This window comes from Ambystoma mexicanum, chromosome 3q, assembly GCF_040938575.1.
Source record: "Ambystoma mexicanum isolate Mex_15411 chromosome 3q, UKY_AmexF1_1, whole genome shotgun sequence".
NCBI lineage: Eukaryota > Metazoa > Chordata > Amphibia > Caudata > Ambystomatidae > Ambystoma > Ambystoma mexicanum.
In genome coordinates this window covers 683471487-683615665 of record NC_090926.1, presented here as the reverse complement: position 1 = coordinate 683615665, position 144179 = coordinate 683471487, and the positions used below count along the sequence as shown (strand labels likewise).

Genomic DNA, 144179 nt, shown 5'->3' with positions numbered 1-144179 from the left:
TGTATGTCCTTGATAACATTGTTCATGGGGTATAGCTGTATGCCATCAGTGTATTGGTGGATGTTGTGTGTGGCTAGGAGGGCTCCCAGAGGCTCCATGTATAGATTGAAGATCCTTGCGGAGAGGATGTAACCCTGGTGATGGGTAGGATTGGCGATCTAGAGGAGTCCATCTGAACAAACTGCTGCAGTTGGCAAGGTAGGACTTGAACCAGTATAGGACACAATGCTGATCCCCATGTAGGATGTCTGCAAGTGCCTGGTGGTCTACTGTATTGAAAGCGGCCGAGTAGAACCAGGAGGCAGGGTGACTGCCATCATGATAATGAAATGTGACATCAACAATGACGTAATTGTGATACAAAACTAACTTGTAACCAGTGCAAAAATGAGAGCTATGAGAACTGAGATGCGTGTATACTGTCCCAGCTTGGATTCGTTGGGTGAATAAAGCTGGGTTTTGATATGCACATTTGACCTCAATTGTTCAGTATTATTTTGACTAATTGTGTGATCCTGGGCCTAACTCTTCACCGGTATGTTTTCACCTCCAGTGCTTGAGAGTGATCCATTCCCTCTTTCTATTTGGTCACCGTCGGCACCTCACTGTTCCACCAGTAAATTGCCAGGTCCCTCTTGGTTATCATCAGCGCTGTATTAATCAGTTTCTTTTCTCCCCCCTGTGCCCGCATAGACACCCCAGAATATGGATAAGGGTCAGTTGGGGGGACCGTGGAATAGCTTGCTCAGTCAATCTGTCTATGGTTGCCAGTACCTTTGCCCAGGATGCTCTGATCCATGTGTATCCCCATAGTAGGTGGAAGGTCCCTACGTTATGCCTGCATTTCAGGCAGAGGTCATCATCAATCGTACCCATCTTGTACAGTTTTTCTCTGGCTAATTTACTCTGTAGTATCTTGAATTGCACTAGCCTTAATCTCATAGACATATTCACATCCCTCATGGCTATCACCGCTTCCACCAACCCTTCCTCTTTTAGCGTGCCCAAGTTCTGTGCCCACTTGGATTTTAGTTTTGTCATGTCAGGGACGTTTAGTTGTTTATCACCTTGCATAAAATCATTATTGCTTTTTATTCCAGCTGTTCCATCAGTAAATTTACTTCTGTGTGCTCCAGTATATCCACCTCCCTCCTGAATTGTACCTGGACAGCATGCCACAGTTGTGTATGTGTAGAAGTCCCTCTGTGCTAGCCCATAGTCCTCAAGCAGCATCAGGAACCCAGGTAATATGCATAGAATCTCCACTTTCCTCGACCCCCTCTTTTCCTTCCCACTTACTTTGACCAGCAATGTGGTATGGTCTGAGATCCTCCTCTGTAGATATTCTGCTTCCGTCACTCTGCCCGCCCCTGTACAATGGATACAAATATAGTCTACGTTTGAAAGAGTTGCATGCGCACCCAAATAAAACAAGTCATCTCTATCTCTAGGATGCATCCCTCTCCAGACGTCCCTCATACCTATTGCTTCTGCAAATATCATTAATTTTGTGCATGTGGCATAGAGCCCCTATGTGTGGTTCTCTTAAAGGTCAGTGCTCTTCACGTTAAAATCTACACCCAGTATTGTTCAGTTTGCTTCATGGTTTGCCAGGAGAGCTTGTAACATTGTAAAATAAATGTGTTTGTAATGGGGATGGTGCATATACATTCAGTGTGGTTACGGTTTCCAACCCACACTTCGCCTGTTACCATGATCTTGTGAGTGTCCCTCTTTACCTTCTCATTTCTAAGTGGGGTGGTGTGCTTTATCAAAATGACTACTCCTCTTAAACCCCTGTAGTATCCTGCCTGCTCCTCCACCCTGTGAACCTAAGTGTCCCCCAATAAGGCAGTTAACCCCCTTTAATGGGAGGCAATAAAGGACACACTCCTGGAGGGAATGAGACCAAGACCAAGTGCGGTTGAAATTAAAAGTCTTTTATCTAGATCGATATAGGGCATGCAAAGGACTCTGCAAACTCCGAGAGCACTCTGTCTGACAATAGCAAAGACAGTCATTTATATTACAAATACACGTCATGCATGAGCTAAGCTATAGGGGCCACGTAGTCTTGGGGATTGGATGGCGACGTCTGGCTACTATGTTAACTATAGGCTCGGTGCTCCATGATTGGCGGGGATTCACGTGGTGGCATCACAAAGTGATTGGGTCAGCTGGGTTCGTTGGGGTGGAGCTCCAGGGCACTGGCTGTCAACGGAGATTCACCACTTTGGTCCAGAAACTTGCCCTTGTGGCCATTCATACACATTCATCACACTCATCTATATCGAGTTGTTATGTAAAACCTTTAACACATCAATCTAATACCTGGGTGGGGACACAGGAAAACAGTATCCAATACGAGGCTTCCTTCATACATCATCGTAAAGTTGTCATTAACAAAGGGTTCAGTCTCATGGGTCCAGGTGTCTTATCAGGGGGGCACGGGTCAGGCTATCTTCATCATTTCATTCTGTTAGATGTAGTAAATTATGGTTCTAGGGGATGTTAGTACAAGGACGAATAACTGTCTTCATGGTCCGTTAAGTTTGGGGTGAACTGTGATACCATTGGGTCAGTGGGGGCACATGGCTGGCACCTCAAAGGTGGCGGAATTTGGATTGGGTGGCTCGTAATTCACTTGGCCAGGCCATGGCAGTACACACTGATTGTATGCCGGCCTCTGTCATGGGGGAGGTAAATACTTGATGAGGGTCCAGCAGGAATGCGGGGAGGTGAAGCTGTACTGTTCTAACACCAGCAAGCCCCGGCAGGCCTTGGCGGGGGTAGAGGGAAATGGCCTTGTAACTTTATGCGAGTCTCTATTGACTGGGCTGCACAAATACTATAAGAGACGGATTGCTAGGGCTGGGGGCATTAGGTAAAGTGCACATTTCTACCGTTCCCATGTGCTCACATTTACTAGGTCCATAAAGTGAAAGTTTTTCATTGGCACTTACTTTACATAATGTTAGTCAGTATGATGCTTGAAACTCATGAGGAAGGCGAACATACAAAAGTGTGAGGTAGTGCCAGGTTGGTTAATGCGTGGAGTTCAGTGATCATTAAGCTTGTAATCAGGCTGGGTTATACACTCAGGAGCAAGGAAACAACGTGTTAACCTAACGTTTTGTTTATAGTGAAAACTGGCTCAGTGCCTTAGGTGGCTCACATGTATTACAACATTTTCTATAACATTGTACGCAAGCATTTTATATATTGCTTTTTCATTACCCTTTTTAGAATAGCAGCAAAACATTGGTCAGTACAAGGTGGATTCTCAAATGTCCATACTCTAGGCATCAGAACACGAAGGTGTTCAGGGATGGGTGGGGGTCACATTGCTGGCATTATAGGTTTTAAAACTTTTTAACAAACATCTTAGCAGCATAGATGAGACTTGGAGACTCAGGAGTTTAACACTCATGTTTGACGCTTCATCTGGGGGAACAAGGTTGGGGGTCATGAGCACCATATATTACAAGCGCAGGGGTTAGGTGCAGGGTCGAGGTATACTTGATGGGGACAACTATGTTCTTTCCCAGACCCCAACTAAAACGTCTGGTCACCTCCAGGGCAATGATGTACTGCGGAAGGTAAATGATACAGTGTTTGTTCTGTTACTTGTTCGCATCTAGTTACTGGTGAGAACGGGCCTTCTGCGGATCTGCCATGGGGGGGCGGCTGGGGGGAAGTACAGGACTCTCTGTGCGTGGTCAAGTGGGGGCTGAGCTGCAGCTTCTGTACGCAGACGGTTCTACTGAGGCCTGTGTTCAGTATACTCAAAATGGAGTCTAAGTGTATTACAAAAATGGTGTCTATGTTGTGTCTATGTTATGCTTAAAGGCAGCCTCACGTGTCGATCCACAGCCACCCTGCTTCCCAGGCCCAGGTGCATGGGGGGCTGCCGACGAGTCATGAGTCTCATGTAGGTGGGCAATGTGGGGGAGGGGGGCTCCTACAGACCTGTCCTCCCATACATTTCCCCCCTTTTGTTACTTAAGTAACAAATATTGTAACTCATCCAACCTTTGGCGTTCTTTTTCATCAGCTACTGCTGGTGTCACCTTGATTGGCATCAAGGCTTTACACACCCCTCAGAGACTCTCTCCCGCCCTAGCATACTCATCTGGTATGCAGGTCCTGTATATGCATTCCCCATCCCCCTCCAGGTCTATCCATACCTCCTTATACCATTCTCGTTCCAGAGGTTCTTTTATTGCTGTGTGGTATAACCTGTCCACTATGTCCTCTATGTCCCCATCATAGTATAATGCCATCATTCTATATTTGGGTTCAGGATCCTCACCTGTTTGTACTTGTGCCTCCTGCATAATTTGTGCTGCTCCCCTAGTGCTGCCCATTGTCGCCATCATCATTGCGCCGTTAGGGACTGTGTTTGCGCTGCACCAAAGACCTAGCTGGCACACACAAAAAATCAGGAGGAAAAATACGATGATGGGTATCAGCATTTTGACAGTCATTCCTAGCCAGGATGGTACCCATGAAAAAATGTTGTCGAACCAAGAGCTCGGGTCAACTCCACCTTCCTTCTTCATTCGCTCCCCCAAATTGTGCACTGCCGCGATAACGTGCGATAGTGTTCCATTGTCCGCATCTGCAGAAGGCTTGAATGTGCAGCATGCGCTCCCGATTCTTCGGCAAACACCTCCATCCATCGCTGTTAACAGGTCTAGGAGATACCTGTTCGGCATTGTCATTAGCCGTAGGGCTCTTAGCTCCACCTTGATCACGTTGAACCCTTCTTCAGTGTCGTTAGCCAATTGGATCAGCTCCCAGCGCATGATTTGCAGCCACTTTGCGTTGGCTTGCATCTGGATGCTATGGACAAGGGAGGCAAAAAATGTTTCAGCGGAGTTGAAGAGCCAGAACCTGTCGGGAATTTGTGCCAACAGTTCTGTGGAGGCCTTGGATATGTAGTTGGATGATCTCTGCTTTCTCGATATCGCACTGTGTGCGTTGTCCGTGGACAGGACATACATTGGCGGCTCTTCTGTTGGTTGTGGATGTTCTGGACGGTGGGCAGCTGGCAGTTCTTCTTCTCCTTCGATATGACTCTCCGGAACCACCATCAGGGCAGAGTGCAGCGTCGCCAAAGAACATGTGCCCCTCCAAGATTGTGGGAGGTGCAAGTATGCCTGTTTACCGCAGACCCAGTAAGTGTCCATAAGGGCAGCTGTCCCTTTCTTCATGTCTGGGATAATGAGAGTTTTATTACAGTTCTTATTTGTGCCCATGTTGTTTTTCCCCTCACCAAGGAAGCATAGTTCATATGTGATTTCTTTTTGAAATTTGAAGGGTTTTTCTATGGCTGTCACCCAGGTTAACTTTGTGATGTGCTCAGTCCACACTGGCACGCATGTTTTCTCGACCCATTGCAATTTATCTGCTGGCAATCCTTGTAGCGCTTCTGCTTTGCATGTTATTACTTCCTCTTTCCACTTATTTTCTGAAAATAATGTTCCTTTAATCACTAAGAACGGTTCTTTTAAGCAGATCACTCCTTTGGGTCTCGAGTAGCAGGTCTTCTCATTTTGCAGTATTTCAAAAGATACTGTGTGGGCCTGGAAGGTGTTCTTAATTCTACATAGGGTGAGATGAAGGAGACACTGGGCATCTGCGAGAGGCAATTCTTGAGGCAGTAGTACCTTAGGCGTACCTGAAGCATGGGGAATCAGGGAGCACACGTAGCAGCTCTCATTGGTTGATTGCTTTGCGGCGGAGCTCATATCTGCATACCATTTATTTGATTGATGTGGGTGTCTAGGGTCTTCTATTGTGTACAGCCCCATTCCTTCTGTTGCTCTTGAGGTACCCTCTCGCATTCCTTTCTGCTTGTAGTGTTGTGCTCTGTTCACACGCCCCCCCTTTCCCACTCATCATATAGGGCCAAGAACCTTTCAGTCATTTCTGCATTTTCTTCCTGTATACTTGTGGGGGAATTGTATTCTATGGACTGATGGACTGTTGGCGTGACAGGGGTGACGGTGGTATCATATAACCATGATAAAACAGAAGGATTACGATCATTTAAACCATAGACACTATATTCAGAGGCATTGTATGGGGACATGGGACGTGGGGTCAGCTTATTGCTGGTGTCATTTGGGTGCTGTGCGTGATCAGGGTGAGTGTCATATCCCCATATGAGCTGAAAGCCGTCCCATATTAGATAGGCTCCTTCTTTGACCATCTTGGTTCCTTTCCCCATGTTGGTTCCATTCCCTCCCCCCTCATTCATATCGATAGATTAGATTTTGTGTTGCATTATCAACATTATGTACACTTTAAAAGTTACTCAGTTATTTTGTTTTAAGTTCCCCACTGTTTAATGGTAGGAGGCAGTTGCTTTTTTGTTTTTCATTTATTGTGTCTCTTTTCTTATTGCTTCTACTTTGTTATTCTGACCTTGTGTGACATTATCATAGGCTTTTCATACGTCTGTTAAATGTATCCAATATGGTCCTTCATCTTAACTGCCGTCGGTGTGCAATACACTACTTCGTATGGGCCATGAAACCTTGGAGCATTCCACCTACGCACAAAACTCCTTACATACACCATCTCCCCTGGCATTAGTTGACCTTTTGAGTTCCCTTCTGTGAGCGTTATGGCCTCGCTTCCTTCCTCATTTGTGAACGGTGGTGCAAGCTGTTTTGCTATCATACGAGCCGCTTTTGTGAGTTTTGTCAAGTACTCATTAAACTCTTCGCCCAATACAGTGGCACTTCTGTGGGCGTCCGAATGTCTGCGGAGTGGGGAGTTTGCCGTGTGCATGCGCCTTCCTGTAACTATTTCGTGTGGTGACAAAATGGTGGTCCTTGCTAGGCTGATTTCTCAGCTCGAACAAGGCCAAGGGCAAACAGTGCACACAGTTTTTCTTGAGTGAGAAACACAATTTCGACAACCTCCCATTAAGGAGGCCATTGATTTTCTCAACCACGCTGTTGCTTTGCAAGTGGAAAATCAAGCAAAGTTTGTGTTTTATGCCTAGCAGAGCAGTTGCCTCTTTGAAGAGATCATTGACAAAGTGTGTGCCGTTATTTTAGCGAATTACGTCACAAATTCCCCAGCGTGGGAATACTTCCCGCATTAAGAATCTTGCAGCACACTTGTCATCCGCATGTGCACACGGCCCTGCCTCAACCCAGCGTGAAAATGGACAAACCACTACTATCATGTAGCATGACCCATTGCACCTCTCACCCATATCTGCATAATCAATGGCAGCTCACTGAAGGGGCCTGTTGGTTTGGGTAGTGTTCATCGTAATGTTCTCAGTATCATCCCTGAATTATATATTTGGCATGTCGTACATTCGATTGCCATTTTTGAAAGTTGTTCCTGTAATCCTGGGACAAACCAATTCTCTTGTATTTCTGCAGCAATATGTTGCTTTGCATTGTGGGCTGGAAAATGTAGTTGTTGGAATGCTATTTCCAATAGTTTGATGGGCATCACTACTTTACCTGTGCTGTTTTGACGCCATAGGAGGTCTGTTGATGACTGGCTACACCCCCTTTTTTCCCACAACTCCTTTTCCTCTACTGTTGCCCCATCTTGCAGCTCCAATATTTGTGAAACGGGCATGGTATTATAGCCATCTGGGAGGTCCTCCTCTGCATGTTTCTGTATCAGGTACTCACCTGTTCTCTCTTTTATTAAGTAAGATGCTTCCTTGACAGTAGCGTCCGCTGCTGCGTTTCCCAAGGAGATAACATCAGTATTGTTCGTATGGGCCTGGCACTTCACTTTAGCTACCACGGTAGGGTCTTTTAATGCTTCTATTAGTTCCCTGAGAAGCTCTGCGTGTTGTACAGGTGACCCATCTGCTCTGTGGAACCCTCTCCGTCCCCATCTGGCCAATCCTCTGTGTACTTTAGTAGTCATGTAAGCTGAGTCTATGTAAATTGTAACTGAACACCCCTTTGCGGCAATTAATGCTTCAATGAGTGCTACTAGTTCTGCAGCTTGGGCTGAGTAATGGGCGAGTAGGCGCTATTGTACTATAACTTCGTATTCACCTTCCTCTAACCTCACAACAGCGATTCCCATGTGTTTTTCTCCTTTCTCTGAATTTATTGATGCTGACCTGTCGAAGAATATTTCTCCTTCAGCCAGTGCGTTTTCACTTACTATGGGTGTGTCTCCCTCCGCACCTCTGTAAGTTGCACAGTCGTGCACTTGCATGTCTTCCACTGTGCATGTTTCTGTGATGAATCTTGCAAGGGTCACTGTTTTGCATCTCACTATGTGTATGTTTGCACTGGAGAGAATTGTTTCATACACTGTGGCTCTTTGCGTTGTGAGGGTGCTTTTGGACCTTTCCAATAAAGCGAATAGGGAATGCTCCACGAACAGTGTCAGGGAACATCCCATCACTATTGTTGCACTTTTCTCAATTGCGAACGCTGCAGCTTCGAGAGATTGCTCGCAAGCGAAGTGTCGTTGCATTACTGCATCCAGTGTTCCACTCTAATAGTCCAGTGGCTGGTGTTGCAAAGATGTTTTTTGTGTCGGTACTGCTGTCATTAGTGCCCCTTTGCAATGTGAGAACAGATAAAATTTGCGCTCATAGTCTGGGTTCGCGAGTACTGGCGCGCTTGAAATTAACTCTTTAAGTGATGTGAAGGCATCATCCAGTTCTGCTGACCATTGTATTTCTGTGTTTTCTCTCTGAGCTTCTTTGAGTCCCTGCAGTAATGACCTTGTGTATGCTGCGTAATCTATTATCCATGCTCAGCAGTAGTTACACATGCCGAGAAATGTATGCATTTCCTTCTCTGTTTTCGGCCTGTTTACTGCTCTAATGGCAGCCACTGTGTCTGGTATGATTCTCTTACCGTCTTTTGAAATTAATTGTCCCAGGTACAACACTTCTCGTTGGCAATATTGTAATTTTCCTTTGTCCACCTTGTAACCTTTGCGGGCCAACAATGTCAAAAGTGTAATAGAGTCTTTCCTGCACTCCTCCTCATTTTTTCCACAAATCAGGAAATCATCCACGTATTGAATAATTGTGCTGTCTGTGACTACATTTCCTAGGTCTTCGTGTAAAATCCTGTTAAATATGCTTGGGCTTTCACAGTATCCCTGGGGCAGTCTGCAATGATCATACCTTTTTCCTCCCAGTGTGAATGCTGTCAGATATCGGGACTCTTCCGCTACTGGTACTGAGAAGAATGCGTTCTTCAAATCGACCACTGCAAAACAAGATGCATCCTTTGGGATGCTGCATAATATTGATGCAGGATTGGGGACCAATGGAAATTCTTTTTGTATGACGTCATTGAGTGGGCGTAGGTTTTGGATCATCCTCCAAGCCTCTCCTTTTGCTTTCTTGATTGGGTAGATACAGGTATTGCATGGTGAATTTGATGGTACTATTATTCCCTGTGCTAACAGTGCGGTCATTGTTTCTTTTATCCCTTCCTCTGCTTCCCGGGATAGGGGGTACCGTTTACTCTGGGCAATAATGCTCCCTGTTTGAGTTTTATCTTAACTGGCGTCACTTCATGTAGCAGTCCCACGTCATGTGGGCCTGTTGTTCACAGGTCATCTGGCACTGCTTTCATGACACTCTCGAAGTATGGTGGTGGCTCCCCTAACACTGCCATCAGCTGCACTGGTACCCATCTTGTCTGTATCATGATGTCACATGGGATTGCTATTTCCATTATTATTTCACCATCACTATTTGAGTCTGTGAAGAGGTCTTCGTCTGATAAATCTTGCAGTGCAATGTCGGCATTGATGCACAACACTGTGCGCCATTCGCAGCCATGTATGTCCATTGCAATGACCGCTATTCTTTGTGCTGAGACCTGTACTGCATGTAAGTCTAAAGACATCACTGTTCCTGGCACTATTTCTGGGCGAGCAATGGGGCGGAAAACAAATTCTGCAGGTACCCTCCACTCCTGGTACTTCAATTCTGGGACCACCCATGCCACTGTTTTTAACCCCTGGATGAACATATCTGGGTCCACGGGTATGTCGCGCACTTCTGGTGCGTTTGCTTGTGTGTGCACTACCAGCATCACTCACATAGGGCAAATCCTGGGTGTTGAGAAAACTATTCCCCTCTTGGTAAAAGAAATAGTGATGTTAAGCTTGCTGAGGAGATCCCTTCCCAGCAAGTAAATCGGGGATTGTTCATAATACAATAGGGGTGCTCTTACTGTTTTACCCACCACTGTTACATCCAATTCTTCTGTGTAAGAAACTTCGACCACCGCCCCAGAGAACCCCTGCGTCTCCAATTCACGATTAGATAGCAGAAACCTGCCTTCACGTAGGCATGACTTTTCGGCTCCCGAATCCACCATAAAAATGAATTGTTTGTTGCATATCTCCGCCCCTATCAATGGTTCCTCTGATGCATCGAGGGTCGTCGATAGTACTGGACACGCAAGTGCTCTCTGTAGGCTGTCCTATGCTGGGTGTCTCGTAGTCCCCCCTTGACTGAACACATTTCCTGATACCCAGCCACTCCTCCATAGGGTGCAGGTGCACCATTTGCTGTTGTGGCGAAGGGGTTACCCTGTGTGTATGGCATGTGTTTGCGGCATTGTGGGTGCTCTTGGATATTATGTGGTTGCTCCCTGTGTTCCTCTGGGCACCTTTGATCCTGTTGTCCTTGCCCCCCTCCCATCAGTAATCTGTATGGGCTCCCCGGGTCGGGGTGACCATAATGCTGGTCATCTTGATAATTATTGTTTGGCCTGCTTCTACATTCTCGTGAGAAGTGTCCCCACCTCCCACAATTCCAACAATTTCCTTGTCCTCCCCTAGGTCCCTGCCCCCCATACCTGCCATTTCCTCCGTACCCTGGACCACCCCCTCTGCGCCCTCTGTACCCACCTTTTTCTCCCCGGCCGCTCCACACTCCTCCATATTGCTCCTGTCCATTCCACTGTGACTGCAGGGCTTTAAGTGGGTCGGGGCCTGCCGGGGCTGGGCCCCGGCTGTCTCCGAAATTTCGTTTTGAGGCGGTGCCCTGCCGGGGCCCACTAATCTCCCCTGGCAGCCCCAGCCACTACACGAAAAAGGCATTTTTTTTCTACAGCCTGAAGCTCTCGCTCGTGTGCGAGAGCTTCTCGCTCGTGTGCGAGAGCTTCAGGTTTCAGAAAAAATGCCTTTTAGCCATAACGGTGGAGCCGCACCTGCGAGGCATCCCTTTAATCAAGCGATGCACGTGGGCTGGTGCCACCATTATGGAGAAAACGTGAGGCCGCTGGAAGCAGAGGCCTTGCTTTCTAAACACTGAAGCTCCCGCGGATTTGCGGGAGTTTCAGTCTTTAGGAAAAAGGCCTCTGCTTCCAGTGGCCTCACCCTTTCAGCCTTAATGGTGACGCTGCCCCTCCCCAGCTGGCGAGGCGCTGTCCCCTGCCAGGCAAGCCTATACAAAATAAATGCAGAGATCAGCACCCTTTGCCCCAAAGGGGAGAGGGTGCTAATCTCTACAAAAGGTTGCCTGGCAGGGGTGCCAGTAGCCCATTGAGCCAGGGCTCGGCAAGGGCATGTGGCCTAATGGGCCATCAAGACCCCCGTGATAGGCCACCCCCCCTCGATGAGCCCTGGCTCAATTAGTAGTGCCACTTAAGGCACTGGTGACTGCCCATTGCCAGCCCAATTTGCTGCCATCCTTCCTTGTATCACTACCGATCCCTCCTCCTCCTCCGCGTCCCTATCTGTGGGGAGGGTTGCTACAGCTGCAGCGACCTTAACCATTTTCGTTTGTATTAACTTTGCCTCATCTGCCTTCTCTGTGCTATCTACTTCTCCCTTTCTTTGATTCTTTTGCAGTGGTGTACGATTATACTTTGAATTTCGAGCCAGCCCTTCCCTTCAATCCCTGCTATTTTGTCGAGTGCTTTCTGAACTTCTTTTGGGAGCCCTCTCTTTATTATAAAGTAAAATAGGGATGTTGATTGATCCCAGGCCGCACCCGTTAATGCTCTCCACATCTCTTGCACCTGTAAAATGAAATCCATAGCATCTTCCCCATCATTCATGTACACTGCATTACTGCCTGTAAATCAGGTGTGTCTGGGAATGAGTCTCTCAAAGCATCCCATATCCTTGCGCGCACAGTGTTGAAGGAAGCTCCATCATGGCGGTCAAAATCTAATGTTATTCCCGGGAAACCAGCCTTTGCCGACACCCTGTCTGCTTGGTCACCCACTGTCGATACCAACAAACTTTTGACATCACCCACTGCTAATAGCTCTCCTGCTGTGTTTTTCTCGAATGCATATATCCACTTACTTGCTCCCCCCAACAGTGGGGGCAGTAATTTCAATAAGTTGGCTTTATCCATTTGAGCCCAGGGTATGTAATTTGGCCTCCCACCCCCTCTATGTATCAGGGGAAGCTGCAGTTTATTCCTTTCCCAATACTCACCTTTGACCCTTTTCTCCCCAATGTGGCCATTCTTCCCGTTCTATTCCTCAATCTCCCAGTCCACTCTTCTTCCATGGCCCTCCCCAGAGTTGTCTCATCCAACCTTTCTGACATTCCCCCTGCTGCTACCCCCAGTCTTCCTGCTTCCAGCTCATCGTCCTCTATGTCACACCACAGCTCCTTCATACCTCCAGTGGCCATTCCTCGCTCCCCTGTGTTTCCTCCGGGCGTATGTGTTTCCAATTCTATTATTCTAGTTGGCTCTTCCTGTATTCGGAATAGTATTTCCCCCTTTTTCCACCCTTCCTCGGAGGACCTGTCAAGTGCTTGTGCCCTTGGCGTTTGCTCTGTTCTTGACATGCTTGTCCCACTTTGTTCACATATATTTTGTATTCTAGATAGCTCACTCCGAGCCATTGAGAGTCGGGAGTCTAGGTCTTCTGTTAATTTTTCAATATCTACTGTAGGAGTACTTACCTGTCCACTAGTTCTGGGGCAATCAAATGGTGGCGGTGCAGTGGGTCGTGGGACAACTGCGGGAGTAGGTGTGGACACATACACGGGATCACTATACCCCTCAGCGGGTACAGGTTTAGTCAGGAGGGGGTGCAATTGCGTTACTTCTATTGACCCCTCTTTCCCCCTACCCTCGCCTTCACTGTCTTCTTCTGCCAGGGGAGTGGTGGTAGTGGTTGTTTGCTCCTGCGCCATTTCTTTCCTTTTGGTTGGAGGCACTTCTTCGAATAGCCTCCATAAAACTAGCATTTCCCTTCTATTGTGGAATTGTTTTCCCTTGTACTTTATGAATAAGCATGTGGCTACCATGCCCAGAACACTTTTATCAAACGACCCTCCTTGGGGCCATACCTGGGGTAGCCCTTCTCCCTTCAATTCCGTGACCCACTGGTCGTGGCATTTGGTTATGCGTTCTGCATAGCCCAGTCAATTTTTACAAATGTGGGCCAGGGGTGTTTCTGCCCCCATGTTATCCTCTCGTTGTTCACTCTCCTGTGTTATCGGTGACTATTACGGTACCTTACGTGTGCGTGTTTAGTAATAGCAATTCTTAGACACTAATGTATTTCTGCAAAATATCTCGGCCCTGAATCTTACCAGGTGACACTTACAATGACCATTTCACAAAAACCTTGTTACTGTAATTCAGCATTTTAACCTTGCATTTGCAGTTTCAAAAAAGAGATAGCATATTCAACATATGACAGACATTCGACAAACATTTAATTTACAACACATAACAAACACCCTCCCTTTCCTTGCTCTATAATTTTCTTTGAAAAGGACCCTCTTTACCTTACCCAGTTCTTCCCTGCAACCCTTAAAGTCTATAGTGTATTCCCCTAATATAATTTCATCCACAATTAGAAAAAAAAAGCGTTTTCTAATCTATACACCTTTATTTCTATTCTCCATTATTTCACTTATTCACAGCACTAGTCAAGATGCGGCGCCGCCTTCTACCCCCTTGCAGAGCTAGGTTCCTGTCTTCCTTTTTCACCTTGTAATCCTAATGGCCATATGCAGAGAAAGAGAAAAATATTAAAGCACCAGTCAATTTACCCCTAAGAAATCCCCTGTCTACCTCGCTTGACCTCGTACACTCTGGTCTTTATCCCCCTCCTTTTATTGTCACTCACACTTAATACTCACGTGCCCGTCTTGATCCGAGACTCTCTGGACCCGATCCGTCCAGGCGGCGCTGCCTCACATTCAATGGCCACCCCCGGCGATCGGTACTAAGGGTTTTTTGGAGCGGGACCCGGACCCTTTTGCCCTACTGCGTGCACACGTCTAAGCGTACCAGTTGCCGTAGGCGGGTAGCTCTCTTGAGGGGGCGTGCCGTGCATCTCCACTCTGGCCGCGGACATCTCGTGCCAAAAGGAGACAAAAAGATGAATCACGTCTGAGGGGTCACCACTGAAAGTAAGTGTCCCCCAATAAGGCAGTTAACCCCCCTTTAATGTGAGTCAATAAAGGACACACCCCTGGAGGGAATGAGACCAAGACCAAGTGCGGTTGAAATTAAAAGTCTTTTATCTAGATCGATATAGGGCATGCAAAGGACTCTGCAAACTCTGAGAGTACTCTGTCTGACAATAGCAAAGACAGTCATTTATATTACAAATACATGTCATGCATGAGCTAAGCTAAAGGGCCACATGGTCTTGGGGATTGGATGGCAACGTCTAGCTACTATGTTAACTATAGGCTTTGTGCTCCATGATTGGCGGGGATCCGCGTGGTGGCATCACAAAGTGCTTGGGTCAGCTGGGCTCGTCGGGATGGAGCTCCAGGGCACTGGCTGTCAACGGAGATTCACCACTTTGGTCCTAGAAACTTGCCCTTGTGGCCATTCATACATCACACTCATCTATATCGAGTTGTTATGTAAAAGCTTTAACACATCAATCTAATACCTGGGTGGGGACACAGGAAAACAGTATGCAATACGAGGCTTCCTTCATACATCATCGTAAAGTTGTCATTAACAAAGGGTTCAGTCTCATGGGTCCAGGTGTCTTATCAGGGGGCACGGGTCAGGCTATCTTCATCATTTCATTCTGTTAGATGAAGTAAATGATGGTTCTAGGGGATGTTAGTACAAGGACGAATAACTGTCTTTATGGTCCGTTAAGTTTGGGGTGAACTGTGATACCATTGGGTCAGTGGGGGCAAATGGATGGCACCTCAAAGGCGGCAGGATTTGGGACCGGGTGGCTCGTAATTCACTTGGCCTGGCCATGGAAGTACACAGTGATTGTATGCCGGTCTCTGATATGGGGGAGGTAAATACTTGATGCAGGTCCAGCAGGAATGCGGGGAGGTGAAGCTGTACTGTTCTAACACCAGCAAGCCCCGGCTGGCCTTGGGGGAAATGGCCTTGTAACTTTATGCAAGTCTCTATTCACTGGGCTGCACAAATACTATTAGAGAGGACGGATTGCTAGGGCTGGGGGCATTAGGTAAAGTGCACATTTCTACCGTTCCAATGTGCTCACATTTACTAGGTTCATAAAGTGAAAGGTTTTCATTGGCACTTACTTTACATAATGTTAGTCAGTCTGATGCTTGAAACTCATGAGGAAGGCGAACATACAAAAGCATGAGGTAGTGCCAGTTTGGTTAATGCGTGGAGTTCAGTGATCATTAAGCTTGTAATCATACACTCAGGAGCAAGGAAACAACGTTTGTTTATAGTGAAAACTGGCTCAGTGCCTTAGGTGGCTCACATGCATTACAACATTTTCTATCACATCGTACGCAAGCATTTTATATATTGCTTTTTCATTACCCTTTTTAGAATAGCAGCAAAACATTGGTCAGTACAAGGTGGATTCTCAAATGTCCATACTCTAGGCATCAGAACACGAAGGTGTTCAGGGATGGGTGGGGGTCACATTGCTGGCATTATAGGTTTTAAAACTTTTTAACAAACATCTTAGCAGCATAGATGAGACTGGGAGACTCGGGAGTTTAACACTCATGTTCGACGCTTCATCTGGGGGAACTGGGTTGGGGGTCATGAGCACCATATATCACAAGCTCAGGGGTTAGGCGCAGGGTCGAGGTATACTTGATAGGGACAACTTTGTTCTTTCCCAGACCCCAACTAAAAAGTCCAGTCACCTCCAGGGCAATGATGTACTGCGGAAGGTAAATGATACAGTGTTTGTTCTGTTACATGTTTGCATCTAGTTGCTCGTGAGAACGGGCCTTCAGTGGATCTGCCATGGGGAGGTGGCTGGGGGGAAGTGCAGGACTCTCGGTGCGCGGTCAAGTGGGGGCTGAGCTGCAGCTTCTGTACGCAGACGGTTCTACTGAGGCCTGGGTTCAGTATACTCAAAATGGAGTCTAAGTGTATTACAAAAATAGTGTCTATGTTATGCTACAAGGCGAGCCATGCAGCCTCACATGTCGATCCGCAGCCACCCTGCTTCCTGGGCCCAGGTTCATGGGGGGCTGCCGACGAGTCATGAGTCTCACGTAGGTGGGCAATGTGGGGGAGAGGGGTCCTACAGACCTGTCCTCCCATACACCTGTGATTTCCCGTCTAGCAGCCTGCACACAGTTCCCATCAGGTGTGGCCCTTGCAGCAGCACTAAATCTGCTTTGTGTCTGTTAAGGTATTTGGTGACCAACCCCCACTTGATTTTATCATTCAGTTCGTTGACATTTCAACTCTCTTTTCGCATCACCTCCTTGTGCAGTTGGTGTCATGTTTATCCTGTTGGTGCATGATCATTCTTTCCGCCCAGTGTTCCTGAGACTCATTGAGAATGGGACTCCCCTCCAGACCAAGACCTCGCCTTTTTAACAAAATAAAAACCTGAACCTGTTGAACTCCTCCCATCCCATACCCCCCCCAATGTGAAGCAGCTATAGACCCCAAGAACTGGAAATCATTAGTCCTCAGCCATTGGTGAGGGACCAGAACGTGTTGGGCATGGGCCGAGCTATCGGCTGATCCACTGCAATCGAACTCAGTCAATCATAAATGCATTTCTTATCCTGTTTCAGGTGCTGTCCATGTTATGACGTGATGCCATTCCCCTAGCTGTTGGCTGTACAGATTTTAGCATCTTCCCTTGTTCCGTTGCGACAGCCTTATGTTCCTGATCTTCCTGTGTCCTATGTTTAATTATCCTTCGAGGCTGTGTCCTCCTGACTTTCACCATTCAACTTTCCTTTACGGTTTTGGCCAACAGTACCATGCCTCAGTCAGGTTTGTAAATAATCTAACCCCCTTAGTGCCAATCACACAGTGTTGCCGAACAGATAGTGGCATACTTCACCTCTTTTTACTCTTAGCTTTTTCTGCACCACATCGAAGGATTTGTCAGGCATTTTGTACCTCTTTGGTGAAGTCTGGGTAGATCACAACGTTTGCCTCATTAATTTCCGGTGTTCCGCTCTTTCTTGCCTCTTGCAAGATAATGTCCCAATCTCAGTAATTCAGCATTTTTGCTGTCACCTATCTCAGTGGGCCTACTGTGTTTTTCAATCTCATTATCAGTTTGAAAACAGAGACTATGTACATAGAAATTAGACATTTTATAAACAACACACTTCAATGGATCATTTTAGTTCAGCCACAGGATTATCACAACTTCCTGAATTTAGAGGATACATATCTAGATATCCCGACCTTCAAACCCCAACAGAGGCACTTACAATTTGTAATAGGCGTGTTTCATTTTCTGTGCCAGGTGCTTCCATTTGGATTAAATTCTGCTCTGAGGGTATTCATGAAGGTGCAGGCATGGCTTCAATAAAACATTTGGAGGTTGGCTTCAGAAAGGTTACTCTATGAGATTGACACTACGAGAATTAACGTTATACCAGTATGTAATCTGCCATTGGTTTGGTCAGATCTGCAGTACTCCCCTCTCCCTTGAACCGTTGTTATAGTGGGATTGATAGTTGATCCACTCACTTCCAAAGGAGAAGAGCACATAGTTTGGTCTTCATCATCCTTAAGAACCACTGCTTTCCCTATTCCAGGATCTGACTTTTAGAGGGGCACGGGGGCAGTATTTTTTTCCAGGACCAATAGGAGAAAAACGAAGTCATCCCCTTTTGAATCTGCTACTCGAGTTATCTGCCTAGGCCATCGAATGACTAAGAACCTAGGAAGACATGACACGTTTTTCTGGGATTTGGTTGCCTCCAGCTCTTAGTCTCTATAAGGGCTATGATTCACTATCTTTCATTAACTTTTGTTATCTCCCTGCAGTTGGCAGCCATATTTGTGGTTACTTTGAAAACATGTTATCCTGGCCTCTTCCCAGGACATCTCAATTCTTAATGACCAAGCCCTCAATCGCATGCAGAATCTATGGAGAATTACAATGGGATCGGGTCCAAATATATTTGTGGGAGGTTCTGCTGTTGGATTCTCCACTGTTGGTGTTGACAATGAATGCAAACAGTTGGAGATGGAGGGTGTCACACACCCAGAGATTACAAACTGGACACATCATTTGGTTTTACTTCTGACAGTTTTTACTAACTAACATAAACAGTAAGCAAAAACGACAAAACACAAGTTTTCTACTTGGAGGGGCAGTAAACCAAGATGTCTCCCAATTGAGGGGATTAATAATGGGATCAAATCTACTACCTGTAGGACCAGGGCCCAAAGTCTGCTTTTGCGCCTAAGTAAAAAACCTGTAAATGTTCCCTCTAATCTGTGCGCATTTGTGCTTGCCCAGCTTTCTTCTGGGTACTGCTCAGAAGAGTTTTAGCAGTGCACACAGACAATTCACACTTATCCAAAAAGATTTAATGAGGCACAAGCCACCCAACATTTGCTTCCTCTCAAAATTAAGCTAAATTATACTAACTGGTCATGATATTCTGGACTAGCCTATTTACATTATGCCACTACCTATCATCTAACAATTTGTGGGATTTAAAGTGTTCCACATTTTTCTCTTAAACTTCACATTTATTTTGTCATGGGGCTGCATTGATCCTTCAGGAAGTTTCATTCATCTGGCACCACTACCTCTGGTGCCCTGGGTTGTCTTGGATTGTCTGGTGGATAGCTTTATACTATACCTTCCTCTCTCTTGGTGCCCAACTGTCCAGTCATTCTTAGGCCACAACACACTTACACTCCTAGGTGCACCCATACATAATTCTAGTGGGTCAGCAGGACTCCTCAGTGCCACAGCCTTCAGGGCACCTTTCCGGACATGTCTCTTTTGGCCACTTGCACCTTGAACCATCCTTTGGTCAGTGGCCTCCCCCCCTTCTCTTTATTCCCAGGATGTTATTCTATACCATCTCCTGTTTGCATACCTTTTTCTTTTTCTGAATGTTTCTCCTTCCACCCATTATTACACCCATTATTACACCCATTATTACACCCATTTCTCTCTTTTTCCTTTGGTTCCATGCGCTCATCTTTCTGGGGCAGGGGTAGGCATTCATCTCAGTTCCCTTCTACCTTCAGCCCCATTCACTCTTGGATGTTTTCTATCTGCCTCATTTTATCCTCACACCTGAGACGTCACTGGGTGTTGTTCTCCGATACCTTTCCCTTCCTTCCTAATTCATAGGGCTTTTCCTCCTTTTCTTGTTTACTGTGATGAATCTGGTGATGTCATCACTACCTCTCCAGGTAACCTCTCTTCCCTTATGGCCAGGGAAAGTCAGCCACTCCCTGAACCCGACCCTGGAGATGGCTGCCTGAGGGAGAACCATATGGGGGGAGACAATTCTCATGAGAGGGAAGGAGACTCACTGAGGGTATGACATCAACCCCTGTAATGCCCAATCCTGTATGGTCTATTGCAGGGGGCTCCAACCTTTTGTTAGCAATGAGCAACATTTCCACGTCAGAATGGTGAGCAACTTCATTGCTTTAATGTAATTTATGACATTCAGTTGGGGGTAAAATGATTGGAACACAAATCATAACTGTAGTTCAATATTGCTAATTGTACACGTTAATGATCAGTAATTAATAGCAATCTCATCCAGGTGCAAGTCTAGTCCAGGCATGCCATTAAATTGGTATTGTAATACAATATTTAGTATATTTAGTATAAATTAGTATAAATTAAGTGGCAAACAGTTTATTTAACACCGCAGAATTATTCAACATTGCGAAGCGTAACAAAATATGTGAGTGCTTGGAGTTCTCTCCCAGGACATTTTCAAGAGATTTAATCGCAAATGTTACAAGCATATTTGAACAAGAACATTTAAATCAAAATTAAAGGCTTGTTTTGGGTCCATCCCCCGTTTTCCCCCAATAAAGGATTGTCAGGATCTTTAGTAGAACATTTGGCTTTTTTAGGAGCAGAGAATGATTGACACTGGACAGACTATGGTAGAATTTAAACATCATTTCAACCAAGCTTTGGTGGGGGAGGGGGCTATCCACCTACGAATTCCTGTGAAATGTAATGGCAAATATTGCTTTTTAAAGCACTCTAGGTCTCTTACATTGAAGCCAAGTGATTAGGATTTAAAAGAAAATGTTTCTGATGGTTTCGGCTACTCTTTCCCCAAGCAATCCTCTCAGAAATAAAGTTGTAAGTGGTGCATTTTTAGGCACATTAGTAGGTCAATAACATTGTTCACAACTTTTTATTATAATTATAGTTGGTTTTTTAAAATGCGCTTAATAAAGAAGAGGTTTCTAAGCACGGACCAAGACGGGCGCGTTGCCACTGAGCTGTACTACCTGGGTTGGAACTTTTGAAGACAACTTTACAGAAGGAATAGAGGTTTTCCTTGATACTGTGCATATTATATGTTTATGGTTGTATACCTCACTTAAGTGCTCACCCTTGACAATTGGTCAGCCTGCACTGCGCAAGTTCAAACCTCTGGCAGGGTATGCTTAGCCATTCATCTTTCAAGATTGATACATTTAGTACATTACATTGGGGAACAGGAGCCAGAAGAATCTAGCAGGAAATGCTATACTAAATAAAAATAATGACGATGCCACTGAGAAATTATTTTCAGTAACTTAAGAGCAATTGGTAGCCATACGAATTATTAACGTGCACAATTTGGTACTGATTCACCTTAATTGTCAATTGGCCACATGCCAGATAAGCAAAGCATAATACAGTGAGAAATGTTCCACCAGGACATTGAAATACAAGAAATAGGTACATTTGTGACAAATATGATGCATGGGGCCCACAAACTTCATGTAAAGAAATTGGCATAAGCAAATTGTTTATGAAGGAAACGTGAGGAGTCGGGAATGAAAGTCAGACAGAGGTTTGCCATGTTTTTGGTTAAAGACTTTTATAAAGGGGTTGGGAAAAGGCCTCTCTGACCCTGCTCTAAGAGGAATTTCCCTCCCTCACCCAAAACTAAGGATCTATCCGTGTCAGGATGTTAATAAAAACAGCTCTGTTCGAAGTTCTATTTCGACCCTCACACTATAAACTAAACTATAAGGTGAAAAGAGGAATGCCTTTAACATTGGAATGTTAAGAAATGTGTTCATAAAGGAAGAATAAATGGTTCAAACAAAAGTTCTTCAGGGAAGAAGATTCTTGGCACCAGAGGGTAGTTCCCTGTCCCTGGATTCTTCTTTGCTCCTTGAGGTTTTTATACACAATAGTTATGTGGGCCTCTCTTGGCCAACTTCTACACATCCACACAAAAACTGTCTTCCTTTACAATTTTGGTTTCTTTCAGGACATCTGGTATTTCTATCCAATGGTGTAGTTTCTGCTTTCTTGTTTAAAAAACAATACTTTTCAATTGCCTGGTATACTTGCTGGGCTTCTGTTTAACACTCTTGAAAGTGCTGGGTGTACTCTCCTTCCAGGACTTTGCTTCATTCAGAGTCTTCACCCACTTCAAAGTTCCTTGTAGATAATGTATCCCTCGAATATGTTATCTCTTCTCTGCCTCTTAAGTAGTTGTACTTTTTACATTCACACATTAGAAGGGGGGATGTTTGTGATTTAGGCTCCCCTTTTCAATACATCCATTCTTTATCTCTTTCTCTGTTAATTGGTTCCCAAATTGTGCATGATCGCCGATACGCCCGATGTCCCAGCTGCTGCTGGGTGGACTCGCCAGTCTTTGCTTGTGTTGGTGAACTCTTGCGGTCTGCAGATGAAGGATTCCCGCCTGCCTCCTTCTTGCGGGCACCTTTCCCTCATTCGCCAGTCCTCTGCGGCTTCCACTTAACACACATGCTTTCCTCCTGGCTCCAGTAAGTAAAATGCTGCTTTCTTTTATCTGCGAATGCCCATGAGTCCCTCACCAGCTCCTGACGTTCCTGCAGCGTCTCTTGGCTAAGCAGCTTCTTTCTCAGTTGATGAGCCACCTGGCTCCACCGCGGTCCTGGCTAACCAGTCACCACAGCACCCGTAATCGAATTCATGGTTTGGGCTGCTTACATTTCCCAGGCACAGGTGTGTGCCAAAAAACACTAGAGCGCTCTTTGAGCTTGTAGTGTCTTTTGCTTCACATTGCTCGATTTCTCTTCTTCGTCTCAAAGTCCATTGTTGAGCATTGACTTATAGGATTGGAATAATTATTTTTTAAAGCTATTGATGGCTAGTGAGTTCTGATTGATTGACAAGTGGAATTGAAAAAGGTGATTTGATCAAATTTGATAAAAGGGGCTTCACTGTTCTTTATAGGAAAAGGAGTTGATGCATGACAATAGGCCATGAAGATTTCAGACACTGCAATGTTATTTTCAAGAGAAAGCGGGGGAAACCATGTCTCGTTCGATGGAGCTATGACATTGCCCCGCAGGCTGTCTCCTCCCATGTGATCCTTCCTCATATATCAGCCCCAGGGTCAGGGTCAGGATCAGGATCAGGTAGCAGCTGCCATCCCCATGCCACACCGGAGGAGGTTACCGCTGCAAGATTAGTGAGGACCCCACCGGATTCACCACAGAAAGCTTGGGCGTGCATGCCACTTATTGGTCCAATATGCAAGTGCCAGCTCTACAAAGGCACAGAAGTTAGCAGTTTCCACCAGAAAACAAACGTGGGCATTTAGTTTGGTTATGTTTCCCATTAGCGCACTTTCGTACTGGACAAAAGAATCAGAAGATAAAAAGGTATTCACAAAGAAGATGCAATTACTGTGGAGCATTTTGGGCAACAAATTGCATTCGAATGGATTGTGTCCTCCCACACCAACGATCTGACAGTCAGCAGTCGTTGGTCTCCATCAGAGTCCAAACTACACATCAGTCTTTTGGAGCTGAGGGCAATCGGACTAGCGCTGAAGGCCTTCCTGCCATCTGTACGGGGAACAAATGTCCTGATGATGATGGACAACACAGTGACCATGTACTACCTCAACAAGAGAGGTGATGTAGGGTCACTACCACTGTGCAGAGTGGCAATACAGCTCTGACTCTGGGCAATGCAAGAAGGAATCTCCCTATTAGCTTTTCACCTAGCCGGAGAGGAGAACACGGTGGCGGATGCACTGAGCAGGCAGAGCACAGTATCCCATGAGTGGGAACTAGCTCAGGAAGTCCTTCAAGATATCTTCACCCTTTGGGGAAGCCCTCAGGTGGATCTGTTCGCAACCGGTGTCAACCGGAAGGACAAACTGTACTGCTCCAGGGAATTTCCTCCAAGAGGAGCTCTAGGAGACGCGTTTGTGGTGGACTGGGAATGTCCACTCCTGTACACCTTTCCTCCAGTCCCCGTCATTCCTCAAGTAATCAGGGAGGTTGAGAAAGTTCAAGAAACACATGATCCTAATTGCCCCGGATTGGGCCAGGACGACGTGGTACCCGGACCTTCGGATATGTCCATCTGTCCTCCAATATGTGTTCCACAGAGAGAGAACCTTCTCTTGCGAGAGGAGGGTCGGGTTCTCCATCCAGAGGTCAAGACACTCAACCTTCGTGCTTGGCTTATGAAAGGTTGAGATACAAGGATTGGGACCTCCTGGATGACGTAATCGAGATTTTGCTTTCGGCCAGAAGGCCAACAGCAAAATCTTTGTACCGTTGCAGTTGGAATAAATTCTGCAACTGGTGCAGAGAAAAGAATGTAGATCCTTTTCTATGTAAAACACCATATGTTTTATTTTTAGCCAATCTGGGGCTCTTAAGGGCTATTTGGCGGCGCTGTACATCTTTAAGTGCTCGTCAGAAGAATGTTCATACTTCAAAATTCCACTGGTGACAATTTCTAAAGGGGCTTACCAATGTATTCCTCCCATCTCCGTTCCAGGTTCCAATTTGGGATCTTAATCTGGTTCTAAAATTTCAAATGTGTGCCCTTGTTGAACCTTGAAGACCGTTTTAATGGTAGCTCTAAAATCAGCCTGTAGAGTAAGGGAGTTGCAGGAACTTTCGTCCAAGCCACCCTTTACTATCTTCCACATGGATAGGGTTGTTCTACGGGTTAAACCATCATTTTTGCCCAAAATCATTTCTGATTTCCACATAGGACAAAAACTGTTTTGCCTTGTTTCAATTCCCCTCTCCCCCCTCTCATCCTAGGGAGGAGGAGAGATTACATAGGTTGGAACCCTCGTAGAGCTTTAGGCTTTTATATATCTAGAATATCAAAACTTTGTATTGATGATCAGCTGTTCATTGGCTATATGGGCCACAAACTGGGTCAGGCTGTCTCTAAGCAGACCTTGTCCAGACGGATCATCCTAGCCATTTCAGAATGCTACAGGATGGCAGGGAAGGATCCTCCGGAATGATAAAGGGCCCATTGCACCAGGGGCATGGCTACCTCTACAGGACTTCAAAGGGGTGTCCCAATAATAGAAATTTGTGAAGCGGCAACGTAGTCTATTATCCACACATTCGCAAAGCATTACTGCCTGGAATCTTCCCTTGGTCAGGATGGTAGCTTTGGTAAAGCAGTCCTTCACTCGGTTCATGAGAACTATTAAAATACAAATTCTACTCCCTCCACCAAATCAAATACTGCTTTGGGAGTCTATCAAAGATGAGAAATATGTGGGAGGACACAATCCATTCGAAGAACAAGTTACTTACCTCTGGTAATGTTCTTTTGACAGGATGTTATTCCCATGTATTCCTCATCACCCTCCAAGCCTACCCCACAGTAGAATTTCCCATGCTATTACAGCTTTTGTTCCTTCAAGGCTGAGTGCAGTCATTCATGTGGTTATATGGGTATTTCTGCTGTAAAGGGAAAAAAACAGAACTGAAGCCAACAGGCGCTGCGCGGGCTACATATGCCTTCAATTACATCATCCTCGAGACGGAGACTTTCGAGGGACATCGAGTCGACACCATCAATGCACAGCGCCCTCTGCCAAAATCTTGTTTCCGGAGCAGCTGAAGCTGGATATCATGTATCAAAGTTGAGGAATACATGGGAGGAACATCCAATCGAAAGAATGTTACCAGGGGTAAGTAACTTGTTCTTCTTGCAACAAACACAAATCTTATATGTACAAAAGAAGCTCATTGGAACTTCATTGACAGTTGGGCATTCAAGTCACTTATTTTCTTACTTTCATTTGCCAAGCTTTGGCAACTAACCTTTTACTGTCCACCTTGGTGCTGCAGGGAAGGCTAAGTAGGCTGCAACATTTTCTTTACAGATTGTGTACTTGATCCCGCCTCATTGTATACTAAAGCTCCAAGTGGCCTAGAAATGTTAGAGGGAAAGGTGTGCTCCACAAGTTAGATGCGCTGCATGTTAAAGAATTTGTCTGAATCCGAATATCGAAGATAAAATGACTGAGACAATATCAGTTTTTTGAAATTTCATATTGTATTGCTGTTAATGACACAGAGACTAGTCTGCCGACACGTGTTTCGACCTATACCAGGTCTTTCTCAAGGCAAGACTGTGCATTTAACAAACACAACACAGAGACCAGCATAGCACATAGCATGACATTTCTCAAAGGATCCATGTGTAGAAATGCCAATTGCAAAAGTAATGAAAACAACAGCAACACAATGTCCCAGAAAATCAAAAAGTAAACCCAGTACATTACCATGGGTGAAGGAGAAAAGCAATTCATGTGGCCAGGAACAAATCATCATAAAACCACAGAATCAAATACCGAAACAGGAAAGAAAAACAAAAAAGAGAGAGTAAGCCCTGTTTAGAGATTCACAAACTTATTCAAACACAAGTGCACATTATTGTAATATAACCATATTCTTTACTAGGCGAAAAGTTATATAGCACCCCAGGTTGGTCACCCAGCTAGTGCGAACAAAACCGCTTCTTTTCAATGCCAAAATTCCATGTCATGCCTGGCCGTAACCAGCACTTAATATGTATGTATCTTTGCATGTCATGCATACAAGTGGCTTGAAAATGCAGTGGGGAGATCCCCGTGCAAGAGCATGATGTCCAAGCACCATTTCCTGTCCAAACAATATAGAATAGGAGCGCTCCACGCTAATCAAACTGGTTACGAGCCTAAATGGACCATGTGCCATGTATAAAAGCAAGTGCGGGATGACTAAACAGCATTGCTCACCCGTGTATCCCATTGGAGTGAGAGAGAGAATAAAAATAAAAAGGAGTATTCGCAAGAATTACCGAACGTGTTAATTTCTGTCCAATATCCAAACTGTCGAGCAGGGGTGCTTATTATGGTGAATACACAGGTTTAGTCAAGTTTCTGCAAGACATGAATATAATTGTCGGACAAATAATAGATGGAAACATTCCTACATCTAAATGTGTTTAGCGGTGATAGGCAAAGCGATTACCTGATACTTGTGATACAAAAGTCTACTTCGACTTAATTCGTCAGACTTCATAAACAATTTTCAGCGTTTCTGTGTCATATCCATATTAGGCAGCCTGTAAAAATGGCAAAAGTATGGTTTGAGTTGAGTAGCCTGCTTCCCTGGCTCCAATTCCAGGACACTACAAGAGCGAAAAATGCTCGCATAAGCAACAGATCCGTGCAGTGCAGAGATATTTCCTTTTTTTCCCGTACCTTAATTTAGGTTTCGAGTACCGGCGTCTGTTTGCCACTTGCTCAACACACGCGCAGGATGTGTATGTTCATTCTATATGTGTTGATGTCACGGTGATGTTTCCAGGACAACGGGGGGTGGGGGGTGGGAGAAGGGGAAGTGACGTGGGAGGGGGCGGGGGAAAAGGGGGAAGTTCCAGTTCGTGTCGGAGTGTGAAATAAAGAGGACGTTTGAGAGTACCGCTCTGTGTCGGCCTGATCCTTGCTGCGACATCCTGCGCACTGCGCACCCCAGACCATAACAATGGCGACGAGGATGGCGGCAGCCCAGGCAGTGCAGCTCTCGTAGGAGCGTAACATCACCCGACTTCAGCGGAACCGAGGAGAGCCGAGAGCTCGAGGACGCGAGCCAGCCCCACCACCGCACATCTCACGACGCGGCCCGGGCCACAGCGGGGATCCGTCGGGAGGAGGGGCCGTGGAATGCTGGCAGCAGCTGAAACGGTAGGCGCCCAACAACGTGCCCACTCACGGGAGCGAGAGTTCCTCCCTCACTGCACCCGGCCCCCCTCCCCCATCTACATGGTGCACGTGCATCCCACGGAGGGGAGTGCCCCACGTGATCCTAGGCTCGCACTGGGCGAGGGAGGCGCAGGCACCACCTGCAAGAGATAGCCCGTGCACGGAGCACATAAAGGCCTAGGATAGAGGCTTATAGCACACGAGTGCTGTGAAATCCAAGGAGGAGGCCCTGAACTCATAGATGGTGCTCGTGCCATATGTGGCGGCCATCCAACGTTGGCGAGTGACAAAGCCAATCCCTGAGAAGCGGGAGAAAACACTAAGGAACCACATCCATCGGCCTACCCAGTGGATGGTGCTCGTGCCCCAGCGGCGGCCATCAGGGAGAGTGAGCTGTCAGGACACACTACTCAGTAAATGACTACCCCACCAAACAAAATGTCGGGCCAAGATGACGGACATGGAGCACAGGCTCAAGGGAATGGGCCCCCAGTGCCAGTAACACCGGCACCAGATCATGTCCCGTACCAACTACCGGACACACTGGCAGCTCAGATGCCAGGAGCATTCGATGTGACAGACACCAGCAACATGGGTCCCAGGTGGACCAAGTGGATCAGAGACTTTGATCTATACATGGGAGCCACAGGGCCAGTCGCAGACGCCAGGCAAGTGTGCCTCCTAAAATTGGCCGTAGGATTCGCCACTCGAGACATCATTGATAAAATGCCCCAGGACTCAATAGACTCAAACCAGGACCTCAAAGACGCGCTAGCAGCGTATTTTGCACAGCATACCAATGTAGACTATGAAAGGCACCTATTTCACAGCACCAAGCAGGCCAAAGGGGAAACCATGGACGCATATGTGATGCGACTACGCACCAAGCTAAAGCACTGCGACTTCGCAAACTACTCAAACAATGAAGCCCTGTGGTCGCAAATAATCTCAGGATGTGAGTCTCAAGCATTCCGCAGGAAGCTGCTTCAAAAATCCTGCACGCTGGAGGAAATCCTAGCGCTGGCAAGAGTCGAGAGAGCCATTGACTCCCAAGTCGAGAGTTTTGGCAACACCACCACAGGGGAAACCCTAAATAGACTACAACCAGAGAGGAAGACCGAAGAGCTCTTCTTTTATAAATGCGGGTTCGAATACCCACATGACGGGACATGCCCCGCGGTCGGACAACGCTGCATCTCGCGTGGCGAAGAAGGCCACTTCAAAGCTGTATGTAGACTGTTCCGAGACCGGGGGAGAGACCGACCCAAAGACAACCCGGCCCGTTCGAGAGGCCGATACGGAGCATCATCAAACAACAACCCAGCCCCAAGCGCACCGACCACCTCGACTCAAGCCACAGGTGGACCAAGAGACAGAGACTCCGGAGAAGATCAGCAGAAGAGGAGAGAAAGAAGAAGGTTCGTAATGCGCGCAAGACCCGAGCGCAGATCAAGGCGCCATGTCCGATACCTGGTGGAGCAGTCCCCCACAGACTCTGACCCCAGCTCATCGGGGAGTGATCAGAAGAAGGCCTACATGTACGCTCTGGGAAACCTCACTGCAACAGCGCACAGCCCTACACTCATCATTAAACTGCAAGAGAGGCCAACCGAGTTCCTCATTGACACCGGAGCCACAGTCAATGTGGTGAGTGAGAAAGTCTACTCTGACCTCTACTCTTCCTCTCCGTCCGAAAGTTAACAAGGATGTCATTACTACAGTAGATGGAACCGAAACAGCCTCAGGGCCGGTAACACATTCCACTACAGAAATAACACTAGTGGGACAGGATGGACATCGGGAAGCAATTGTGTTCGATGTAATCAAGGCCCCACAATTTCAAGTAATTCTAGGAATCCCTTGGTTAGAAACACATAATCCTCGAATTGACTGGCGAGCAAAGAGAATAACCTTTCCTGATTGTGAACTGACTTGTTATCCAAGAAATCCAGATATGGGTCTGGCCACAGTAACTTCCACCACGATACAACTACCGGTTGAATACCAAGATTTCCAAGACGTTTTTCAAAAAGAACAGGCGAACACGTTACCTCCCCACCGGTCGTACGATTGTCAAATCGACCTGGTACCCAATGCTCAACTGCCCTGTAGTAGGATTTATGCTCTTACTGAACCTGAGAACGTTCATTTGCGTCAGTATTTAGATCAGTATCTTGCCAACGGTTTTATTCGCCCGTCAAAGTCTCCTGTTTCCTCTGCTCTGTTCTTTGTGCCGAATAAAGAAGGCGACCTTAGAACATGTATTGACTACCGCGCCCTAAATCAAATAACGATTAAGAATCGTTATCCTCTGCCTCTGATCCCTGAACTTCTTGACCAGGTAAAAGATGCTTGTATATACACCAAGTTAGATCTCTGAGGAGCTTATCACCTGGTACGTATAAAAGAAGGCGACGAATGGAAGACTGCATTCCGCACCAAATATGGGCTCTTTGAATATCAGGTGATGCCCTTCGGATTATGCAACGCACCTGCCACCTTTCAATACTTTATGAATGATGTTCTTCGGGAACTTATCGATGTTTGTGTCATCGTATATATCGATGACATCCTGGTATACTCCTCCTCGGAATCTGAACACAGAAAACATGTCAGGGCAGTTCTTGAGAAATTGCACCAGCACAACCTGTTTGCGAAACTCGAAAAATGCGTTTTTCATACCACAGAGGTCGAGTTTCTCGGATTCATCCTGACACCTAAAGGAGTCCGAATGGACTCGCGAAAGGTGGACACCATCCTCAAATGGCCATCTCCTAACTCTGTTAAGGGGGTTCAGAGTATGCTTGGCTTTGCCAATTTCTATCGAAGATTCATCCCGGAATTTTCTCGAGTGGTTCAACCCATAACAGCCCTCTTACGGAAGAATAAACGTTTCGAATGGACTCCTGAGGCAGAACAGGCCTTTCAAGACCTAAAGACCAAATTCACCTCCGCCCCTGTATTGAAGCATCCGCGCCCAGATCTCCCTTACATTGTTGAAACCGACGCTTCCAGTTTGGCCATGGGTGCTGTGTTGTCTCAAAGGGATCCAGAAACTAACCAGATGCACCCTGTAGCCTTTTGGTCCAGGAAATTCACGGCTCCTGAAATCAATTACGCAATCACCGACAAAGAATTACTAGCTATTAAGTCCGCCTTCAAGGCTTGGCGTCATTACCTCCTCAGCGCAAGACACACCATTACGGTGATTACAGATCACAGGAATTTGCAATATCTAAAAACGGCCAAAGCCCAATCATCCCGCCAACTCCAATGGGCTTTATTCTTTGCAGAATTTGATTTCATAATCACCTACCGCCCTGGTTGCAAGAATGGCAAAGCGGACGCTTTATCCCGGATTGGAATGGATGAAACAAATTCAAACTTAGAACCAGTACCAATTATACCCGAACAAAGAATTTTAGGCTTGACCTCTTTACAAACTATAGAGGATGTTCAAACTCGAGTTAAACAACTTTTAAATTCCACAGCCTTGCAAGAATGGACTCAAAAGGGGTCACACTTTTCCGTTAATAACGATTTACCGTACTTCCAGGGGCGGTTATTTCTGCCCAACACAGAACTGCAAGAATTTGTCATTGCTCACTATCATGATACATTAATGGAAGGACATCCTGGTATTGCAAAAACTGAGGAAAAGATCAAACGACAATTCTGATGGCCATCCTGGAGAAAAGACATAAAATCTTTTGTGATGTCCTGCGGAGTTTGCGCCCAAAATAAAGGTCAAAAGAAGAGACCAGCCGGTCTCCTACAACCCTTGGATATTCCACCGGGCCATTGGCACACCTTGTCAATGGACTTTATTACCGAACTGCCTCCTTGCTATGGATATAACACTATCTTGGTAATCGTGGATCTGTTCTCCAAGATGGCCCACTTTATCCCTTTAAAAGGGGTACCTTCAGCCTCCATCTTGGCCAAGGAATTTCTGGAAAACATAGTTCGTATGCATGGTTTTCCATCCATATTAATCTCAGACCGAGGAAGCCAATTTATTTCCCATTTTTGGAGGAAATTTTGCCAACTGGCACAAATTGATGTACGCTTATCCACTAGTCACACCCCCAGACCGATGGTCAAACCGAGAGGACTAACCAAACCCTTGAACAATATCTTCGGTGCATGTTGCATCAATCTGAAAACAGCTGGAAAGATATGCTATGGATCGCAGAGTATGGATATAACAATTCTGTACATTCTGGAACAGGACAAACCCCTTTTTACACCTTGTATGGTCATCATCCTAGAACCTCAGACCTAGACCCTCCTCAAAACCTGGAAATGCCTGCAGTTGATCATTTGCATTCTACTATAACCCGAGCCTTCAAGGAAGCTACAACTCATTGGCAACAAGCCAAGAAAAATACAAAGAAAATGCTGATCTACATCGGAGTGAAGCACCTTCGTACCATATTGGAGACCAGGTGTGGCTGGCAACCAAGCATTTGCCTCTCAAAGGACCGCAGACTTTCAATCCCAGATACATTGGACCCTATCCCATCAAAGCTATAATTAACCCCCAGACCATAACAGTTGAGTATGTTCATTGAGGTTTCAAGTCCCGGCGTCTATTGCCGCTTGATTGTATCACGCTCGAGATGTGTGTGACCATTCCATATGATGAAAAGACTTCCTGTTTTTCTGTGATGTAACTGGTCACGTGTGAGCTTCACGTGATGAGAATGAAGAAGGCTGGTGCCGAAAATGATAAATCGGGCATTGTTAAAGGTGCAAATGCATCTATTTAGAGTCCCTATTACAATGTGTAACCTTGTATAGATGCGGATTGGTGACCTAAAAGAGACATTTGGCTAATGACGCATGTGAAATCGGCCGCCTTAATTTTAGAGCGCTAAGACTGGGACTGTCTCAATAAGTCCGGGTCAAGTGGGGTCATTTTTACTTCAGATTACAGCAGCAGTACAATGGGTATTCACATGGATGACTAGGCCAGCCTAGTTTCTGTGCTCCAGGCTGTCTTCAATCACTGGGTCTGTCTCACCTGAAGTCCTCTGCAGCCACCCTCTTGCTCTCTGCACCCACATTGCCTTCCCCACCACTCGGACCATTCTACTGATGCCTCCACAGCTAATGCTTTGACAACTAACAGTGTGCCATTACTGGTAAATAGAGCAGGCTGATTGGCTAGCCTACCCGCGTAGTTCTGGCTCAGGGTACACCGCCATTGATGTCTCATCCCTGAATGTCCTCATTCTTGGCCTCCACACAATGGCCCAGAGCAACGGGCGAGCAACATTCTAGGGTCAGGAGCGCAACATGTTGCTCGCAAGCTACACGTTGGGGGATCACTGGTCTATTGCAAAGTGGAACCAGACAATTCAATTTGCACCGACAATAATATTCTTTCCTATACCTTAAGTAAAAGGACTGGGATGAGGAAGAGCACAAAAGCAATGCGGGGCGCTGAAGCCACAGAACCAGAGATGCACTCTAGATGTTGGATGGATCCGATAGGTGTCGGGACATTTAAAAGAAACCTGCACAGCAAGGATGATGGCGATCCACAATTCTCGACAGCAAGCAAGGGAGAAGCCAGCTGAAGCAGGGAGCAGGAGAGCACCAATCAGTGTCGTCACGAGAGGCTCGGAGATCAAAAGGTATGCCACACAGAGGCCGGCAGCAGAAGAAGCTTTGGAGAGAATGCCAAGGCGCAGCGGGTACCCTGCTGGAGGAACCGCAGACTGCAAAGACCGCTGAAGCAGCCACGAGAGCCCAATGAGGGGAATTGGGATGCTGGAGCGCTTCACTGTGTATACCACACATCGATAAGAGACAGTAATACTGATGGGGCATACCGGAGCATGGGAGCTGGGATGCTGAGTACATTACTAATTGAAGCAGGTGAAAGAGGGTCAAAGACCAAGTACATGAATGAGTCAAACTGTTACATGTTCAGAAAGTCCTGGCAGAAGAGTACACCAGGCAAACGGTTTTGCGAGTCTGGGCTCTGCACCCAAAAAATAGGTGAACAGTTAGAAAGTCCCGGCAGGAGAGTATACCAGGTGAATTAATTTGCGATTCTGGACCCACACCCAATGGTGTGAAATCCAGGGGAAGGGAACCATGCTCCCTTGCCTGGAAAGTGGAATAGACTGTGAAATTGTAAAAGTCAACTGTGAAATTGTGGAAGTAAAGGCAACCTCTTAAATGTGTGAAATCCAGGAGAAGGGAACCATACCCCGCTGGGCTGGAAAGTTGCATAGTGTATAAAATAAATTTAACAGGAATAACCATATCCCATTAAGTACTGTGAACTGTAAGGTCCCTAAGTAACAAGGGAAGTCATCCTGAGAAGTGAGATTGTGAAGTGTAAAGAACCAGAGAAACTCAGGAGATCCGCTTTCCACTTCCTGAGAATTGTGGAACTTTGATTATTCATTACTTTTTGCGCTTTTGAAACTTGTTAGAACTATTGAAAAAAACTACCAATTATAATTATTATAATTGTTCTTTTAAAAGAATCTTAATCCCAGAGATTGGTTTCAAAGCGCGGGATCGGGATTCAAACCTGCGTTGCGCTGCAATGTCTTGCTTCCAAGACAAACATGTTACCCCTGAGTTATCTCCCCTCCCCAATGACGAGCTGAGAGACTATATCCCTTTTCACTTTATTTTGAGTTTAGCATGCAAGGGTCAGGTGAGGATTCTGGACAGAGAACAGAGAACTCTTCACTTTTGGACACTCTCACATTGACATCCCTTAGTTTTGTTGAGGCAGGGAAGCACCTCATAGCAATATAGGTCTTTTTCTAACCCTCTTTTTACTTTTATTAAAGTCTATAATAATCACCACAATGCCCCTGTGTCAGAGTCTTAGCCCCGATTCCTTACAGTACCCATTCCTTTCCATGGGAGATCTTCCCACACTCTCTTGTGCCCTAACCTTTGAATACTTGCAACCAACCCGGATTTCTCCTTTTTCACCAACTATCCTCCTCTTTGCTCCCACCATTCATTTTCCCCTCACTCTTTCCCTCCTTTATAACCTCCTTTTCGGTACACCCTTCGCTCTATGTTTTCAGTCCCCCCTATTCTTTTAACTCTCCCTCTTTGTAAGCCAAGAGTTCCTTCATCTCTGTACTCTAGTGAGCTCTCTCCTCTTCCTCCTTTTCTCCTACTCGCTCCATCTTCACATCCTCCACTCTCTCAGATTTCCTTCCCTTCTCTTCAGTCTCAGCCTTTATTACTTTCTTCTCACAATCCTTCCCCTTTTCACCCTTTCTCGCCTTTCCCCTCGTTTGCACTTCTTTCTGTCTTCTCCAGTGTTCCTTCTCCAGGTCACCTTCCTGTTCTTCCAATTTCTGGCTCATCTTGACTCTGCCCCATCCTGTCCACTACCTCCCAGGGCCTCCCACAGTTCTCCTCCTGCCTCTTTTGGCCTTCCTTCCTTTCATGCTCTCTCTCTCGCTTTCTCTCTAACCAACCCCTCCTGTGCCGAGCCCCTGCATAAGGCCTGGGATTGCGTAGATCCTGCTTGCCTTGGCACCTCATCAGTGAATAGCGTTCAAACATGATCTGCCATGAACCAATGGGCTAGATATTCAAATAGCGGAGCAGCCCTTTCAGATCAGACAAGACAGAGATATGGGTCAGAGGTTTTTTCTTTCTGCCACTACATGGATGTGCCCCATTGTATCCCTTTTTAGAATGTTGTCCCTCACAAGCATTGCCCAACTTTCCCATGAACCAGCACCTTCCTCAAGGGCTAAACTATGAGCAAACTCCCTCCGATGGACCGCCGCCTGATCTAGCTTCCATCTGTCGGGCACGCACACGGAATTCCCCTGTGGTAGTTTCCAGGTTCTCTCCTTGCTGTCTGAGCATGTTACATGGTCACAGGAGCCACTCTGGAGTAGCAATTATCTCATGGCAAAGGGTCATTGGAGAAGGCTGCACTCCTCAAATTAGACAAAGTATGTGTTTTTCTCTCCTACAGGCCAAGAAAGAGGGCAGTTCTGATCAGAGGGAAAATATATCTAAATAAAATGAGTAGGGCTTGGTCACATGTTGTAAAGGTTCTGATTCTCCAGATTAGCTTTTGGAGAAATTCCTTCCACAAAGGCTTTTTTTCTATCCTGGAAGAGATCTGCAGTGTTATGCCCTATTTGCATAACGTCTGCTGTGGATTGCTTGGCCCTCCCTTTTCTATTCCAAATTTCAGAAACGGGTTCCTGACAGACAGTTGACATTGTACGTCTCAGATATAAATGCATGGTGTACACCCTTGCCCCACATGGTTACTGTCCAGGATAAGAAGGGCAGCTCATTAACCCCTTAACTGCTGAGGGTTTTTCCTCGCAGTGCTCAGGCCTTTTTTCTGGACATTTTGGTATGTTGCCATTAAATCCATTGTAACCTTTTTTATTACAAGCAATGTCCTGGCCAAAGTTGCAACCTTTTCTTCCCAAATGTAGGTAGTTGTAACACCACCAAGCATTTGTGGTTTGCTGTAGTGGGGTGTGAGAAAATAACAAAAAAGTGACATGATTTTGTGTTATTTTCAAAAATGACAATAAAATTATGTACAAAGCCGCCCGTTTTTCTTTTTCTTGAAAGAGCTATGAACAAAAGGGTTGCAGCTCTGAATTCAGAAATGTCCAAGCTTTCAAAAAACTGGTTGAGTGGAAACAAAAAAAAAAACAATTTTTCATAAGTGTACCTTCCGTTTTGTGAGAGGTAGGCAATTTTTCCCTTTTTGTTCAATAGAACATGCTTGCACGGAATAAAAGAGGAGGGTAGGAAAGCTGAATGGGAACATAGAAAGGCAGACATTTCTGAACAGCAGATACAATTCCAAGTTCAGGAAGGAGAAATTACTTACCATGTTCTTTCTATGCAGTGCTCCAGATAAGATTTTGAGGTGGGAGTATTTTACTCCCTATTTTTAAACTTTGAGCGTAAATGTGATTTCAAGAGAGTAAAAATGACTTTTCTCCTTTGCAAGAGAGTAAAATGTATGTGACATCCAGCCAACGTATGGAAATCATTGCTATGCGGCAGCCTTCTGCATTGTGACAGAATACACCTTTCCTTATTTCTCTAATGTTTGGCCATTTGATCTCTCCTGTATATATTTAAGTGTTGAAAGCGTTCTGGCTTCTGTCCAGTAACCTGACCTTTGCACAGCCTTCTGCTCACAACTTGTGTGTAAATGTACAGAGGAAAATAATAAAGCTGTCGTATTTACAAGATTTTCATGCGTAAAAACGCCTAGTACGCGCACCTTACTGGAGGCCTGTTTCTATGGATTCTTCGGCCGCAGATTCCTCATTAGATAGATATCCATTCAAGCTTCAGCTTCTTGCAAAACCATTCGCCAGGGGCCATAGTGCACCTCGACTCGGCCGTCGATCCATCTTGCTTCGATGCCGCTACCGTCTCAGACTCCGGACATGACGTCAATCGCCATCGTACACATATACAAGTCACTACGTCCCGCCACCTCAGTTTCCCAACTCCCCCCCACTAGCCGCTGGAGAGGAAGATCAAACAAAGGCTAAACAGTCACAACACACGTGGAAAAAGAAGAAAAGCGAACCAGGATTTCTTTGGGGAGAAACAGGACTGTTGAAAGAATGCTGAACACACCCTTAAGGTCTATGGTAGCCCTTTAATAGAGAGCTTTCCTCTTTCTCCCATTAGAGAAGGCCACCATAAGCTGTAGGTACTTTCATGGCAGGGTTGGATGCGAGGGTGAGGAGGAATCTGCAGAAAGAATCCATAGAAAGAACAATATGGTCAATCATTTCTCCCAGATTCTTAATCAGATAGACTCTCCTAGCAGTATGTGTGATGGAGGCAGGATGAAAGCTCCTATACGAGGGAACTTTGCAAAACCACTTCTAAAACGAGTGTCAGCTCTACAGGCTGCATCCAGGCACTAGTGTTTGGTAAAGGTATGCAGTGAAGACCAGGTTGCCGCCCGGCAGATGTTCCTCACCGGCACCCCCCTTTGCAGAGCTGAAGAGGCAGCCACCTCCCTTGTCAAGTGTGCCCTGATGCCTAGAGGCAACTCCTCTGAGTTGTGGTAGCATTCCACAATTCAATGGGTAATTCACCTCAGGATGGTTTGCTTGGTGAACACCAAACCCTTACTCGACATCGAGAAAGCCACAAACTGGTTCTGCTTCCTGAATTCTGCCATTCTTCCCACATAAAATCTCAGAGCCCTCTTAGGATCCAGTGCATGAACGCGCTCCTCCTCATTGGAGGGATGCGGAGGCAGGTAGAACACTGGCAGATCAATGGCTTGGGACAGACTAAACACTTGAGGCCACTTTGGGCAAAATCCCAGTATGCACCTTCAAAGAAAATTTCTCCCGAAAAAAAACAGAGAAAAGGTAACCTTCTTGATAGGGCCTGCAACTCGCACAGCGTCTGACTGATGTAATTGCCACTAAAAAAGCAGTCTTCAGAGTGAGCAAGCAAATGGAGCAAGATTGCAAAGGCCCAAAGTGAGCTGCCAAGAGGTAGGTAAGAACCGAGATAAGCTCCCTGTCTGGAACAACAAAAGGAACAGGCAGAAGTTTATTCACAAGGCCCTTCAGGAATTGGGCCATAACCGGGATCGTATAGAAAGATCCTTGATCCAGAGACTGTTTGAACACAGACAAAGCTGCCAAGTATCCTTTGACTGGTGACCTGAAGGGCCGACGAGGCCAGTGACAGATGGCACTCCATAATCGCAGTGGTAGGGCAGGAGATAGGGTGTACCGGTACACCCTGCACCATGCCTCAAATCTTCTCCAACTGCACACATACAGCAATCTTGTTGACGGTCTACATGCAGCCAGTAGCACCTCAACAACTTCCTCTGAGAAGTCCCAGTTGTCAAACCTCATCCTCTTAAGAGTCATGCATACAGGTTAAGAGATTCCGGGTTCGGGTGGAGCACCCGACTTCTGACTGAGATAGAAGTTCCGGCCGCAGAGGCAACCAGAGAGGTGTGCAGATGGTCAAGTCCAGGAGATCCAAGTAGCAAGTTCTCCTTGCCCAATCTGGGGCAATCAGGGTCGATCGGAATCTCCTCAAACTCCTCAGTACCCAAGGAATGACAGGAATTGGATTGAAGGCGTAGTGGCGATGGAAGGTCCAGTCCACAAGAAACACATCCCACCCTACCCCAGTGCACCTCTCACCGGGAATATACCTCGAACAAAACTGTCTGCACTTCCTGCACTGAGAGAGGACCTCCTCTAGGGTCTCCTGGAACACTTGCCTGCTCAGAGCATCCAAAATCTGTTCCGTCCCTGCCAGATGTACTGCTGAGACTGATCTGTTTCTCTAAAAGCCAGAACCACAGCTGCATCACCTCTGTGCAAAGGGGAGGGAAGTGCACGTCACCTTGCTTGTTCAGGTAGTGCATGGCCTCCATATTATCCATCTAGACCGAGGCGTACTCCCTTTTAAAGAGCAAACAAACGCTTTCAGGGCCAACCTGACCACTTGCAGCTCCAGCCTGTTTATGTGCCACTGTGCTTGCATCGCTGACCATAAGTCGCTCACCTGCAAGTCCTCGCAGTGAGCACCCCAACCTCTCAGTGACTTGTCCGTGACCACCCTGGCCTAGGGGCACTGACGTGAAGAGGAGCAGCGGAATGCCTCTGCAAGAAGTCCCGCCCACATCCTTCCTCTATGTTGGAAGACAGAAATCGCGCCATGCATGACACCAGTGCCTATTCCATGGAGAACCTTCAAGAAAATCCACTAAAAAAACCCTATCTGATGTATCCTCGTAGATATGGCAATCTCTTGGAAAAGATCCCCAAAGGAATATGAAGAAGAAAGAAGTTGGTGACATCACAAGAAGCAAGCATGGCACACTGAGAAAAGTGTCTTAAGAAGAGGATGTATAGACCTTATGGAATCTGATGCCGAAGTAAGAATTGCATAAACTTTCATATGTGAAGTGAAGACTACATGTGTGAAAAGCACTGCAGAAAATGCAAGCTGTTTAATAACTGTACAGATGTAGAAACGCAAGTAATCATAGAAGCTAGCTATACATAGTGAATAGACTGCAGGCAGTGCTGCCATTATATAGAAACTGGACATCGATGTCACATATTTAGTAAGCTCAGGCCCACGGAGAAAGAAGGATCGAAAGCTGTGTCGCAGCAGGAATCGAGGAAAGACCGAGGCAGGCTATCTGGCCTGGTGTCAAAGGCTGGAGCGGCCAAGAACTGGTCATCTATCCTTGAACAGTCAACGTGAGACGCTGAATCTTCCCTTGTTAAGGTGCAAAGAAAGAACACTAGGAGTGCCAAGTTATTTTCATTGAATACAATTAATGCTAGAAAATGAACCGAATTTCGGTCTCCTGTCACGTGGGCTATGGATAGAAATAGAAGGTGGGCATGCAGCTCTAGACGTAAGATAGCACGTGCTCCCACTCCCTTATATTCCCAGGAGCAAGGCTAAGTTCAAAGGCAATCTTCATGGCAGATGGCATGGACGATGAGATGAGCTAAATGGGTGGGGAAACATGGTCAAAGTCCACCCACTGACACCTGGGGATCTGAATGTTCCAGAAGGGCACAAGCGTGCCAACCAATTGTAGAAGGCCATGTAACGAAGGGCCTTGTAGTTTGAGAGCCGATGATGAGCTGTGTATCTAATAACTGTTGAAGATGACTTGCACTAGGGGTGGGCAGTCTTTGCAATGCTTAAACCCTGACACTGGGAGAGGAATTCTAAACCGCTGCATCGAACAATCGACACTTCAACAGTTACCAAAAAATATTCTCTTGAGTGAGTGTTTCTCAAAGGAACGGAGGTGCAGTGGCGTACTATATGGAAGACGACCAACATCATGTCCACAATCGACGACAGCGGCATGGAAGCAAGACGGATCAACGGCCGAGTCGGGGTGCACTACACCTCCTGTCAAAAGGTTTTCCATGCAGCTGATGCTGGAATGGATATCTATCGAATGAGCAATCTCCAGGAGAAAGACAATCCAATGAAGGGGTCATTTGCGCAGATTAGGCAAAGGATATTTATCCATAATTCCCATACTTTGACAATAAATGCACTGCTACATTCCCCCGACACTTCTAATTGGGAAATCACACCTTTTTCATAATGTTTCACAAAACAAACAATACAACACGCCATGGTACACAGTACTTTTATGTTGACATCTTAACATTTTAAAATAACAAAAACCAGTGTGGTGATGAATGCCAAGCATACATTTATTGAAAGAATGCAGACTGATCATTTGAAGGAAAGGGCACTTGTGCAGGTCACAAAAGTGTCCAGTGCCTAAAGCATCAACTGAATGTAGGACACATTTAGGAAATTAAAGGGTGGTTTAACAAAGCACATTAGAAAATGTATGAAAACATTATCCCAACATAGAGAAAACAAGAAAAGTTCTACCTTCCCAGATGTGTCCCGATAGAAATGGTACCTCACATGTGTAGGTTCACTATCCCTGGCCTAAAAAGAAATGGCTAAACCATGGGTATAGCAAACGTTCAGGGAAGAGTGTATTGGGCCCTGTGGGCAGCCCATAGATTTAGTTTAGGAATTGGTTATTACTCTCGCAAAAGAAAACAAGGAACCACATACATTTTCGAAAAGATGACATGTGGAAATTCAAATGCACCCAGCATCCATTGTTGGCATAAGAATATTCTACCCAGAATGCACAGCAAATGCATAACAGTGGAGACAATAAGTATTTTGAGACTTGTACTACTGGGAAAACACAGAAATTTTCAGCCAACAATACATGACCTACCTTCTCGACCCGATAAAAATGGTAACTGTCACGACCCTCGTCCAAAACCCCCTCTGGCAAACCTATTGTCCAGGTGGAGTCAGGACTCGGGCCTCTAGAGCCTGGCATCCTCTTCAAAAGCCCTCATGGGGCCAGTACTGGCGCCTAGGGCGCCAGGCTCATATACCATGAACAACAATGTGCTTGGGAACTACTTTATTGTATTGTCAGCCAACATGGAGGCATCCATATAGCTTGGTTCCTAAGAACCAAGCTATGCAGTCTAGTGTTTTGGGTGTGGCAGGCCTGGAACTACTTTCCCTGGTACTACTTTACCTGGGCTATATAAACCACACCCTGACTGCAGAACATGCTTCGTGTTACTTTGTAGCTTGCAACATGACACTCACCGTGTCCAGCTATTCCCTCGAACCTCAGAGAAGCAGAACCTGCAAGGAGACAAAAGGAACATCATTAGCAGCAGCATCATCTTAACTGCAGTCTTCATCTTTAAACACTCGCAGCTACTGAGAACAGCTTCCTCGAATGTGCACGCCTCCCAGACAGAACGACCTGAAAGAGGAAGACAGAGGCAACATTAAAGAAAGCTGTAGAGACATTTTCAAATTACGAACTGCTCAAAAGGCTTACCTGGCTGGTGGCCTCTCGGCTGGCACCACTCCGGACATTCCACTCGCGCTGAAGAACACCGCAACCTACAAGGAAGGAAAACACAGGTTAGCAAAGGCAAGACTTCGCAGCGCTGCAGATAGCACTTACTTACCGCATCATAGCGCTCTTAATGCGCCATCATTTGCCAGTGGGGCTCAACCAAGCCAGTTCGCCGCGCTGGAGCTCTGCATACCTAAGGGAGAAAAAATAAATTTTAAACAAAGAAAGACATGCAGGATAGCAACAAAACTAAAGAACAGCAATAAGACCTACCTGAACAATTTAAAACGGGCCGGCGTCAGTGAAGTAACTGGACCGCACTCGCCCATGAAAGACAACGCGCCCCTGCAAAGAAGGCAGGATGGAGAGCACGCCTAATTCTACCAGAAGGCAGAACCTTCCCCGCAAACCACATCAGGGCAAAGCTGAGAAGCATACCAGCGAGTAACCCAGCTGGGTGGCGTCCCTGTGGATACCAGGTAAGCGTAACAGTAACTCACATGTGTGGGTCCACTGGCCTGGGACGAAGGGAAAGGGCTAAACTGCCATCAAGGAAATGCTCAATGAAGAGCATATTTGGGCTTGCGGCAAACACATGTATTGAGGGCTCTGGTATCACAACCACCAAGGAAAGGTGGAACCCCATGCCGTTTAAAAAAAGGAGAAACCCATGGGAAACCTCTTGCTTTTGTTGATCGCAGAAGAATTCTTTACCCAGAAGGCACAGCAAATAGGACAAGTTGGAAAAATACAATATTTTGATGCATTTGCCAATGAGAAACAACAGACTGGGAACACAATTATTTTTACCTACCCACATTCCCACAGGTGTCCCGTTGAAAGCAGTACCTCACATGTGTGGGTTCACCGCCCAAATCTGAAAGAGGAAAAGGCTAAGGTACGTGTATGGCAGGTGCTCTGGGAAAGTTAGATCAACACTGTATTTGTGTCATGCATGCGCCATGGGCACATCCATTTTTGCTCCATTTGGACTTTACTAATTAATGATTATGGTCATCCAACTACGCATACCATAATGCACCTGGCCGCAAGCATTGTTTTCTGGCCGTTCCTATTGGATTTCTATGGAACTACACCCCCCAGAAGCCTTAGAGTCTGGTCCTGCTTCCACCAGCCCAGGAACAGAAAGGGCGGTGGCCGATTGCCTGCAGGTGTGATTCGCCAGGTGAAACCAATTGGCCTGTCTCTGTGCTGGGCTAGGCAGTATATAAGGCTGCTGTCTGCAGTGGCTCAGCCTCTTGCATTGAGAGTCCTTCCTCCACCTTTCGCGAGTGTCTTCGGATCCTTGTATGCTGTTTATCCTCTCTCCTGCTGGGACCCTGCCTTACAGCTTGTTACACCCTGCTGCCTACAGCCCTAGCCCTTTGGGCTCCCTGCCTTGTTGCTTGCTCCACCCTGCAGCGGATCACGCTCTGCTGCCTTTCAGTCTCCGCCCTTGCCCTGCCGGGCTCTCCACCCTGCAGCGGATCACGCTCTGCTGCCTTCCAGTCTCCGCCCTTGCCCTGCCGGGCTCTCCACCTTGCAGCGGATCACGCTCTGCTGCCTTCCAGTCTCCGCCCTTGCCCTGCCGGGCTCTCCACCCTGCAGCGGATCACGCTCTGCTGCCTTCCAGTCTCCGCCCTTGCCCTGCCGGGCTCTCCACCCTGCAGCGGATCACGCTCTGCTGCCTTCCAGTCTCCGCCCTTGCCCTGCCGGGCTCTCCACCCTGCAGCGGATCACGCTCTGCTGCCTTCCAGCCTTCGCCCTTGCCCTGCCGGGCTCTCCACATTACAGCGGATCACGCTCTGCTGCCTTCCAGCCTTCGCCCTTGCCCTGCCGGGCTCTCCACATTACATACAGCGGATCACGCTCTGCTGCCTTCCAGCCTTCGCCCTTGCCCTGCCGGGCTCTCCACATTACAGCGGATCACGCTCAGCTGCTTTCCAGCCTTAGCCCTTGTCCTCAGGGCTCCCTGCTCTGCAGCCTCCTCTCTCCGGCTGCCTTTGCCCTTGTCCTCTGGGCTCCCCGCTTGCAGCCTATCTCACACCGGCTGCCTTAGCCCTTGTCCTCAGGGCTCCCTGCTCTGCAGCCTGCCTCTCTCCGGCTGCCTTTGCCCTTGTCCTCTGGGCTCCCTGCTCTGCAGCCTTCCTCACTCCGGCTGCCGTAGCCCTTTTCCTCTGATATTTCTACCTTACCGTCCCACTCTTGTGGGCTTTCTCCTTGCCTTCCTGCTCCTCTGAGCGCTCCACCTACCTTTCTGTCCTCTGTTATCATATCCTGTTACTCGACTTTCCCTTCCTATCCTTCTGCTAGTTTGCTATCATCTCCTTTCCTGGATTTGTCTGTTGTATCTACTCTTGTACTGTTTGTAGACCCTTTGTACAGAGCTTGTCTGCTGGTTCCCATCAGTCAACCTCTGCCCCTTCCCTTGTCTTGTTTCTATATCACAGACACCCATAGCTGCTGTTCCAAGTTATGAGCAAACAGCGTGGGACTCTGTTATAGCAAACTGTGCAGAAGGCTAGAGTATTTCCAAGGTTCGTGGAATACTTTTTTCCTATTCTGCATACACCCCAAGAGGGTATTCACTCTATACCTTTTCCCTTGCTACTCTTCCCTACTCTTCACTCCCTTTCCTTTCCGCGGTGTGTGTTCCTATCTGTCCACTTTATTTCAACACCCAAACTCGTCTGGGTGTCTTGTGCCACTCGTATTAGAGTGCCATCCTTGACAGAATGCAAGAGCAAAAGATTTCTTATTCCATTGGCCGGAAGGGCACACACAGACCAAAGATGCTTCCCTTTCGAGTTAAGAAACCTTTGCATAAACCTATGGTTTCCCTAAGGACAGCAAACAAGAAACTTAGTGTAAAGGACAGTCTCGCCTTAGAAAACAAAGATTTACAAGCACGGTACTATACCCACTGGCTAGCTGACCCTTCTTCCATGTACAATTATTATGACATTTGCGACTATGATCCGCAGTCCTTATCTGTTGCAGAGCTACAGCAAGATAATGAATTCTTACAGATCTTATTAGACCAAACAGTGGAAAACTCTCCTGCGTCTTCTGACACGCCTGCTAACACCGTAACAGCTAAGGACATATCACTCATTGTGAGAGAATCTAAACCAGAATACGCTGTTGCCAGTGTAATATGCGCAAGATCACCTTGGCAAGCGCCCCAGAATGCTGGAAAACCTTATTCGACAGGACAAGGCAGTTATTATCCTGAGGTTTGTGCATCTGGTTCCGGGTACAAAGGACCTATACTAACCATTGGTTGTCTTAATACTTCCACAGTATCTATTAACCACAATAACCCTAAGGTCAGTCTTCCCATTGCTACAACCACATTTTCTGCCACACCCGCTTCTGAAGCTGTAGATCAAACTACTGATACTTACCTGCTACACAAACAACTCCTACGACTTAAAAGAAAGACCGAAGACCTTTATGATGACTTTGTTTATTTGTATCACAAGAATCTTATGAAGGGACACAAGTCACCAGACCTTTTGACTCTATGTCCAACACCTGACATCTTATCTTTAGAGATCGACATGATAAGGCCTGGAGTTGCCATACAGAAAAGTATACAGACATTTACCAAGCAGATGGAAGACCTATATATATCATATGTATCCCTTCTAGAGATTGACACAGCTCTTTCACCTTCCAGCCGCAGAAGCTCAGGTTGTTGGACTGATAGAAAAGAATTAACTCCTCCGGTGGGTCATATCACACACACAGTCATTACACCGCAAGACAAGGGTGGTCCACTGATTGAAAATCCTTCTGAGTCAAAGGATGCTTCCGCCCTCACCCTTGCCCATCGTCCAGTACCCACACCTACAACCTCCTCTGCAATGACAATGGCAGCTGAAGAGACTGGCACAGTTCACACCGAGCATGCGGAAGTGGCAAGCGGGGCTTGCCAAAGTGTGGCTGTGCTATCAGAAATCACTCTCGAGAAATTATCATCTTCTGTTTCTTCGATACCCCCTGAATCGCAAGTGGTTGTGGTACCCGATCTACCAGTAGTTGCAACACCTGATTTGTCTGTAGCTGCTATATCACTCGAACTTCCAACTGCTATTCATGATCTGCCTACTGCTGTGGTTCCAAAACCCCCGGACACATTTGAGACTCCTGAATTCCCTACTACAGATCTTGAGGTCGCTATAGCTATTATGAAACCTGAAACTACTACTCCAGTTGTTCCTGCTGGTATATCCATAGCACTAAGACTGCCAGACTTTACTCTACCAGTCTCAGGTGTTTTCCAGCCCGCTGGCTCTCTCATGGCTCCCTCACACCTAGTTGTTACAGCCTTGATACCCCCTACAGCCATCCAAGATCTCACCGCTGCTGTATCCTCTGAACTCTCTATGGCAAACCCTGATGTTGTCATTACTACTTCGGATGTCTTGGAAAACCTTCCTAAAGGTACCAACTCTGCTGTACCTATGGCTCCACTTTCCAGCATCATACTGTTGCCCATCAAGGAAAAATCTATCTTGGAGCCTGCAGCAGTTTTTCACAGTTCCTCTCTTCATGCACACACAGTTGGGGTCTGTGTTCCAAAGACTTCATCTTTTCTGAATTCTACATCCAAGGTTCAGAACATTGGTACCGGCTCCGTCATTCAAGACTCACCTTACAACTCGTTTCTGGTGCCTCATGATGTGTCTTTTTGGAGTAAGACTCTTGTACTGTGGAACAGACACTCTTCCTACAGGTCGGTCTTCAGGGAGCCTGGAGAGGGGCCTGGAGAGGGGCATACTGTCATGCATGCGCCATGGGCACATCCATTTTTGCTCCATTTGGACTTTACTAATTAATGATTATGGTCATCCAACTACGCATACCATAATGCACCTGGCCGCAAGCATTGTTTTCTGGCCGTTCCTATTGGATTTCTATGGAACTACACCCCCCAGAAGCCTTAGAGTCTGGTCCTGCTTCCACCAGCCCAGGAACAGAAAGGGCGGTGGCCGATTGCCTGCAGGTGTGATTCGCCAGGTGAAACCAATTGGCCTGCCTCTGTGCTGGGCTAGGCAGTATATAAGGCTGCTGTCTGCAGTGGCTCAGCCTCTTGCATTGAGAGTCCTTCCTCCACCTTTCGTGAGTGTCTTCGGATCCTTGTATGCTGTTTATCCTCTCTCCTGCTGGGACCCTGCCTTACAGCTTGTTACACCCTGCTGCCTACAGCCCTAGCCCTTTGGGCTCCCTGCCTTGTTGCTTGCTCCACCCTGCAGCGGATCACGCTCTGCTGCCTTCCAGTCTCCGCCCTTGCCCTGCCGGGCTCTCCACCCTGCAGCGGATCACGCTCTGCTGCCTTCCAGTCTCCGCCCTTGCCCTGCCGGGCTCTCCGCCCTTGCCCTGCCGGGCTCTCCACCCTGCAGCGGATCACGCTCTGCTGCCTTCCAGTCTCCGCCCTTGCCCTGCCGGGCTCTCCACCCTGCAGCGGATCACGCTCTGCTGTCTTCCAGTCTCCGCCCTTGCCCTGCTGGGCTCTCCACCCTGCAGCGGATCACGCTCTGCTGCCTTCCAGCCTTCGCCCTTGCCCTGCCGGGCTCTCCACATTACAGCGGATCACGCTCTGCTGCCTTCCAGCCTTCACCCTTGCCCTGCCGGGCTCTCCACATTACAGCGGATCACGCTCTGCTGCCTTCCAGCCTTCGCCCTTGCCCTGCCGGGCTCTCCACATTACAGCGGATCACGCTCAGCTGCAGCCTTAGCCCTTGTCCTCAGGGCTCCCTGCTCTGCAGCCTCCTCTCTCCGGCTGCCTTTGCCCTTGTCCTCTGGGCTCCCCGCTTGCAGCCTATCTCACACCGGCTGCCTTAGCCCTTGTCCTCAGGGCTCCCTGCTCTGCAGGCTGCCTCTCTCCGGCTGCCTTTGCCCTTGTCCTCTGGGCTCCCTGCTCTGCAGCCTTCCTCACTCCGGCTGCCGTAGCCCTTTTCCTCTGATATTTCTACCTTACCGTCCCACTCTTGTGGGCTTTCTCCTTGCCTTCCTGCTCCTCTGAGCGCTCCACCTACCTTTCTGTCCTCTGTTATCATATCCTGTTACTCGACTTTCCCTTCCTATCCTTCTGCTAGTTTGCTATCATCTCCTTTCCTGGATTTGTCTGTTGTATCTACTCTTGTACTGTTTGTAGACCCTTTGTACAGAGCTTGTCTGCTGGTTCCCATCAGTCAACCTCTGCCCCTTCCCTTGTCTTGTTTCTATATCACAGACACCCATAGCTGCTGTTCCAAGTTATGAGCAAACAGCGTGGGACTCTGTTATAGCAAACTGTGCAGAAGGCTAGAGTATTTCCAAGGTTCGTGGAATACTTTTTTCCTATTCTGCATACACCCCAAGAGGGTATTCACTCTATACCTTTTCCCTTGCTACTCTTCCCTACTCTTCACTCCCTTTCCTTTCCGCGGTGTGTGTTCCTATCTGTCCACTTTATTTCAACACCCAAACTCGTCTGGGTGTCTTGTGCCACTCGTATTAGAGTGCCATCCTTGACAATTTGGCCTTGTGGATAGCCCAAAGATTTGGGCCTGGTGTGTCACAGCCACCAAGGAAACTAGGGAACCTCATGCATTTCTGAAAAAAAGACATACATGGGAATCCAAAGTGGCATCACTTGCATGAACCGCACCAGAATGTATTACCCAGAATGCACTGGAATGTTATAAATGTGACAAAAAATACACTATTTTCACACATTTCCCAGTGGCAAATGACCGAAACACTCGCAAAACACCCCATGTCCCACCTTCCAACTTTCAACTCTGATCTCCCGACGAAATCCAAACCACAAATACATGGGTGCGTTTACCTGGGCGGAAAAGAAAAAGGGTAAACCATTGTTATGTCAACTATTCTGAAAATGCAAGATTCAGCCTGCCCTACACATTTGGGCCTGGGGTGTCACAGCCACCAAGCAAACCAGGGAATCCCCTGCATTTCTGAAAATAAGAAATGTGGGAATCCAAGGTTGCATCATTTGCATGAATCGCAGTACAATTTCCTATCCAGAATACACTGCAAAGTTGTAAATGTGACAAAAATATACAATTTTCACACATTTCCCAGAGGGAAATTAACAAAATGCTCCCAAAAAAAATAAATAAAACACATTTCCTCCCACCCTACATTCACACAGATTTTCTGATGAAAACCAGACCTCACGTGTGGGTGCGCTTACCTAGGCGGAAAATAAAAATGTCCCCATCCCTCTCTAGAGGGAAAAGCTGTAATAGAGCCCGGCCTGGCCTTGGGCATCTACCTCGCATTCTGGCCCCCCCGCCCCAGCACAACAGCAGTCCCGGGGAGCCCCAGTGGGGTTTCCGTCCCTCCTTGGAAGGAGAATCTCTAATGCAGCTTGGCCAGAGCTCTAGGACGGCCGGGGGTGCTGCACGCAGCCTTGGGCGTCTGCCTCACATGTGGGTCGACCATCTCCCAGCACAGCAGCAGTCCCGGGGAGCCCCGGCTGGGCCCCATTCCCTCCCCACAGGAAAAAGCTGTGACGCTGCACCCAAAGAAGGCAAAACAACACCGTGTTCCCCCCCCCCACCACACTCCCAAAATAATTTCCCTGGTGCTCTCGTGGCCCTTGCTGCTTCCCTGGGGTGGCGAAATGGGGCCAGATCCTCAATCTTGCCCCCCCGCCACCAGGAATCAGCAAGTATCCACCCATCCGGGGGTTGGGGGGTGACAATTCTTGGGAGGGCAGGCACACAGGCACAGAGCTAGCCCCGATGCCCCAAAATTTGCCACTATATACATAGTGGGATGTTGTTTTGCCTTCCTTTGGGTGCAAGTCAGTGGAAAACACCAACACTTTGCCCCTAAAGAAGGCAAAACAACATTTTACTTTGTGGCAAAGTTCAGGGTGGGGTGAGGGGCAGTTTTGCCTGGAGGCGCCCACCACCTCCAAAATCAATTCCCTGGTGGTACAGTGGGAAACAATCCTTGACCAGCAATCTGCTTGTGGGAGGGCTTGTTTGAAAGGGGAGAGTCTCCTTTTTCCAAAGTGCCCTCACACTAGCAAATCGGGTAAAAACTGCTAACGCTGCACACAAGTGTTTATGCTTTATTACCATGCTGAAGCCTTTTGGCTTCAGCATGTACATTTAATTTCCTGATGACATCGGCACACGTAGCATGTGCTGACATCCTCACGGTTGACCCCCAGGCGCGGGTGGAGGAAGTCCTCCCCTCCATTGCCCGGGGGTCAGGAAACATGTCGCTCCTCCAGGTGGAGTGATCTGCATACCCCCAAAGGGAAGTGTAAAAAAAAAAAAAAAAAAAAAAAAAAAAAAAAAAGACAAGATTGCAAAAGCAATCTCGTCCTTTGCAGTTAAGCGGTTAATTCCAATTATTCCCTTCCGACAGCCGATATGGAGGCTTGTGCTCCTCAGACAGAGGGCAAAAGCCCCAGAAAGGGCACTTCTGATTTCTCTGTCTCCCTGTTCTTTTGATCCAATTTTGCCAGCATCTACATAGGTCTGTGTGGATGCTGAGAGCATAGGCCAGATAGATTTGAATTATCTTGGTGATCAGTGGCCTAACAACAGACTTTTCTTACTATAGTTCCTCCAACGATCACCATTGAGCCACTTTCCTGGACTGCTGCATGTGAAAGACCAGGTCTAGTCATTGGAAAACTGGCTCAGATACTCCAGGTTTTACAGAGGAGCTCTGAGGTGGATTTGTCCTCAGCCACCCTGAGCTCAGTTGAAGCAATTAAGGATTTTAGGCATGTTGAGCTCTGTTGTCTATGGAAACGTATGCTTGCCGGCTCGGAAAGAGTTTCTCGCTCATCAGCCCTACTCCTACAGTTCTTACACCAGGGTAGGATCTACTGTTTCCATTCGATGAACACAACCTCTCTTAATCGTCTGTTAGAGACCACTGTGAAGCATTTGTCTGTAGTTTTTTCTTTCTCGACATCTCATAAGGTAGATAATTGTGAGCGTTGTGCCCTTTTTTGAAAATAAGATTACTTTCCCCCTCGTCATTTAGTCCTACGTTTGGATCCGAGGACGTCTGACCTGATTATTTCAATCAGGAGAGTGTTTATTACTTATTGTTTCCTGACACGCCCTCGGCAGAAGGAGACCCTACACAAGCTAGATGACAAGAGGGCAGTGGAGATTTATTTAGGCAGATTTGATCTGTTGTGGTCTGTTTGCAACTAAGGGACAAAAAGCCCTCAGCAGGTATGCTACCTAGAGGGGGGGCTAGGTTTCTCTCTTTAGCCTATTTTTTGCTGAAGCAGGCATTCCCAGGGGATCCAGTGTTATTACTCCAGGGATAGGGCAACTTTCTGGGCAGTTGCTGTAGGAGCATCTTTCTCTGATGTTTGCAAAGCAGCCACCTAGGCTTTTCTTTACACCTCTGTCAAGCAGCCACATGGGTCGCCCCATCCACCTTTCTAACTATCATTTCGGAACGGGGAAGGTGGGACAATCGGAATTTCATGTCCTTAGGTTTCGAGGTGTTCAATTGTGCTTTACTCTCGTGATTACGATGGCTAATAAAATGCAAATTTTTGCTGTATGCTTCTGGTTGAAGAAGGTGTGTGCTTGCTTTATGGGGAACTCGAAACAAAGGTATACTGCTTGAATACATCCTGAATTATAAGTGGAAGGGGAAATAGGAAGTAACACCTATATTACTTTCTTGTAATCTTCATTACTCTTCTGTTTTTCTTGTCTCAATAGTTTCTCCAATACCCATTTTATGGGAAGGCCTATGTGTTGAGAGGCAGATATTTGGCAGGCATAGGTAAGTGGTTGCAAGATGGGTCTTTTTGTGAGCCCTCAACAGGAGACTGGGGTCCAAGGTCCCTAGATTTAAACAAAAATAAATACATTTTATTAAGGCAGTGGGGTTCCGGTCAGGAGACCGGACTCACCACGATGACATACGTTCTGGGATGATCAAGGGAGAAGCAGATTAGTGAACCAAGTGCTAAGCGTTCTAGGCATTATATTACTTTCACCTACAACCAGCTTTGTTCCACATCGCTTCAGATTTTCATCGTTCGAGTTATATATTTGCTTTACAAGTAAAACATTTAAAAGGAACTAAATATGAAGTTTTCTACACAGATAAAAAACATCTGTCCAAACCCCTTTCTCCCGCTACGAGCTCGATCAAGAAAGCCCTTTGCGCACCAAATGTCAAAGGAGCAGCATTCATTTCTGCAAGAATAAGTAGCACCTTATCCACTACAGAAAAATACATTCATAATGAGGCGATATTAACCGAGGCGGTAGGAAGACCCCGTCGGTAACACCCTGCCGACCAAGTTAAGGGCCCAAGCGAATGCCACAAGCTGGTTTAGCATCCACAAGCACTATCATTAGACTTCTGTCTTAATCTGTTGGGACCTAAGAAGGAGGATAGTGAAAAAAGAAGAAAACGTTCAAATCATTATGGATATGATTAACACATACACCATAACGACACGCAAGAACAAGGAAACCATTGTGGAAATAGGGAGAAGCCGTTAGCCAGAAGAATCTTGAAGTTTCACCTTTTCATGTACACTGCCATAGAACGAACATCATTCCTGAAGCAGTGTGGGGAGTTAAAACTACTTCTACTAAATATAGATACAACCAAGTCCTTGGTCTTCAGAATCAAGTATTCAAAACAACAAGCTATTTTTACCTCAGGGTGGCCAGTCGTAGAATTCAACAAGTCAGGTTTTGCAATCATTTAGGGACACGCCTCCATGAGAATTGGCTCTGATCGGCACAATGAAATAAAGTTTGTGGCAACTTGGAAAAATATAGCGGCGCTGCTCGGGTCATTATTTAATCTACATGGGGGGTGGGTATTAAGTCCTGAAATTGAGCTGTACAGGTAGCAAGTCGTTACTTCTGCCCTCTTTGCATCTGAATTGTAGGGATATGTAAACTCTGCATGTTTGTCAAATTTAGAAAACATATTTTTGAAGAGTCTACTTATGCTTTCACAGGGGACACCAAATGTGTTAATCCACATGGAAATATATTTATACCCCATAGGCCATATGGTCCCTGTGAAGCCAGTCATGTGTTGGTTAAGGCTATGGTACGTCCCTGGTCTTGTTGAATATCAAAGCTCTGCTACATCGGTTGAGCTTGGAAAGGAGAGCACGTTTACCCTGGATCCCCAAAATAAAGAACACTCTTTTTGATCTGGGTGAACGTAACTTGTAGGAGTACCCAGCACTAATTACCAAAGCACTATCTTTTCGAATAAAGAACCTGTTTATAGCGAATACTATAAAGAAGGAAGTCTGTTATAGTTTGAAATTGGGCCCAGGGTGCCTTAGGAATAAACAGGACCTGGGTTTGAAGACTAGCTGGATTTTGTGGATTCTTTTGCTCGCTCACTTTTCCTTAGTTTTAGGATGGGGACTCAATTCTAGGGAACTGCTGGTTCTGTTATTTGCACCCTTTGTGGCAATCATGAGAGACAAGGCCTTTATCTGAAACCAATTCTAAGATCGAGCTGGCATCATTACAGTCTCAGCTCTGTTATTATGTAAACGAACAGAAGATCTGAATATGGTTTACAGGGTTACCAAATGTATTCAAAGGGCCTGGATATCAAGACATAGGGAGTAGTTGGAGCTTGTTTCTTGAAATTATGGGCATGTTTTGAGTACAATTTCATTAAAGCTCTAGTGTTACAGCCCATGTACACAGGCCAAAGTGCAGGTTTTCGTTAACACAGTAGGACCACTATATATCGTAAGGCAACAGCTGGTTGTGTATCCAGGAAGCATCTACTGCGCAAGGCCTTTTATAGTATTAAGATTAAAGGGGATACATGGATGTTGGTGGGGCTGTGAGTTTTTCCTTTTCTCTCCACTTATGCTGTGTGTGGTATCCCCTTAACTTAACGTTTTTATATTACAGTTATGATTGTGGCGATTTATATGCTTGTTTTTGCATCTAGTTTTAATGATACATTATTTACAGCGAATCACCAGGTTTTAAAAGGTGTGTATTACCAAACCAGACTGTAAAATTGATGATTTTGTCTTAAGAATGGTTTCATATGCTCACAATAATTTAGAAGTCAATTTCATTTTTATTCAGTTTAATTATTGGATTGATGAATTGTATTTTGTGTACTTTTTATAACTTTGTGCCGAATAAAAGTGAATTGACAAGCATGAACACACGATTCAGGCATGTCAACAAGAATAGGTAAGAAATTGCTAGCATTTGTGCGGCTTATAATCAAGATCAGAAGTGTGTGAAGCTATACAAAGATATTATGTTGCTTTTAAAATATATATATGCACATGTACGTTAAATGTTATGTAACAAGGAATGTATGGTGCACCAAAGCATCACTGTAATTAATCTTTCATAACACACTTAATACCGGAGACCAGTCTCTAAGCGCAGACAAAGGATTTGAACCGGTCTAGCCCTGCGTTGTCTTGCTTTCAAAACAAACGTGGGGCCCCCTCAGCTATCCTCCAAGCTTAGATCCTAGTTTTCTCAGAGCACTTGACTTGCCTGGAGGTTGGTGGATTGTGCCCCCATCTGGGGTATCCAGTCCTTTATCTGCAGCGGAAAGAGTATGGAAAATAACTATTTTGCCATAGCCTTGTATCCATTACAGTGGACCATAGTTTGGGATTGCAGAAATCAAGGTCTGTTCTGAACCTGTTTAAGCATCAAACGGATCATCTTTCTGAAGCAGTTTAGAGGAGCAATGGATAGTTCCTAATACACAATGTTTGGATGCGTTATTGTCTAGATAGACATGTGTTCCAACCGTCCAGTTGAATCATGGTGGCTTTTTGACCCGGGATTACCTTTTTAATTTGTCCATGGAGCAAACATAGTAATTTAGAATTTCCACGATGGAAGACCAGATGTGGTCCAGTGTAAAATAGACTGTGTAAAAGGTGGATATGGTAGAAGAAATAAAATATTAAGAAGAGCAGCTATGGATCTTTAGACACATTGCAAGATACATGGTAAGCCTGGCGGCACGAAGAAACAGGGGTGGTAGGGAAAAGTATGTTACAAAAGATAGTTACCAGTGCTCAATACCAAACATTGCAAGAGGACTAGCAAATAAGCGACTTGACTTTTCAGACCAACAAAGTGGAAACCCACAAAGTAAAATAGAAGAGGACAAAGTCTCTCAGAAGGTCATGAAGCCTCTGAGCACTTCACGCCGAGACAAGCAAGGGACTCTAAAGAATGTATCGGCCTAGGCTTAACTACGTGGTTGGCTTTTTAGCCCCCTTTATGTCCAAGCACCCATGTGCTTGTGTGCCACAGAATGGAAGCCTTCCCTTTAGTCACAATACGATGTGGCTTCCATTAGAAGAAAAATAACAAGTTTCAATTCTTCCTTCCATAATGCAACTTCAAAATGTGCGATGGAAAAATATTAATATTTTCAATATTGATAAACTATGCCACTTTCACAGCACACACAAGGCCACAACAGGTGGATCTTATTGCCCCATGTTATGTGTAAGCTCCTAAAATGATTTGAATTCACAAGTCCTAATCTAAAGAGTGGGTACAGTCAAATATCTATTTTTTCAGCATAAGGGGAAATCTGCATGAAAATGACCATGTAACCTTTTCCAGCCATGGTCATACTCTTACAGCATAATAATGTAGGCCAGTGATTGGAAGCTTAAGCTTTTGTTGGATAGTGGGAACTCATCAGCAGAATCCTACTCCACAGAAGGTGTACGTTATATCAGAGTAGGGACCACTACTTCAGAGACACAGCAAAACGGAGAGTTAGGCTTCTTTCAAGGGGGGTGGCCAGTTTGTGGCCAAGCGAGAATAGGTGTACACACAATTGGTGGAAAGTTATTTGGCCATTTTAAAAAACATGTTACAGCAAAAGAATACAAAATTATACATTTGATCACATTAAAAATCCAAACACACACCCGTGCTGCTGTCTCTTTGGGGCACCATGAAGGAGTAAGATGCCTCAAAAACAAATCCTTCATTGTTCGTTTGCTTAAGCAAATTCATGTACAAGAGCTACAGAGAGGTCACCTGCCAGAAAACACGATTAACTGGCTACAAAACTCAGCCAAACCCAGCTCCCTCTGAAGGACAATCAGTAAGAGCCACACCTTCATGCTGCCCTATCCGGTATAACCAGGTAGGAGAGCAGAAAAGAATGTCAACCAACAAACCTGTTTTGCCTCAGACAGACCATTTAGTACCCAGCCACTGCCTCATTCTTTGAATCTCTGTGGCCGCTGAGTAAATTGGCTAGTGTTGCATTGCTCAGAGAACAGCCATCCCTTCATTGCTAAGCGGCTACATATCTCTTTGGCTGCACTGTATTATGCGGGTGAAAGAGGTAGTTTGATGACTACATGTAATGCAATGGGAATTTGTATAGCACCTTTCACCATTGGTATGGTCTCAATGCGCTGTAGGTTGATTGCTCTTGGGGGACTGAAGACAAGTATTGCAAATGTGTCCAAGTTGTAGAATACATGTGTGCATTTTAGCAGATGTGAAGGTAGGTAGGGGTGGCCAAGTCCCTACTAGCCACCCATGTTGAGCAGCCACGTGGGTGTAGAGAGGTAGTCTGGCGAGTATGCCTGATAGATCATAGGTGTGCAGCTACAGTGCAAAGAGATTTCAAACTATTACATTCACCCACCCCGAAAAGTATGCAAACTCGAATGTATGAAGAGGTTGGATCCCAGAATACCAATGTACACCCACTTTTTCTGGCTCTGCTTTTGGTTTAATCTCTTGGGACAGGTCTACAAACCTCAGCAGTAGAAAATTGAGTTACCTGGATAGTGTAAAAGGATTCCTTAGATTTCCGATATTCAGAAATTGGCCCACTCTATGGGTCTTTTGAAGGCTGGGGAGAAACTGGGGCATGAAATGGTTGGGGGCAACGTAAGGCCTTGTTCTGAACACACCATTCTCCTTCGCACATGAAGCTGAAACAGGCCTGTGGCATATTTCGATTTTAACAAATCTCCAAATATTGGGTAGATCTGAGCATCACCTTACAGCCTATGTACATAAAATATTGCTCAGATGTACTCCTGCTGCAGTGGAGATTGCTAAATGATGTGTTCTTGAACGCGACAAGCAGATGTGGACATCAGGATGTCAAACAACACAATTATCTGAGGCTTCTGTGTCCCTTTTAATGTAGACTGAGAACGGGTTCCTGTAATCTCGTGTTCAAAAAGGAAAAGCCCCCGATTAACACATTTTCAGGAAGCTCTGACCAGGTCTAGTCAACTGTGGTGCTTTATGTTCACTTGGTGGGCTTGCACACCATGGATTGGAATTAATAATAAAGTAATATATTAGCTAATCGCATACTCTGTCCAGTACTGGGCACAAAATTAAGTTACTTTCCAACTAGTAATCTGCACTTTTTTGCAGCTATTTGCTATGGCAAAATGCAATTTATTTTCACCAACTATAAATTGTTCTTCGTTTAATAAAGAATTGCATTCCAATTCTAAATCCATCGAGGTTTTGTATGTAAACAAGAAAGAATGTTTTTATGATGTTTGGAAAGTCAATTTTCCTACAAAATAACATATTGATTACAAAACGGGTACATCTAAAAATAAATATTCACTTGGAGAATTAGATCACAGATGAGAAGAACATGTATGACAGCAAAATGTGGAGCAAAAGGAATTAACAAGGGCTTACATTCTACCACCAATATCAACTTAGAGGTGGAACTGAGCTTTGCTCTAAAAGTAAATATCCACGGTTTTGTTACCGAGCACATAATACTAATGTTAACCAATTTCTAGGTGTACCAAAAATGTTGCCATGTTATGGAAACGAGGCCAAATAAGTCACGTGACTCACCCAGATAACACAGTTTGGTGAAGTGGGGAAGCCGAGTTTACAACCTATAGACTCCAGCCTCATCAACAGATTATAGTGTAGCACCCAACTTGCAGGTTACACTATATGTCGGTTTATGATGAACCTCAAATGGATAGGGGTGTATTGAGAACAAATATAAATTGAAGTGTGTAGCAGCACAAACAGCCACAAATCCCTTATTTGACAACAGTAAGTGTGGGGCTAGGAACAATGTAGTCCTCATCACAGAAGGGGTATCCGCATTCCCCCCTAAAGCTGTCGATTTTTTTTTTTTATGATTACTTCACACATGTAAAAGATAATGAACACTGCATGTGTGGGAGACGACATTAATCCCAAAAAGACCATATTTAACACCCATATGTGCTTTTAAAAAATCTGCAAAACTTCTTGCATCTAATTCACATTTATAGAGACAGTTCCTAGAACGGAGCTAAATCTGGGTAAAGGGGATTTCTCAAGAATAAACAGGTGGTTCCACGGGGAGAGGGTGAAGGGCGCAAGAGTCAGGATTCAAATTCAGGGGACTCATCTCTCCAAGATCGAAAACCATAACGCAGAGAATAAATCACACCTCTCATTGGTTATTGGACACTTGAAATTACATCTATCGACCACTGAGCGAGTGTCAACAAAATCTTACATAAAATGTACCTCGAGGGTGTGTTTTCAGAGTGCTCCTGGAATGACTGTGGTTAAGAGGTAGCACAGGTTTAGAACAAGGATCCTGCAGCTTTTGCAATTCTAAATATTTATCTCTTGGATCCGCAGATTCTCATTGGTTTGGAAAGAGCCCCTTTCCATAGAATTGGGTAAGCTTTCTATCCCTTCTCAGACTATCCCGTTCAAGTAATGCTAACCTTTAGATGCAGCCAAGTGTATGCTGCAAATGGGGAGGACAGAAACGTTCATATTTCAATTAGTCTTATTTCAGCAGCCACCATGATTTACAAGCTAAGTTTCAAATGGGTTGGGATCCTAAGGACCGAGTTCCAGTTGTACATTTATCCTACTATGTCTGCTCTATTTAAAGCAGCATACACCAGACTTGGCAAAGTTACAAGTGTGAGGTTTGGGTCACTATAATAGGAATAACACCAAGACTAAATTCAACGTTTGCAAATAAACCCTGAATTTGGTCTTTGGTCAGGAAACAGACGACCGCTCGTAGAGATCGGAAGAGCACAGTTCGTAACCTGCGTTGATCCGTCCAGTGGGACTTCCTTCAGAGAATGAACACACTACACCATATTCACTGCCTCCACATTCATGTTTTTTTTTTTATACTGCAGCGCAAACGTACATCATGTCGCTTCAAAACGTGTGAATCTGTAAAAGGATGGCAATGGTATAATTGTACCATGTCGTATGTCCCACGTGCTTTCTCCCACCCTGTAGCACCTATATGAGAATAGAAAAAGCTTGATTAACTGTTCTCAGTCAGAAGAAATATGTAAAGAGCAACAAAAGAGCGCTCAGCATGGTTTGGAAGGAAACGATGTGAAGGTAGGACAGAGCAAGAAAAAATAACACTGAGATTACACTTTCACAAGAGATAAGGTAAAACACAAGTTATCCTTTGGCAGCCCAAATAGGAAGGGGGGCTTTTGTTTGAAAGGCTAATGAAAAGCACAGTAGTCATTTTTGTGTGAAAGTCAACAGAAAGCATAAGAGGCGTTATGGGAAATTGTGAAGAAAAAGAAAGGGAGTACATCAGGGAAAAGCAAAGAGGTTCTTTGTGTTCGACGAAATAAGCAAATGTGTAGAGCTGCTTTGCAAGGGCATCATGGGAAAGAATTCCGCCCGTTCAGGTGGTCCCTTCAAGTCAAACACACTTTGGGTAACTTCAGGGCGATGTCCAAGAGACACGAAGATCACTTCAGATGACCATGGAACTGAACAAGTGAGAATATTTGACACTCTTCTAATTAGAAGTAGTAGATCATGGTTGGAGGCAGAGGAGAGCTAACCTAATCAAGGAGCCTGGTTGTGTCGCCCTTCCATTCTCTGCATCACTAGTGCTAGCAATCAGCAGATGCTCTAGAAAATCAACCTGTGTTCTTACCTGGCCAGAGCAAAACATACATCACCGTTTCGCTTTTCATACTGAGACGAGTTCTATAATATTTTACTCGGAATGCACTAGTAAAATGGCACATAAATAAACTGACCTGTATGGCGCGTCATGTTATTTCCATTGGATTGTTCGATTTAGACACTGCGGTAAACCAATATTAGAATGTAAGCCCCATGCTCATCAGCACACAATTAGACCACATCGCTTCAAGAGAACCTTATAAAAGATTATAAAGTACGCATGTTTACTCGCTTTACCAGCGAGTCTAAAACATATCTGAAAGCATCCAGTATCAAAAAGCCACTCATCTGCTCTTCTCTCCACACCCCTATGGCCCAGGAGAATGTTCTACAATACACCAGTGGCTTATGGCAAGAGCCTAAATGTCCGTTGGGTGCAGGACACTTGTGATTATGGGAGTATTCAATACTAAGGTGTCTCAAATAATACTACAGTATCCTTGTGTACTGGTGCTTTGAAGGCAGCGGGAATTACAAAGTAGACTGAACACTCACCAGTTCAGTGCACTGTGGGAGCTGCAAGAGGTGTGAATGGCTTGAGGTACCGGTGGGGAATAGTTTGGCTTCAGTTCTGCAGTAGCATCTAACCCACTATAAAAAAATAAACCCTACAAAAGGTGGGACAAGGAGTTCGGTATTCTTTCTAGGCGATTCATGGATACTATACTTGGACACTCGCATTCATTGTTCAGGTTACAGCAGTTAATAACATGTTTCCGCTCTGTACCACAAATATCTCTGAATGTGTGCAAAACGAGCATTAAACCGTTAATATTGTTGAGAAATGTCAAATACATAAAGATCACACAAGGGTGCATTTAAAAGAATTGAGAAAAAGCTTGAAAACAAGAATCCAGCAATAAGCCACAAGTTGCGAACTGTCAATTTGTGCTTTGTTTTCCAGTTTATACCCACATTGCAATTTCAAAAACATGCTTTCCCCGGAATTTCAAAAATGCTCACCAAAAGAGAGCAAATAACAAAAAGGTGCAGACGCAAATCATATCCCAATACAAGAATGCATACAGAAATCCCTTACAGAGACATTGATCGGTTCTGGAAATTGAATCTTTTGGCAAATAGTATACATTTACAATAAATTAATCATAAGAAAATAAAACCTATATAAAACGTAGTCTTCACATATCCCGGGCCATCCTGTGATCACACACCACAGATTCATTTTAAACCTTTAGAATTCATTGCAGTTTTCTAATAGACCAATTTGTACCCCCACCCCCAATCGCAGCTGCCATAAATTATATTTGTTTTAGTTTGTTCTTACTGGTCGGTGTCAAAGCTTGCTACCGTTTTTTATTTGTGCTCTCGTCTTTCATAGCTTTCACCAGCCAGTCTCTTTCCTGATCCTCGTCGGAGTCGCTGAGGTCACTAGTGTCAGCAGCCAACAGCCGAGAATAGTTGATCTTCCTCTGGCGGGGCAGCTTGGTTTGTACAATCAGGAACAGCACCAGCCAAAGTATCAATGCGATAGAGGAGGCGCGGTACAGGACAGCCAAGCTGAAGCTGTTCACAATGAAACCACTGGAGAAGCTGCCCAGGCTGGCCCCACAACCATAGGAGAGGCCATTCAGGACCATCTGCAGGGAACGTTCTGTCCCTGGTGTGGCAACATCATCCGCCAAAGAGTTTGCTACCCACCATAACGCACCATTACTGAAGGCACTCAAAGTTTGAATAGGTAGTACTGCCCATGACGTCCACAGGAAAGAGTAATACAGAACCTGTATGGCAAGGCAACTCAAACTAAGGGCTACGATGCAGCTGGCTGAGAAAGACTTCAATAACTTGTTCTTAAAGGCAAACAGTAAGAGTTCAGCAAGCAGTGCCACAGCTATTGAGACGCCCATGTACAACTCACAGCTGCCAATATCCTGCATTTGCCAGAAGAGAAAATTGTTTGCTGTAGAAACTACTGCACCAGTCAGGAAGACTGTGACTGCCATTAGCAACATTCTCCCATCATTGCCAATCAAGCCCAAGGCCTTCAATGTTTTGTTGCCGTGTTCAGTTTTCTTGGAGACGTGAATAGGATAGAAGACACCCACAAGCAGAGAAGCAGTTATAAGAAGAGCATAGCCATAACAATGTACAGCCATTCGAGGTATGTTTGCACTTAGGTAGCAGCTCATATTATCCACCAGGGCAGCAATACTGCAAGCTCCTATTGAGGTGCCCAGGTAACCCCCAATCCACAACCTGCCATGTCTGTCTGTGGCATCGACAAAATCTAGATATTCATAGAGGCTGTCATCAGCTGTCCATTCGAGGGGAGAAGCAAACAGCTCCCACAGGACGACCGCCCCAAGCACCATCAGAAACGTTTTGTGCTCAGGATTAAAAACATAAGTGCCATGTACAACCTCAAAATTCACATCCCTAGCTGTTTTCCAGTGTCTTGAAATGTTGGGTGGATTCTCCAAGACCTTGGAGCCCGCAAGAGAGGCAGGGATTTCACCAACATCCCCACTAAAAACATCGTCCTCCGAATAGTTTAACGCAGACTGATGGTTGCTGGTTTCGGCCTCAAGGGAATGGAACTGGGTCTCTTCCATCGCCAAAGGCTCCAGAGCTTTCATTTGGGAATTTTGTAGCTTTTTGGCAACTCCCTCCATGGCAGATGCAAGTCCAGTACTAATGGATTCATTATTATTTTTTCTGGTTCCTTCATCTTTATCAGTGATGTTATTCATCTTTGCAGATGTTGTTAGAAGGGCCCTCTTCCCATCAGCACCCTTCTCGCTGGAAGTCAATGCAGTCATTCTAGGAATGGGGCTACTGGACACCATTTCTGGGCTGGTGGCCAGAGCCAAAGGTCTAGTTGTGGTCATGTTGTTCACATCCTTCATGACCCAGATCCCGGTTAAAATAAATCTGTCACCCGAATGCAGGCTGCCATTGCACAATCTATACACAACTTCCTTATGCATGGGAGGGATTAGGGTAAGCAGCAATCCTGCCCCTACCGACAAGAGCAGAGATCCACACATGAGTATCCTTCGTCTCCGATGGTTCTTGGCAAAATAGGAACAGAAGGGGGCCCACAAAACAGAAGTCAAGTGCTTCATTCCCATGACAATACCGACCAGTGGAGGGGTAAGGCCAAGATGCCGGAAGTAAATCGTCAAAAAGGGCATGACGCAAGACTTTGCCACACAGTGTAGGAACTGGAAGACCCCAGCAACTCCCAGCGCTCGGCTGACATCCAGCTGCTTGTTCTCATTCATGACTGATGTTTTGTTCTCAATGTAGAAAGTTGACCTGGGAAAAGAGGGAAATAAGTTTGGTTTTCGGGATTCAAAACAAAGCTAAACTACAGACAAGATTCAATTCAATAAAAAAGTAGAGACCTCTGCAGTGAGCCGAATGATACCAAACAGTAGATGTCCCATAATGCTAACCTAATTAGTGCACAATGCTCCCGTTGGTGAAAATAAAATAAATCACACCACTTTTTTTACCCCCACAAAATAATGTATTACCTTAGCTTGCATTGAAAAGTGTGTCTAATTACAGTACTATACTAAAACAAGAACTGGGAAAACTAATAGATTTGTAATTTAAAGCATATTTACAAGCGGGAAATTGTGTTGGCCCCATAAAGAAGCAAGTCCAGCTCAAAGAAAATGGAAGCTAATGGGTCAGTCATTATGCATTTGAATGAAAGCTGCCCCAATTTAGTGGCTAATTACATTGCAGCCTGCACACAGTCTTCTGGGGAGGCGCATCAAAAGTGTTTGGTCTCTGTACCCTCCAGCATGGCATCATTAATAATGTTAACACACCTTCAAGCCTCAATTACCTAGGGCCATAAACTATGGATAGTAGAATGGCAGAAACCCTAACAATCTATTTCCTACAGGGCTAAAGAGGAGTACAGGGTCACGCCGAAATACAAATACATGCAGCATACATACAAGCATGTGTTTGAGGGCATGCACTGATTGACAGACTATTATTTAGAGCAAGAGGAGAATATTTTGTTGTAACAAGACCCAGCACTAGTGTACCAGCTAACCCCACACAACAGGGACAGCAACATGTATGTAAACTTTCTAGTCGCGCAAGGACATGGGTGGTGGCTAATAGCTCAAGTGCAAGGTCGTCACCTCGGGTACAGAACAATGCCAGGCGTCAAGGGTTCGTTCGATACCCCAGTGGAGCCAACTCAGCTTTTCATCAGGCAGGCGATTGCTTGAGGCCCCAGACCCATCTTGGCCTTTGAATCCAAATTAAAAAAAAAAAAAAAAAGTCTCCCCCGCGCCCGCTCCCCTCATGCAACCCTTCCTGCTTTCCCACCTCCCATCCTGGCCATCGCCCTTGATTGGCTCTCCACTAAGATCTTAAGGGCCTTCTCCAGGGCAGCCCTATGCCCAGCAGCCCCCGCGGCCAAGGGCCCCAAGGCAAAGGGCAGCAGCTCCAACAGAGACGGCTCCAGAAAGTCTCAGCAGGTGTCCACAGGGGAATCCAGTGGCCAGCTGTCAACCAGCAACGACCAGGACCAGTACGGTAGAAGCGATCTAGGTGGCAAATAGAGCAATCACTCTACCCCGGAAGCCTAGCCACTTATCAGACTTATCTAAAACACTGTATATATTTCCGCTGCATCCCTCGACCCCACATTGTTAAATCTAGCTGGGTCTAGTATGTTGGTTTTAGGACACTCTCCCTATACGTGACACTCAAATCTAGCTGTGCCCTATTTCAAATTACATTGTTAGCTATAGGCCGCTCTCCTGGGATAAAGGGTTTATTGGCTGATTACTGTGGAGTGATACTGATTATTGGGTCGCGCCCCATGAGATGATACAGTGATTGTCAGCTACACTCAATAGGACAATTCTATAGTTACCAGCTATGCCCTTCTTCACACCACTTAATTGGTTTACTGCAGTGAACCTTTCCAGGGAGCCCCACATTAGGGACAGCCACTAATAACCCAACGATATAACCCTAGCAAACCTCCCCTACCTTACCGAGACAACGACTAAACAAGCCAACGATATTGACTGAACAAGCCAACGATATCGACTGACAAGACCGCCAACAGACTGAGCCCAAACTTGTACCGGGCAATCCCCATGCACCCAGTACAACACCACAAGACAGCCGGACCAAAGCAAAACCTACTTGGCGTCAACAAACAGAAATAAAGATCAACAAAAACAACACTCAAACTCAAAATGCTGCGCAAACTAACTGGACCGAAGGAAAGAGAGCAAAAAGAACAAACTCAACTAAACACCACTGAAGACTCACAACTGCAGAGCACACTACTGCAGACAGGAACAACAACAGAACCAACGCCGGCAGAAGAGAGAATCACTCCACCCAACTCCACACCTTGCAAATAACCAGTCAACAGAACGAGCCAACCCAACATATGAATCAACAACACCAACCAAACACAATCCCACAGAAGAACGGACAACGCTAGAAATAACAAGAACAGAATCAACACACTAACACCTTACATCACCAAAACAAGAAGAACTTCCACTCCACAGCCACAAAAGTTTGAGAAGAACTTGATGAAAACAAAAACCCAAGACTGAACCTAAAATAACCATTCAACGACACAGACACAACTGTACCAACACCTCAACAAGAAACCGACCTGAAAGGAAATCACAACATTCAGGAAACAAGGCCGACAATAAAACACAAACCAAACAACACCTTTAGAATCCACTGCAACCTAATAAATGCAAGATCCATGTCAAAACACTGAACAGAGATCTTTGTCCTTCTCTGTGACAACAGCATAGACATCCTATTCATCATAGAAACATGGCTGGACGACTACAAAATCACACTCCAAAAGCTGCCTCCCGACCAACTTCAAATGCCTTCAGGTAAACCAGAAAAATAAAAAAGGAGGAGGCCTCGCAATAGCATTCAAAGGACACCTGAAAATAAAAACAGACAAATCCCTCAACATCATCAACTGCGAAACCATGGTCATACACCCATCAGCGAACCCAAACGCTAACATCACATTAATTCTGGTGTACAGACCGACATACGATGCAACCTTCGTCGACAACTTCATAGAAGTCATCACCAACATAGCCATCAAGCACGAACATCTAATAATCCTGGGAGACTTCAACATCTGGTTTCAAAAAACATGCCAACTCCAAAAACTCACTAATTGGGAAGCTAACAACATCACTTGGTCAAAGGGGCAACACACTCGTCAGGACACACCCTTGATGCAATCTTTGCCAAGAAAAAAAAAAAAAAATCAGCACGGCACCACCGATACAAATACTGTGGAGCGACCATCTCATCATCCCAATCGTGATCACACTACCAACTCAAGTCCACATACAGCCCGCCCAAGCTCTCAACCATCACAAAAAGAAACTGGAAAACATTCAAAGCAAGCAACCTAAATGGAACAACTGGAGATGACCAAACCCTCAACTACAGAACTAGAGCTGGCTGACCTATACGGGAAAGTGGAGCTACTCCAAAAATTGATTGCTGATGCAATTGAAAACATTGCCCCGGAAAAATTATTTACACAAACAACAAAACTTCGTGAAATATCAGCAGAAGAATTCTCCAAGCTGGTAAAACACAGAAAGAAAGCAGGATCAACCATGGATCCCTGCCCTCCCTGACATCTACAAATCAATCCTCGCACAAGGAACACCATCACAATACCACAGAAACCTCCTAAATCAATCTCTCACTCACAACAGGAACTGTACCAAAATCCTTCAAATCAGCATATATCAAACTACTTTTAAAAAACACAAGTGGCGATGTGGAAGACCTCTCTATTCCAGACAGATTTCCAACATTCCCTACCCCGCAAAAAACTCCTAGAAACCTACGTATACAAATTAACCCAAGAACATGTAGAAAAAAACAACTGCTAACCAAGCACAAGTCGGTTTCAGACCTGCAATAGAACACAATCGGCACTACTAGGCACGACCTAAAAACAAAAACAGACTCCACACAACCTCATCTCTGATTTTGCTCGACCTCTCTGCAGCCTTCGACACAGTTAGCCACGACACCCTAACCAAAAGATTGAAAGGCATAGGTATAACCGACATGGCACTACTCTGGATTAAATCATTCCTAGTACACAGGACAGAAACCGTATGGCTAAAACCCTTCAAATGTACTCCCTGAGTTAACGACAGGAGTGCCACAAGGATCCTCACTATCGCCACTATACTTCAACATCTACCAGACTCCAGTAATCAGAATCTTCAAAAAATACAAAATCAGATGCTACAACTATGCAGACGACACTCAAATCATCTACAAAATCAAAGACACTCAAGCGGATCACTCAACCCGAATTGAGTGTCTAAAAGTGTTTAACTGGATGACCGTCAACAGCTTGAAAATCAACCCAGGAAAGACAGAAATCATGATTATATCCAAAATCCAAGAGAACACCTACATTCCCTGGCCGACGGAAATGGGAACCACACCATCTAAGGTAGTAAAAAATCTGCGAGCCCTGATGGACAACACCCTAACCTTACAACCACAAATAAACGCAATAATCAAGAAATGTTTCTTCCTCCTTCACACAACAAGAAGAATCCTACCTTTCCTCTCCTTCACCCACAAAACACTCACAATCGTCTCCCTCATCATGTCAAGAATCGATTACGCAAACAGCCTCTACCTCGGAATGCCAGAATGCCTCCTGAAGAAACTACAACGCATCCAAAATGCAGCAGCCAGACTCCTCCTCAAACTATTGAGAAGAGACCACATCACTCCAGCGCTAAAAATACTACATTGGCTCCCAGTCAAACATTGCATCACCTTCAAAACAATGTGCATAGCACAAAGGGCAATCAGCAGACAGGGAGCTGAATTGATACAAAAGAAAATAATCTACAAGCCAACGAGACTGCTCAGATCAAGCAATGAAATCCGCCTGGAGCCCATACCATACGTCAAGAAAAAACTAGGAGGCTCCTCCTTCTGCCACATGGCCGCAAAAACCTGGAACAACATCTCGAAAGAAATAAGAAACAACAAAGACCACCTACAATTTGGAAAACTATGAAAAACCTGGCCCTTCAACTCCGCAGAAACAAATTTAAACAACAAAACAACCAAACAGGAAACACAGAACAGGTTGACAGAAATTAGGATGACACAGACAACACCCAGAAATGACTAAGGGAATGTCATACAATAACAAGAGAGACCACGCTAGGTTGGATAGGACACAAGCAACAACCCCATGAGGACCGAATTAGCACCCCCGCCCAACTCCATCCTAAAACCTCACCCACTCCATGAACTCTATCAAGTGCCAATTATGAATCTTAACAGTTGCCACTTTAGGACGGACCTATGGAAGTTCGCATGCGCAGTGCCCGTACGAAGTTGTGAATGATGGCAGATGCCGTGCCTAGAGGCAGCTTCGAGTGTTGGCATGTACCTGGCTTGCACGACAGGGTTGTGAGCGATAGCCTGCCTGAGCAACTGGGTAAGATTGCGATTACCGACCATTGCCACATCTGGATAGAGTAGCGGTTGTTGAGCAGAGCCACATCCAGACTGCATCGGAAATGCCACCGAGGCCAGGTTAGGATGGAATCACGAATACCAGCTAGCCGCACACAGACATGTTCAATGGTGGGCATGGGCCGAATATGGGTACAGTTGTGAATATCAGCGAGCGTCATTTATGAAAGGAATGAATATCGGCTGGTGCCGGAGCTAGATTGACATGCAGTGATGTTCGCGCGCCACACCTAGAAAAACTTGTAAATTCAGCACACCGCTTATAGACAACAATGCCAATAACCAATCCATTAACAATTTCACCCCTCCGCCTACACCTCTCAAATGCTAACCAGACACAACCACAACCCTATATCACAACAAACTGCACAAACTTCACTACACCGCAACAACAAAACAAACTCGCACAACAGCACATGACGTCTACCGACCGGAAAACACCCAAAACCCAGCGAACAGTGGTAACCGTGTTGAGGCTGCCAACAGCACATCACTGATCTCTTGCACCTTTCCCGCTTACTCCCACTAACTCTCCCCCTTCCCATTTCAGAGCCGCGAGAGGGGACCACTCCAGTGGCGATAGTGTGCGGTACAAATATCCTTTAACATTAACATCCTCGCAAGAAATATTGACAATATCAATAGTTTTTAATGCCAAAGTGAAGGCATTTGTCCTGTAGCCTAGATAATATTTATCATGATAGAGTGCGAGAGGTAAGTTATACACAGCTGAACGGTCAGAACGAGGCAGTGAGCCTGAAAGATGTGGGGTTGAAGGAAGGCTAACAAATTGAGAACATGTTTTAACTAACTGAGGATATTGGTCCTGGGGTGTAGCAGCCACCCATCCCTGGGAAATGTATGAAAAGGAATTCTCTGGCTAGATGTTAAGTCATGTTAAGGCAGTGGGCAACAATCTCAGTATCTCTGACACAGGAATAAAGGACTTAGTGACACCCACATTTAATGCAAATTCAACAGACAAATGTGTCTGCCTTTGGTTTTCTGAGTTAGTTCAATTGTCACTACAAAAGCAAAACGCTTTGGTGACTGGAGCTCTATAAAGTAGCTAAAGGGAACCAAAGTCAAAATCGTGAAATGGATTACAGAAACAGAAGGTACCAAATCAGACAACATCAACTCAAATCAAAGACAGAAAGAGAAACGGACAGCTACACTTCACTTAGGAGAAAGGCTCTCTAACTATGCCGGTTTTATCACATATCCCTAGAAGGATCCTCTTGTTGGAAACATCTGCATCAAAGGTAGCTAGTGCCGATAGTTTTAGGTATAGTTTTTATCACAATATCCTTCTGGGACATCTTATTAAATTGATGTGTGCACCCCAAGTGTTAACAAAATCCTTAGAAAGAAAGACACAATGAGCCTCATTACAAATTGGGTGGTGGAATCAGCGTTAATTCCACCAGACGGAATTACTGTTACCACTGTGGTGTCAGGCAGCATTAACGCCACATTATATGTGGACGGGTGAGTGCACCAACTATCAGCGCCAACAGTAATTCCGTGCAGTGGAATTGGCACAGAAATAAAATTTGTATTGGTAAATCATCCATTATTTGGCAGAATATTGTTAATGCTGGAAAATTGGAAGAATTACCAATAGGTAATTCCACCAGCGGAATTTGCACTACGCAGAAATAACGTTCACAAACGGAACAACAGCGGTGGCCATCATTAAAAACTCAATCCATTCCGAATCACACATTTCCTGTTGCCATCCAATCCCAGAAAGAGTGCCAAACTTCTGCCCAGATGCATCCCTGAAACATCCAAATACGAATCGACACACACTGAAAACACTTGTGCCAATAACTGGCCTGACACATGCAAATGCCATGAGTAAGGCATCTGCCAACCAGGGCATGCGGAAAAGGCGGGCTTAGTCTTCCTGTCCAACCTTGCATGTACTGTGTGCAAGACCTGACAGATTACCCTGTCCTGGATGGTACAGTCCCATGCGGATTCCACAAGGTGGACATCATGACACACACCATACAACACGAAAGTCAACTTTCTCATCCAGTAAGAGTGTGCACCTGTGAGTCCAAAAGTACCAATAGTTTGGTAGCAAACCTCCTTCAAGCAACGTTACCCCATTAGTCCTGGTCAGCATCCTCCAAAACGCATAAGTGTATTGCTTTTCCATGTCCATGTCCGCATGATGCATATCATACATCACCCAACAGGTTCCCAGCCCACCAAGGAAGATGAAGCCGGGCCTAGTACATAACAGTCAACGGGTCATGCCACTGGGAGCACCAATGGGCAACAACAACCGCTAGGACCTTTGTCTCTTCCCCTGTACCCTGTAATCGTGGCACCTGGAGGAAGACCCTTGCCAAAACAGCATCTGGCGGCAGCACCAAGTTACCAGCTGCACACACAAGCCACACAGCCTCCATCCAAGCTGTTATCGATGCTTACACTGTCACAGATGCCGCTGCTCCATCTGCCACCCCCATCTGCCATCACCACCAGCCTGCATGCCCCTGCGAAGACCAGTGACAGCTCAAAAGCCACCATGGACACAAATGGGGTAACAATGGCAATTATTCTCCTGGAGCCTCAGTCCCCCACTTCAGCTGATCCATGGGTCGAATATCACCAGCATCAGGACACAGGGACAGAGGATGATGGCATTGGACCAGTGAAAGAAGGTTGTTGGGCGGGGAGAAACAGGTACCCGATCAAGACTCCTATCTCTGGGCACACCCATGGGAGTGGCTCCAGTACAACCTTGAATGTATCTGGAGTAGGTTCAACAATAAAGTACAGTGAGCACCAAGGGTGCAAAGAACATACTACAGAGCAGCAACTGCAACACTTGCAGGCAATTAGGGATGCTGTGCAGGGAACTTTGCCGTATGGCAAAGGCTATGGGCAGGCAGTGCCACCTATATGTAGCAACTGCATCGAATACGGTGGTGGTGGTGGTGGTCCAGTGGGTCAGAGGACGCACAGAGGAAATCTCAGCTGTTGCAGAGACCATGCAAGTACTTTGGAGCACAGCCAGGGTCAGGAGTTCAAACCTTCAATCTTAGTCAACCCCATAGAAGACTCAATGCCTGGCAGCCCACATCAGCGAGAATGCCGGCTGAGCAAGATGCCATGCCAAAGAAGTTACTCAAAGGAGACTGAAAAACATGTGACACTCATGTCAGGAACAAGGGAAGCGGGAGTGCAAGCAAGTTTTTTGGAATGCAAAATAAAAGAATAAAAAAAATAAAATAACTTATCACATACACTGGAACAGATGCAACCACACTCATTGGTGTGACAGATTTACTATGTGAACTATTTACTATGTGTGTGAAGTAAGCGAGATCAATTTTTGATGCACAAGACATCAGTCCCTGCCTTCATCACTGTAACTGTGTTGTGGCGATTGGTCCCCATCATGTGCATCATCTGCCTCTTCCTCTTGGGGTGCTGTGTTGACTACCGGGGGCAGTGGGATGGACATGTCTCCTAATGCACCTATTGTGCAGCATGGCGCGCACACAGCAAACATTTTGCCCACCTTGTCTGGCTTGTACATTATGGTGCCTCCCGTCTGATGGAGACACTGGAATCGCCCCTTGAACAGGCCAAAGGTACACTCTATTCAGAGGCTGGTCCTTATATGCGTCTCATTTCCCGCCTCCTTGTGTGCTCTGCGTCGGTTCGGAATAGGTGTCATCAGCCATGGGAGCTGGAGATAGTCAGACCCACCTGCAAAGGCAATGGGGATAGGTGTAGGTTACAGAACTAAATGCAAGTGTAACAATTGATAATGACAAGCGGCTCAACATGTCAGCTACTGTTCATATGGCACATATGAAATTCACACAAGGTCTGTCTCCCTCCTCCTCCCCCTCCCCTCTCTATCTCTATCTCCCTCTCCTTCACCCTTCCTCCCTCACCCTCTCTCCATTACATAATTCCTCATGGAATAGAATTCCTCATGAAATATGTCAAAAAGGAAATCCCTCTCACTGACCCACCAGAGGTAACAGTCATACACTGAAACTGGATTGCCAATGACCATGTATGTGGATATTCAGTAGTGTTAGGCAGAAACCTGTGCAGTTACCTTAGGGACCACTGCAAAAGATTTAAGACTACAGGTGTTGGCAGTAAACCCACTTGGTAGCAGTCTGCACCACCCATATTTACCTGGTAGCTGTGGCTGAGCAGTCAGACTTCCCTCAAGAAGAGTTAGGCAGTATGCAAAGTATACACAATAGGCACTCAGATACAATCATACAAGCAAACACTGACCAGAGCTTTGGTATCAAAGTATATAATTATTGATTTAAAAACACACAGTTTGAAACACTCCAGCACTCTTATTGTAAAATATTCTAAACACAGTTACTATTGTAATATATACACCCCTTTTTCCTTATCAGATAAGTCACAGTAAAACACCACTTATTTTCATACAGAGGTGAGTGCTTAGCTAGATTGCACTCCAATAAGTTTGTGAGAAAGGGAGGGGAACAATACAGAATATGGAAAGGTACACCACTCTAAGATTCAGGAACACTATAAGCAAGGCAGAAGAGCAAAAGTCACTGGTGAGCCAAAGTCCAAAGACTGGGCCCACTCTTAGAGAGAGCAGAGCACAAATGCGCCCAAGATCAGTTACACTAGGCTTAGAAAGTCTTGCAGAGGGTTCAAAAAGAGTTTACAGAGGCTTAGGAAAGTTTAGCCAGGGTGTCCCAGGCTAACCCAGGTTCGAAAGCCGGGGGCTAAATCTACCCCGTACAGTCGGTAGCAAGGGAAGCCAGGCGGGACACGGTACCTTAAGTGGGAAGGATCCTCCAGCGGTGGCAGTTGTTCCTGGTAGTGGGTGCAAGTTGCGTCGTCGTCCAGGGGAAGAGAAGATCTCGACTTGGAGGAAAGATGAAGGTCGTTGCACTACCAGGGCAGAAACCAGCCGCAGAGTTTTCCGGTTAAAGGTGGTACCTTTGTTTCGCGGTCGTGGTAAAACGTGGTATCCTGGTTACCGGGGTGCTTGGCACGGGCAAGGCGGCCACGAGGTACGTCAGGAAATCGAAAAGACAGTGAAACTGGTTATCCCCACCAGTCAAAGGAAGAAGACTCTCCGGCGGGAGATCTCCTCTGTCGTTGGGAAAAGTGGTGAGGCAGTCCAGCAGGGCTCCACCGGTAGTGGTGTCGTGGCAGGTCGGCTCAGCTTCTCCCTTGTCGGATTCTTAGGTCCTGTGGCGACTTCTGAAGTTCCAGTCCCCAAATCCCTGCTTTTATGCAGCAAACCCCCATTCACTCAGCCTAGCTGTCACTCAAACATGCTAAGTGGTGAGGCGGCCGGCTCACCACTTGGGCCAATCAGGATGGAGTGCGACTTGAGTTGCCTAGGCAACTCAGTCCAGGGTGCCTAAATTTTCCTCCACCCCTCCTAAGTACCCCAGACAGAGTGGCACCACTTTGGAGGGCTTCTGTGGAGAAGCCCGCCAAAAAGTGGAACAAAAGGGCTCGACTTGGGTTGGAGTCACAGATGAGAACACAAACGCCATTTTAGAATCAAGTTTTGGCAAAAAACACCAACCGGAGAATTAATATTAATTAAATAAACCGGCGGTATGTTCGATGCTACCGTAAATAATTAAATAAAGATAGTAGCTTAAAACAATGGGAAATCCCATAGGAAAATATTCACGGTTGAATATAAAAAGGTAGTATCCACTGCCACCAGCCAAAACTCCATCAGGGGGGACGGAGACGTTCCCCCTCGACTAACAGACCCCAGGGCAATTGAATTGCCCCAGCCAGTACGTCCACAATATGATGGTTTGTATTGGTTCTGTTCAGAATTTAAGACTAGTAAAGTCAATGGTGACTTTACATGCCCTGGGAGACAGTAGTCAGTCCCAGGGTATGGAGTCTATACTGGGGGGTCACTATGACACCCCTGTGTTACTGCACGGAGGGTGCTGTGTAACACACATCACAAAAACACAGAAATCCCTATGGAGTAAAAGACCCCATAGCCCATTAAACAAATCTAGATTCAAAGAAACACACTCAAATCATGCCCAAGAGTGAGGGTAAAAGAGTCTCACTCTTGGCAGGAGAAAAAAATAAACCCCAAAAATCCTCACTAGGTTAGGACATTCAACCTAAACAGAGAATTCTCTCTAACAAGTAGTGGGCACTTATGCATGTGCTCTGATAAGCTAATCTAGCGCACTTTATGATGGTGTTCATGCTCTTGCGAAACGACATTCATGGGTTGCATTGCACTGTCATCTTGCACAGGAGAACTGTGCTTTGTCTTGTGTAGGTATGGTTTCCCTATTCATTATTGTACCTGTTGTTCACACTTAGTACATTTGTGTTTTTGCATTTCTAACATGGCCCAGACGCTGTCGTGCAATACCATGTCCATCGGGCTAGTGCTTCTTAGGTGTTGGGCCAGGTCCTGACTGACAGGCTATGCATTATATTGACATCAAACAGGTAAGGGTCCCCTCCCCACGCCCGTCAATCGTTGCTACCCTTTGCACTTCAGAAGCCTGTATGTGTTGTTTGATGGTAATTCGATGTACCCAGTATTAAGGCCCATTGCCCGCTGTGGGTCTCCATATTTGGTGGCAGAGTAGTGTTTCACAGGGCCGTGGCATCATGGGTAGGACACAGACAGTGGATCAAAGAGATTTGTGGCACAGGTCACCTGTATGTTAAGGGAATGCTGTTTTCTGTTCCAAACACCTCTTCTGATGCGCGAGAGGGCCACCAATGGCACATGTGTGCAGTCCAGAGCAGCGGTGACATTAGGGAAGTGTGCAGCTGCATAGAACTGTGTTTTGTTGAATTTTAACTGTGCACGGGTGGTGGGCAGGGGGGATGTGCTGATGTGCACGCTGCCCAAGCACATCCAGCATCTGGGCAAGCCTGATACAAAACGTGGGCTGCGACAGGTCCACGGTGTGCTGGAAGGTGCCTTGTGCAGCACAGACACAAGCTTCATCAGTGGTGGATGGATGTGTTCAAGTTCATTCTGCTTTGTAGATCACCTTGCATCAGGAAGACTAGCCCTGCTATGGTCCCCCCGGTTAAAGCGGAAGAGTGTAATCAGCTGCCCAACAGTGAGTGCCCAGGGTGGTGGCCTGACTCGGATGTGCGCTCTCCTACTAGCTTTCTGTTGCTTGCACACTGTGGTGCAGCTGTGCAGGCCACTGAAGCTCAATGTACGGAAGGTCCTGGATCTCAAGGTTAGCTACTGCTAATGGCTGCAGAGTGTTTGGGGGAAGGTGTGGGCTTACATACCATTTCAGGGCCAAATGAGAGCACCTGGAGCTTCATCTCCATCAACTGTGTGCATTTACTTCCACCTTTTCAGTAGAGGTATCAGCACTTTGCTTTTAGTGGAATTATCACCTATTTTGGTGGCACTGTGGCAGTATTTCCACTTGTAACATGGTGGACTCTTGTTTCTGGCGCCAACTCCTCCGGCAGCATTACCAACTGTTTTTAGCAGCAATTGCACAAGCGCCAATTCTGCCAGAGGAAATAGCACCCGTTTTCGGTGACTCTTATTTGGGGGAATGGTACATGTGGCGGTAATTGTTACTCTTTACACTTCCCACCGAATTCGAAATGCGATCTGTCTCCATATCAAATTACTTCTATTCATGGATTAATGACAACAGTGGTCCTATCAAAAATAACACTGATTACAAACAATGATTTTCAAAGCTAAGGTTGAACAAAAACATTGTGAAATCGCTACTAATATCAGCTGGTAAGGCGCTGTATACCTTTCATCAGGACAAACACAATACACCAGTGGTCAGTGTTGGTGACAGAAGGTGCTTGCTCAATTATGCGGTCCTCATCTTACACATTTCAAATCACTATTACTGGGACACCGTTGTCCCTGACCTACGAATAAAAGGGAGTTTTAGAAAGCTTTAATTAAACAAAGAGGATGAAAAACTTGTTTTAGTAAGACATCTTGTGTGAAAAGGTACACCAACAACTGTCGCCTATAGTATGTGATTTTGATAATGATTTTTTTTATATAGCGCTTTCAAAGCTCTGTACATAAAACAGATTTACATACAATTATCAAACAAACAAAGTTGGTACTTATGTGAAGGTGTCCCTGAATGCTTATTTATATATTGGACATTCGTATGGCGCCTATATACAAGTATTTAGCACTGTGAGTAGAAAGCTCGATTTGACATCTGACCAGGGCCAAACTCAGCTTTTCATCCTTCCGAGGTCGGTAAATGAGCACCACACACCGTGGGTAATAATAAGAAGCGCACAGATGCCCGAGGGTTCGCAGAGCTATATAAATGCAAAATTACTATCATTATTTACAGGCCCCAGAGACACATTTGAGGGGGAGGGGACATAGGAAAGAGAAACTGCAATAAAAGGTTATATTGGCCTGGTGACAACACTACCATGCAAGTGCGAGACAAAGGTAGTGCAGGGTTAGGGAGTGGGGAGAGGGAGAATATGTGCAGTAAACAGGGTGGGTTAGTCTAAGGAGAGGTGCTTGAGGGCAAGTGCTAGCAAAGGATTCTGGGAGAACTGGCAGGGGGGGGGGTTTAGCCCCTGTATAGCTCAGAAGGGCCAGCCCCCAGTCGCATCGGAGGAGGAGAGGGAAGGAAGGTCTTGAGAAGTTTCCTGAACTTAAGAAGATCCATTTAGAGTCTGAGGGGGGCAGGGGAGCAGGGAGGCAGTTCCAGGGGGAGGAACCTGTTGAGGAGAGGATTCCACCTCCCACTCTCTGCTTGGAGAAACACTTGACCAGCAGAGAGTTTGAGACAGAGGATTGAAGAACTCTAGCAGGGAGGTATTTAGTGAGAGAAAGCTGGATGTAGAGAGGTCCCAGGCCACAGACAGCCTTGTGGATGGTGCAAAGGGTCTTAAATTTGATCCTTGTAGTCATCGGGAGCCAGTGAAGATTTTAGAGCTGGAGCGATGTGGTCCCTGGGCTTGAGGCCAAGGATAAGCTCACAGTACATTTTTGGATTTGTTGAAGGGGGCGAAGGGAGGAAACAGGCAGATTGAGTAAGAGGCTCTTGCAGGAGTCCAGCCTAGAAAGAACCAGGGCTCTGGAGATGTTCAGCTTCTGGGGAAGGTGAGGAAATGTAGAATGCCTCTGTGGAGGAGGAGCTGAAAGTTGGCAAGGTCTGTGATGTGCGGAGAGAAAGGAGTCAAAGATAACCCCAAGGTTTTCTGCATGAGGGTGAGAGGGTGGGGGACAAGGAGAATTTCCAGAGAGTGGGGAGAAGCAAGGAGCAGGCGTCCCAATTAGAAGGATCTCTGTCTCACTGGCATTAAGGCAGAGATCATTGGCAGAGGACGATGACAATGGCAGTCAGGTATGAGAGAGAAAGGAGAGGAGGACGAGGATGAAAGTTTAAACGAGAGCTGTGTGTCATCTGCACAACACTGAAAATGAGGGGTGAAGGTGGAGAGAAGGTGGGCCAGAGGGGTCAAATAGATGTTGAAGAGCCATGGTGATTAGATAGGGCCTTGAGGACACACTGGTAAAGAGAGGAGGAGGAGAGAAAGGGATGCATTTGTACTTGGGAGGGTGCATTTTAGAGGAAGGTGGTAAGCCACGCCAGTGCCCTGTCCGTGATGCCTAGGCTATCAAGGAGACGGTTTAGGAGGATGGAGTTGTTGAGTGTGCAAAAGGCAGAAGAAAGATCAAGAAGGATCAGGACGGAAGGAGTGTTAGAGTCCAGGTTAGAGAGCAGGTCTTCCTAGGCCTCTGGATACCCTGAAACCAGACTGGTTGTCATGAGGCAGCCAGCCATTTCAGAGTGGAGGGTCAGTTGGGGGATGAGCAGCTTCTCCATGAGTTTGCCCAGGAAGGGATGATAGGGTGGTAGCATTTTTTTTAGGAGGGGTGCACAAGAGAGTGCTTAAGGGGTTGTGGGAAGGAGCAAGCAGCAAAGGAATGGTTGCAGAGGTCTGCCAAGGCTGGGGAGAGGGAGATGGTGTTGTCCTTGAAGGTTCTGGAGGAGCAGGGGGACACTTTTTTAGAGGAAACTCTCAGTGTATGGCTCCAGAGATGTTGTCAGGTTTAATTGAAGAGAAGGAGGAGAGTATTGGGGGGCAGAGGGAGGTCAAGGAGGGCAGGAGAAGGGGGTGGGGAGGCAGCAGATGACAGAGAGGACATGATGTCCCGTGTTTTGGAGAAGTAGGCTGCCAGTGCAGAGTGCCTGGGAGAGAGGAGGATGAGGAGGAAGAGAAGGAAGAGACTACGTTAGGATTGGCAATCTCCTTTCATATTTTAAGGAGCTCAGTTGCGTTATTGGTGGCTTCAGAGATGCATGCTTGGACATGAGCCCTCTTCTTGGAAGAAACAGTAGGACTGTATTGCCTTTGGAGTAGGCGGCAGGCCAGTTTATCAGAGGATGCGCTCAGCCTTGCAATTGCGTTTCAGAGCTGCCAGGCCGGAATCATACCAAGAGATGCATTTGGAGGCAGACTTCGTGCAGATCCTCATGACAGGGGCAAGGATGTCAAAGGTGTTATAGGTAGAGAGATGGAGGGTGGCAAGAACAGAGTCAGAAGGAGAGGTCAACGAAGGGGCGGGGGAAGAGTGAAAGAAGAGGCAAATACAGCAACTGACACTCGCTTCATCGTTCCAATTACAGAGAAGGAGACTGGCAGTGCGGACTGAGGCATCATCAGGGCACAGGGGAGGTCTTGAGATGGTTGAAGAGTGGGAGGTCTTGAGATGACAGCATCCAAGGTGTGTCCGGCAGAGTGGGTAGGACCACAGGGAAGGATAGCGAGGGAAAGAGTGTTGCAAAGGCCACAAAAGAGTATGGTAGCCACATCCGGGGAGTAAAGATGGATGCTAAAGTCCCCAAGGAAGATGGGGGAGGAGGCAAGAAGATAGGAGGAGAGGTCTGCCCATTTTGAGAGGAAGAGGGAAGTTGGTCCAGGGGGCCAGTAGATGGTAGTAAGAGTAATGGAGAAGGTAGGAGAGACAGCAATCCTGCAGACTAGGCATTCAAAGGATGAGTAGGTTTGAGTGGAGATGATGGAGGCAGACACCCACCCAGGGAAGATCATAAGCCAGGCTGGGAGGACCTTGGATTGGAAAGGCTCTTGAAACCCTCAGGCAGAAGAATGTCAAAAGCAGTGACAGAGCTGGCCTTGAACCACGTCTCAGCGAGAGCAAGGACGTCAAGGTCTTCAATGAGGAGACAGATGTCGGAGGCATGTTCAACAGCGGAGCGAGAGTACCTAAGTGAAGCTGGTTGCCCCTTTTTATGCTTTCTGGGGCGGGGGGCACAGTGGCAGGGTGCCACTAGAGGAGAGAGATGGGGTGGGGGAAGGGAGAAGGAGGGCTGGGGAAAGCGCAGGGGGAAGAGTTGAAAAGAGATGGAAGACACCTCGAGAAGGAGAAGGTTGGGCTGGGAGCGCTGGGCCACGATAGTGCCATTGTGATAGACATTAATGGCGCATTTGGAAGATGTAAATGAGTCAAGAGCACTTCCCATCTGGCGCCGCCAATCATGGTAGAGGTAGAGAAAGGGAAGAGGACAGAAACCATATGGGGAATTCATAGGTCAGAGGACGGAACAGCGAAGAGAATGTCGGCGATAGTCTGTCTGGAGGAAGCAGAGGCGATACGCCAGTCCATACTAGGGCTTGCAGTTCTTTTCTCCTAGGGAAAGCATAGCAGTCTTTCATTCGCCAGTCAGTGTTTGATTTATAATGTGACTTGGAGTTGGTTGATTTGGTCCCAGTTAGTTTTAAAAAATGTATGCTGCCAAGTGAAAGGAATGGCAATTTCCTGGGCCACCCCAGTAGGTTTTTTTTTTTGTGTTGTCGGTCTAAGGATTATAGCCCACAACAACAATAATGTCAGTTTTGCCTGCAGTACATCTTAGGCAGCTGCCACTTATCCTGAGGCTAATTGAACTTTGATAAAACTACGTGCTGCACCACAGGCTTGTATCCGATTACTATGACAGACTCTGGACACTTACCAAGTCTTAAATTGGTTTCAAATGGGTCAAGAGACCCTGTTATTTCGCATGTTACTTGAATTGCCCTGAGACAGCTCACATAATGACCTTCACTGGATGGGGGAGGTAGGAGATGGGTAAAAAATTAGAGGGGTTCCGATAGTCCAGAACATATCAGCAAAGAGATGACCATTGTTTGTTTCAATTGAGATGGCACAGAGCCTAAGCATTATTTAGCAACTTTAAACATCTCCCTAGGTTGGGCACCTGCTGAAGGTTAGAACCTCAGAGGGCACAATCATTTTACCCTTCTATAGGTAAAGTAAGTAAATACCAATGACTTATGCAATAATGATATCATATGGCATTTATAAACTCGTCTATACATAAGTGTTTCAAGGCACGACGAGGCAAGGGAGGGGGAACAGAGGGAAGACAAAGACAACAATCTTACTAGGCCAGGTGAAATTGAGATTGCGGGAGGGGGAAAGGGAAAGTGCAGAGGGGAAGGGGAGTGCAGTGCAATACATAGGATCAACAGTAAAGAATAAATAAAACAAGATAAAAGTGCGGCCAACTAGTGGCAAGTGCAGGCATCAAGTGTCAAGAGCAGAGGGTACTGTAGGGATACAGAAACAGCCCCCAAGTGTAGAGGTTGCCAGTGAGGCAGTGCAGGTGTGAAGCATGTGGGAGAAGGGACCTGGGCCGGAGATCAGAGGGTAGTCAGGTGACCAGTGCAGTTTCAGTCACGAATTCAGCAGGGGAGAGGAGGAGAGAAATTCTGAGTGCGTTCTAAAGGGGATCAGGAAAAAATCAAATTCTAGTTTCTCTCTGGCGGTCAGTCTTACATTAAGGAGTGTTTCCTTAAACGTATGAAGTTGTTGGTTTGATATTCTTAGTTGCGAGGCCCCTTTCGTGAGCTCAAGTCGTGGTAGTAGTATGATTTGAGCTGAATAGCCTGCAACTTCCCAACTCATCGTGACATCATAGTTGTCACTCACTTGTGTTGCGATCACCTCTAAGGTGTGTATTTGCGTTCTTATAGTAACAGATTATATATATTCCAAAACGGCCTTCAATTTCCCACTTCGCCATGTTGGTCGAAGTATTAGATCGTCTGTAAACAGCTAACTTGCGAGAACCATAGTTTGTCAATTTCAGTTTTCCAAATCCGTGCCTTAGGTTTCAAATTTTGTACAGGAATCATTCGACCCATCTGCATAAAATAAGTGTAGATTCAGATCACCACAAATTATTACGTCTATCAGATCATATTTTAGTCAAAGAGCATGAGCCAGAACATGGTGTCCTGCATAGCAGTTATGCTCCAGTAAACATTTACCAAAGCAAAGGTGTTGAAATGTATTTCCGAAGAGAAGCGGATTCTTCTGTCTCATTTGGTAATTTCGGTTCAAGAACAGTAATTTGCATGAATGGGGTCGGATCATAAGACTAACTATTAATTAAGGTTAAAAGACCTGCTGAAGGCCGGCCCTTTAATCGTGTGATGGCCGCATTCATTCTAATTATACATTCATCACAAATTGGCATTTTCGATAGCCATTTCTCTTGGAGGCATATCGCATCAAAAGGTCAGTAAGTCTGAATTACCCGGTCCAAAAAGATGCAAAGAACCCCTCGTGTTCCATGAACAGAGACAGCATGCACATTGGTGGCTCTAGTAATTGTTAATGTTGAACTTTTCCTTGATTACTACTGTCATCAGATTTCCTGAATCCACATATCTCTGTTGACCACTAATATTGATTGGTTGCATTGGCAAGGTTGTATGCCTCACCCGTTCAAGTCTTTGCTTCAAGTCGTGAGAGGCAACCAGCTGCAGCAGAGAATTGTCTGATATGTCAGATACAGAATAGCTTTGGTTTCTGTTTGAATTTGGCTGCAAAGTTGTTGGAAGTTTACATCATTAATTAAAGCAGCGGAATCCTAGGTTCTGCAATTGGTCATAGGTGTCGAATATTTGATCATGCATGGCTTTCGTATGAAATTGTACCTCGACTATATCCGTTTCGGATTCAAATGGAAATTCAATTAAAGCAATATCTTGTGAACTTAGGGTCCGGAGAGTTGTATCACCTGCAATTAACAGAGAATGTTGGTTTGGTTAAGAATTAAACCATCATCTTCAGATTCTATCCGTTCAATCCTTAACACAAAAGGCATCTTTTTTTTACAAAGGTCGGTATTGTTAAATCATTGCTTAAGCTCTGTAGCATGTCCGTTTGAGGCTCCTTGTCTATCACTATTCTAAATGGACCTCTAGAATTTTGAATTGGTCTCCCGATACGACCGTTTGGATGTGTGACAGATTTCATATCCCGTTTCCATTAATAAGAGATTGAGGAGTGTGTCATTATAGCATAGTCAGAGATAACTTCAACTGCAAGGATGGCATTATCAATATTCACACAATGGCCTTGTTCATATACATCAACTATATATTCATCTTGTTCACCAATAGAGTTGGCTCTGCTCTCATGTAGGAGAATCTTTGAATCTCGTCCTTCAGAATACATGGTAAGGTTCATCAGTTTGTTGAATTTCTATCTCTTCATTGTCATTAGTCGATATTTGATCCTCAGTCATTAGAACAGGTTTGGTGATATCTTTAACAGGATTTTTCTTTGAGGATGTTGATTCCGGACTTTGTGATTGTACAGTCTTCCGATTTATAGGTAAAGTCAGATTACGCAGAAATGCTTGCAAGCCTCTCGTAGATGGTTTCCCTTTTTTCCTAGGCTTAACGGGTCTCAGTGCCCGTTTCATTCCCAGTTTGGAGTTGTCCATTTTCAAATTTCTAGATTTCGAATTAAATATTGGAAAAGTCTCTGGCTCTGCATGATCAACTGTAATTATGTCAGTATACACGATCTTCTTTTGTTTGGAACTATCGATATTTTGTGAAGATGTTAAATCCACTCGTTTGAGCTGGTCAGAGCTCATCCGAATGTCACACTCCAGGTTCTTAGATAACATTGAGCGAACTGATGCGGTCTCCTCTGACCTCTTCATCTGTAAGATAGGTGTGTCATGTTGTAAAGCAATACATTCTGTATGAGTTTGTTTAGTATCTTTCGGGAGAATATGAACTTCGTTACGCAGCAGATTTCTGCTTTTATCCTCTAGTGCATTAGACGAATCATAAGTAATATGATGATGCGCCAGTTGATCTTTGTTTAGTCCTAATTTCTTTATGAGTCGACATCAATTCGGTCAGCGTGGCGGCCATAAAATCTTTTTCTATTCTGTAACCTCTTGCCAGCTGAAAAGGCCGCGCATGCCATTGTTGGGAGGCTTCTGCATCTAATATTTGCTGAACTTTGGTTATAAATGATTCAGTGTTGATTTGCTTAGTATGAAGTAGGGCTATCAGGGTAGCCTGATCTTTTTAAAGGCATATGCCATTGTTTCATATAAATTCATAAATGGAATTAGTGCATGGGTTGTTGCTGAAATTAATGTGTTTTGCAAATCCAGCATCGTTGTGTGTATAGCGGGATATACTTTTTGATGTTGGGTGGTGCAGTGACAGTTTTAATGCAGACTCAATTTCATTATCATGACTCTGGTGTTGTTGCACCGGTTTGGTTAGAGCTGGACTGGTTACTGGCGAGTGCCTCAAGTGAGATTTATCCTGTTTATATACAAAATGATGTTCTCAATTTCTATGTGGAGTCTGTATAGGTCTTGCATTTAATTCATGCGTCAGAGTCGAGGTCATCTCGCGAGCTCTGAGGTTCATGCCACTAGTTAGCGGGTTGGTAAATAGTGCATGCCGCTTCTCGTGGTTCTGCATGAAAGATTTGATCTCTGTTAGATCTAAAGACAGCCTCACTGCCTTGTGCCCAAAGCCAATAGGAATGATATTATCAGTGGTGGTTTGTAATGAAATTTGTTGAAAGTTCTGCTGCAATAACCGCTTTGCATGTATGGCTTTCTGGTGTAGAGTTAGCTGTGAGATTGAAAGATTCTCATTAGGTGGAGGAGTTAGGTCCTTCAGCACGGTTTTCATAAAATCCGTTGTTGAGGGATGAATAGCAGTTGACTGTGTGTTAAACGTTTCATTCACAACTTGTGTAGGTTTAAAGTATTTTGCTTCAGGGAGAAATATTTCATCCGATGAGTCGTGACAAGACGCACAAGGTTTTCCGTTTGAAATATGATCAGACGTTGGCATAACATTATCAGCAATAGATTGTATGCTGTCAACGAGCAGATTGGTGTTTTTTCTTTGTACGTTAAATGAATTCATTTGTTTTCTGTCCAAGCTTGCATCTCCGCCTTACACGTCTTCTATTCCAGCATGACATTTGCAGAGATATTTTCTATTGTAGCGGTTTAACAAAAAAATCTGTTTTGAGGGCAGAGCACCCGATTTCAAGGTGGGGGGATTGAGCGCCGGAGGGGGAAGGACGTCAGGGCAGCAGGGAAGTGCTGCCGACGCTTGGTGAAAAATTGTTTCAGCCACCAACGATTCTAGTTCAGGGCGCAGCGCATTCTCGCTTACCATCCGCAGCTTAGTGCTTGATCTTTGAGCCGGCTTTGCTGTAATAACCACTGTGTCCGGGCTGGCAGATGTGGAGATCATTATACATGGAGAGTGTTGATCGGCAGCGTGGAGTGATTCAACTTTGGAACGTAGGCGCGTCTGAGGAGCCATTTAGATGAGTTGTTTGATAGTAGGAGGCGCCTCCTCACATCTCCTTAAGACTCCTCAAGACTCAACACCGACTCTGCGCCACGTCAGGTGCTTATGAGTCTTGCACTCCTCCTCCTGCAGTAAAACTGGTAAACAGACTGGCAATACTGGAAAACAGCATCGGGTGACAAACAAAACACAGCAGCGTAGAGTCTAATGTGCAGACTCCTCAAGACTCAGCACAGACTCCGCCACAATTGGGTTTCAGACCGCTTCATAGCACTGAAACAGCCCTCATTGGCTTGACGTTACTGATAGGTCAAAAAGGACCAGTAGGCCTACTTTGCCCCCAGCAGCTGCTTTTGACCTTCTGGATCACGTTGGGCTAATTTCCACCCTTAGAAACATCGGCAGATGTTCTGAAGACTCATCACCTGGTTCCAGTCTTTCCCATCTCAACGAGTTTCAAGAGTATGCTGGTGTGAGGCCTCATTGCCTCCCTGCCCCCTCCACCCTCCCATTACTTGTGGTGTTCCACAAGGGGCCGGTCGATCTCCACGTCTTTTTAATCTTTACTTCAGACCCCTCTGTGACGGCTTGGAAAAGAATGAGATCTTTTTCACAAACTATGCTGATGACAACCGGATCGTTCTGGAATATCTGGCACCTACGAGCAAGGCGCTACTCTGCTCAGACAGACCTGTGCTCAAATCGGGTCATGGATGAACCACCATTGGATGTGCCTTAACGGTAAGAAGACTGAGCTACTGATTTTTGGTCTTCCTCACACTAGAGAAGTTGCACCCTGACTACCAATGCTTTATGATTCAAGAGTGTACCATCTTCGGGGCGTGGCCAGCAGCTGAGCGATGAGGATGTGAGCTCGCTTCGCTCCCAGGCCGCCAGCCAAATCCTGAAACAATCCTGTTTTCCTGCAAGACTACAAATACCCAAAAGTGCCTACTCGATGTGGGAACCTCTACTGTACGTCCCTACCTGTTCCTGGTGAAAGTCGGTGCCGGAGAACCCACTTGGCGAGACTTTGAAGAAAGCAAGCGTGCGCGCCACAGAGCACACAAAATGGCGGCTGCGGACCGCGGATGAGCGGAGGCCAGCGTGCGTCACCATCGAACCCTGCCCGAATACCAGCGGCTGACGAGTGCGGTGCTGTGCTGGGCCACATGACAGGCAAAGGACCCTAAAATAGAACCAAGCGACCTCCGGTGCCTCTCCCGGACTGCGGGGAGCGGGACCCCACTGGGTGCCTCCCCGCCTCCCGCCGGTGAAACCGTGAAAGTTACCCTCCAACGGCAAATCGTGAGGCGGAGGGGATACACCCTTGGAAGCGGCATCAACGGTTGACGTTCACAGGCAGTCAAATCCGCACCGGCATAGCGACGTACACGCCCGCACACTGCTTCTGCCTGCTGGCGCCATCGGAGCGTCCGGAGCCGTCGGGGCTCCTCCAGCGTTCCACTTAGCGCTGAGCGCCCGCCAGACTCCTGAGGTGGCCCCCGCTCGCTGTCGAACAGCTACTGCCTCTATCCTGCGGTAAGGAGAAGAGGGGACGGGAAAGCAGGAACTTGCATGCTTCCTCCTCGCCGCCGATGGGCCCGCTACAAAGACTCTCCCAGCTGCCCCTCCATAACAAAACGGATTCGCCATATTGGGGCACCTAGATACCCTCCATCCTCACCGAGAGGGAACGCGGGCTGGGATCAACAGGCGACCTCCATCTTCACTCCCCCACCCCCCCGCTGCCCAGGAGAAATCGTCGTTGTGGCCCCGGTGGGAGCACACTTACTGGACCCGCCACCACCCTCCCACCGAGCATAGCAGGACCGACCAAATTTCAACGAAATAAGCAACACTGGGCAGGGTGATCAGAACACGGTGGCACATGGTGAAACTGTCTCACGACGCACCTGCCTATGTGGGAACACCGATACAGCTACGCCAAAGAAGTACTGGAGGGTGCGGTGTTGAACGTTGTGTAATCCCAAAGCAAAAATTAGCTACACACCAAACCCTAACACAGTATCCGGCAGATTGCACCCGAACTGGGGGGGGGAAGAAGTTCTACAACGGAACAACTGCCTCGGACAAACAGGCGGAATCTACCCACCGATTAACGTTATAGACCATGCCAGCTGCTATGGGGAAAGATAAAGCAAAAAAATTGACAAGTCCAAGCAAAATGGACCAATTCACTACGGCCGCAGCAAGCGCACAAGTGGACCACGAACAATCAGACACCATGTTAGAAACAGAACAAAACATATCCTTGAAGGATATCATGGCTGCGATAACAAACTCCAGAACCTCCATGGAACAAAAGATGGGTAGCATCAGCACAGACGTTTCGCTCCTCCGCCATGATCTTCAGAAACTGTTCTCCCGCACAGGAGAAGCGGAACAGCGGATCTCTGGGACTGAAGATGGGCTGCGCACCATAGAACAAAGGATGGCCGGGGTAGTGACACGCCTGAAAACACTGGAGGAGAAAGCAGAGGACAGTGAAGGCCGATCAAGACGAAATAACGTTTGCATCCTGGGCGTACCGGAAAAAAACAGAAGGCCCTTCCATGGAACTGTTCCTTGAACAATGGATAACTGACATGTTTGAACCCCAGACATTCTCGAAGTTCTTTTCAATCGAACGAGCGCACCGTGTGCCCACTGGAAGACCGATACCTGGCGCACCCCCACGCACCATAGTTGCAAAACTGTTGAACTATAGCGCTAGAGATGCGTTACTCCAGACGGCACGAGCCAAAGGCACACTGACCTTTAATGGATCCAAGGTAACATTCTTCCCTGACTACACAAGGGAGGTCCAGAGAGCCAGGCAATCTTTTGATCAGCTCAAAAGACAACTCCAGTCCCTACACGTAAAATACGGCTTGCTCTTCCCGGCCCAGCTCAAGATCTACCACGGCGGGACAACAGCACACTTCACGGACCCAAAAGAAGCGTGGAACTGGGCAGAGAAACACATTGAAGGCGACTGGAGACTTGCAAACAATCAGAAACAGGAATCGACGCGAGCCACTAGACAGAAGGTGTCCAGCTCCACAACCTCCGATGCAGGAACTACCACAACAAGAGGAAATGGGCAGAAACAGTGACACCAACAAGAAATACTACTCCATCGTGGCCCATTTAACAAACTATCATGCCACACTGATGTAAATAAGGCCCGCGGCCCGCGAGGCACGGGAGTACTCACTGCATCGGCCAAAGCCACGCCCTCAGCTCAAGACTTGAGACTCAGAACACCAGACTTGCCAAAGAACAGTAAGTCGAGAGAAAGGTGTAAACAGTTCACACTAAGTTAATCTGGCGGTATAGTTGTTTGACGACAGTAGAGTTAGGGCGACAGATACTTCATGTTGGGGAGGAGTATAGGGAGGGGGGGGCGGGGATTTGTTTCATGTTAGTTATGTTCCAAGACACCACACCATCTATAATGTCAAAAAGCACACCATCCCTAGCACACCAATTGTCACTCCACTCTTGCCAGCAGTCCACACAACACAAATGGAAACGCATGTCCTGACAGAAAACCAGCCTGCCCTTAGCCTTGCCGGATATTACCATAGCATGAAACACCACAATGCTATCGAGGGCCAGACGCACACTGTTGTCATCCACACACGTGTCAAATGGCAGGAGTCACTCACGTGAACAAAAACAGGACAATCCGAGTGATGACATGGAATGTAAATGGGCTCAGCAATTGTATCAAGAGACGTCTAGTACTGCAAACACTGAATAGACATTCCCCGGATGTGGTATTCCTGACGGAGACACATCTAGCCGGTACCAACTGCTCATTCTTTAGACGCACCAACTACAGACTAGCATTCCACGCCGGTTTTACCATGGGGTCACGAGGGGTACTGATCCTAGTACACAAAAGACTCCCCTTTGTGCCCGCATCCATTACGCAAGACACGGGAGGGAGGTTTGTACTAACGACAGGTACAATTGGGGAACGCTCGGTGACCATGATGGCAGTGTATGCACCTCCTAACCTACTGACCCCCCTGACTAATGACATTACGCCTCTAATTATGAATAATCTTGCAGACCTTACATTGATTGGGGGAGACCTTAAAGAGGTAATGGACCTGGACCTTGACAGAACATAGAAGATCCAGAAACCCGAACACACGTACAAAACTTGCCACATTCACTAGCGCATTGGGGCTGCAAGACGTATGGAGAACGCTGCACCCTGCCACAAGGGAATATTCATACCATTCTGGCGCACACGCCTCGCTGTCTAGGCTGGACTATCTCCTACTGCCACTGAATAACATGCACGAAGTACGTGAGGCACAATTTCTCCCCAGAGGTATATCAGATCATTCCCCACTTGTAATAACACTTAACACCAACAGGTCGATCCCCCCACCCAGCTGGGGATTGAACAGCTACTACTTAGGCTTCCCAGAGCTAGTTGAACATATCCAAAAGACCACTGAAGAATATTTTGAGAGGAATACTAACTCAGTGGATAACCCGGTAACACTATGGGAGGCATTCAAGACAGTACTCAGAGGGGAAATAATAGCCTGGACCACAGCTCATAAAAAAAAAAAAAACAAGCAGAAGCAATAGGCCATGCCGAAGCGAAAATGCAAAAAGCAGAAACCGATCACCTAACCCATGACAACTCGGAAACGCACCGCGCACTACAACTGGCGCAGGCGCAACTCCAACACATAGCCCTAGACAATGCAAAACAGGCGCACATTGCAATGCGCGCAAAGATATACGAAACAGGGGATAAAGCCGGGAAAATGCTGGCATGGCTGGAACGTAGAGACCTGGGCTTCAGCCATGTCAGGCAATTAACAACAGGAGAATCAGAACTATTAGTGACAGACGTAGACATAGCGGAGGGTTTTGCAAAATACTACACTGAGCTATACAAAGCACCAACCTCACCACCCGTAATGGACATCCTAGAGGAGATTACTCTCCCCACCCTAAACACAGAGCAGTCTACTCTACTAGAACAGGTAATCACTGAGGAGGAACTAACCCAAGCCATGTCAGAACTCCAATCGGGCAAGACCCCGGGCCCGAACGGCTTCCCCATTGAAACATGGAAAAAAATAGGAGCAAATGTAATCTCCCCACACTTACTTCGTTTACTACAACACTCACACTCACAGGGCTGTCTCCCCGACTTAAGGAAAGCCACAATTATAGTCCTGCCCAAAGCAGATAAGCCACCCGACAAATGCAGCTCCTACAGGCCCATTTCTCTCATAAATTGCGGGGCCAAAATATTGGCAAAGGTACTAGCCAATCGCCTCCAACAAGTCATACACACACTAATACATCCCGACCAGTGTGGATTCATGCCACAAAGATCCACTAGACAAAACATATATAGGCTACACACAGCACTGGAGAAGCTATCTGAGATACAGGACCCCCTGGCTTTACTCGCCATAGACTTCGAGAAGGCATTCGACTCAGTCTACTGGGAGGCAATATAGACTATTATGCAGCGCATGGGCATAGGACCGCACTTCATGAGTTGGGTCAAACTACTTTACAACCGCCCCGAAGCAGCCACAAAGGTAAATGGACACGTCCCCAATCCCTTTCAACTAGGCAAGGGCACGAGACAGGGTTGCCCCCTGTCCTCCCTAATCTTTGCAATAGCAATTGAGCCGCTAGCAATTCTATTAAGATCTACACAAACATGGAGCGGCTTCAGATGGGCAGACGACTGGGAGGACAGGGTATCCTTATACGCAGACGACTTGTTAGTATATCTGAAAGACCCACGCAAATCCTACCCCATAGTGACGCGATTATTGATAAAATACGGTGCGTTCAGCGGCCTTCGCGTCAACTGGACTAAATCCATACTATTCCCACTGAAACAAATAGACAACGTGGTGCCAGATGAGTGCCCATACTATGTGGAAAAGGAGAAATTCAGATAGCTAGGCATCCAAATCACGAACAACCTAACAGACTATGTGCCCAATAACCTGTACCCAATAATGACGAGATTTAAAGAAGATGTCCGGCACTGGATGTCCCTACCACTAACACTACTAGGCAGAGCCGCACTCTTCAAGATGCTGGCACTCCCCCGCTTCCTCTATATACTTCAAAACGCGCCACTATTTATAGCGCCCAACAAATTCCGTAAAATAGACCAGACACTCAGAAAACTGCTATGGAATGGAGGTCACCCTCGCTTAGCATTAACCACACTACAAAGATCTGTATGGGAAGGCGGAATCGGACTGCCCCGATTGCAAACCTATTACTGGGCTAGTCAGATGGCAACAGTGAACGACAGACTCCACGCGGACATGACATTACCACATAACAGAGAACCAGATCCTAACCGAAATGAAAGACCCGTATTTAGATACCTCTACCGAAAAAAAGACCGATCTGCTACCCCATCCATGCTGTCACACATATCCCTAACATGGACAAACACCCACAAATACTTGGGCTGGGACAATAAGCTGACCCCAGCTCAACCGTTGTGGGATAACAGACTACTCCCGGAAGTGAATAAACTTCCAAAATGGCACTCTTGGACCCAAACGGGCATCACTAAAATTGGCGACGTAATAAAAGGGAACGAAATAATACCACCATTTGCGGACCTAATCACCACCTCAGATCTGACGATAAATGAGCAATATTGCTACACACAACTCAAACACGCACTACAGACCCATCTCCCTGAGATGATTGACATGCCTGATTACACCCCTTTAGAACGTAACCTATTCCCAGATATGATTAAAAACAAAGTCACATCCACCACGTATAGTGCCATAACATCCTTTGCCACCGGAGAACTAGCGAGCCTCAAAGCCAAATGGGAGGGGGACGTAGGTGACATACTCCCAGAGGAATGGGTAACTGCCCTGATGTTCCCCAGAGAAACAGCGATTTCCTCCAGGCTAAGACTGATCCAACTTAAAGTACTGCATAGAATATATTACCCAAGGATGGCACTATTCAAATGGGGTAAGATCTCCTCTTCAACCTGTCTGAGATGCAAACGAGAAGAGGGCTCATACTGTCACATACTATGGGACTGTACCATAATCCGACATTACTGGCAGCAGTGCTGCGATGATCTCTCAAGAGTACTGGGTAGAACTATCCATAGAAATGCAAAACTGTTATTACTGGGGATAGATGATGAGGTCGAACTGTCACGCTACGAAAAGGTGCTCTTATTCACAACCACTGCGTTAATCAAAAGAAACACAGCGCAACTCTGGGGCTCTGAAACGGCACCTAACTATGAACAATGGACCACGGACGTGAACATTTGTATCGCAATGGAGAAGAGAGTCTACACGGCCAGGTGCTGTCCTGAGAAAGGCCCAAGAATTTGGCAAAAGTGGGAAGACGCACACTGAAAGGTGGCCCCCGTCAGGAATTGGACTGACATCCAAGGACATGAACAGAAATTGTAAAATCACACACTACTGGCATAACAAAGACAATTGACAGTGCTAAGAAGCTCTATTGTAATGGGTACGTGGAATGCATTTGTTGGTGGGTGGGGTAGGGACATAACCTTTATCTCGCTGCGCGAGACGTATGTTTTCTTTATGTAAAAAAACAATAAAAATTGTATAAAAAAAAAAAGATTGTACCATCTTAGTCACTGAAAAATGAAAGACTTTAGGTTGCCATCTGAGCTGCTCCCTCAATGCAGACACCTGGATTAACCAAACTTCTAGATCTTTCTCATATTATCTGCGCCTACTTAGGAACATTTGTCTGTTTCTTTCGGAGACCAATTGTGCCTCCATTGCACGTGCCACCATCCTCTTGCGTTAGTAAGAAAAACATGGCTAAACTACAAATCTCCCAGAATGACGATGTGAGAATTGTTTAAGGCAAATCTAGAAAAAAATCACATCTCAAGTAGTTGGAAACCTCTCCACTGGCTACCCGTCTATGTGCGTATACAATTCAAATCAGCACTGCTTGTCCACAGATGTCTCTATGGACATGTCCCAGTATACCTCAAGAACTTGGTGACGCCTCACCTTCCTCTTGCTGAAAGGTGAGGGGTCACCAAGTCCCTTCGCTCCTCCAACCAGGCACTTGTGACACAAACCATCTACAAATGTGTAAAAGGCTTAGGGGAGGCATTCCCAGTAACCTCAGCCCGACTCTGTATTTCCTTGCCTTGTGAGACTTGAAACAAATCTGGCACATTTTCGTCGACAGCTGAAAACGTACCTATTTGACTAACCTGATTTTCTTCCTCTGGGGGTATTCTCTCCCTAACTTGTCCTGTCTTTTTGTTTGTCCTGTCTTTTTTTTGTCCTATTGTGTAAGTGTCTCCCGCCCTGCGCCCTGATGCCTGCTGGCTTTTGCCGCATTATGAATAAACAAACAAACAAATAAATGCTAAGCATAACCTTAGAGGTTGTGCTATCAAAGCAGTTCAGGAGTCTAAATGCTTAATATTCACAGAAAAGGATGGTAGAGCACCGAGGTCCATACATCACACAAATAAAGGTTGCTCCCCTCATCCTAACCAAACGATGAGGTTCCCCCAAAGGATCGTCTCTACATCCAATGTCAACCATCAAAGCGATATATTATTGCACTCCAAAGGATATCCCCAAACTCAGAGTCAACAAGCAACAATGCCATCCACAGATTAAAAAAAGGAAAAGCCTCCTCCATCTCTACTCCCCAAGTCTGAACAGCTGTGAAAAAAATATCTGTGTAAAATAAGCTCACTAGGGTTATTTTTCCAGTTCCTTTACGGTCAATGACATAATGAACCATGCATATTGTAATGAACTCTGCTAGACTACAGACATCATTTCTTGCTATTGTCACAGAGCAATTGGGTCTATTGATAAAATCAATAAATGAAGATATTGCTGGACAGGCTGGAATAATATTGCTCAACAGTCAGATAGAACCCCTTGTTGCAAGTGGGTATATCTCTGCAAGCATCAAACTAACAATCCTAAGTACCTGCAATCATGGTTCCACCAGTGAGCTGGTAAAAACCCTGTATTACCTTGGTCCAAGTGCAACTGGAAGCCTTAAACAGTACAACACCACCCAGAGCCAGCCAACTTACCAAATAAATTATAATAATGATGGAGAAAAACTCAAATGGCATTTGTTTTCTACCTTTCAGTCGTTTATGCCCCTTGCCAAAGATGGAAAGAACAAATTAGAGGTTGCGACAGGAGGATGAGGAGGGGTGAAATGGGTCCTAGCAGAAACATGAAAGTCTTGGTAAAGCCCTTTTAGCCTCAAAACACAGCCAACGTATTCACCACTTCCCTTATTCCAGGTTGTTGGACAGCTCCCAAATTGGTGGGTTAATTCCCTAAAAGTATGCATCTCCAACCTCCCCAAATACCCCATTTTAAGAGTGGTCTCCATTTAGGATTTATGAATTCCGTTTGGGCCTTAAAACCAGTCTAGAATCTAGGGCCTCAACTGGATTACCATCTTTGCCTTTGAGACTTCTGGAGAATCTATCAGCTTTAAGCATGGAAGACATCCTTTATCAACCCGAATAGGGTATGAAGGGCAAGAAAGAGGGTATCTTGCCCAAATATGTGTCCTAAACTGAACTTCTGAGGAGTGACAATGTTTCCTTCTATCAAATACATTAAAAATCTGTTTGGGAGGTTAAGATTTAAAATAAATCAAAAGTAACCTCCCTAACAGAAGACCCCAGAACTTGAGATCACGAATAAGTTTGTAATGGGACAGGCTTCAACACACTGGCCACTAGCCATTGGCGAGTAACACATTGTATACTGTGTGAATACGGAAAACTGAGGGGGCGAGTGGCTTTCGATTCCTGGCTAGCCAGTGCGGCCATTGGGTCGGATCGTCCCGGATCCGGGAGCCAGCAAAAATCCCTGCATCTCGGATTCTGCTCCCCAATCCCAGGAAATCCATTTGCACCCAACACTTTTCTTTTTTTTAGAACACTCAGAATGCTTTAAGCTGCGGGATTTGAACAGAGGTGGCATTTGAACCGTGGTCGCTAGTATCAGGGGCGAGAACCTTCACCACAAGACCACTTGAAGTGGCAAGTAGGAAGTGGTGAGTAGGAGCCATGTGAAATCCCTGGTTAATATTGCACTCCACAGAAAATCTTGAAGTAATTTTAAGGTTTAAAAGTTGTGCAGTTTATACTTTGCTGACATAAGAAAGTGGGCAAGTTTCCACGGTTTCATATTTAATCTTCCTATGGGGTTGAAAGGCAAATGTTTTTGGGGAGATAAGTTCAAACATAACACCCCCCCAACCTCTCTCCCACTCAGCTGTCGGTACCTGGTGGGATTCCCCAGTAATCAATTTCCAGCTTGAAATGGTAATCCGGGAACTGAAATGTTATTTGATGCAAGTTCGATGGATACCTTCTGAAAATAAAGTAGGGATTGAAAAAAGGAATGGATTAGCAGGCAGCTAAGGCAGTTTCTGGTATCCAACATTGCCTAATAAGTAGGAGCTACCTCTGTGCAGCCTGAAGTGTGGCAACAATTTAACTTCCATATGAGATGCCAACTATACCTTGCCCCCATCCCCATTATATATGACCAATAATGCTTCAAATGCCTTCGCTTTCTAATGCTCATTCACACACATTCCCAAAACGAGAGTTAATGTTACATAGGCATGTTTGTTTGGCACTAGTGGCCTGTGAAGCCAGAAATAGCTGCCAATATCTGTTGCTGTCAGGTCAACCAGGCGCTAAATAGCTCCCATCAATTTAGAGCCCTGTAAGGTTTACTTGTTTAATGCTTTATAGGGTTTTCGAGTTATTAAAGCATTTAACATATATCAGAATTAGAAAGTACCTGGCCAACTACCAATACCAGAACAAGATTTGTTTTAGCACAGCACCTGCCCATCTCATGCAGGAATGCTTCAATCTGATTAGTACTTGCTGAGACTTGGTCAATCATTCCGTTCACTGAAAGATGACAAAATATCCATAACAAGTATCGTTTGCAACTGCGTCACAACCCATAACAGGGTTTCCCTAGATTTACTCCCCAAAGAATAGAACAACAAAGGGAGTCCCTTCCTTCAAGGCCGCATATGACACGCAACCATCATCTCAAGTAGCACACCCCAAAGAGATTTTCTTACTTCAGTGACCCCAGCCTCCATAAGGCCACTTTTCAAAGCAAAGAGCTCCCTTCCTAAAGGTGTTATACCATCAAAGTTCCAACTTGCAAATAAGTCTACTGTGCTACAGTAGCCTACTCTAAAAGGTCTCCACCCTAGTCTAAAAGGATGACTTTAGAGACCATTCTGGAGTCATTTGATATCATCGAACTACACTAGAAGTCATTTCCACATCATCAGGCAGCATCACACTGTTAAAGTCATCAGCAAATGTCTCAGAATGGTGGGTGATGATTTGGGGATGAGCTTAGGATGACAATGAATATGCTATAATCATCCCTATTTTAAAAAACTGTGTTCCCAATACTTTTAGGATGAATTGCTGATCAGTCCAAGACATTGCATGTTTGTCCCTGATGATTTGGGGAGGATTCTGGGATGACCTGCTGATTACTTCAAGAGCATTGCCACGGAACAGGGTTGTTGTCGATTATTTGGGGATGACTTACCGATTATGTCAGAACATCAAGAGTTTGTAGGATGATATGCAGACTAATACAGATTGTCATTCCGCTTTTGCTTAGTTGCGCTTGTGCTGAATGACCCCCAATGTGGCTGGGGTGAAGCTTGTAACTATATTGGGCCAAAGCCGAAGCCAGAGGCCTAAACATACCATGCATCCCTTGGGTGAGAATCCTTTGCCATCCCAGTCAAAAGCAGGCACCTAGCACCCTCACAATCCCCAATGTGGCAAGGGTAAAGCTTGAGGCCATGTTGGGCCAAATTGGCTATGTTGGGCCAAAGTGGAAGCAAGAGGCCTAAACATAGCATGTATTATTTATTATTTAGTATTTATAAAGTGCACAGCAACCCGTGGGCATCGTGGCGCCGTTACGACAGAGAACTTGGATTGCAAATACATACATGAGAGTATGGTACACACTTAGTTACATTTCATTACAGAAGCAGAAGCTGGTTAAAAAGAGTGGTTTTAAGAGTTTTGCGAAAAGCTGTGAGGGATGTCTGCTCGGAGTGTGTTAGGGAGGGAGTTCCAGAGTTTGGGTGCAATGTGGGGGAAACCAATGCCTCCTGCTTTAGCTCTGCGAATGTTGGGGATGCCTAGTTTATTGGCATGGTCAGATCTTTTAGGACAAGCCGAGATGTCTCTGGCAATGGTTTCTCAGAGGTAGGGAGGGGCATTTGTGCGTTAAGGTAAGGGTCTTGAAGGTGATCCGAAGGTGATCAATTCTATAACGGGAAGCCAGTGGGCATCTCTCCTGGCCTGTGAGATATGGTCTCTCTTTGGATTCTGAGGGCAGCTCTGAGAGCCAAGTTTTGGACAGTTTCAAGGCGGTTCAGGTTTTAAGCGTTGGTGCCAGCCAGGAGGACATTGGAATAGTCTAGTCTTGCCCCAATGGTGGCTCTAGCTAACGATAAACAGTTCTGGTTTGAGAGGAAGTGAGCGACAGCGTTAATGGGTTTGGTGGTGTGAGCAGAGGCAATTGCGCTAACTTGCCTGGACATGGAAAGCGTGAAGTCTAGGTAGACCCCCCCCCCAACGTTTGGACTGAGGAAGAAACCTCGATAGTGAAGTTGTCAATGGAGAATTTGCAATATTGTTGGTTGAGTTTGGCAAGTGTTTCTTTTGGGCCCAGAATGATTATCTCTGTTTTGTCTCTATTAAGGCACAGACCATTGGCCGCCATCCAGGCTTGGATGATGGAGTAGATCCTGGAGAGTGCTGTGGAGTCTTGGTCATAGGAGCTTGAGAGAGGCAGGAGTACTTGCCTATCATCGGCACAGTTTGTGTAAGCTATGCCGAAGAAGTCTAGTTTGTCAAAAAGGGGTTTGTTGAATAAGTTGTAGAGTGTCGGTGCTGTGCAAGAGCCTTGTGGGACTCTACAGTGGATGGTGGAGGGTTCTGCAATGGCTAGGTCAGAGAAGACCTTCATGACTCTGCCTTCCAGAGGAAGGAGGTGATCCATGAAGAGGCATTGTAGGAGAAGTGTGCAGCCTGGGTGAGGTGTGTGGTGAGAGTTTTGTGAATTACAAGGTCAAAGGCGGCGGAGAGGTCCAAGAGAAGGAGGAGAGCGAGTTTGCCTTTGTCCATAATAGTGGTACTTTGGTTTTTAAGGTCTAAGAGGGCTGTTTCCGTGCCATGGCCTTTGCGGAAGCTAGATTGCCTCTTGCCCAGAATGGTGTTGGTTTCTAGGAAGTGCTGGATCTGATTGTGGGCTGCCTTGTCCAAGATTTTGAGGAGGAAAGGGACAGTGGTAATGGGTCTGTAGTTGGTGGGGGAGGAGGGGTCTAGGGTGTTTTTTTTTTTGGAGTGGGCATACCCAAGCTTCTTTGATGCTGGAAGGGAATGATGCATTAATAAATGCCGTTAAAAGAGGAGCTAGAGGTTCGGCGCAGTCCTTGATGATGGCTGGGGGACAGATGTCACCTTTGCAGGTGGAGGGCTTAAGGTGGGAAAGGAGATCGCAGACTTTCGGTGACGTCATGGAAGGAGAAGGGAGTTTCTGTCTGAGCATGGGGGAGGGAGTATGCCGCACAGGTAGGTTGGGCATGGGTAGTGCCATAAATTGCCATAATAGCATGCAACGTTGGGCGAGAATCCTTTGCCATACCAGTCAAAAACAGGCACTCCGCACCCTCACAATCCCCAATGTGACAATGATAAAGCTTGAGACTATGTTGGGCAAAAGTGGAAGCTAGAGGCCTAAACATAGCATGCACTCCCTGGGTGAAAATCCTTTGCCAGAATTCACATATATTCATGTTTGCTTTGCACATAATCCAACAATCAACAACCATAAGCAAAAGGACCATCAGTATTTTTTTTTTTTTTAAACAGGTTCCAAAAAAGAAAGAAGCAAATAAACAAACGGAACCACAAAGTCCCATAAAATGAGGTCTCAACTACCCACAACCTACAAAATCCAAGCAACAACAAACTACAAACAGCAAAGACTAAACCCAAAAGACCAGGAAAAACACAAAATGAGAGGACGCCCACTCAAAGGAACACAACCCACACATGTCTCACCACAACAAAGACAAAGAAGGCAGAACAGAAAACAGAAATAATAAGAAAACCCTAACCACTTAGGAAGGCACCAACCAGCACGATCCCACAACCCCAAAATACTCGACAATAAACATCCCAGATGGCCCAAGAAGACATACAAATAACAGAGAAAAGACAGACTTCATTGCTCACTACCTGTCCACATACGACACCGTGGTAAACAAAAATGGCACAGCAACAACAAACCGACAGCCAACAAGCGCAACAAATACAGGCCCAACCAGGACACCAAAATGAACACGACAACTAATAAATCATCCCAAACCGGTCTGCACCATGGACAATACCCCAACCAGAACAAGGGACAAGTTGGAATCCATCACACTCTACACCCCCTAACATCACCAAGACTGGAACAACATAGGGGTAGTTACCCTATTTATCACCTGGAACAAACCGGAACCAACCAACCAACCCCACCATACACCTTATCGTTCTACTCAACGAAAAGACTGACCAAAAAAAGAACCACCCCACCCAACAGACTCCACTGGGAAAAAAACCCAACCTGGAACGGAAATCAAACCAAACACCACACCGGTCAGAACAAAGAACGCTAACAACCCAAAAGAAAAATCAAGCACACTACACTGCAGCCTCCTCAACGTTAGTACATGGCAAAACACTCACAGAAATCCGAAGCGAAGGAGGCACAGACGTGCTCTTCCTTACAGAAACCTGGCTACCAGACAACTATAAAGCCATCGCGAACGAAGCAATACCCGACAATTATAAATATATGCCAATAGAGAAAACCGAAGAGAAGGCGGAATTGCAATTATACACAAAGAACACGTCCGAGCATCTCATATCATCACAACCAACGCGGAACACTATGAATCACTACTCATCAAGATAGAATGCAACAACCAATCCAAAATATTATTCCTCCCAATCTACAGACCACCTTCTTTCAACCCCAACTTTGCAACAAAGCTAGCGGACGAGACCGCCATGCTATCAACCCACGACGACAACCTAGTCATACTGGGCGATTTCAACATATGGTTTGAAAAAGTAAACGAGTACACAGCAAACTCATTTTGCACACTCCCGGAAACCTTGAAGTTCAAGCAAATAGTAAATGGATCCACCCACGACCCTGGTTGCAATTTTCTGTAATGAAGGACTATGCGCATCCGCGCCACCTACACCGATGGTTTGGAGTGACTCGATACCATTCTACATCACACCTCAAACCCGCCTACCAGCCGGGAAGGACTTACTCCACACCAGCAAGAAAAGAAACTGGAAGAACTTGGACCTAGAGGCCCCAACAAACCTTCCAGGCGCAACCATACCAAGCAAAAGAGATCCCACTGATACAAACATAGGTACATAGGTACAACAGAAGACACATTCAACAATTGGATCACCAAGGCCCTTGACCAATTAGCACCAGCTAAAACATTCAAAGCAACACCAAAAAATAGGCAGCAAAATGGTTCACAGAAGAACTGAAAAAAACAACCGCGAGAGAACAATACACCAAACAAGACAAAATAAAATACCAAAGACAACTGTGCAAAGCAACAGTCCTCAAAGCAAAAATAAGAAAAACTATTATGCCACAAGAATAGAATCGGCAAGCAATCCACATAAAGACCCATCAAAATCAGAGATAAACACCTCTGTCTGCAAACATTCCATCACCCCTACACAAACACTTTATGACAACATCACTAACCATCTGAGAGCAAAAATAGACACAATACAGGAGACCATCAACCTAGCCTGGGGAAAATACAACCGCGACCACCGCACTACAGATGAAGATTACACCAAAACTCATCTGCCTAGAACTAACCACAGAGGAAAATTTCACCACACTGATCAAGGACACCAACCTTACAGGATCTCCAAAGCACCCCGGCCCTCAGACATCTTCAAAGGAATCCTCAAACACAGAATTCCAGCGACACACTTCCAGAACCTAATGAGTCTATCACTCAAAAGAGGAATAGTACCGTCTTCCTTCTAATCAGCATACATCAAAACACTGATAAAAAAAGGCCAGAAAGCGCAGAAGACCCAAGCAACTACAAACCGATTTACAACCTGCCCTACCCAGCGAAGATCCTGAAGAACCAGGTTTACAAAATCCTTCTTAAACAAGTCTAAACAAGTGGAATACTCGAACAATCACAAGTTGGCTTCAGACGGACAGAATCAGCACTTCGATATGGGACGACCTGAAAACAATCGCAGACCCCGACACCCAATTGGCCCTCATTCTATTGGACACATCAGTGGCTTTTGACACAATCAGCCATGCAGAACTAATAAAAAGATTGATGGAATGTGGCATAAAGGAATCCGCACTAAAGTGGCTTACCTCATGCCTAACAAACCAAAGTGAAAGAACCTACCTACACTGTTCACCTCAAACACCAAAGATATATCCTGCAGAGTCACACAGGGTTCCAGCCTCTCCACTCTACTTTTCAACATCTACATGGACCCACTGATGAAAATCATTTGCTCCCACAAACTTACTGCCTACAACCATGCAGATGACAACAAATGATGGTGAAAACAAACAAAACACTGGACCAAAATAACCTCAACAACTGCCTTATCGATGTAGGCTGCGGTGGTGGAGTGCAGCAGCCCGGATCGCTGGGGGACTTAGGCAGAGGCGGGTGTGCGGCCTTCGTCTCTGCGGTGCAAAGGCACTGCGCTCGGTGCAGGCAGAGCTTACAGACACGCTCACAGACTTTGAGCAAGAAGAACCACTCAGTGAGACCTGGGGCGGCCGAGGACACTGTGGCTGCAAGGTGGTGGAAAGCAGCTGCTGCCGGACGGCAGAGGAGCCTGTCCGGAAGGAGCTGCCTTCGAAATAGGAGGCCCACCAGGGCTGGATTTGTGGAGCGGGGGCTCCCCTGCTGGAAAGCGCCCATGGGAAGATCGAGGCAGGACAGAGCTGCCCCTGTGCCGGAGAAGCAGCGTTTCATCAGAGAGATCCGGAGGCGCCATACCCGTAGCCCACTGCTGAGAGCTGCGCAGCGGAGAAGAGCACCTGGTGTGGCCTAGAGGCCCGGGAGGTGCTGCACACCAAAGGTCAAGAGCCAGGAAGGCGCGGACCCCAATGGGCTTGGCTCTCCCTCCCGACCCCTGGGGGGGGAGACTATCACAGGTCAGTATGCGCCCTGGCCCAAGGAAAGGGTGCAAGCAGCAGTGGCTGGCCAGTGCAGGCCGTGATCACCAGCTTTGAGCAAAATGACAGTGAGGAGTGGAGGAGCGTGGCGTAAGGGCCCCTGCCCAAGCTTTGAAGCCAGCACAGAGAAGACCAGCGGAGACCCTGTGGTGTTATAGCCGGGGCAGCTGGAGGCCCATTTGAGGTAAAGTTTGGATTTTATAGTTGCATATAGTAACTCAGCCAGCGCACTCCCATCCAGAAGCACAGCAAGGGAGACAAGGGAGCAAGAGACTCAACAGCATTGGAGAGAGTTAACGGTGGGCCCCGGGCCAATCCTGAGGCCGAATAGAGGGCTATAGATTCCATCTACATCCATGGTGTGCAAGGAATAATAAGGGAGAGGCCATTTGGTCAGGCTCAGGGCAGAGTGATCCTGGCATCAAGGCCAGGAGGTGGGTCATTTGTAGTCCGAAGAGGAGGACAAACAGTGGCTCACCTGTGCACAGTTAGAGGGGAGTTCCAATTCCAAAACCTCCGCACAGTCAAGGGCGACACACAAAGCGGCCCGGAGGGAGGAGGTTCCTACGCCCTGAAAAAGTGTCCAGAAGAGGTCTGAAGTGTGCAATACGATAGGGAGAAGAGGAGGGGGCAGGGCTCCCCCTCAACATACCTGCCTACACACTATGTCCAAAAACAGGGTGAAGGACATGCAAGCAATCTGCAGAGACTGTCGCAGAGACAGCAAGGTACCGGCTCTAGGAGACCAGGGGCCCGGAGCAGGAGAGGCCCTTGATTTGGGGGCGCTGTTAGGCAGCGCAAAAGAGTAAGTGGTCAGCCAGGAGGTCCTTCGCCAATATTTTCAGGATTTTGGGGACAAGATAGCGAACACCATTCAAATCGCAGTGGAGCAGAATGGAAGCGAACTGTACCAATCGTTACAAGAGGTGATCGGGGACATAACGAAACTAGAGGAGCGGACCAATGCAGCGGAGAGCGTCATACAAGGGATTGCAGAGAATGCAAGGAAGATAGATGAGATGGTAGAGCAATAAACAAGGGTCACGCAGAACCTTGATACCCAGAGCGAAGACCTTGAAAACCGCTTAAGAAGATCCAACTTCAGAATAAAGGGCCTCACGGAGGTGGTGGTGGACAAGGATCTACACACAATGGTGCAGCAAGTGTTTGTGGACATGCTGGATGTGGTAGAATGGCCGGGGATAGAACTGGACTGCATACAAAGAGTGAGGCCAAAGAGGGAAGAGACAGGGACCAGACACAGATGTAGTGGTGGACCTTACACGAGTACGGGCAGATGAATGTGCTGGCAGCTACCAGGAGTGCCAGCTCAAACAGCTACAATGGGTCAGAACTTCAGCAAGAGTACTCAAGAGTGAAGATGAAGGGTTACCAGGGCAAAAACAAAGACCGGCAAGAGAACCACTCAAGAGGAAAATGTGGGAGTGTACAAATTTTTTTCAACAAGGGGCTAAAATAAACGGGGCCTAAGCGGCCCGGTTAAACCCCCACCCCCACGACAAGGGGGTAGGAGTGGAAGATGCCTACACGCCCATTGACACAGGACCACCATGTGGAGGGAAAAGGAGTGTTACAGGAAGGAATGTTCAATTCCAGAGATGGAGGGTCAGGGGAGCTAGAGGCTGGTTGAGCCCGCCCAGGGATCCCAATGGCAAGCCACTCATTAGTATGAGCCGCATGGTAAGCCGACCATGGGAAAGAGGGAAGTGCTTCGGGTGACCTCCGTAAACGTCAGGGGGCTTACTTTCCCGGATAAGAGAAGGAAGGTGGAACAGTTCTTGGGGCGGGGAAGTCGGTAATTATAGCCCTCCAAGAGATGCACGTTCTAAGGGGAGACAGGCATAAGCGGAAAATCAAGGGGTACCGGCATCTGTTCCAATCCAACACCCAAGGGAAGACAGGGAGTGGGGGTATGGGTGTTATCGCTATTCGGGACATCCCAGGTCATAGCTACAGATAGTAGGTATCTGGCGGCCTCTTTCCAATCGGAGAGGGAGACATATACAGTGGCAGCAATCTATGCCCTCAATACCGGGCAAGATGGGTTGTTGCGGGCGACACAGACCAAATTGGAGACTTTTGCCAAAGGGCAGATATTGGTAGATGACTTAAATCTGACGTGGGACACAAGTGAAGACAGGAGCGCAAGGGTGTTACACAACCAGGTGGTGCCATATGCCTGCTTGAACAAACACATGGCCCTATTGGCGTTGGTAGATGGCTGGAGGGAACTGAGATGGGGGGAGGGGTGGCTACACATTTTACTCCCTCTATTATAGATCCTTCTCAATGATTGATTACTCCTGGATTTTGAGGTCACTATTGAGTAGGGTCACAGGGATAGAGCTAGGAGTGATCACCCCGTCAGACCATGCACCCATAACGATTACCTTAAATATGGGGCAGAACAAACCGGGTCAATGGCGGTGGACGTTCCCTAGCCACATCCTTAAGGATGGAGTCCTATGTGAGGAAAAAGAATAAAATCTAGGATTACTTTAAGGCAACAGAGGGTGTACTAAACCAGGCTGCTTGGGACGCGTTTAAGGCTACATTGAGGGGAGAGCTCATTGCGATGATGTGCCAGAGGGACAAATAACTAGGTCTCAGGATTTGGAAGCTAAACCTAAACAAATAATGGCTCAAATGGCAAATAAAGCAGGGAGTAAACTGAAATGCTAATATCAGCTGATTAGTGGGCAATTAGATGTTCTGCAGACTAGAACTGCACAGCGTTCATTGCTCTACCTCCAACCGAGGTATTATCTCAAAGCCAATAAGGTGGATCGACTGTTAGCGAGGTTGATTTGGAAAAAAGAAGCGTTGGTGACAATCCTTAAAATAAAGGCGGGGGGGCAAGAAAGCACTGCTATACCCTACATCATTTCAGTCTTTATGGAATATTATCGATCCCTGTACACAATAGATCCCCCTGAGGAGGGAGTCCAAAGTGAATGCCTGTTCCGATGCCCTCTCCCTAAGATCACTCCTCAAGAGCGGGAAGAACTTGAGGGAGACATTACTCCCAAAGAAGTAAGGGCGGATATAGCTGCCTTGCCATCAGGAAAGGCCCCAGCCTGGTCGGCTTTCCAGTGTGTTTCTACATAAGCATTAGAGGAGCACTGATACTGTGCTTAGTCCAGATCTTCAACTCTTTGGGAGTAGGGGGGCAATCCCGACAATGGAAGAAGCCATGGTTGTGATGCTCCAAAAGCCGGGTAAGGATGTCACTTTATGCGGTTTGTACCAGCCTATCTAGACACGAAGATCTACACCAAGGTTCTGGCGTCATGCCTGGATAACCTACTCCCCAAACTGATTGATCCCGATCAGTCGGGATCTATTAGGAATAGGCAGACCTCAGATAACATTCAACGTGTCCGTCTTCTGATTGAAAAAGTAAATAAATCTAGAACCCCTGCACTTATACTAACGTTGGATGCCGAGTAGGCATTTGACCGGTTTTATTTCCATTCCTCTTCCATAACATGGAGGTTATGGGATTCATTTCTAAATTAATTTCAATGGTAAGAGCCAACTAGCGAACTCCCTCCTTGCGCCATGCAATCAAAGGGGGAACTTTCCCAGAGGATCACAGTAGCACAAGGCACCAAGTAGGGTTTCCCGCTCTCCCCCACTCTTGTACGCCATCCAACTGGAGGCACTCTTGGCCAGTATAAGGGCCTCCCCGGATAGCAGGGGGATTCCCTTTGGGGGGTGAGGAGCATAGAGTCACAGCATTTGCTGAGGACATGCTCCTCTTGATCACAGAACCAGAAACATCATTCCCAGGGATCTCACACAAACTTATCTTTGGAGGGGTGGCAAGGTTAAAAATAAAAATGCCCACAAGTCAGAATTCTTAAATTTGACTGTCCCTCAGAAAAGGGTCAGGAATTGTGGGGTTGAGTACCCTATAAATGGGCGGAAACAGGCATTAGATATTTGGGGTACAGATTACTGGTTCTCTGGGTGCTCTTTAGCATACTAACTACCCACCCGTAGCATAAAAGCTGCACCGGCTGCTGGTCGGAATGGGTGCCCTTATCAATATCCTGGATGGAGAGGATAAATGCCCTTAAAATGGTGATTTTGCCAAAACCACTGTACTAGTATTTCACGACCCTGCCAGTGGGGGTTCCCCAACGTTTCTTCAGAAACATCTGGGGTCATTGATTTAGAACCGCAAGAGACCCAGGGTAGCTATGGAGATACTAATGTCTCCTGGAAGCAAGGGAGGGCTGTGAGCGCCAAACTTCTGCCTCCATTTCCTTGCGGCTCAAATCAGAGTGATCCGGGATTGGTTCAGGGACGATCGCGGGAAGGTCTGGTGTCGAAGGGACAAAGCGGTGGTAGGCTCGCAGCTGGACGAGGTGTTGTGATGACCGAAGGGGGAATAGACCTGCATGTAACGTAGCAGGATAGGGGCCCTAGCTTGGGACTCGTGGGATGAGCTGGTGGGGAGGATGAACCTTCCCCTCCCCGCAGACATTGCTTTTTAGGAATCCCGAGTTCACACTTGGTATGGAGAGGGGTGCCTTCAATGGGTGGAAGGCGGCTGGGTGCCGCAAACTATGTGACATGCTCTCGGATCAGGACATTAAATCCTTTGCACAGTGCAAGCAGGACTTCAGGCTAGATGAGGGGGAGAGGTATCGCTACTCTCAACTGAGGCACTTGCTTACGAACCCAAGGGTCAGGTCAGAGGCCAACAGGGATCTCCCGCGCTTTGAATGGTTCGAACGATGGACACGCATTTGGTAGGAGCGTTATATATCGGATTATAGCAGAAGGGGCAAGGAGCCAGGCATCGCACTATATGGAGCAGTGGGAAACTGCAGTGGGGCAGCCGGGAACTTTGGACTCAGTTATGAGCAGATATCCCCAAGCTCACACAGGCAATCCGGATTCGGGAGATGTGGGTTAAGATAATGGTCTAATGGCGGCTCACCCTAGAAAAACTACATACCTTCTACCCAACTATGTCAGTGCTCTGCTGGAGGGGATGTGGAGAACTGGGATTGTGGAAGCATATCTGGCCAGCCATACAGCCTTATTGGAACATGATCTGTGCAGCAATGAATAGTATTTCTGGAAGTCAGATGCCGGACAACATAAGAATGGCCATCCTGGGAATGTGTGGAGTTGGAAAATCTACCCTCAAATGCTCAAAGAAAGACATACGTCATCCTGATAGTGGCAGCAACGCTTGTGGTGGCACACAAATGGAAATAAAAAAGCTGCCCCCAAAGAACACGAACAGGTTAGTAAAATCTGGACTTTGTGGCACTCCACGCATTCGATTCAAGTGGATTACCAAAGGTTTCTCTCGGACTGAGACATAGTCCTGCATCACCTGCAGTGGGCCTCATGGTGCCCGAGGAAAATGACATTACTGGGGCTGCTGTGAGTACTCGCTCCACTTGTGGAGGGTGACTTCCCAGGAAGCTGGGAGGAGATATGGCTTACGTTTCTATGGAAAGCAAGTAATATCTTTCTCAAACGGTGCAAGGGCCCGTACACCGGCTGGCGAAAGAGCTGCCCACTCACCGAAACTTGGGACCGGGAGCCATCTACATGGACTTGGGGCCGTGGCAGGACTGGTTGCGTTGTTGGTTACACGTGTTGGGATCTAGGGGGGTTACATGTGCTCTTACTGTTGAATATGTCAATAAAATACATTTTTTTAAAAATGTGCATTGTTATTGTGCTGCCCTCACCTGCCAAAATCAGTTCCCTGGCCCAGCACAAACACATGTACATTCTTTGACTCAACATTCACTTGCTTATTCATATGCCCTCACACAATGCATGAGAGAATCATAAGTGACCTTCCCATACATTTTATATCGCCCTGCACGTGTTCCAAATAGGCACAGGGAAAGGATTTTTGTTCCCTGTGCTTTGAAAAGTACACCACTTTTGAAAATCAGGATTTGCTTGAAAATGCCCAGAAACCCCTTTTCCACCCTCTGCCATGCGCAGTTGTGCATTTGGTGGGAAAAGGGCACCTCAATGTGCACAACTATGATGCACATGTCCTTTGTGCACGGTTCACCACCTTTTTGGTGCAAGTGAAGTGAATGAGCATCCCATCAGTTGCACCAAACACGTTTTGAAAATCGTGGCATGATGGTTTATCCCTACTGATCACTTTTACGCTGTACGTTAATTTCAGAAAGTGTGTTTCAAGGCGTCAGAGCGAAATTAGGAACGGGAAAGGACTGTGGATAGGATGCATGTTTTTTTTTTACTGTTTCTGCAGTCATTAACCCCAGATTTGTTCATGAGCAGGTATTGTGTTAAATACCATTAGCTCCAAATCAGATACTGTGACTGGAATCGTTAGCCCCAGAGTACGTACCGTGCACGCCATCATTCAGGTATTCTGTTGTATGTAATGGATTAGCAGGTACTGTATGAAAGGTCATTAGTTCCAGGGCGAATCAGTATTCCAGATGCGGTACTGTGTCTGTAATTATCTACCCCAGGTCAGTTATTGTCAGATGTAGCTGATGAGCAGGTACGTACTATAGCTGAAGTTATTAGCTCCAGAACAGGTATTGTGTCTGCACTCATTTGCTTCAGCCAGAGGAGCCTTTACCGTTAGCGCTAGAGAAGGTATTGCCTGCTGATATTCATCAGAGTGTTGTTTCTGCGTCTGCAGCCATTAGACCTAGAACAGACACTATGCCTGCAGTTATTATCCACTGAAGGGTCATTGTACCGGATCTGCAGCCATTAGCTCAGGGGAAAAGTCTGCAATCATTAGCCGGCGTGTGTATATATGTGTCACTTACACCAGACCACGGTCTGCGAGCATTCCGCTTGAACCATACTTGCCAACCCTATGGATTTAGGCGGTAGGCTACTGCTTTTCAGGCAAACCTACCGCCTACAGATTTTACAATCGTATCCTACCACATTTTTAACTGGTGTAGGCTGTGACACATCACATCATGAGATTACTCTCTAGTTTCTGGTAATTCCTAGAGGTGATGGTTGGGGCCGCACGTCTGACAGGCTCTGACTAGAGCAACAGAGGAATTGTCATATATCCACAGAATTGTCATGTATCCCTCTAGCTTTCACGTGCTGGCTGGATTGTCTCACATCCATAGTAATGAAAACAACATATCTGTGTTTTCTGAACAAGGTGGGTTTAAGTGATGAGCACTTTTTTCAACAAGCTAACCAAGCTTCAGTTATTGGAATGTAATTACCCTATCTAGTATCCAGGGTCGGACTGGGGCATAAAATAGTTTCGGACACCAATGGAAAAGTGGCCCACAGTTGCAAATGGCTATTCATTCCTTTTGTAACACACTGAATCGTACCCAAGGGGAGGTTTTTTGATAAAAGGTGATGCAAATTGTGTATTTTAAAGAATATGTATTCAGCAACAATGGCCAAAACTGATAGCCACATAGTGAAGTAACATCAAACTGCCCCACATTGACCCAAAAAACGGGCCCACACCAGCATTTTGAGTTTTTGGTTCGGCAGTGCCCTATTCACCTACAAGCCAGTCTGAGCCTGCTAAAATCCTGCAAGAAACCAATGTCGTTTTTTCCCAGATAAATTGCATGCAACAGACTTATTTTTTCACAATGACTGGTTTATTGTGGCACTCTTGATTTGTAGGCTAAAAGGTAAGCGCATCAGTATTTAGGAAGGAGGATATTTGGCATATTTATTTAATTTTGTCTACATTTGTTAAATTCTAGATGACCATGTTTAAAAGAGGGGCGTTTTATACCATGGTTTGTGTGTTTGCTTATGGGTTAGTGTGTGGATGCAGTGCACGTTTTATGAATAAGTAAAAATTAATGAGGTTAAGACCACCACAGTAAACTGAATGCCCCAACACTATCCTCTGTGAGAACATCTGTGGCTGATTAGTAGCACCCACCACGTCTTACTATGTTTATTCGATGTTTTGGTTAATTCTTTTACTTGAACTTCCGAAAGTCTCATTTCCTTTTTTTATGTACTTATCTTTGGGCCTTTATTCTCTCTGCTGGTAAGGTTTGTGATCTGTATGTTTTAGGCTGTTTGAATGGTTCTATAATGAAACATCATGTGGTTACATCCATTCCTTTTCTTGTGTTTGTAGTTCGATTCCCTACTAAATGTTTAAAGAAAAGCAATGTAAAAGCCAAATGTTTTGGCTTCTCTGTAGGCAGGTGACAGGCACTTTTTTTTAAGCGCTCCCATAATGGTAATACTGTGGCACATTATGGTTGTGCCTGGTAAATACCACAAATGCCTGCACAAAACTAAAAACTGTTAAGATGTGCTAATAAGCAAACGTGTGTCCTAAAATATCTGTGCATTGCACTACATTCCTGTTGAAAACGAGCAATGGCAAAACTAGGCATTTTGGCGGTTGTGTATGCCTGCCATGGGCACTTTCCAGGCATTTCTATAATGGTACTGCTGCCTGCCATAAAACATTAACAAATGGAACATTATTTTGGTAACTGTCACATTATGGCTGTGCCTGGTAAAAAAAATGTTGAGAAAAGGGTGGAGTCAACAGCTACTCTGGTCATTGATATTGATTAGACCGCTGGGCACTAGCACCAAGATACTTGACACCTGCACCAGTATGCCTTACCATTACCCAGGCAACTACCTCGATCACAGGCACTCGATATTGATTGTACAAGTATGCACCAACAGCATGACATTTCGACGCTTGCACTAGTATGCCTCAGTATTACTTCTTAACTCTGAAACTAGCTGCCTACAGGCCTACTCCCCTTCTCTCTTTTGTCTACAACAGACCGCGGCTTTACCCCGCACCCTAGATAGAGACATCTTCTCATCTAGAACCACCTGGGACTCAATTTTCTGACCAGACCAGGTAACTGTTTACATACTACCATTGCCTTCATTGCTCATTGTAATTCATTACATCCCAACCAACTCCGTTTTCCAACTTGTTTCAGAGACCGTTGGTCCATTTTATGGACTAAACCATTCGCCAGCGACTTACCCAGAATCTGGCCCCTATCAAACGACGCTAGCCATGACGCTTCAACTACCCTAGGTAGGTTCTTTTTTCGTAGTGTCTCCCTTTGAACACCCCTTGTTTTTAAATCTTCCCTTATAATACTCCCATCCTTTGTCTCACCATTTTCGGGTGCCTGGCACTTAACAAGCACTCTTGTGCTCAAAAGTTCCCCCAGTCCTCAAGACAGTCTGGTGCATCCACCAGCAGGTTCCACACTTACAACCGCTGGCCGCTCAATCTACTCACCGAACTAGAAACACTTGAATTGCGTGTATCGACAATTTTTACATACTGCCGCAACACTAGCAGTACATGTAATTACAGTCACCATTGATGTACTAACCCACCTATATGCACAATCATTACATAACTTTGTGTATAAAATGTTTTTCTGTGCCAAGGATGGCATATTTCGCTTTTAAAAATATCTACTCTTGAAAATTTAATAAATCACAACTTTTTATGTTTGAAAAAGAATCTAACTTCTTTGTGTTCATGTTAAGAGCTAATCGATATGTGCTAATTTAGCTCCACTGCTTCTCAAAAAAGAATCCTACCAAAGCGTCAATGTCAAGCCCCCTTATATAAAAAAAAAAGGAGGGTTCCTTGCCTTACCTCATACATGTGCGTGTTAAATGCCTATTTAATGCCTATAAAAGATCCAATACTGTTGACTTTACCAATGCCTGTTTTTAACAGGAATATAGTGCAAGGAACAGATGCAAGGACACCCATTTCCTAATAAATCAAGTGACTGAAAGCATACTTGGTCAAGACATTTTTCTTACACTAGGTGCTGGTTTACAGCTGCAATTAATCCATTGCCTTTCAATAACCTACTTATTAATAATTTTGTAGTCACCTTAAAAGTACAAAGCTTGCTCATACACATTCAATTGGTGTCTATTGTGCACAGGGAGGGGCACGCAATGGGTGTGAATGGGCATCTGGATTAGCGTGGTGAATGGGTGGGTTTGAAGTCATAACTCTCCCCTGATCCCCCAACAGGCTGTGCTTCTTCATAGCACATGGGTCTCTCCTATCTACACTTCCCTTGCCAATGGTTGACTTAAAGGCAGCGTTGTCAACAAGCTTAATAGCCAAAACTAAGAAGGTTTATCACAGTACTCACACTCTCACAGTCACTCCTTCATTATGTGATTTCTCAAGAAATCCGATGACCCCAGGCCGGTTAGATATTTCTTGTAATCTGATCAGGGGCACATTTTGTGTAATGTCATGTCCTGCGATGATACCATTTTGCAAAGGACTATTTTTTGAACCTCGAAAAATCCTACCTCTTTTTGGTCACAGAATGTTGAACCGTACCGTAAATGAGCTTCGGTGCAACTACTAGTTCTACATGCCAACAACAACAGACCGCCCGGTGTAATTTCAAACCAGATGTTTAGAAACTGACGTACTTACAATTTTTTAATTCAACCTGTGATAAGTACAATACAACCAATGACAGCTTCAGCTGCAGCCTCCTGCTTTAACGTGCATTTCCAGAGGCTGCAAAACAACTGCTGCTCTAACCAATATAACAACAAAGGGGTGAGAACGATCTAAGGTAAATGGATGTTAAAGGAAATGCATCTAAAATTCATTTCAAGAGCAGGATCGCATGCACTCACCTGACGCACTCACCTGACACTGCCTGGAAACTAAAAAGGAGGGTTTGGTAAAGGGAGGCCTTATGTTCAATTGAAACACACATTTAAAGTCCCTATGAGACATGCTAGCATAGTTTGTCTCTTTATAAGTTTGCCGACAGTTTCTGAAATGCCTTTAAGGGCATGACGTATTCACGTATTTCTGAAATGCCGTTAAGTGGTCGTCACATAGGATGGCTACGTACTTAGGTAGATAATCATGGTGGAAGGAGGACTAGATGCCGTGCACGGGCAGGTGTTTCTTTTTTATTGAGTATTTGTAAGTGTTTCGAATTGTCAGGTATATTTAGGTACGGGTGGGTTTGTTTTTCATATTTTCATTTTGTTTGCGGTCTTTGTGAGTCTTCTTGGCTGACATTATCCACAGGCTCATGCGGATGCCACCGGGGCTGCCGAGCCCTCCTGCGCCGGCGGCAGGTATGCCTACGTTTCAAAATCAAAAACCCCAGAGAGCGAAGCCCCGCCCATAGCCACAAAAGACTCCGCCCAATTACACAAGGCCCCGCCCACATGTCAAAAAGTGAACTATCTTGAATGTGTGATTGGGTATGTGCACAAAACTGCATCGAATGAAATTGCCCTCAAAAAGCGCATTTACCATTTTTACAGTGATCTTTTGCATTTGGAAGCATTACACTAATCCAAAGTAAGGCATTTTTGCTAACGTGCAGGCATGTCTTCTCAGCTCCAGGCAAGGGACCTCCAAACATCATTTTGAAATGCGCACCCACACACCATTGCATTCGGAGTTGGCCTTGCAGTCTATTTAAGTTGATTTTGTGAATTTACCCCTGGTTTCCCGTTATAACTACAGTTCCACAATGCAGTTCAGTCATTTCACACTGGCATGCATGTTGCTACGCAGTACATAAATATGTGCAATGCCTCGGTAAAAACATTGTTTTCATGTCAGCCAAGCAGGCATGGCACAGACTACTATGCATTGTTAGTCTAGTACTAGATGCAGATTATAGGGCTTTTAAATGCTAAGCAGCCCATCCTAGTGAGCTGTGGCTTGACCAACAAATGGGCCATTCCCTCACACTGTTCTGCTAATGCCTGCAATAAGACGTGCCAAGTGGGTTACTTAAAAGAAACAAAGAGAATCAGGGGCAAATGCCTACAGCCTATGAAGTCCTGCTGAGACATCTCTTTAACCCTTGATCAGCTCTTCCCTTGCAGGAACAAATAAAAGTAACCCTTAATTAGAGAATTACAGGCAATTAAAAAAAAACACCCTTTTCAGGGATGCAGGTGTGGCAAGTGCTGCCATAGCCACTTCAATATTGACTGCTCCAGCCTTTCCGAGCCTCAGACTCCACGATCTTCCCTGGAGACCTAGAGAAGAGCCTGAAAACCCTGAGTCTCCTGGCTAAAACCAGAGGTTAGTCAGGTATGGGCTGGGTTGATATATATGCCGCCACCAGAGCGGCGGACAAGTGCGGCGGCAGCCCAGGGCTCTGGAGGAACTTTACCACTCAATGCTGCCAGGCAGTGCATTGGGCTGTACTGGCCAGAGTCTGCCTGTACCACCAAATGTCTTTCTTGATTTCCCCCTCCCTAGCATTTCTTCCGCTGTCTGTATAGGAAAGAGTTCCTTCATTTCTCTGTGCTGTCTCACTGATAAGATGCCTGCATGTTCATATATACTATGCTAGTCAGTGAAAATGCAGACTCCTACCTAATCTTGCCAGCAAGATAACAACAATTTAGTATTTTCCCTTAGAATTAGCCATACTGTAGGCAGAGGTCTTCAATCTGTGGGGCGTGCCACCCCTCGCTCATGGGTGCACTCTGGCCCGGTCTGAGATCCGGCATCCGATGTCTGGCTGGATCTCGGGACCCGGGCTGCCTCAGCTCTGACCAGGCTTTACCAAGCCCCCAGCTTTGCTGTGGGAAGCTTGGGGCTCAGTGACCTAATCTTCTCTGTGCTCCTTTTCCCAGCCGTCACTTGTGCATTTCCTGGCTCTATTTGCTCATCCCGTTTGTTTTCTTCTGTCTTGAAAGGGATACCACGGGAAACAATGGGCCATAATTATCACTGGGGTGGGAAGGGGGCATTACTGTTGAAAGCGGGTATTCTACATACTGGGAACATTATTGGTGTTCAAATGTGCATTTCACACGTTCATATGAAAAAAGTAATTTCCAAACTCAAACATTCTGCTGAAACTTGCATTCACTAGTTCACCCGTTTTCTTATAATTCTTTTTTATTTGTCAGAGCATCACGCCAATACTCTGTAATTTGTGTGCCCCTTACTTTGAGTTTATCACAGGTTATATTTGTAAAGATGTTATGTTTGTCAAACTGGTTAATCACAAATAAATGCTTCGGTTGTGCTGACAGCAGTTATTAGGAAATTAAACTGGGCTCATGTGTGCCAACTTTTTAATTTTTGTAATTTATTGCATTAGTTTAATATAAAACTTTTTTTGACAAAGAAATTCTTCCATATTCCCCCTTCCATCCATTAATGTCTAGGTTTCCTTCTGCTAGGATCAAAAACAATAGAGCTCGGTTTTGCTTACTTTTTACATTCAGTCCCCTGAAGATATCTATCAATCTGCGACCCCTTTCAGCTCGGGGAAGTTCCCCGCATTGAGGCCATTAGTAGAACTTTGTTCATAAAGTTCACAACAGAGAGAACTCAAGCAACCTGTTCTCCATCTGTTAGCTCAATCCACCAGTCCTCTGGGCATAGCGAGGGAACAAGCTTGGGAACAAGCTTAATCAATGCTCCGAAGTGTAATTTTCTCAGCTCAGTGTGTCCAGGACAGAAGAGCAGAAGATGTTTTAGAGACTCTAGTTTGTCAGTTTCTTTGCAAACCGACATTGGCCTCCGTCTCGTTGGGATCTTGCATCTGATACTTCATTTGTTGGGAGAAGGTTAATTCTTATCCACATAAACCGGTTTCTAAAGTGTATGTGTGGAAATTGTCTGAGGTATTTAGGAAGAATACCCAATTTTATTACCTTGTGGTCCAACTTATGGTGTAATTTATACATAAAGGTTTGGTCCAAAGTTGATATCCAGTCCAGGTTGTATAGTTTCTTTTTACTCTATGTGGGTTTGTTAGGAGCTCCTCCACAGTACAGCCTATCTGGTTTAGGTTTAGGTTGTTTGCGCTCACCCAAATGTTTAGAGGTCCATTTGGACGTTGACCCATCTCATTATTAATAATTTCAAAAATGTGTGGTCTTGCAACTCCTACACATTTCCCATATAGTGAGTCTTTTGCACTCCACGGCTGCTTGTAGGGAGGGGCTAAACCCATTTCTCTTCTCAGAATGTACATGGGTAAGGATTGAGGAACTCTCATGACCGTCCTCCAAAAGAGCCCCTCTAAATGTAACCATCATTTATGGGGCAATTTCAAGATTGCCTCCGAGCCATAGGTCAGGGTTGGCACGACTTCCATTTTGTAAAGTCCAATACTGGGATTAGTGTGAAGCGCTAATATTTCCGTTTTAGTCTACAGGCCTGACTCGCCACGGCTTTTGCTTCGTTATTCAGAAAGTCTACCATCGGGGCTTCGGATTCGCTGTTGTTGATCCATGTTCCTAGATTTTTGAAGGTTGACACTTGTTCGATCTTTGTGCATCCCAAATACCATGAAAGAGTTTTTTGCTTCTTTTTTGTTTTTCTCAAAGACAAGAATTTTCTCTGTGTTAATCTGGAGCTCGTTCTCCTCCACATATTTAATCAGTTGGCCAAGCTGACGCTGGAGACCCACCAGAGTTTGATCGAGCAAAACTAGGTCATCAGCGTATAATAATCCCACCAAAATGTGGAGGAAAACTTCTTGCCATATCCAGTGCACCCCCAATATCTGCCAGAAATAAGTTAAAGGGCTCCAGTTCTAGAGAGCATCCCTGTTTTAACACTCTTGCAGTTAGAATTTCTGCTGCTAAAAGGCTGGATTGGTTCAATCTTATTCTAATAGATGTGTTTGAATGTAGTGCTCTGAGTGGGGCAAGGATAGATTCCGGGCAGTTTGTTTTGGTCAACTTGACCAATAATCGAGTACAGCCCAAATGGTTGAACGCCTGGGCGAGATCGACAAAAGCCAGGCAAATCTTAGTCTTGCACTCCCAGACCTTTGCTTACAAGCTGCTCAATATCAAGATGTTAGCGCCTGTACTGATCCCTCTTCGGAACCCGGTTTGAAAGGGATTGTTGCAACCCTGGGTCTTCAACCAGTTAGCAAGTTGGAACAGAAGGAAAGAACAAACGATCTTACCAATAATGTCAAGAAGGGTGATTGGGCGATAGTTCTTGCGATCTTCCCAATCGCCCTCTTCCAAGAATCTGGTATTGTACGAGTTTCCTTGATACGTTCCAGGAAAGGAGTTGGATGAAACCTGCCCATTCCTCCGGATGTTCTTTTAGTGTCTCGTTACTGAGACCGCCTGGCCATTAAGCTTGAGAACCAGATAGCTTGTGTATTTTTGTCCTTATGTTGTCCATGTCAAAAGGGACGTCCCATTAATTGACATTCTTCACAGTCGTGTCCATAGTTGTTTTTTTACGACTTCTCTATATAAGGAACTGAAATTAGAAATCCAGGCGTTTTCCGAGACATTGTTTGTTTGAGAGATGTCATTGGTCCCAGAGGGGGAGTTTATGAGAAATCAAAAGCCTCTTAACTTGTCTCCCACATACTATGCTCAACATTGATTCTGTGTAGTGTTGTTAAAGGTTGTCTCTATAAGCAAGAAGCAATTTTTTGTAGTTCCTTAATGCTATTCTGGCTTCACGCATGTCCTCTTGCTACTTCATTCGCCTGGCTCATCGTTTTATCCGCTTCAGTGCCTTCCTTTGTTCTATTATTCTTACGTTAAAAATATGCAGTGTAGTTAGTTGTCTTTTGCTTCCCTCATGGTTACTAGTAATGAAGCTTGCCAGTAGAGGCGTTTAGTCAATTGTAGGGATCCTCTCGGGCGTCTCAGTTTCGATGTATAGTTCAGAGAAATTCTTTGAGAGCTTTACTATTGATGTTTTAGACATCCTCAGTCTAGTACCTCCATTACAGGTCTCTACAGGTTTCTCCCACAGATGGATGGGCCCCTGGGATGCTACCTTTTGTGACATTTCTAAAGGTTTGTGGTCACTATGGTTTGTCTCGATTACTCTAAAAGTAACACTACAGCTGGCAGAAAAGTACCTGAGACAAGAATATAGTCGAGCACAGCCCCTGGGGACTGGTCTTTAGAAGGCTTGTCCTGTACATTTTTGGAGTTTGATGCACGGTTTCTTGTTCTATTTGAATCTTCGAATAAGTTCTTAGGCCTTGTTTCCACGCCTGTTAGGAATCCCTCAACATATGACATTTTTTTGTGGACCATCGCCAAGAGGGTGGTGTGGTCCTTCAGAGTGTCATTTGGTGACTCATAGAGTTTGGTGAAGGGTGCCATTGCAATGGTTATAGATGACATGATCAATAGTAAATCCGGCTTAGTAGTTTGATTTCTCTGGTGTACCAAGGATGGCCTGGTACGCTCTTCCCTCCGTCTACTTGTTTCTGGTTCCGATCGTGACTCTGAAGATGTTGAGTTCAGTCAGAGCAGTGCCTTGGGATCCAGCTCTCGAGTGAGTATTCAAGCTTACCCTGGGAACCCTACCTTCACAGGCACTTTCCTCCTTTTCCGATGATTCCACTGTGATGTTCTGATTATTTCTCCGACTGCTTCTTTGGGGAGTGGTTCTGGGTTTTGGGGACTGTTAGTTCATCGTGACCCCCCACACCCTGTTATGTTTTTGGTTGGCTGGATTGTGAGCCAACTTCGTTTTATAGGTTTAGGGCTTTCAGAAGACCTGGTGACTTTTGTTTGTTGGAGGGGTCTGGGTCCCTAGGTTACGTTCATTCCGGGTTTCTTTTCGTGATCCCGACGTAAGTTCTGTCTCCAGACATGCAAAATATCAATTGGAGCTGGTAGGAGTCCCTGTTCCCCGAACCTGTTTTGCGTGAGTTCCTTTCTTTGAACCAGAAGTTTTGGACAAAGCTTCTCCAGCGCTCTCTAGTATTTGGGCATCTGATAGCTCCCCTGGTGCTTCAAAGATGTTTTTCCTTGTCGATTTCGTCTTCAGTTGGAAAAATGCTGTTAGTTTTGGGGTCAAGGATGGTCTCCCTTTACTACCATATTTGTTTAATCTTAATGGTTTAGAAGATGAGGCCTTGAGGGCCTTCACTGTTTTTGATGGGGCTTCTGAGGCAGATGCTGTTCTTCCCAATAACGCAGAGGAGAGGAGCCTTCCCATGTCGTGTCAACAACTTGGGCCCCCTTGAAAGGACTAGGGGGAGTGGCTAGATTCACCTCGGTTTCCTTAGGTCAAGCGTCTTGGGTTTCCTTGGGTCTTTCCACTCTTGGTTCGGACCCTCCATTTTGAAAATGGATGAATGTCTCACTGGCAAGTGACCTGGTTCAACCGAAAGGGAAGCATTTGATAAGGCTGTAAGCGAACACAGGGTCCCTGACGTTAGAGCTGGGAGATCTCAAGTAATGGGTTCAGAGAGACCAAAGCTGAAGAGTGGACCTGAGCTCTAACGTTCAAACCCATTCTTTGGGGTGTCGACGTCTGGATAATTCGAGGAGCAAATGTCCAGCATTCCCAAAGTGAGGGTGCAAAGTCACAATGGCACATGGGGCTTCAGCTAGGGCTTCGGCTCATTCAAACCCGAAATCCTTGGCTAAAGATTCATCATTGACAGTGATGTTAACAAGGGTGTTGACAGAAGGTTCCTCTGCCATGATTGTTTGCAAGGATTTAGTGTCGTTTTTTCCCGGAAATACAGGTCTCTTGCCTCCACCACCCTAGGACCTTAGTCGCCCGCCCCCTGCCGTCATAGCAGCTGGAAAGTTCGAGGGCATCAAGCCTTTTCACAAGCGGGGAGTGGGTGACTTTGATGTCAAAAGCCTTTCCGGGGATGCAGGTAATGGGCGTGGGTGGTATGAGTGAGGTGTTTGTGAAACATTACACTCTTAAATGCCACTTCTATCAGGAGGATTAGCGTTAGCAAGTGAAATATTTAAAGATACTGATTTAAAGTTTCGCTTACCCAATGGGAAGCTTGTTTTTGAGAGTTCAACCTTTTGAAGTGGAAGATCTACGATAGCTCTCAGTTTGGAACTTCTCAGCGCCATGGTGTCATCCATCACAAGCGCCTGCCTCCTAGGAGCTCCTGGTCTGTTTCTACTTCCACTTCTTCTCAGCTCAAAATTTTTCACAGCTGTATTGTCCTACAAATGTTGCATATCAGGGACACTCTAACCCTTTTACCAGGGAAAATGTTCTACGGGGCAATTTGAAATCTGTGTCCTTGAAGAATAACCACTGTGTACTGGCCTAGGGTTGCAGACTCTGCACTAAAACACCAGCCACAGCGGCCTTTGCCGCACATAAAATGCAACAGATGTTTTAAGTTTGAATATACTTGCCTTTGCCTGTGCCTCTGCATTTATAGATTAATTGTATTAAGCATTTTATTTCAGAGATATAAGAAAGATCCCTCCCCTTTTTACAGTGCTACTTTTGCAGCCGATAAGTGGGTTCCTTTATACTGCGTTGGACTTGCATCTTTACTACATTATTCCCCCCTTTTTATTCATTAATGACGAAATCTTTTGGGCCTCTCATTCCTAGCAACATTATCTTTATGTATCCATATTTTTTCCATCATGTCTAGTCTCCTCCCAACCATTCAGATCTTCCCCCACCCATACACACCCTGTCCCATCCTTAAAACATTCAATCCAGAACTATTTATCATTTTCAACATCTGCAAGCTGTGTAAAAACCTCCCCATCAGGATCCTCCTCTTCATCTTCCCCATTATTCTGTTTCTATTCTTCATTTCAAAAACATTTTTGTTAACACTTAAGGGTAACATCAACTGTCTTTTTTGCTTGTTAAAATATACTTTTAAAATGCTCCTAAAAATGCAGAAGTTGATGAGAATTAGAACCAACACGGGACAGCCACTCGAAACAATCCAAAAAGCCATATGAAGATGTTTTTCAGCCAGTCTTTTGCTTGCACTCCATTGACCTCGCTCGTCATCTTGCCCTGGAGTTTCTGCTCTTGTATGGCTGCATTTAGAGTTCCATTAGAGGCTTCTCCATCAGGTATGGCCCTGCAGCAACTTGTCCCAAACAAGGCACTAACACTTCCTTTGATGGATGTTAGGCTGTCCAAGACAAACGATTTTGAAGGGCCACCAAGCGCAAGGCCCTCATTTCCTCTTTAATTGCGTTCAAACCTTTAGCTGTTGAATTGGCCAGCTGCAATAACTCCTATAAAGTCAGCTGCAGCCATTTCGAATTAGATTGTAAATGACAAAAATCAGCCTTTCACAACGTGTTGCAAACTCTTAATGTTTTTAAAGTAATTGATATTGAAGTTTATTTTCCAAGGTTTCCGGCTGCACTTTGGTTACATTTTCTGAGGCTGATCAGAATGTTGAAAAAGCCATTTCTTTTTTCATAGCCATTTCGAATTAGCTGCAGCCTCTACTCCTGGAAAGACCAATGAAGTGAAAAAGGTATCATAAAGGTACTCATCCGTGATAGCAGGTAGCTAGGCAAATGCTTTGGATCCGCAGGCCCACCAAAAACCCATCACTGCTGTTGTTCCCCGGGTCAGTGCTGCATTCTTCACCACCTTGGCAGAGCCGAATTAGTCCCCTGAAAATCCCTTCGAAAATTGACCCACTTGACCTGAAACACAAAGGGAATCATGTGAAGCTCCTTATGTCAACTGGTTGTTTTTCATGGAGCCAGATTAAAGCATAGGCATATTTCACAGCTGTCATTAACCTTGGCTACCACGTTATGCCGAAAGCCCTCCAATCCCTCAGCACTACACTGCATTATCCCCTCCTTCCATTTGTCCATATACCATACTGCTCCTTCTATTCTCATCAGTGGCCTTGTGCGACACAAGGGGACACTTTGCCCTTCTTTAGTTCTGCACTGTAATCTTTTATGGTCTCCTATTTGTAATTCCCCCTGTTTAGGACCCTCAGTGACATATTGCACCACCTTATGCCGCATTTCCCCATTTTGAAGCATTTGTGTTAACTTTACAAAATTGTCCTCGTACACATTTTCCCCTTCATCCACCCAGTGAACAGCTGCTTTTTTCCCCTAGAATAAACTTGTCGTTCTACAGAGAGAGGGGTGCAGTAAGCATCCCGCCTCCTCCTAGGACACAGCTCGGGACAGGAAAAGCTTGGACACTACGTGTGGGATTAGAGAGCAGACATGGCATTTTCTCATTTACTCTCTCGTCCCTATCATTTCATCGTAATAAATGTTTCCAGTTAATGAACTATGTTCCTCTTCAATGCCATGGTGGAAGCCCTCCCCATTCATTTTTCCCCATCTTTTTTTCATTCATTTGTTTTTCACTTTTTGCTTTAAAAGTCAAATAAAACAAGTCTTAATACTAAACTAAAACATATTAACATTATGCTCCCAAAAACTGAATGTCTTTTCGTTTGCTACACGTTTTGCATAACAAAACCTACAGCACCCTTTTTCACTGGCTTTTTATACATTCTAATGGCTGAAAGAAAGTTCGGCTATACTCCCCATTATGTTGTGCTTTGGGAGGCGGTGCTGTTATCTTTATGAATGTCCGTTGTGTGGACCCATCCACGCCTTCCTTCGAGCTTGACAGCAGTTGGGGTTGAATAGACGACAGTATGTGGGCCAGAGAAGCGCTCCTATTTCCACTTTCTGACGTGGTTTCTCACGAGGACGTGGATAAAGAGGTGTTGCTTGTATGACATGTCCGTTTGGATCACCTGATTGTCCAGATTGTCTCTGCAAGGCGATCAATTTAAGCAACTTGGTAAATTCCCTCCCACCCAGAATAGCAGAGGTAGAGCGAGCGTCTGAGATTGTACACGATTGCTGAATTGGCGCATACATTCTCTGCACTATAACAATCTTGTGAGGAGTCAGATGGTGATCTCCTCCAGGCGTATTTCTTAGCGCAAACCAAGCAAAAGGCAAGCAGTGCACCCATGATTTTTCAAGCGTTTACGTAAGCTTAGCCTATCGCATTTTGAGCAGTCCATTTATCTTCTCTACCAAACAGTTGACATGAGGATGGTAAACCGTACATAGTTTGCTTTATCCCCAGGAGTGATGTAATCTCCTTTATTAAATCATTGGCAAAGTGCTACCCATTATCAGAACAAATTTCATCTGGCACCTCCCTCACAAAAAACTTAGCCGCAGAGCGGTCATCATTTTGAGCATAGGGACCTGGCTCAAGCCAACATGAGAATGGACATACAGCTACAAGCAGGTACGTGTAAAAAGTACACCTTTATTGCATATCAACATAATCGATCTGCAAGTGTCGAAAGGGGCCTTGCGGTCGCAGCAATGTTCCCTGTACAAGTTCTGGCAGGTCATGCAGTTATATACATATTCAGTGACATGTTCATACAGATTTGGCACAAACAAGTCTTCACTTATCCCTGTAGCCAAATGCTGTTTCGATACGTGGGTAGTGTAGTGAAGCTGTTCAATGCCAATTGTAACTGTTGTTTCGGCACAACAACCTTTCCTATATAATGTCGCCAAACCAAGTCAGTTGGGGGACAGAGAACATGCTCGCCTTTTCCACAACTCTTTTTCAGCATCTGATGCTTCTCCTTGTAACTCATTATCTGCAATATTGGGGCTGCAGTAAGGTTTTCTGGCAATGCATGTTTTTCTTTGCTCACTTTCAATACTGCTATCAGGTATTTTCTCTGATTCGCCAGGGAACAGCACATGTGATCCCTCTGGCATATATGCTGCTTCTTTTTCTGCTTTGCCTGCTCTTTTATTTCCTAGTGAGAGAAACTTCCCCTCATGTAAGGGCTTTACACTTTATTAATGCCAACTCTACTCAAAGTGGTAACATTTCTAGTAGTTTACTCAGTAATGCTGCATGCTGAACGGGAGTACCATTACTTCTTGTAAACCCTTTGTTTTCCAATCTTGCTAATCCTGAGTGTACTTTAGAGGTTTCATAGGCTGAATCAGAGGAAATCTTCACTACTTGGCCCTCTGACATGTTTAGTGCTTCAGTCAAGGCCACGAGCTCTGCTGTTTGTGCAGAGTAATGATTTGGTAGTCGTGTCTGTGAGTACACTATCAACTCCTCCCCTTTTTTTACTCCTTGTCTGTGCTCCACCACTGTGGAACCTGAATGCCTTTGCCCCATTGTCTGGTCAATGCTGGAGTTTCTGTCAATAAGAATCATGTCCTTCCCACCTCCCCATCTATCACTTCTTCCTTATCCAGGAGGTTACCCTCACTTCTGTCTATGCATGCTATGCAGTCATGTACATAATCCTGTTATTTTCTCTGCAATGAACTCTGCTAGGCTTATGGTCCTGCATTTCCCCAGTTCTATTGCTGGGTTGGTTAGTATTACCTCATACACTGAGGATCTCTGAGTTGTCAGTGTTGATTTTGTTTTCTCCAGTATTGCGAATAATGCATGTTCCACATACAAAACTACTGGCACCCATAGTTATTGTGGAAGCCTTCTCAATAGAAAATGCAGCAGTGCCTGCTCACATGGGAAATGTCCCTGCATTACTGTGTCCAATGACCCAATGTAATATGCAAGTGGCTTGTGTCCCTGTCAATTTTTCTGTGTCAATACTGGATTATGTTTCCATCTGAATGTGTGAATAGGTGAAACTTTTCTTTGTAATTGGAAATTGCTAACACTGGTGTATGTGCTTACTTGGTTTAGCTCATCGAAGCTTTCGCCCATTTCAGCTGTCCATTTTCTGTGTGTTTTTGTTTTTCTGTGCTGCTTTTAGTGCTTGCAACCGTGTCTTAGTGTGTATGTAGACTAATCAAAAACCCACGCTCTGCAATAGCTGCACAGGCCCAAAAACGGATTCATCTACTTTACTGTTTTTGGTCATGTAGTCTTGTGTATGGCTTCTACTCTTTCTGGTGTTATTTTTCTCCTGTCTGCTGACATACTCTGACCCAAGTACACCACCTTCTTTTGACAGTATTGCAATTTCTTTGTCCACCTTGTATCCTTTGTCAGAGAGCAACGTCAGTAGCGTCCCTGAGTTCTTTCTACAGTCTTTTTCTGTTATGCTACATACCAGTAAGTCGTCCACATACTGTACTTGCCACCTGTAAATTGCTAAAATCCATTTGTATTACTCTGTTAAAAATGCTAGGTCCCTCACAGGCATTCTACAGTGTTCGAACCTGATCCCGCAATAAGTAAATGCCATAAAATACTGTGAGTCTGGATGTAGTGCAATGAAGAAAAATGATTTTTTTTAAATTGACCACTATGAAAAAATTTGCCTCTGCGGGAATGCTGCAAAATTGTTGCAGGTTTAAGGCCCAATGGATACTATGCCTTAATAATATTGTTCAGAGGGCGTAAATCCTGTATAAAATGCCAGAACCCTCCCTTTGCTTTCTTGATCGGATAAATAGCCGTGTTGCAAGGTGATGAGCTCACCTGTATTATGCCTTGCTGCCATAGGGCATACACTGTCTCCTATATGCCGTCATCTGCTTCTTGATAAAGTGGGTACTTTTTTACTCATTGCAATAGCGCTCCTTCTTTCAACTTGATGTGTACTGCCACAGCCCCTTTAAGTATTCCTACATCATGGGGTCCTGTTGTCCACAAACATTTGGGCACCTTTTCCAAATCTTCCTGCAAATATTGTGCTCTCTTCTTGAGTCATCTGCGGCACAGCCCTTTCTTTTATTTGTGCTGGGCAAGGTATGCTCAGCTCAAACACTACCTCTCCTTCATTGTCCTTTGTTGCAAACAACTCTTTTGTCACTTCTGTCAAAAGTGTTCTCATCAGTGGCTATAAATTTGAACCACTACTTCCTCCAAATACAGTAGTTTGTGTCTGTGCACATCAGATAACCGAGGAGGGATAATAAGGCCTGAACAAAAATTTATTGCACAGCAGGCACACCTTCCCCATCAAACCCTGGCAACCATCCCAACAAGTGTACCCTGTACACAAACAGCTCTTTGTGTGTGGGTATCCCTCTCATTGTGCTGTGTGCATAGTAAGCCTGAATCCGCACTGCCACCCCAGCTGGATACATTCCAGGTGTGGTGCACACCAGCCCTTTCTGAAATTGTGGAGTTCAATTTGCTGAGTAGGTCCCTCCCCAGAATGTTAATGGGAGTGTCTTTTGAGTACAACAAAGGTGCTAAAATATGCTGTGTCTCTATAGTCAAGGGGAAGTCTTTTGTCAGAGGAACTTTCAAAATTGTCCCCGAAATGTTTTGTGTGTCCAAACGTTTAGATATTGGAAATCCTTCTTCCTTGATGCATGATTTAGTCGCTCCACTGTCTATAAAAAAGAGAAATCATCTCTAACCTATCTGAACTGCTGCCTCCGGTACCTCCTCTGCGCCTTTAGTTACTGCTAGAACAGGACACACTTGCACTCCCTGTGGGAATCCCTATTGTGCAAATGTTTTTTGCGGATGACTTAAATGGATTATCGCCCACCACTGTCACTCCTGTGTATTGTGGCACGGTATTCTGTCCCAATATTGTTACCCCTTCTGGTATTTGGGTCTGTGCTGGTGCCTAAAAGTATGCTCACTGTACCTCAAGTTCCTGCCATTTCCCCCCTTGTACCTGCACTTGTCCCTGGGTAGCAAGGTGTTTGTGCGGGCCATATCTGTAGTCGCAGTGACACGACCTGCACTTTTTGAGGAGTCTGCTGCATGTCTTCTGTTGCTGCCCTGCCTGTGCAATAAGGGGGCATGTTCGTGCAAAATGTCAAAAATTCCCACATATGAAGAAGCACTGTACTCCAAAATGTGGCATCGCTCCCCTGTATCCCATTCACGTTCCACATGCATAGTATCCTCTCCCAGTCGGACACTGTCCAATGTACCCATTGCCTCCGCCTCCCTGCATGAATCCATCTGCTGCACGTTTATGAAAGCAGACTGCTGCTGCATTTGTATGATTCCTTACTGCTGGTTGTGTGGCCACTGAGTAAACTCCTGGCTGCTTTACCGTGGCCACTGGAAACCCTCCTTGCTGAGCTTGTGGAACGACAACTAGCCCTGTGAGTACTGTTCCCTCCATGTGTATTTTTGCCAGATTTTTCTGAACACATTGCTTTCCGCTTTGTTTGCATTATCGACTGTGTCCTTATCCTTCTGCTGCCTCCTTTTGCAAAAGTGTACAATTGTCGTCTGTATCTCGTGCCACCGCTTTGCCTCAATTCCCACTATTTTTTCTAAAGAGACCTGCACATCTGCGGGGAGCCCCCTCACTAAAATATGGTAAAACAAAGGTATTTTTTTGTCCCATGACTGTTTATTTTCCTGTGTCCACATTTCTTGTATGTATTTCGTGGGATCCTCATCAGGCTTCATTTTACGAGCCAATATAGAACCCATTATCGTATCTGGATACAGTTCCCTTGGAGCCTTCCAAACATGTGCTCAATAGTTGTTCAAGGGTGCTCCATTGTTTATATTAAAGCTTAATTATGCCCCGCATATCCAGCCTTTTGACATATTATGTCACTTCTGTCCCCACCTAATACTGCCAATAAACTTTTTATATCTCGTATGGCCAATGGTATTCCCGCTGTCTCCTTTTCAAAAAACATAAATCCACTTGCTCGCCCTCACCATTAACGAAGGTAACCTGTAAACCAAATTGTCCCTGTCCATTGTCTGCTATGGTATATATTGAACCTCGCCCCTTGCTTTTTGTAAAAGGGGCCTTTCTGTGCACGCTCTGTGTTTATTGCCACATTGTGGCCTCTTTGCTACCGCTATTCTGGTTTTCCTGCTCTGAAGCCTATTTCTCCATCTACCAGTGATTCTTCTTTCCTGCTTCACTCTTATTTCCATTCTGCCATCTGTCAAATTGCGTGCGTCTGTTTACGACATCCCCATGATCGCTGTCACCTCTGTCTTCCCAGTCTGATATGGTGTCCCCTTCCTCTGCCATATCAGTTTCACCATTTTAAACTTTATACGTCCTGCTGTCCATTCCCTTCTCGTGTTCCTTTCCTTGTTTGTTTATTTATTTGTATGGCGCAACGGACCCAAAGGTATCTGGGCGCAAAGACGTTACATGTATACTTTCAGCATGAGGTTACAATAATTACAGCAAAATTACAAAAAAGCAGTTACAGTGGTTATATACATAAAAGTGGTGTACAATGAGGTTACATATTCTTACAAGACGTTCCATGTATACTTTCAGTATATGGTTCCAATAATTACAGCAAAAAATACAAAAATGCTAACAGCAGTTATATACATGACTGATGACAGCATGTTTGCAAAATATTTCAGGAATTATATGCATTAAGGTACAGAGGGTTGTACGGTGAGGTACAGGAAGTGTCCAACATTTAGGTGTGTCAGTAGTCCTTGGCTGTGAGCCAGTTTAGAGTGTTACATCTAAAGTTAGGGAAGCATTGGTCTGCTCTCAAGGCCGGAGGGAGGGCATTCCAGTACTGTGCAGCCATAACATGGAAGCTACACCCCCCCCCAGCTTTCTTTAGTTAAAATCTGGGTACGACCAGGCAGAAGGAATTAGCTATCCTGGTGGGGTGTCTTGATTCTCTCCAAAATTTACAGTGGGGCAGCTTTGTTGAGGCATTTATAGGTTAGGGAGACAGTTTTAAGCAAGATTTTGTCATTGATGTATAGCCGATGTATAGACATTTTCTCTGTCTCCTTATTTCTGAGATATGCTCTCTTCTGGGTATGCCCTGTGCAGTTCTGAGAGCATTGTTCTGGAGAATTTGGATTTTATTGACAATGTGCTTGCTTGCGCCCAAGTACAAGGCATTGCAATAGTCCAGTTTGGAGAGGATGAGAGCTCTGGCTAAGATATTGCAACTGTCCTTGGAAAGAAAAGGTTTGTAGGCTCTGATCAACTTGCAGGTATATGCTGTGGCGGATGTCATGGCATTGACCTGTTTGTCTAGTGTGAGGGTAGAGTCTAGGTAAAAGCCTAGGGTCTTTATCTCTTTTACCACTTTGATACGATTTCCATCGATTTTGAATGAAGTATATTTAGGGCTGAGTTTGTTCAGGTTGCCTGCAGTGCCGAGTATAAGGAACTACGTTTTATCATCATTCAGGCAGAGACCATAGGCGGCCATCCATGCCTGGATGATTAGATACATTTTATTTACAAGGGCTATGTCCTTGTCACACTCCCCGGTAAGTGGTATGAGGATCTGGGTGTCATCAGCATAATTCATGTAGGTGACACCCAGATGGTCCAAATTGTCAAACGGTGGCTTCGTAAATATGTTGGTACATGGTTGGTGAGACGCGGTTGATGTGACGCAGGAACCCTGCGGCACACCCCATGTAATTGGGATCAGGTCTGCAGCCGCTGGCAGCGAGAAGACTCTCATGGTCCTGTTATTCAGAAAGGATTGAATCCATACTATAGCGTCCTGGGAAAAGTGGGTGGCTGAGTCAAGTTGTTTACATAGCACTTTGTGGTCCACCAGATCGTTGGCGGCCGAAAGATCTAAGAGAAGAAGTAGGGCTGTTTTGCCTTTGTCTCTGAGTTCATTGATCTGTGTTTTAAGATCAGTCAGTGCTATTTCGGTACTGTGTTGTGGCCTAAAGCCAGATTGGCGGACTCTTAGGAGGAGATTGGTCTCAAGATACTCCTGTATCTGAATTTAGGCTACTTTGTCTAGGATTTTGAGAAGGAATGGTACTGTGGTAATAGTCCTATAATTGGTGGGATGGTAGGGTCTAGAGATTTGTTTTTTTTTTTTTTTATAGGAGAGTTAAGACCCACGACTCCTTTTAGGTTACTCGGGACAGTGCCAGATAAGAAATAGGCATTAATTAATTTAGTGATGAACTGTGCCAGGCCTCTAGCAGAATATTTAATAATCTGAGCAGGGCAGATATCTCCCTGACAGTTTAAGTGTTTGAGAGATGAGATGATTTTTTCTACCTCAAGGATAGAGACTCGAGAGAATCTGAAGCAATGAGGCGGTTTAGTAAGGTGCGTTAAAGTACTAGCATGCCTGTCTGTGTCAGGTAGGTTAGCTCTTTTGTCCGCAACCTTGTTCTGGAGTAAGGCATTTTTGTGTGTTAATGCTTTCTGGATATTGTAACACCAGAGTTTGTCCTTCACGCAGTTGTCTGATGGGGGTATAGGGGCTTCCATCTCCCTTAGAATAACAAAGAGCTCCTTGGTGCTTGAGCTAGCTTGATGAATTCTGTCATTATACGTTTCCTGTTTAGTGTGAATTATTTCTCTTTTATACAGGGCAGAGATATTGGTTAGGTTAGTTTTATTTTCCTCTGCAGATAGGTGTCTCCATAGGACTTTGAGTTTTAAGTTAGGGGGTAAACCAGGAGTTCAGGTGGGCTCTCGGTTTACTTTTGCGTATTTTTAGGGGGCAATAATGTCTAGGGCTTTGCTCGTAGTGGCATTGTACTCGTCTACGAATGAGTCTGGGTCTAATGAGTCCGGTAAAGAGTTGAGGATGGGAATTAAGTGTGGTAAAATCTTATCCACCGTAATATTCCTCTTGTTTCTGTTGAGGGAAGGAGGTGCTATTAAATTGCCCTTACTGATAGGGAAAAGGGTGAAGGACAGAAGGAAGTGATCTGTCCATATTTGAGGAGTAATGGAGGCGATAGCTGCATTGCAGTTGAGGTCTGCCACCCAATCTAAGGGTCTGCCTTTATCATGGTTGGGCTGGGTTACTCTTAGGCTGAAACCGTGTTCGGGGAACATATTGGATATTTCTAAGGCTTGTTGTTTCATTGGGATTATCACTAAGGCTTGTTGGTCATTGGGATCGTTGAAACCAAGGTTAAGATCCCCAAGTAGTAATATTTCAGAGGACGCTTTTGTGTGTCAGAGAGTATTATGGAAATATCCTCCTCGAATGAGCCAGTGGGTCCTGGAGGTCTTTAGCTAAGGTGGGTTGTAAGGGTTCTGGAGTCAAAGATAGGTAATTTAACAGTGAGTATTTCACAGGATTTGACTGCTGGTGATGAGGCTAGTCTCCTAGCTAAGTTAGACTTGGCAATGACTGCTATGCCTCACCCTCTGGAGTCAACCCTATCTGCTCTAAAGATGATATAATGGTCAGGTATTGCAGGTAGGAGGGCAGTGCCCGCAGCTACATTTAGCCTTTTGCAAGGAAGTCATAATCTTCCGCCCTGATCAGGTCAGCTATCCCAATAGCATGTGCCACCAGTGATCACCAGTGATCTGGCGTTGATTAGAGCAGCCTTGATGTTGGGGGTGTTGTTATTAGACAGAGAGGTAGGCGGTTTGCCCTGGCTTACTTTTCTGGCATAGATTTTTGTTAGTGAGATCACTAGTCTTCGATGTGTGAAGAGTGGGCGTGGCCATATTTTTGTTTCTGGAATTATTTATCATAGTTGGGTGTTTCCCCATGGTGGGGGGACATATTTTGTCTAATGTTCCGTTTGGTGGCTCATAGTGTCTAGTTAATCTAGCTCGGAGTCTAATATTTCTCATAGTAATGGAGCAAGGTTGGTTAGTTTTGATGAGACCATGGTCAAAGGTAAGGATGGTAGGTGGCATGTGGACTTTGCTACGTTGTTCAGGTTGGAGGGGTTTAGGTTTAGCGTCTTATCACCAGCGAAGGTAGAAATCTAGTAGGTTTAATGGTCTGGTAGTTAGACTTCAGCAAGGGCAGGAATAAGGTATGTTTAATACTCGCTATGGGTGCAGTACAGGTCTCCATAGTTAGATATTATATGTTTGTATGGTTATAGCCTATGACCGTGGCCAGTTGGCCTATTGCCAGTAGGGCGCACAGTAGGTAAGGTACCAGGTAGGTGGTAGCATACATAGTGCACTTATGATACCACTGTGGTGGGCTGGGATACAGTAATATGGCAGTGCGGGCATACAATAGTATCTGGGCCCTATGGCAAAGCAGGGTCTCCTTGGGCACGAGTCAGCAATTAGCAAAGGGCACAACATAAATCTAGTGCAGATTGAAATATTGGCATTGTGACACAGACCGGATAAGGAGCAAGATCACCTACTAGCATGGGGTAAAAAACTGTAATTGGCAATGGGCATAACACAGATCAGATGCAGATGTTGGCATTAGGTGGATTCAGATAATGGAATTAGGCGCGCCACAAGACAGACGCAGAAGCGGATGTATGCAACGGGCATGCCAAAAGTCAAAACAAAACAGTCATATGTGAGCATAAGGCGAGATCAACTATTGGAAGAGTGTACCACACAAATCAAATGCAGATATGGCGTTAGCATTAGGGAGAATTGGTGGAATGGAAACAGCACATGATGGGGACAGCACAAATCGATGCAAACTGAAGTGTTGGTAATGGGCATACCATGAGTAAGATCAAGAGCAGAACCAGATATTAGCGAGGATCAGAATTGGCAGTTGGCAATAGGCAAAACCTCAAACAAATGTAGATGCAAGTATCTAGGTAGGTCAGAGACATGTATTCGCGTTGGGCATGACCTAGATCAAATGCAAGTGCATACAAATGAAGCGTACCATACTCGAATCAGAATAATGCGTGGATAAGGAATACACAGTACTTGTTAGGACATAGAGCATTGATGGCACTAATCCTGAATGTACATATAATTCAAACATGCTGGGTGTAATCTAACGTGATACAGTGAGAAGGACTGCACAGTATCTGTTGTAGAACAGATCATTGGCGGCTAGTCGTTAGTCGGATTCAATAAAGGTAGTAGCAAACAAAAGTGAAAATAAACATATGTTTATTGCAGGTTACGCAGAAAGTTGATGTTCCCTTTGCCATGTGCACAATGTCGGGGGAAGTAGGAAGATTTCTTCCGATGATGTCTAAGGAGCGGAGCAGAGGTTGGCTTTGCAGAGCATATGGGTGTGCGGGGGATTCCAAGATGTCTACCAGTTTCGTGGAGGGGGGGGGGGCACAGATTATATAATATGCATCGGTGTGAAAAGTGTCCACTGTTTCTCTTTCCATTGCCTTTTCTGCCTTCCTGAGCACACTGCCAAGTTGCTGCTGTGCTCTCTATTTTATGTCATTAAAATGTCCTCCGCCCTTTCTTGTCCTTGCTGATAATGCTTGTCTCTCTCCTCTTTCTTTTTATCTGTCCCTTCTTTGTCTTAAGACGCCAGTTTAGGATTTGAATACCCCACAGCTGATACAGTTTCCAAAGCCCTAGAATATCCTGTCTCTTTTTAAGCTTTGCCCCTTTGTAAGTAGCTGCCAAGTACGAATACATACTTTCTATATGTCTTTTGAATGTTCCCTCCCCAGGCCATTCTTTATAACACTATCCCACTGTGTTGTATACCCACTCGAAATGGTATTTTGATATTGTATCACGTTATTGGGGCAATTTTCTTCACATGTGCTAAAATGGGGCATCCATCCAACATGTCATCATTGTCCCCGACTTAATCCTTTTCATTGAAATATTCTTCTCTCCTTTTTTTCTTTTCTCTTTCTCCTTATTATATTAACCCTTTAAACTCTTACTCTTCCTCGGGCAGTCCCAATCGCTCAATTTTTATCTTACTCAATCACCCGATTTTCATTGACTCTGGCCTTCTACACAGGCCCATCTTGTTAGCTTATATTAGTACACGAGAGGCCTTCTCCCTAGGCACAACAATTTAAAAATGTAACTTGCGCTACGCAGCTCTGTACACGTTATTTCGGCTCTAGCACTTCCGTCTGCTCCATAGCCACATTCAAATAATACTATGACCATTTTACACAATACTAAAAACAAACTGTCGCTACTCACAAAACAAGAGCGAGTATGTGTCCCAAAAGAACCTTTCTTTTCCCCAAAGAAAATAAAGTGAAGCAACTATACCCATTGCCTCTTGTCTAACAAGGTCCGCCACTTACTACATAAACCTCTGTGCCACCTACCTGCTTCCTATCGGAACAGCAGACCTAATATCTACTACGGTCAATTGTCCTCCACCACAAATGAGGGTGCGGCCTATACACCATAAAAATAGTCTCTAGCGCTTTCATGCACGGGTACACATGCGTATCCTTTTAGGAGATTCTCCACTTCTCTCGTTCTCTGAGTCTTTTTTTAAAGTCGGAGTGAAGGCAGCGCCATACCAGGTGGACCTTTGGTAAGTGGCGTCCGTGCACCTCTTCTGGCTCAAGCTCTTAGTACGCTGTCCCGCACTTCTCGTGGAGCACGGCTGGCACCTTGGTCGAATGGCAGAGATCTCTTGCTAAGGCCTCCAAAAAAGTGTCCGGGGTGGGGGGAGTGACTCACCAAAGTAGTAAAAAAAAGGAGTGTACACCGGTGCAAGAAATAACAGTTTTATTCAGGGGCCCCAGGTGCAGCTGTCACAGCTAATTCAAGCAGATTGTGGAACAGAACTGCATGAAAAGACGCTGCCCCTAAATTGAGAACTTTTATACCATACAAATAATTAGTATTCATCATCATGTAACATCACACAAAGCTGATTGGATTTTGCATTTTGAACCCTTATAGAAAAGTATGCATTGTGTTCAATAATTGGGTCCACAAACCTTCCCACACCGCCCTCAATTACAACTTGTGACATCACAATCCACCCCCAATTCCCACAGCAGAAAGTTAGTTCATTGAAACATTTCAGACGACCAGCAGAACCTTAATCATCTGCCCAGGTCGCTTTATCTCCGTTTACATGAGAAGTGCCTACCACCATGTCACCGAGCCTTGTCATACAAATGTTGCATATCGGGGAAAATTTAACCCAATAATGACAGGTTGGCTGCTGAAAGACGGGTCGACCCTTCACACTGATTCTCCAATATGCCACTTTACAAGTTGCAGGAACAGCATTGATAGTAATCTCAGTTGTTATACTTACTAATTGTTACATCAGTTACTTGTCAAACGATACTGTAGGACAGCAATATTGGTTGTTTTCTTTTGTAAGAAATAAATATCCAACACTACTTTTAGTCAAGTCCTCTGTATTGTAGCATAACTTTATGAATGCTGTGTTTACAAATATTTTTGTCCTCTAATCTAATTTGAGTTATTGCAAGCAATGATTTTGAAAGAATTTAGGGTTTGGCATCCACACCTCCATTCGGGGCATCATTCTTCACCAGTGCGCGATAACCGTTCGCAACCGATAAACATTTTGGAGCCCATGCATATGGGGGGGGGCCCCAAGCCAGGTACATTTTTCTTAGGAATGGTGGTTGAGGTCAATAAAGTTTGAAGACCACTGCTGTAGAGTGACTATCTTGTTATGAAGAATATTTTTTAAGGCGAAAAACCTAATTGCTATCTTGCTGGCACCATTATATGTAATCTTTTGAATGCTAGTTTGAAAGAGCACAAAGACCCTCCCAGGTCCCTAGGGGATGGTGCTTGAACGGCGGAAGCTTAATATACGAAACAAACCTTCTTTGCTTTTTAAAGTGGTCCATTATCCGCATGCTTGCGGTGCCCTTGTGTGCAACGTTGCTATGTGTACACTACGGTGCACATACAACTTGTACACATGACCGCACCTTCAGTGGGTACAAGAAAATCATTCAAGTGCTTTACTGTGAAGGAAAGAGTCACACAGGCCCAGCGATCGATACTTAAGATTTGACTCGGTCGTCTGCTTAAGAACATTGTAGTGTCGCGTAGACCCTGTGAGAATGTATCTATTGTATATAAAGGGCACGGTGGTGCTATGCTTGTAGTTTTCAATAAGTTGCCCAGACAGCTGCATGCCGGTGCTCAGTTGCCCGCTAGCATAGATTTCCCTTGTGTGAGGATTGTTGATGTGTGGCACATGGGAAGGGTGTGTGACTTTCGTAGTATCTTCAATATTGCTTAATTCTGAAGCGGGGTGTCAAGAGGCACAGTTTTGTTTGGCTGGTATGAAGGCTGGCTAAGATTTGTTTGGCGTACTGTTGCTGTGTACTACGGGGTGTGCTGCAGTCTCAGGCTGGGGATGGTTGAAATGCCCTGATGAATGCGCTCTTTTGACTCCTGCCTTCCTGCTTCTGGTGGCACAGGCCACTTTGGGCTTTACTTTACAAAAGCTCCAAATTAGATTTGTCATTGTGATTCTGGGGTGAATGCTTTTTATGATTTTCTTTTTTTATTTTTTAGTCTCTAATGAAGGGACCAGTTTATTCTCGTTTGATGTGGAGCTTGGAGCCTTTTTCTTGCTTTTCTGGATTTTTCAGCAGCCTTGTGTAGCCGAGGACTGGCTCGAAAGCAGGAGTTTTCGGACCTGTGCGTGATTGTTCTATTTTTAATTGCTTTTGCTATTTGAAAGTGGGAGGTCACTTTATTCCTTTAAGGCAGTGGTCTTCAAACCTTTTTATGCTGAGCCTCTCCCCCTAACCCCCAACCCCCTTTGTGTAAAAATCTAGTTTCTGGTGCCCCCCCCCACACACTAGCCAAAAATGCTTATATTTTCTATTACGCGTCACCATAATCCTGTTTTAGGAGATTAATGCCGCCCCCACCCCCAATCTGACAGGCCCCCATTGGGGGGGTGGGTTTAGATCAGCCCCCCAGTTTGAAGACCACCCTAGCTGCTCAGCATATAGAGGCCCCCTTTTTGTGGTTGGGATGATTCCTTCCCTTCCCCTTTCTAGTTCCACACAATGACTGTTCTGCTGATCAGTCCGATCGCTTTCAACCGGCAAGAAGAGGATAAATGCTCCTACTAGCTGCGACTCTCTGGCTTTAACGCTGTTGCTGCTCCAATGACCCCACAATGTTCCACATGAATAGGTCCATGCCTTCCTCCGATAGGTGCACCCGACCCTCTAAGTAATAATTTGGCTTATATATGTTTATCTGGCCATGGCGCATGTGTGAGAAACCTTGCCTCTGCAAAATATATCCATGGCTTGGCATTTTTGCAGGATTTTTCTACTGCTCATGAGCCCTGCACTATTTCAGCAGTAGTGCATAATTCATGGCACAGTAGCAATGCTTATGGGGATCGGGGGAGGCAGCGGTGGGGGGGCTTCAGATCCTTCTGGAGCGTAGTGCCTGGCTCTTATTAACAAAGGCCTACCTGCTAAGGTGTAATTTACTTTTTGTCCCTGCCAGTAAAGATCACTTTGGTCATGGTCCCTGCATATCCTCCTATTTCCGGTCCCTATAATTTCCTGGACATGTTGCTGTCCGCAAGCTGGGACTCTCTAAGGTTGGTATTTACATTGAAGAAACTGAAACAGGTGCTTGTCTTTTAAAGCAGCATTTTAGGTACAAGAGCTCTGCAGTTAAGAACGTATTGCGTCTCCAGAACACCCACCTCTAATTTATTAGCGAGCAGATGGAACTAGTTGAAGCCACAATGGGTGAAGTTGCCAAGCACCAAGACGCTTCATTCACAAATAGGGACACATCAGGCAGGAACATCAATAGCAAGCCCACTATAAATTTCACAAATACTTGGAGCATACTAAATTGACTTTTTTTTTCTTCTTCTTTTAGGCAATAATTCAAATCATGGCACTCTTTAATGTGATTTTCTTTGATTCCGACAATTCTCTGTGTATTTGAAAGGATGGGGCATTTAAGCCTTTGGAAATTCCTGGTGAAGTTAATTGTTAATGGCTGATAGAGGGTCTTGATGAAAGTAGAAGAGAAATGCATGAAGAAAAGGATTTCAAAGCAGTAGTGCTTTTCCAGTCAGCAGGTAAGCAATGTATTTCTTTTTTTTTGTCCATCCATTTGATGTTTGGGGGAGGAGGGTGCATCTGACATCCCTACGAGGAGGCATTCTCTTTTTCACAGATGAATGCTGCTCAATCCCCACCATTCTTTTACAGCCTCTTTTCCCTCTAAAGTAAGTATATATGGTCTACATGTCTGTTATGTTGCATTCTTTTGTAGAACGCCTTTTACCATTGGTATGATCTCAAAGCGCTATTGGTAGATCGCCCTCGGGGACCGTAGTCAAGGTCAGAGTATGTGTGCAGCTAGACTGAGGTTTGGGTAGCTGTATAGGGGGTGGGGGAAAGCGCTAAGGTGTGCAAGAATAAGCAAAAATGAAACCAAGGGGGCAGATTAGATCACGCTTAAGCAGAGTCACTTACCCCAGTGTACAGCTCAAGCAAAAAGTCTCTTGTATTTATAGTCACATTTTGAAGTTTTAACTTGCCTTTCTCATACCCGCAGCCAAGAAACAGTGTATTAAGACACAGAAAAAATTTGACGAAATAATTAAAACCTATTGTTGTTATGCAGAGGGACTAATTCAGGCTTTAAAAAGAAAGGCAGAGGAGGAAAAGCGGCTACTGGTGTAATCTGGCAAGCGATGGAAAACTTGAGTTTTGTTTGAACTAAAAGAAGAACATGCAGTGGAAAAAAACAGAAGAAAACAAAAAGAATTATATTGTAAAAGCTGATGGGTGGAAACCGAATATTCCGAAATTGAGTAATTGCTCTTCACAGTTATGGTCACTAAAGCTGGAAAACCTAGGTCTTTTGGCAAGGATGGCAAGTGTTCTTCATTTCAGCTTCATAACCCGCCTCATTTACTTCACATGGAAAATTTAAAGACACAGCAGTAAATCAGCAGATGTCTCGGTGTAATTCCCAATGTCGCTGCACAACAACTGTAAAATATTGGACTATCAAGTAACAGTCAATTGTCTGCTACAAATGATTTGTCGGACAGATTGAATTTGACAAGCTCAACTCTATCACCACTTCTTCTCAACAGTGTGTCTTTGTTACAGTATTATGGTCATGCCTGTTTAGACACTGAAGTGACACCTACACGTTCCCACACACCTGCTCAATTATTTTGATTACGGTCTTTCAAAACAATGGAATTGGAACATCCCAATAACGGAGTTTGGTTGCTACGTCAGCCCCTGCTACTAATCAACAACATAATTGTATCTCACTCACTGCTGTGTGAAATTGAAGATGCAAGTGCTCTTCTGTGTAGAACTATACAGTTGATCTGATGAATTTGTAGGTTAGTTCCAACTTGTAAATGGTATATGTTTTTGTGCTATTTGGTATTGCCTTTGATTTCTGGTGGGGTCAGCAAGTGTTTTCTTGGGTGTGGTCAATGGTCGAACTAATTGTTAGCTGCGCATAGTGATATTGGGTGAAGTGACTGTCGACAGTTTGTCATGCAGGTAGACCTCTAACAGATTCTGTTTAGGTCTCTGAAAGTGTGTATTTTAGTGCAGTGATTTGTAATTTTCAGAGTTTGAACGTGATGCCATGTTAGCTAAGGGTAAGAACTGAAATGAGGGAGTTTACAGGTTGGTTTGTGACATTGTGGTGTGGATTTATAGTTTTGTATACTAAATCGGCAAACCTAGTTAACGACATTTGAGTGCTCTAGCATAGAAGGCAAAGATGGAAAGTGACCGCTGCAAATAGTACACTATTCATAAGTCTAACTAGACTCACCCTATAGTAATACCACCCGTCTTACACACAAGGGATGCATCCTGGGGTAATCCAAACCCTTTTCCTAAATCTTTAGGAAGCATCATGAAATAACCCCTCCTGAAGTTGTCTGCAATAATCATTCACAATTCCAAATGCATCCTAAAGCTGTCATGGAACCATTCTATAGTAATCCCCTCCCATCCTGAGGTTGTCTTGAGGGTCATCCTGGAGTAATCCTCACCCATCATGAGGTTGTCATGGGTGATGGGTCATCCTGGAATAATCCCCACCCATCCTGGAGTAATCCCCCCCACACTCTCCCTCCCATCCTGAAGTTGTCTTGAAGTCATATTACAAGATCATCATTGGAAGTAATCAGAACTCATCCTGGAGTAGTTGCTTTGATAACTCTAGTGTCATCGCAATTAAATATTTCGGCTTATACCCATACTTCAGGATGGTTTCGGATAATCTCCCTGAATTATCCATGGAAGACTCTAGGATGGAGAAACCAAATGATTCCAGGAAGATCTTCCTTTTTTGACTTGGGCTTCCTTGGCACTGTATCACCACTGCACCCATATCCACCAACAAGGATCTTCATTTCCCCAGTTTCAGGCCTCTAGGGTGGTTTTCACCGCTAGTGCCACTGCCAACTGAATGGCTCCCCCTTACTGGATTTAAATTACTTGAGGTTTATACCTCCAGGGCACAAGTCGAGGGAAAGCGTTTTTTGTAGAAGGCTGATGATTTTTCCACTGTGTATTTTCAAGGAATTAAAAAAAAGAATATAAAATGTGTACTTCACCCACAGAAGTAAGCAGTTCTGCATCCAGGATCCTAACCCGGGTTGTGAAGCAGACAGGGCACCTTAGCTACAGGACCATATGAATGTCTCACTGTAAAATGTTTCATAATGACATTGTGCTATATAGGAAATGGTTTGTTACAGATTCCTAGGTATGAAAGACTTGTGCCTTTCGTACTTAACCAGCAATGTTATTGGAAAATCTGTTCTTTTAAAAAAAATATATTTGTCCCATGCTTTTTCTTCAATTAAGACAAACTACATGAAATGCAAACATTTCACGTATAAATGTCATGCAACGTCACTTTCTATTGTGTATATATTTATAATTTTTATTACGCGCTAAATCCCCCGTAGGCCTCAAAGCACACTAAGTAACGAATAAGACACAACACAAACAAAGCTAACTGAAACAGGGGAAAACTGGACCAATGTAAGACTTAACCAGGAGCAAGGTTGAAGAAGAGTCTTAACTCAATACTTAAAGGCAGCAAATGAATTAATTTAGCCTGAGATAAGGGGGTAACTTGTTCCAGGCCGCTGGTGCTTGAACATTAAACGTGGAACCACCAAATCTAGTGAGCTTCAATCTTGCTGTACATGTTTTGTCGGATCATATGAACGGAGAGAGCGACAAGACTTGGAGGGACTGAGCCGATCAATTAGATATTACGGACCGTCCTTATTGCAACATTTGTAAAGTCAACGACAGGATCGTATGAGTGACCCGATGTTTAACGAGGAGCCAATGAAGCTACCTTCTGGCCTCAGTAACATGATCTCTTTTAAAGAGACCAAAGACAGCTCCTACAGCACGATTTTTGTGCGACTTGGAACATGTTGAGATTGGCTTTAGAGGTTCCTGCTAAGAGGCTGTTGCCATAATCAAGGTGGGAGTTAATCAAGGCTATGGCTAAGAGAGTGCTGGCCTACCACAAGCTACAATACTGGCGATATTAGATGCTTTGTTATTTTGGTATCCAGCGTGCTCTTTTTTTTTTTAAAAGGTTAATCGATGCCTCTTTAAGGCCCGAAGTTACACTAGCTTCGGAGAAAGGGAGATTGACAAGACGTGTCAGCCATAGTACGAGCGTATCCATACAGGTCTTGAAGATATTGGACGGACAACTGTGCCTTAAACAAGATGTTTGCTTCATACCTGCAACAATTTTAAAAATGTGTTCCTCTGAGCACGGTTTGAGGTGAAATAAAGCTTGTACATGTTTCTTACCAAGGACGTGGTCTGGAATGTTGGAGGCATTGGAACAGTTGAGGGCTGATCAAGATCTAGCTAAGCTGCTATCGATTGTAGGTGTCCCGAAACTGTTCTGGTTGAACTCATCGTGTATTGCTTGACACCAAGCTGAGTCCTTCACTAATGTCGTTTCAACTGAGTATTTTATTTCAAATTCGATAAGGATTGCAAAACATCTGTGTGTTGTATTTTGCAGAAGAGATCCTATCATTGGGACTATGAGGTTAAGCACCGATTTCCACATTCTTCAGATTAAGAACAGCTTGTGTATAGAGAGAGTGTGAGAGAGGAGAAGAATTCCTTCGCCACCCCCAGCTTTCCTCTTTAAGCGACGTAGATCAGCAATGGAGTCATTAAATCAAGTACTTTTGCTGTTTTTAGATTTCACCAACCTACGTTCTTTTGGGGCAAGGTCATCCACAATTGTGTTAATGGTGTTAGTGAGATGGTAAGCCAAATCATTAGAATTATTAAACGTATCCACGGGTCTAAGTTTAATTGAAAGCTGAGACAATAAGGATTTTGCCATAATCTTCTTTAGATTCCTATGGTGGCATATTGTCTAAGGGTAGGTTTCGGATAAGAAGGGGTGGCTGGTATTGAGATGGACAAATTCACTAACCTATGATCAGACCAAGGACAGTGACAAATGTTAATCTCACACATGGGTGAGCGTCTGATTGAAAACAATAAAATTCAATGCTGATAAAAAGGCTGCTTGTTTGTATGAGACCATACCGCTGCTAATCCCAGTTTTCCTGCACGCCACCTCATCGTAGTACCTCACTGCCTACAGAGCTACATTCCCTTAGCTGTTGCCCCTACCTCACGGTTCTCCCGGGGTTTTACTATCCTTCTAGTGTACACCTCATCATTCTGTCAAAAGTGTAACTCCTCCAGATGTCACCAATCAGGGGCGGGGGGTCACCTTTTCCTAGGGTCACGTTACTTACCAGGGCATCACCGTACTACCACTCAAGGAGGCTACTTTCGACAGTGCACACTTGTGAGTTCCGAACAGACATGTATTTTAATATGCTGCCTTCCTTTAAATTCATGCTGCACCCTCCCTTCCTCACCGGGACAAACCTCAGAGGTGCATTTCCCTCAAAGTACCAATCCCAAACTATCGCCTCTCCCCTAACCCCCGCACCCCCCCAAACTCCTAAAGGGTCTTTCTGGGACACTTAAAGATGTCCCTTTACCAGAGTAAGCCCCCAGCATCTTCCTTTTCATATTCCCATAGTACAACACTATCTCCCTTTCCAATACAATAAGGAAAATACATTTTAAAATCGCTGTTTACATGCCAACCAGTACTGTGCGTCAGTGCTCAATTGATGTCTGCAACATCGTAGGATGAACAATGGGGGGGGGGGGAGGGTCCTGTCATTGGTTTCAAGAGAATTTACTCCTGTCACATGGGGGGCTGCTCTCGTCCACCGCACCTGTGCCTCCTTCCATCTGCTTACCTGCCTGGGGGAGGGCCACATAGACACTTCACCCTCTACCCAGGCCCACCCCGGACAGCAGCCCTCCAGGCCTCGAAGCACAGCCGGTCTCGGCCAGCTGGGGGAGCTGCGCTGTCACCAGGGTGAGAGCCAGTGCCATAGAAGTGGGCTAGAGCACCTCTCGCTGGCACGCAGATCATAGAGAATAAGGACAGGAACATCTAAAGCAGACTAAAGAAATGCATTGGTGCGCCTCCAGTGGAATATTCAGACCTGGGGGTTCTTAAATGGAGTAATCACATTTCTTTAAATGCTACGTGCTATTGTTTCTGCAGAACTGAATTTATATGTCGGTACCGATTAGACAATTGGATGATTATTGAAACCAATTGATTCAGAGCTTAGAAAAAAGGAATCACAGAAACTGATCCACCACATGCATTGTACCCCTGGCAGAACATTGACGCCCTTAGTGCTTCGTCACAAAAAATAATACCAATTTTAAATACTGTACCTGTAAATATCCTAACAGAATTCTTTTGCCAGTAAATGAAATCTTGAGGGCCAACTTTTGATTTTCTCTATGGGTGCAGAACCACATTTGGATTTTCACTACAGGGGAAACATTCCCACAATGAGCAAAACAAGGGAGCCCTACCCATCACAGGTAAAAACAGTGCACAGCACTTTTAACAGCAAGAATTGGGGTGGGAAAAAAGCCTTACATTTTACATACCTCTCAACTCGCACGCTATAGGGAGGTGCCACTCACCTTGAAATAGATTCATTCACATGGATGTCATGTTCTGCATCAGCCTAGTTATGTTAGAGGCGGGGCTAGGAGGGATCATTGTGAAAGGGAAATGACGTTGGAGGACAGGAAGTCCTCGATTACATTAAAGTTGGAGTTGAAGCAAGCTGACAATATGGGCCTCCATTATTTATATAAATATAGTGCTGCCTGCCCCAGTGTTTACACTGGCGACGAGGAACCCACGGTGTCCCTGGACAAGCGATGGAGCATACGCAAGTTGCCAGTCAACTCCCAGTCACTCGGGCCGAAGCGGTGCAGTGTTGCATGCAGAGGCCTGGGCGGCCAGACACGCACAAGTGCTGACATGCTGCCCTGCGGTTAGCTGGATTGTGGCTGTGCCTGGTGTT

General features: G+C 45.6%; 1 protein-coding gene and 1 long non-coding RNA gene across 4 annotated transcripts; one reads left to right on the top strand and one right to left on the bottom strand.

Moving 5' to 3' along the window:
- Positions 1 to 60683: 60683 nt before the first annotated feature.
- On the bottom strand, positions 60684 to 113201 carry MFSD6L (major facilitator superfamily domain containing 6 like). Of its 3 annotated transcripts, XM_069654589.1 has the most exons (4): positions 113062 to 113084; positions 95323 to 95411; positions 71882 to 72072; positions 60684 to 63081 (listed from the first exon to the last, which is right to left on the bottom strand). In XM_069654589.1, the coding sequence occupies exon 4, from the start codon at positions 63045 to 63047 to the stop codon at positions 61107 to 61109; it is 1941 nt and encodes a 646-aa protein (XP_069510690.1). In that variant the 5' UTR covers positions 63048 to 63081; positions 71882 to 72072; positions 95323 to 95411; positions 113062 to 113084; the 3' UTR covers positions 60684 to 61106. The 3 variants fall into 3 exon arrangements, with proteins under 3 accessions (XP_069510690.1, XP_069510691.1, XP_069510689.1); XM_069654590.1 differs by lacking the exon at positions 95323 to 95411 and having other exon boundaries at positions 113062 to 113201; XM_069654588.1 differs by lacking the exon at positions 95323 to 95411 and having other exon boundaries at positions 113049 to 113129.
- A 46-nt stretch (positions 113202 to 113247) lies between these two features.
- On the top strand, positions 113248 to 142279 carry LOC138582881 (uncharacterized). Its single transcript, XR_011305097.1, has 3 exons — positions 113248 to 113346; positions 137582 to 137786; positions 138338 to 142279. It is a non-coding gene; the product is annotated as an uncharacterized lncRNA (long non-coding RNA).
- The last annotated feature ends 1900 nt before the right edge of the window (positions 142280 to 144179 follow it).

Coding starts and splice junctions, on each gene's coding strand:
- MFSD6L (XM_069654590.1), bottom strand. CDS start 63,047: ATGAATGAGAACAAGCAGCTGGATGTCAGCCGAGCGCTGGGAGTTGCT.